The 107,295-nt window shown below is 39.7% G+C and overlaps 2 pseudogenes; both read left to right on the forward strand.

Annotated features, from left to right (window-relative positions):
* Nucleotides 1–4,252, forward strand: part of LOC147420608 (uncharacterized) — a 5,984-nt pseudogene extending 1,732 nt beyond the window's left edge.
* Nucleotides 4,253–27,617: 23,365 nt separating this feature from the next.
* On the forward strand, nt 27,618–59,367 carry LOC147420609 (uncharacterized; annotated as a pseudogene).
* Nucleotides 59,368–107,295: the final 47,928 nt, after the last annotated feature.

Below are 107,295 nucleotides of genomic sequence, written 5' to 3' on the forward strand. Positions count from 1 at the left end.
GATAGCCTACCAATGCTTAGACCCTAGGCTATGCGCATAAATTTGGTGACCTGTGAGACTGCAAACTGAATATCCGGCCTCGTGTTGCATACATAAATGAGGCATCCAACAACAGTTTGGTAAAGAGTGACATATGCAGGATCACCAGCATCATGAAGACTCAATTTTAAACCTGTTTCCATGGGAGTGGCAATAGGTTTGTAATCCTCAAGTCCAAACTTACATAGTGATGTCTCTATGTAATTTTCTGACACAATGCAATACCACCATCACATTGCTTAAACTGTATGCCCAAGTAATGATGCAACATCCCCAAATCTTTCATCTTGAAAGTAGCATTCAAATCAGCCTTAAATTCAGCAATATGTCTCTCATTTGGTCCAGTGATCAGCAAATCATCTACATAAAGAACCACAATGAGAAGTACATCACCCTCACACTTTACATTCAATGTGCTTTCTGTTGGACTGTTATGAAAGCCTCGTTTGACCAAATGAGTGTCAGATTTCTCATACCAAGCACGAGGAGATTGCTTCAACCCATACAAAGCCTTCTTACATCTGCACACTTTGTCCTCTTGTCCTTTCTTGACAAAACCGCGAGGTTGCGTTACATACACTTCCTCAAATATATCACCATTCAAGAAAGCAATAACAATGTCTGATTGATGTACATCCCAACCAAAATGAGCTGCCAATGCACATAGAAAACACATAGTAGTCATACGACAAGTGGAAGCAAAAGTCTCTTCATAATGTATGCCTTGTCGAGCCTTATGGCGATCGATCTCACCATCCGGCTTGCGTTTCAACTTGTAATGTGCTTCATCAAAAGATAGAGGTTCCTTAGCATCATGTAAGCTACACACAGCCAAAGCATAACAATCTGATGCATAAGATGCATGGCCAGAGCCTGAACGAGTACGACTAGACAAAGGTGCATCCAATTTACTGTCACACAATGTATGCACCAACCATTTTGGCATACCTCTAGCCTGCTCATTTTCAGCCCTTTCCTCATCAAGCACATCATGTACATCTGCATCAGTAATAGGCTGATCTGTAACATTTTTGGAAACCCCCATAGGCTGTACATTTGCCTCATTGGAATTTACATTCGAACTTCCACCACTGAAAAGAGGCAACAAATTGTCATAAATGTCCTCTGAGCTTACATTACTATCTCTAGTACACGACAACAAGGGCTGAACAGAATCTTCCACAAACACTACATCCCGTGAAACCAAAATACGCTTTTTTTGCAGATGATACAACCTGTAACCTTTGTTTTCAACACTATAACGAACAAAAATACATTTGACAGCCATATCATCCAATTTTCTGTGCTGTGTTTGTGGCACCAAAGCATATGCCAAACAACCAAAAACATGCATGTGCTCAATAGAAGGCTTTCTATCATGCAAATAGACTACAAAGCTTTTGTAGGACACCTGTTAAGTACATAAGTGGCACACGTGATGGCCTCAAGCCAAAAAGAATGTGGCGAAGCTTGACTTTTGACCATACATCGTGCCATTTCTGTAAGTGACTTGTTTTTCCTCTCAACAACACCATTTTGCTGAGGTGTATAAGGCACTCTAGATAGGTGTTTTTAATCCCACGACTAGCCAGAAATGCATTAAATTCATGAGACATATACTCTCCCCTTGATCGGAACGGAGGGTGCCCATAGTACATTTCGATACATTTTCAGCCATAGCCAGAAATTGTTTGAAGCACATAAAACTTTTGGACTTTGCTTTAGGTGGAAATACCCATGCATGCCTGGAGTAATCATCAATGAAAGTCATGAAGGAAAGGTAATTTCCCAAGGACGGAGTTTGCATGGGCCCACAAACATCACTATGCACAAGTTGCAACCTACATGTGGCCTTAATTGAACCATCCTTTGGAAACTTCGAACGCTGCATCTTACCCAAAATACACCCTTCACAAACATGTTTGACAGGTGCTTCAAGAGGCGGCAAAGAAGCGACCATATCAGATTTCTGCAAACGTAGCAAATTGGCAAAATTCAGATGCTCAAAACGTGCATGCCACAGTTTTGCATCTAAAACAGCCCTTGAATCTACAACTGCATTTGCAAAATTTTATCCACACTTGTCATACAAAGTGAGCTTATACAGCTCACAAAAGGCCAGATGCGACAATTTCATCAGCAAAACTGAGATCATGAAATGCACATCTGTCATCCACAAATTTGACTACAAGTCCAATTCTAGCAAGTGTAGATATAGACAAAAGATTCTTCTTCATTCCAGGTACATAAAGTGCATCAACAAGTGCAAAAGAACTGCCATTTGCAGCAATAAGCACAATCTTTCCAACCCCCTGAATCGGATAAGAGGCATTGTTGGCACAAGTGACTGAATTCCCATGAGGGACAGACTCAAGAGAGGTGAACAATTCACTATGTGAGGTAATGTGCTTTGTAGCATCGCTGTCAAAATACCACACATGTGAATCTGCAGCAACTGACATGCATGCATCATGGACAACAGGATTGTAAGTGCACTCTGCACTAAAAGCCCATTCTGCATCAACATCAGCATCACAGTCTCTTTTCACAGAAGACTCAACAATGGCTGCATTTGTAGTGGAACCAGCATTTGCAATGGAACCACCCTCTTTCTTCTTAGCCTCTTTGGCCTTCAACTTAGGACACTGCTTGATCAAGTGATCATTAGCTTTACAATAATGGCAACGCATCTTCTTTTTGCCCTTATCACCAGAATTTTTAGACGAATTGCTGCAAGTAGAATCATTAGGAACAGAATTTTTGCCACTCGCAGCAGAACCATAAGAAGTGACTGCATTGCTGTTACCACCCTTTCTTTGAGAAGCAATAAAAGCCTGTTCAACTGCACGCTGCCTAGTCCTGTTTTTTTTGGAAAGTGACTCTTGCAACAACAATGTGCATAATGCATCAAAGTTGACAACTTCAGGATTTCCTTGGGTCATAAGTCTCCAAGTACTAGCAAAAGTCTGGTAAGAATCTGGTAAGGCATCAAGAACAGTCTGCAGAAAAGAACTGTTTGAAATGATTTCACCTATAGAAATGAGTTGCTCATTGGTATCCTCGATACCAGCAAGGAAAGTGTCCATATCATCATCCTCATGCATAATCTTCGATTCCAACTCTTTACGCAGCAAAGCAATTTTAGCCTCAGTGCGGCTTGCATAAAGACCTGCTAGAATATCCCAAGCCTCTTTTGCAGATTTCATTGAACGAATGTGAGGAGTAATGGTGCGCTTCACAGACAACGCAATCAATGCATGAGCCTGCACATCCTTTACATCCCAACGAGCTTGTTCTGTCGTAGGCAAAACAACTCTAATAGCAGTAATCCATGCAGCAAGACCTGCAAACATCCTCAACATCGCCTACATCCTCAGAACCAGGACGTACATCAATGCCCTGCGCAATGTTCTAGACGCCCTTTGACACAAGAACATGTTGCATCATGTAAGCCCACATGGGGTAATTGTCCCCATCCAATATGTCCTCAGCAGCAAACATCTTGAGCACATCTGTGTTGTTGTTAGCCATGGAAAATGCCTGCACTTGATGTGAAAATTGCTCGAAATGAGGAGAAACTGAGTGAGACTAGCACGTGCTATATAGCACAACCTGCAACAACAGACTGTATGGGATCTATTATGCAGTAATTGGCACTGACAAAAATTCTGCACAAAATGATGAAATTGCCTGTGCAGACCTGGTTGTAGTGGAAACGGAGGTCGAAATGAGCTAGTCAAAGCTCACAGACATCGAAGAAAGTGAGCAGGCGCTTGCTGGAGCTGCTGGTGACTAAGCTTGGGAGGACGCAACCTGATCTGATACCAATTGTTGGAATAAGGGTTGCAGAGAAGTGCACACAGCTTGGAGAAGACAAAGGAAGCTCAAGGCACACAATTGAGAGTGTGTTACTTAGTGTGCAATGGAAAGATAGATAGCCCTAGAGTGATGGGTGTATATACAATGCACAGGGGGAAAAACCTCCTAAAGAGGGAAAAAATGCCCCGGTGGTCCTAGTGTGTGCACACACATCACTACCATATGTATATGGTAACATGATTGGGATGGGGTCTTCCTGTTGAATGGTTGTTGTGACCCGTTCAAGGAAAAGGCTCTGCGGTCATCTCGAGGAGCTTGCTTCTAGGTTCCCATACATGTGGCAAATGGAATCAATTTCAGTCCCTTGCAAAGACAAGAAAGATGGTCAACATGAAACAGACTCGATGGCTTCTAACCAAGAAAACTCTTATCAATGGTGCAAAAAAGAGGATCAAATGTGCACATATGCATCAGAAGAACTTGGCAACATAAACACGCAAGAGTTCTTAATCCCCCTTCTCTCTCTCTCTACGTATATATATATATATACACACACATAGAGAGAGAAAGATATTATATATATATATCTATAAAGAGAGAAAAAGATAGAGAGAGAGAGAGGGGGAGAGAGAGAGAGAGAGAGAGAGAGAGAGGGATTAAGAAAAAAAGCTCGCTCTAAAAACTAATTTTGAAGCAAAGCAAGCATTTTTTATTAATTGCTCAGTTGAGCAAAAATTTGGAAAAATCTCTTTCCAAAGCTCCCTCCATTCCCATCCCCATAAAAAAGGTACATAAAAAATTCAAGACACAACTCCTCCCTTAAAATTATTCTATATGAGTGGTTACTATAACTACCTCCACTAGGCCTTACTAGGGCCCCCACTCAAACCACCCCCCACTCTCGCAAGCCGTTCAAACTTCTTGGAGGCTTGGGAAAGCATAAGCCTATAAAAGGGACTAGTCTTGAGAGAGAAGGGTACAACAAGATAAGAGGGGGACTATACACAGAAGCTTTGTCACCACATTTTTCCACATCCCAAAAGAATGGATCCTTCTACTCAAATGATAGGTGCCCCCTCTTTTTTTGGTTTTTTTTATTAAAATGACATCAATAACAAGTGGCCTTCTTTGTTGATACTTGTCTTCCACCAAGAATACTAACATTTTCATGGTTTTTTTTTCATGGTGACAGTGACAGGTATAGAAGAAGACCTTTTCTAATGCTCTCAACCACAAGGACCTCACCTACACTTTAGCTCTGTAAAAAAATATCCATGTTGTACTTTTTTCTTCTTTTCACATTGGTCTAATATATAGGCATCTTGAATGGCAATTTTAATTTTTTTGTCTATTTGTTTAAAATGTGGTAATCTTGATAAGTGAGCAAAGTCACGTACTCTCCCTAGTGGCATGACTGCACTCACCCTTGGAGGAAGAATGCACATCATGCCTGTAACAATGGTTGGAGATTCTCTTTCCCTTTGTCACTACACAAAGGGTCCAGCTTACTTCCTATTTTACCACAGACACACACACACACACCAAAATATTCTTTTTTTTGAATTTGGTGTAAAAATGGCTTGGGAATAATCTATCACGTCCTCTATCTCTCTTGTTTCAAAAAAATCGGGTAACTCTAAACCCCCCCCTTTTTTTGTAGCCTCTTTTGATAAGGAAAACTTCCTATTTTACCACACACACACACCAAAAGATTCTTTTTTTTTTGAATTTGGTGTAAAAATGGATGATGAATAATCTATCACGTCCTCTATCTCTCTTTTTTCAAAAAAATAGATAACCTTGAACCCCCCTTTTTGCAGCCTCTTTTGATAAGGCAAGGTGGGCTCACAGCACATCTTTTATATAAAAAAAAACACTACGAGCACTACCTTTATTTACAAAATAAGCCCACTCGAATTTCGGTGCACATGATACAGTCAACTACTCATGAAGCTTCATATTAAAATCTAACGATTCTATGTTGTACAATGGTAGGCTTGCGGGACTGTGCACTCGAGACGCTAGGGTACACTGCTCTAGAGTACGCACTACCCTCCGTGGTGCGGGGATTATTACTCTGCATTTCTGACCCTAGGTTCCATGGCGAGCTCCTTCAGCTAGATCAGAGGATGTAGGCACAAAGCTCTCACATGGACACCTTGGCTCTGCCACCCACACACTCACATACTTCTTCTTGGCAAGCCACACTTGCCGCATAGCTATTGCGCACGCTGCTCCTTCCCTGACGTCACAACTGCACAAATGGGAAATGCCCGTGCAAATTCTATGCAAGCTTTTAATAATCTTACACAAAGTGACGATAACATTACTCTTTGTGGGAAGATTGACCTCACAACATGGTTTCGCATCTACACTTTGGCACGTGATAGCCCACCAGCTACAATACAAAGGCTCAAAGATCTTGGGCAAGCACTGCACACAATTGTAGAAGCAGATACTAAAGCTACCCAAGATTGGATGGACAATAGCCACAACATTATGAGAAGATGGATGGAAAGCCACGGTCGCCGTCTCAAGAACAACCCCATCATATGTCAAAAGAAAAAACATCTTTTGAATGGCTTCACTGAGGTTGTAATGTCACCTCCTTCAACGACCGAAAGCGCGCACATCCCGAAAGACCTTGACGAAGAGGAGCAACGAATCACCGACCAAAACTTCATCATTTCAAGCCCATCCCGAAGTCTCAACCAAAAGCCCTTTGAAATGTACACCGACCCCTTCATCCCAAGTCGGCTCCTTGAAGTCTACTTGGCGGTTGTACACAACAAACCATGGGCGTTTGGTAATTTTACTTTGCTTGCCCCCCTTACGAAAAATCTCTTACCTTAATCAATGGCAATGACAAAGTAGCCGTTCAAGTTGGTCTACAACAAGTGTTGGAAACCAACTCCTCAAACCTTGTTGAAAACACACTCATGGCCACCCCTTTTACCATGGCATGCTTGGAGTCAAAGAGATGCAATGCATCCTTTGGTTGTGTTGTCGGGGTTAAGGGAGTAATCTCCACGATGAGAAGGGACACCAATTACACTACATACATTTGGAATGTACACCGTCCCTTCATAAAATGTGGTTGTGAACATGTGGGGCAAGGAGATCATTGTAGGGATAATAATATGATTTAGTTTGGCCATGTTGTTTGGGTGATCCTCCACCAACTCCCCATCTTCTTCCCTAGCACATCCCTATAAAAATCAACCATTGTTTTCCTTAGTTGGATAGCAAAGGAGGCTCAAAAATCTATCCAAGCTATGCTTGTGCACTTCTATTATTAGGAAAAGCTAAAGGAATTTTTCAAGCACTCTGTACTTTTCAATCAACTCCCCCCAACCTTTACCTCTAATGTAGAAGTGGATACTTTCATTGCTCAAGCTATTTTACCAGTGTGAGAATCACAAGATGCACGCTTACACAAGAGAGCAAGAGGTGATAGCGATCGCACTCCTCAAGGAAGGGGACGCATCAACACTCCACAATGAACAACCTCATCAACCCATCTCCCAAGATGGAAATCGTCTTCACCGGCCAATTCTTCTGGAAGTAGCCATACACCTCGTCCTACACCTCAACCCGCACCGACACGTAAAATCTAGGCCTATGTTCATCTCTAACTGTCTAGCTAGTGCTAAGTCACTCTTGTATGACTAAACAGTAAAGAAGGACACCACATACGGCTTAACTTCATCACCCGGCTTCACTTCATCACCAAAGAAAGTTGCAAAGGCATGTTCATCCCCATCCATTTTGTCAACCCCTTGATGGACATTAGGTGCCTTCCTTCTTTTTTTAGTTTGTTCTTTTTTGGACTTTAAATTATCACCACCCATTTGTGGAATGAATGTACTTTCAGTTGGTCGTTTGACCCACCTTTCAGTTGGTCTTTTTTATGTTTCATCTTTAGTAGGAAGCTTCGAGTTCAAGACTTTCATGGATAGATTTTTTAAGTCTGTTTAGGAGTGTTGTGAGTATGCTAAGCATATCTAGATTGCTAACATAAATTGACTTCCAAGAGTTCCTAATTGATAGTGTATATAACGCGGCTTTGTAACAAGCCTAAGCTAGAAGAAAAGTTGTCTACTGATAGAAGGGGTTTTAAGTTCAAGACTTGCCAGAATAGCTCTTTAAGGTCTTTTGCGATTGTCTTTACGACGTTAAAATACCTCTTTTTTGATCGATTTGGTAGGATATAAGAGCACCGGTTCAAATGGTAAAATCCCAGTTAGATTTTGAGTTGCCTTTGAGAAAAGCGGGAAACGTACACAAGTTTTAGTGTAATTACCGGTAAAGGCTTTCATATTTTGACTTAAAAGACCAAAAGAGGGAGAGAAATGGCAAGAAGGGAAGAGAATAGAGAGATAGAGGTCTTGAGTTCAATTCTCATCGGATAGACCTTTAAGATCTTGCGAGATTGCCCCTACAAGGTTTAAAAAAACCTTTAAGAGGTGGGAATAGGGTCTTGAAGACCATGGAAGAAAAAATTAAAAAAATAATAATAAAAAGTTGGATTTTTTTCTATTATCGGGCTGGAACAAGAGGTCGCCAGAGAGAGGGGGGCGAGTGGGGACATGAACGTGAGGAAATCGCTAGGTGGTTAGAGAGTGCTAGAGAGATAAAGAGCCTGTGTGTGTAGAAGGTAGTGCAGAGAGAGAGAGAGAGAATATGTGTGTGTGTAGTGAGAGAGAGAAAGAAGGTTCTACAACGCAAGTAGAGAGAGAGAGAGAGAGAGAGAGAGAGAGAGAGAGAGAGAGAGAGAGAGAGAGAGAGAGGCTTCTAAGCTCTATGTGTGTGTGTGTTCTATGTCATTGGTTCAGGAAGAGAGAGAAACCTCTTTGCAAGCCATTAATCAAGCAGTAGAGAGAGAGAAGTACTTTTGGAGACTCTATGTGTGATTAGTTAGGGAGAAAACTATAAAGTTAGAGAGAGATTCATTTCAATAAAGAGAGAGAAATTCCTATTCCCAAATAAGCAAGAGGAAGCGATGACAAAGATGAGACAGAAACGAATTTGGTGGACGACTACGGAGACAATAGTAAGGCCAATAGAAGATTGAGTAAACCTTTGATTAGTCGAGTTGATTTTAAGATAGTAAAGTACTAATTGTTTGTTATTGTTTAAATGAAAACATGAATAAAATTTTGTCATTTTATATATTAGAAAATTCTAAAAAATGAAATCATACTTTAACATAAACTTAAATTTAAAAAACAAAAATTTAGCTGTCTGAAAGTATTTAGTGAAAGTTTTATGTTCAAAAATAGGAATATCAAATTGGTATATGCATTTTTAGATGAAGCAATGGGCTAGGGAGTTGGATATTTGATCGTTATTAATATAAAATTCCAGTTTGTTATATGCATGGTAGTGTCAAAAGAATTTCTCATATGTGTGTTTGTAAATCATTTAAAATCTAGATGGTTTGGAAAGTCAAAAACAATGTTTGAATCTTTGAACATGTATACTTAAAAAAATTGGTTGAATTAATAACGTAAGGGAAATAGAGAAAGTAAGTTTATTCGTAAACAGATAAAAAAATGAAGTTAGTATTCATGGCTCTGCTTACCCAAAATTAGAGACTTTAGAGGCTAGTTAAGAGGGCCGTTAGGTTATTTGGACTAAATTAATAAGACTTGGAGGGCAACGTTCATTTGGTGCATCCGTCGGGAGATGGTTGGCTATTTTAGCTACGGGGCACCTTGATGCATAGACTTTGCACGATGACTGTACTTGGGTTTGACCTAGAGCCCTTGAGCGAGAAATTAAGCGTTTACAATTAAGTTATTGAGTGAGCCTACATAGACATTCCCATGGGGTCCTTGGACTTAAAGAGCCGTGGATGTTTGTGTGAGTGACAATCAGAAATATCGAAGTGTACTAGTGTTTGTGGAATTTAGGATTTCCTATTTAGGTTCTCGACTTTGGGAGTTATTACAAATAGAAGCTCAAACTTATGTTGTAAGAATGGGTCAGCGAATTGCCTGACTTAGTCAAGTGGAAGACATTGACCAAGCTTCTTAACGCTATAACTTCCGTTGACTATATCCATAGGGGGCTGTGTATTGGCTGGCTCTGTAGCACGTTAATAGAAGAAGACACCTACTTAGACGAGTATACCAAAGACGAGAGGGCTTTGTGCGTGGACGCATATAAAATTGAGACTTCAAAAATTGTAGTAAATCCACCTTCTGAACCAAAACTTGAGCCCTTGACACATACGCAGCTTTTCAAATGATTGCCCATTGGAAACTAGTAGACATAATCTACTACAAGACTATTAAATTTAACCACAATGGGGGTTATCATTGCAAAAGACTCTCAATTCCAGTAGAAATACCGTTAGCTTTCAGTGCTTTCAGAAAAGTACTTGGCACTTGGGAGCGAGGTTCTATTAGAGCTAGATCCCTTTATGATAAAGGAGCATAGGGACATACAAGAGCGACAAGAGAAGGCAGTGGTTGATTGGCTTCTTTAGAAGCAAACAAGCCTAAAGAGGATGCTTGGGGACCTAGAAGCTAACATAGAGTGGCTCGAAGAATATAAATATTGGGACTTTAACCCCAACAATACTGAGACGACTACGTCTAGAGAATTACTAATTGAACCGCAATTAGTACAAAAGAGAAATACTTGCTGTCGATATTGTTGTCGGGTTCGACATCCACCATGTGTGATAGGAAGTCCAAGTGCAACAATTATTGTCAAGCAAGCTAACTTAAGACGAACAATTGGTAGATTGGCATACGCCAGTAAAATAAAACCTCATCTATGGCCTTTATAACTCAATTGCTTCAGTCCCTTAGGGAGACTAAAGAAGATAATATTAAGATAAAGCAGGAAATCTTATTGGTGGTAAAAGCTGCATTAGAAGATTAGTCTTAACAAAGGCTACACCGGTGTGAGTGTCGTATGAGCGGAGTGGACTCTAATAGAAGAGACGATCAAATTAGGGCTAGAGAAGCACATAGGAAGAGACGAGAAGAGCTAATTGCTCAAGACCTCGTAGATCAACTTGAACGAATTAACGAGTTGATTATAGAGCACTCACAAGGAGTCATCGTAGAAGAGTTGAGAGAGGGCAGATTAATGGGGCAACCTACACCAGTAAGAGAAGTGGTTAATCTCAATGGCTGTAGAGATCTAGGCTTAAGGAGGTTGTTTGCTAGACCTAAACCACGAGTACTAAATTTTTGGGATGACCCAAACTTTGAAAACCCGTTAGAGCAAATGGTAGAGCCAGTAGCACGAGCGACAATACGCTTAGCAGACTTTACACAATTTGCAGGGCTTTGGGATGAAGACATTGATGCTCACTTACAAAAGTTTTAAGTGACATACGTAGCCAATGAAATTGTTGATAATGATTAAAAAAATGGATATTTTCCTAGCAACCTTTAAAGATGAGGCGGCAAGCTGGTATGGAAATTTACCTGCAACATATAGAGTCACTTATCCTGAGCTTACAACTGTATTTTTAGCAAAGTTTAACCATATGGGATTCCAAGATAGACTCGCTCAAAAGTTAGACTATCTTCAAAAAGGGATCAATGAAAGTACTGATCATTACATCCAAAGGATAAAAACCATAGTCCGAAAGATGGGAAATGTGGCGCCAAGTGGGGATACTCAAAAGCGTAGGCTTGTAGATGGCTTGCAAGACCCAAATGCTCAATAGTATGTGGGTTTAAGAAGACCAGCGGACTTAGTGACCGCCAAACAAGAGGCCCGTAACTGGGGGGAAGTGCAGTTAAGTCAATAGAGAAGAAGAGAGATTTTTAGTGGGCCTAGTTTGACAACTCCTTCTATACCAAATACACGAACTCAGGACCCTGTTCGTGCTTATGGAGTAATGCCACCTCAAGTAGCTATCATAAAATCTATTATCTAACATCTAACCAACCCAATTGACTTTTCATATTGAACTGATCACTTAATGTGGGAGAATAAACGGGAACAAGGATTAAGATATAAGCATGTGCTTATAGATCTATCTCAACACGGGGCCAATGGTAAAGGGGCCCAAATGAGAGATGGTCTATCAAAGAGCAAGGCTAACCAATGGAGCATATGACCTTAGGGTTAGCTTCATTAAAGACCTCCGATAATGTGTGTAAAAGTCCTTTGACCTTAGGTAAGCTAGGGTTGAGCTTGAGGCGAGAACCTGACCCAGATCGAGGTGCTTGTCATGCTTGATGACTGAGGTGCCTGAGGTGCTTGATGATTGAGGTGCTTGAGATGCTTGATGTGCTTGATGTGCTTGATGATTGAGATCCTTGAGGTGCTTGACATGCTTGAGATGCTAGGGTTGCACTTGAGGTGACAACCCAGCCCAAGCTTCAAGTGCTTAAGGGCCAAGCTTGTGGTGGGATTTGGGCCTATGCATGAGGGGTTTGAGGTGTCAAAAGGTCAAGATTCAATCCCTACAAGGAAGGGGTGAGCCCTACAAGAGGGGGGATGAGAGAGAACACCCACACACTCACACAAGGCATGCATGGTACAAAGAAAGCAAAAGGGACACTTGTCAAGTTCCTCCTCATGTTGCCCTCATGGTGTGCCTAAAGCCTATTGGTTGGCCACCCAAGGGATCCAATGATAATTTAGAAGATTTAATTCATTGATTTTGCATTTATCAAGTCCTCTTTGTCAAAGGGGAAAGGGGGACACTTGTCCCAAGACTACCCTTGCTGCTTGTAATGCCTCCTGCTTGTGATTGGCTAGGCCTAGAGGGGTCCAATGAGCTTCAAGCATGAGCTACAAGGGGGGGTCGACCCAAGCAAGCTAAGGGGTTGCTTAGGGGGTATACTCACCCACACACACTCACAAACACTCTCATTGTGTGCTATGCAATGTGCAAGAGCTCCCTCTCCTTCTCCAAGCAAGTAGAGGTTGAGAGCCTACGCCAGCACTCTTGGCTATGAAGTGCAAATCCAACCAAGAGCCATGCTTCAATGCTTAAGCTTGCCTTCTCCTTCTTCTTCATTACTATGGTATTATGTATTCTAGCAAGAAGAGTTATGATAAGTGAGGAACTAATTCATTCTCCTATGAAATATTTCTTCTTCCTCTTCCCTACCCTCATTCCCTGCTAGCTCTCTCAACCTTCGAAGGTGTTTGAGGTCTTGGGACTGAGGCTCGGGATAGTTAAAGCTTTCTTCAAGTTTATGTTATGCTTGTGATGCATGAAGCTTTCCATCTTCATTGCATCACCTAGGTCACAAGGAACACAAAGATTGTATTGTAACAAGTCTCTCTTAATGGGAGAGTCATAATACAAATGTCTATTGGAGGGGGGATCAGCTCCACATAAATTCGGTCCTCAATTGTTGTCATGTTCTTGAAATTCTCTCTCTTGCAAAATTATTGTTCAAGTTAACTAATTGCTATGATTATGTTGCTATCTTCTTATGTTCACCCGCTATGCTCACAAAGTCATTTCTCAAAAGTACTCTCATTAATTTCCACTACTCTTAAGTTGAATAGGCCAATTCCATTACATTGGTATCAAAGCATTTGGTTTCTCTTTTTTTGTTTAAGAAGAGAGGTCCTTAACTAGCCTATAAATGGTTGATGTTGTTAATTATATTAGGGTAAGTGGAATTGGGATCTATTATCGGTTTTGTTGAGCCCACTATGTGGGATATGGTGCACACCTCGGGAGCTTTGGACTTAATAATGGAGTCTTTTTAGACTTGCCTATGGCTTTACCATTATTGAGCCATAAGAAGTCCGAAAGGAGCTAGCCCTCGGCAACTCTGCTATGTTAGACCTACTCTTGTACTCTCTATAATTAACCACTTCGAGCCGTGGGTGTAGATACTTAAGGGCCGATTTTCAAAGGCTAAGAGGAGTGGCAACTAAGTTTTTCAATTGCCAAAGCATACACTAAGTACATACATAAATTTTGTTAACATGGATGACAATAATCAAGAGAGTAGAATGAACATTGATAGCTTTGATTTTGCACATGAAGGTGCTAATGATGATGCTCCCATGTTTATGAATTATCTCGTCACTAGGTTGCAGCAAGCTATGGGCAACTCTGCTTTGCAAGCCAAAGTTACTCAACAACTTCGTGCTTATGGAATTTTCCTTCCTCTCCAAGAGGAGAGAGAGCTTAGGAGGCCTGTTGAAGAGACCCCCAAAAGAAGAGTCTCTCACATTCGAGAGGAGGAATCCAAAGAGCAAGAAAGCAATGAAAGTTTAAGTTCCTCTGAAGATGTGGCTCCACGAAGACGGGGTCTAGACGATCGCCCACTCCTCCCAAGAGGAAAAGATGATCAACACATAGTCCTTCTCCTCATCACTCCGAAAGGGAAGAGAGAAAACAAAGGAAGAAAAGGGCTAGGAAGAGGTCACCCTCTTCTCCTTCTTCTTCACCTTCCTCCTCTTCTGACGAAAGCTATGGCTATTCTCTTAGAGAGTACAAGAGGGGAGGACATCGCAAATCATTTCCTGCTTGGCGAAGGTCACAAAAGCTAAAGAAGTTCAAGGAGGGAGGAAAGAGTATCTCTTTTCTCACCTATGATGGCACCTTTGGTGCTACGGACAAAGTGTTGGCCTTCATCCAACAATTTGATGCAGCCTTTGGAGACGAGGGCTTCATAGAGTCCTCCAAGCTACACCTTATAGCTATACACTTCCAAAAATCAGCTCGTCAATGGTGGGCTAGCCTTCGTGGCAATGGTGAAGCCCCAACGACATGGAAAACTCTACGAGTTTCCATCATGAAGCAAATCCTTGCAAGTGATGCAAAGGACAAAGTGCTTACCGAATGGCGCAGCTTGAAGCTTCTCTCTCATGAGTCTATCCACCAGTATGTAGACAAGTTTTGGGATTTACATCTCAAGGGTACTGTCTTTCAAAAGATAGACTTTGCCGAGCAAAGGCAGCAATTCTGTGCGGGATTACCTGAAGACATGGCCGAATACATTAGCTCTCAACGGCTTGGTACTATTAGTGAAGTAATCCATCACACATGGTTGCTTCATGCATCAATTTCCATCAAGGGGCTAGACGTAACGTCAAGCCCATGGAAAACAAAGACAAAAATGATGCAAAGGGGAAAACCAATGTTCAAAATTCTTCCCAAGGCACTTCCAACAACAATAACAACAATCGGTCCAAGGAGAAGGGAGTTAACAAAGGTAAAAACAAACTCTCTCCGGAAGGGCTTGAAGCTGTTTGCAAGGACCATAAGTGTTTCAAGTGTGGAGAGCAAGGACATGGCTATCATCCTTGCCCCAAGAAGAATATTTGCTATGAGACTCCTAGGGCTTCCACCATCGAAGCTCCAAAATAGGATGCTCATTGCAAAGGATCATCACTTTCCTATGCTTGGGGAAAGGTAAGAGAGCATGATGCCTTCATCTTGTTTGACCTTGGCTCTAGTCACAACTTCATATCAATGGAGTTGGCCACCAAGTTAGGCATTCAAGCTTTTGAGATGGGAGATATGGTAATGGCTGACACAACTTTCAAGGGACAACAAGCCTCCGTTACTCCCTTGATTGGGAAGTTGAGGCTTCATGTCCAAAGCTATGTCGACAAAGAAGACTTCTTCATCTCTCCTCTCCAACATGAGGATGCTATCCTAGGGGTGCCATGGTTTGATCGCATGGCTGCCAACATGAAGTTCCCTGAAAGGAGAATCTACTTCACCTACAGGGGAAAGAACATGTATATAGATGCTAGTGAGCGTGGTCTCACTATTCCATTTGTAAATCCTCTTGCTTTTGATAAGTCAATGAAGAGCTTAGTTTTTGCGTACATGATTTTTGTCAAAGAGTCTCTAAAAGATCCTAATGTTTCATCAAATGTAAATGATAGGAATCAAGAAGAGTTAGACTTGTCTAATTTTCTAAAAGGATTCCAAGATGTGTTCATCGATGATATCCCTATGGACTTACCTCCAGAACGAGGGGATGATGACCATCGCATTGAGCTCCTTCAAGGAATCTCACCGCCTAACAAGCCTCCTTATCGAGTCTCACAAGCTCAACAAGAGGAGATCATGAGGCAAGTACATGAATTGGTAGACAAAGGGATGGTGAGGCCTAGTTCCTCTCCTTTTTGTTCTCCAGTCCTTTTAGTGCAAAAGAAAGATGGTACATACCGTATGTGTGTGGACTATCGAGCACTAAACCATATCACTATCAAAAACAGATTTCTCGTGCCGCCTCAGGTAGAAGATTTGTTTGATAAGCTACAAGGCTCTACCTACTTTAGTAGGATTGACCTTAAGAGTAGCTATCATCAAATAGGATAGTGGATGAAGATATCCTAAAGACCGCGTTTCGCACAACGTTTGGTCTTTATGAATATCTAGTCATGCCTTTTGGCTTGACTAATGCACCAGCTATGTTCAATCGTCTAATGGAGAAATTTTTTAGACCTTATCGTAAATTCACTGGAGTGTCCTTTGATGATATCATCATCTACTCCAAGTCTTTGGAGGAACATAAGCAACATCTCCAAGTGATTTTTCAAGCATTAAGGGAGAATAAGCTTTTTCTCAACCAAAAGAAAAGTGAATTTTTCCTTCAAGAGATTCAATACTTAGGTCATATTATCTCTCAAGATGGTATCCGTATGGATCCATCAAAGTTAGAGGTAATAAAAGCATGGCCTAACCCAAGGAATCTACATGAGCTAAGAAGCTTTATTGGTATGTGTGCATACTATAGACGCTTCATAGCAAAATTCTCTCAAGTAGCAGGACCACTACACGACTTAACTAAGAAGAACATTAAGTATGTATGGACTGCTAAGGAGAAAAATGCTTTGGATAAGCTCAAAGAGAAACTTACTTCCCAACCAGTCCTCGTACTTCCGGATCTCTCAAAGCCATTTGAAGTCCAATGTGATGCTTGTGGTGATTGCCTTGGAGTAGTTTGCTTCAAGAAGGGCATGCCATAGCATATGAGAGCCGAAGGCTCAATACTGATGAACGAGTCTTGGGAATTTATGAGAAAGAGCTTTTAGCTGTTCTACATGCCCTAGACACATGGAAGCACTACTTATTGGGGACTCCATTCATTCTACGAACCGATCACCAAAGTCTCAAGTATTTCATGACGCAAACCAAGCTTTTTGACAAACAAATGAGGTGGGCATTTTTTTTTCACAATTTAATTTTCATATTGCTCACGTTGCTGGTAAGCACAATCAAGTGGCCGATGCACTTTCACGACGACCAAAAGTTAATGAGGTGTCTATAGCTACTCACAATGATCTATCTTCTGTGATAGATGAGTATGCTACTAACCCTGACTTTAGAGACATAATGTCAGCCCTTGCTTTGGGGAAGAAAGAGGAACCATTCACCTTGCAAGATGGTTATCTTCTCCACAACAATAGGCTATGTGTTACACATTCCCTTCATGAGAATGTTATGTATGAATCCCATGCTCCTCCATATGCAGGGCATAGAGGTATTCAACCTACTCTCCGAGGAGTAGAGACATACTTCTATTGGCCTACCATGAAAGTGGACATACAAGAGTATGTTTCAAAATGTGTAGTATGCCAAAAGACTAAGTATGATAGAGGGAAGCAACCTGGATTACTCCAGCCATTGCCTATCCCACATTCACCATGGGAGAGTATATCCATGGATTTCATCTTTGGATTACCCAAGTCTATCCATGGGAATACGGGAATATGGAAAATAGTCAACAGGTTTAGCAAGCAAGCACATTTTATTCCTGTCAAAAAGACTATTAAGGCACATCAAATGGCAACTATCTTCATATCTCGGATTTTCAAGCACCACAGATTACCCATATCCATCGTGTCAAATAGAGATCCTAGAATGATCAATAATTTTTGGAAAGGTCTCTTTGAAAATCTAGGAACAAGATTGAATTTCTCTTCAACCTATCACCCACAAACAAATGGCCAAAGTGAGATAGGCAATCATACGATACTCGATCTACTCAAGAGTTTTGTTACCGAAGTAGATCAACGCTCACAATGGGAAAAGTACTTACCTTTTGTAGAGTATGCCTACAATAATAATGTACATACTTCTACGGAAAAAGCACCTTTTGAGATCATTGAGGGAAGACCTAAAAGTCCCTTGCTACTCAAAGTACATGGAAAGATCTTCGCCGCCCGCCGATGAGTATAGCCGTGACCTACAAGAATCTTTTCAAAAGATTAAGGAGGCTATATCCATCTTTCAACAAAGGCAAAAAGGTTCTGCTGATAAGCATAGAAGGGCTTTAATATTCAAAGAAAATGATTGGGTCTTACTCAAGTTTCCTAAGGCTCGATTAAGGCAAATGACGGGCAAAAATCCTATGGGCCATCAAAAGTATTATGCTAAACTAGCAAAAAGATACTATGGTCCTTTCCAAATCTTGAAGCCCATCAATGAGACGGCTTATCAACTCAAGTTGCCCAACGATTGGCTCATACACAATGCCTTTCATGTAAGCCTACTTAAGCCCTACAAAGGAGAGCCACCAAGTGAACAAATTATTGAAGACCCTCCCGAAGTTGAAGACCAAGAAGAGGTGCTACAACCCGAAGGTATCCTTTGGCATGAAGACAAGGTACTACGACATGATAAGATTATCCGACGGTATCTTATTTTCAAAAATTATCCTTTTGAAGATGCTAGATGGATTCAAGGAATACAGCTGAAGGATAGTATGAACCTTGTTAATGCTTACAATGCTACATTAGAGTAAGCAAATGTACAAATTTCTTTTAAATGACTCATGTAATGTCATAAAATCTAATATCTAATATCTAACCAACCCAAATGATTTTCTCATATTGAACTGATCACTTAATGTGGGAGAATAAACAGAAACAAGGGTTAATATATAGACATGTGCTTATAGATCTATCTCAACACGGGGCCAATGGTAAAGGGGCCCAAATGGGAGATGGTCTATCAAAGAGCAAGGCTAACCAATGGAGCATATGACCTTAGGGTTAGCTTCATTAAAGACCTCCAATAATGTGTGTAAAAGTCCTTTGACCTTAGGTAAGCTAGGGCTGAGCTTGAGGCGAGAACCCGACCCAGCTCGAGGTGCTTGTCCTGCTTATCATGCTTCATGGCTGAGGTGCTTGAGGTGCTTAATGATTGAGTTGCTTGAGATGCTAGGGTTGCACTTGAGGTGAGAATCCAGCCCAAGCTTCAAGTGCTTAAGGGCCAAGCTTGTGGTGGGATCTGTGCCTATGCATGAGGGGCTTGAGGTGTCAAAAGGTCAAGATTCAATCCATACAAGGAAGGGGTGAGCCCTACAAGAGGGGGGATGAGAGACAACACCCACACACTCACACAAGGCATGCATGGTACAAAGAAATCAAAAGGGACACTTGTCAAGTTCCTCCTCATGTTGCCCTCATGGTGTGCCTGAAGCCTATTGGTTGGCCACCCAAGGGGTCCAATGATAATTTAGGAGATTTAATTAATTGATTTTTCATTTATCAAGTCCTCTCTCTCAAAGGGGAAAGGGGGACACTTGTCCCAAGACTACCCTTGCTGCTTGTAATGCCTCCTGCTTGTGATTGGCTAGGCCTGGAGGGGTCCAATGAGCTTCAAGCATGAGCTACAAGGGGGGATCGACCCAAGCAAGCTAGGGGGTTGCTTAGGGGGTATACACACTCACAAACACTCTCATTGTGTGCTATGCAAAGTGCAAGAGCTCCCTCTCCTTCTCCAAGCAAGTAGAGGTTGAGAGCCTACACCAACACTCTTGGCTATGGAGTGCAAATCCAACCAAGAGCCATGCTTCAATGCTTAAGCTTTCCATCTCCTTCTTCTTCATTACTATGTTATTATGTATGCTAGCAAGAAGAGTTGTGATAAGTGAGGAACTAATACTTTCTCCTATGAAATGTTTCTTCTTCCTCTTCCCTACCCTCCTTCCCTGCTAGCTCTCTCCACCTTCGAAGGTGTTTGAGGTCTTGGGATAGTTAAATCTTTCTTCAAGTTTATGTTATGCTTGCTATGCATGAAGTTTTCCATCTTCATTGCATCACCTAGGTCACAAGGAACACAAAGATTGTATTGTAACAAGTCTCTCTTAATGGGAGAAATCATAATACAAAAGCCTATTGGAGGGGGGACCGGCTCCACATAAATCCAGTCCTCAATAGTTGTCATGTTCTCTAAATTCTCTCTCTTACAAAAGTATTGTTCATGCCAAGTTAACTAATTGCTATGATTATGCTGCTATCTTCAATTATGTTCACCCACTATGCTCACAAAGTCATTTCTCAAAAGTACTCTCATTAATGTCCACTACTCTCAAGTTATATAGGCCAATTCCATTACAATAGCGGTGAACACAAATCAAATCCCTTATCTATCTACAAATCCATATATGACAGCTCCAGCATACATGCTCCAAACTAGTACACCACTGCCGACAGCTCTCACGAAAGAGAGGTTGGTGCAATTAATGGCAATTACAGTTCGGAAGCTAAAGGAAGAGATATTGAATGCTCTAAAGCCTCACCTGAAAGAAGTCTATGATGTAGCCCAACAAGCAGCAGGACCATCTATGAGTGTATCTTCAATGAGGTCAAATGTCTGGTGCCGGAAGTGTAATGGTTATGACTACTTAGCAACTGAGTGTGATCGAGGGTAGTACCTGATCAAGTTTATACATTATTTTCTACATACTGCTTAAAGAATAATCACCTAGAAGAAAATTGCTTTGTAAAACAAGTCCATGAGCATTGTAGGTCGATTCCGTTAGATCCTAACCATTTTTGTGCGCTTTGCAACTTTGCAAAAGGAATTTTTTGCAAAATTCTGCATGGTTTTGGAGTTATCTACTTCAAATTGCAGGGTGTTCTACTCTTATAAGTTCTTCTGCATACAAGCCCTTTGCATAGCATGACTTTTTTGGTGTGTCTAAGTGTATATGTACGTGCATGCAGACATACACTTGCACATTGATATGCAGATGATGTATGCATATTGTGGTGATTTAGAGTGCTTTCGGAGCCAATTTGCTACATTCAGAGAACTCAGATTGAACTTGGTCGTGCTCTTGGTTTTCACATTTGCGGTTTGTTCTCAGTGAAGAGAGTGTGGGCTGAAAATTTTAGCAAATTTATGTGCATCAGTTGAGAACATTTGGTGGATGTATGTACTCTTGTGAACTCTTAGAATTGAAGAGCGGATTCATTAGAGGTTATGCATTGACGCATGTGATTGAGTCGATTTCGGAGAGTGTGGTGCACGGATTTGTAGAGTGTTTTGAAGGCATTTTGGCATGATTGTGAGCTTATTTTCACATAATTTGGATTCTCATTTGATGCATGTTTGGTGCATGCTTTGATGCTTGTTTGTATTGCCATGTGGATGCACATGATGCGTGCTTTTTGGTGATGATATTATTTGTTTTGAAATGGCATAAATGGGCTGATTTTTGACTATTTTTCAGCATCAATTTGTGCCATATATTTGGCTAGTTTGCGTCCAGGTTCTTGCTAGTAATTGCCTTGGAGGCTGCAACAACTCTTAGACATGGTTTAGCATCGGTGGTAGTTGTCAGCCAAAGAAGGCCTTGAGCTTTGGGAGGATAGAGTTGACCACTTTAGCATGATGTTGACTTTGACTAAAATACTCAACATAAAGCTTTTTCAACTTGGTTGTTACGACTTTGTGGAACTTTTTGGGAAAGAGATACTCTTAGGTGAAGCTCACTTTGCAAATGTTTGTGCTTTGCACTAAGAGGCTCGAGTGTCATTATTGATTTTAGCTTCATCAAGTCCTTAGTAATTGGTTTTAAGAAAAGACTAGAGAATTAATTGAATTTTGCTCTAGTCTTTGCCTACATCTATACATTGGTGGAAAATATTTTCCAAGCTTATGATAAACTTAGAAAATTCACGTTTACGTTGATCAATAAAAATCCAAGTCTGGTAGGCCATCGAATTAGGCTTAATCCCTTCATGCATTGAGGCTGAGCATAGACATTGGAGCTTGATTTTGTCCTTGAGACCAATTAGCAACCTGGTATCTTCAGCAAAGCCCTGTTTCTCCATTGGTTGTAGAGCTGTTTGCACTACTTCATGAGTTTTTCATAGGCCCATCAACTCTTCCTACGGGGAATGACTCACTCTATCAAAATTACAAAGCTAGACCTCACAACCAATTGACTACTCAATGAGAAAATGAGTTTCATATATTGTTTGATTGATAAGACTTTCTTACAAGGCTACGGTAAAAATTGATATTCTCAATTGGTTGAGCCTCAATAATTGCAATTTCAAGATCGTGGGTGACCAAAAAATAGTGACCTAATGATAACATTAGCAAGAGTATGCTATGAGGATGGCATAATCTATGCAATCTAGCATATGCCACTAAAAATGGTGTTTCCCAGAAGGAACATGCACAATTCTTTTCAACATTCCCCTCTTGAAATATAGCATAAGACACGTCTACATGAACACTTCCCACCTTAGAGGTGTTGCATGTAGAAATCATAGGAGAGTCTTACCTCTATCAAAGCAGTGTCCAAACGTGATCTAATTGCATACTACACAAGGAAGGTCTTACCCTTGTAGGGAAGTGTCCAATACCTTTAGCAAAAAATGTTAATTGCATTGGACAAGATAATGAGCCACTAGCTTTAAGGTGAAAGAATGATTGGGTCGTCAACTAATTTGGTGGTCTCAATTAAACCACTAACACATTCCTTGTATGTAAATAATTATAGAGAGAGAGGGGGGGGGGGGGGGGGGGGGGGGGGGGGGGGAGAGGAATATATAAATAAATACACACACACACACACACACACACACACACACACACATATATATATATATATACATATACATATATATATATATATATATACATATACATATATATATATATATATATATATACATATACATATATATATATATATATATACATATACATATACATATATATATATATATACATATACATATATATATATATATATATACATATACATATACATATACATATATATATATATATACATATACATATATATATATATATATATATATATATATATATATATATATATATATATATATATATATATGTATATATACACACACACACATACGTACACATATATAGATATAAACACACACACACACACACACACACACACACACACACACACACACACACACACACACACACATATATATATATATATATATATATATATATATATATAGAGAGAGAGAGAGAGAGATGGAACACTATAAGAGGAGAAATTGAGAACTGCTTCTATTACCGCGAAATAACAAATGAAAAAGGAGAGAGAAAAAGTTGTGTAGGGGGTAATATCCGTGATAATAGATGCGGCAATGGTTTATCATCAATATGCATGGTAATAGACGCAAAAATATATCTGCGACTATTATCGCGTATATTGCCGCGCCTATTACCGCGGATATTACCGCTACATGGCTATTCAAACATAAAGGTGCTCATTTGTTGGATGGCCCAATTGGGGACACCTTTTTTTTTACCTACATAAAACATATGAAACATCAATTCTTTTTTAAAAAAATGTAAGAAATATATAAACAATAGAATTTGAATGTAACTTACCTTGACAATTTAAAGTGCAAAGGACCAACTATTTAGCAAAGTTACAAATAAGATAGAAATTTTAGTTCATTTGTATATACATATGCTCATAAAGTTTTTCTTGTGCAACATTGGGACTTTAAGAGAGGACTACAAATACTTTTCTATCTGTTCAAGTTCTTGTCCTCGTCCATAGGCCCGTACATTTGATCGTCCTGACTCTACATTAACCAAAACCAAATTAAACAAATTAACAACTCAAAACAATTATTGCAATATGATTTGTCTAGACTTTCCGCCTGTAGATATCCGATCACTGAGTCGAATTGCTCGCAAGAGATGTGATGGTTCTCCCACAACCATCGCCAAGTTTCAAATTATGTGTACCGCTCTCGAAACTTAACCATCTCTATGGTTGGTCGACTCAGAGTGATGTTTTCCTAAGTTAGCAATAACAAAAGCAACAAAAGAAATTCATTAACTAAAACCTTTTTTGAATCGGTTTAGGTTCCAATTTAACCAAAATTACATATTTGTCCTTCCAAGTTGCTGTGCATCTCGAACCATAGTGTGTGGAAGTTTGTCTGGCTCAAGCTTTACGTTGTTGTTTGTAGGATGAGCCCGTTGCAGCTTGTTCATCCTTTTTCTCCATTGCCCACTCCCACTCCGCATTTGCCATGATGCCTCCACGATAGCTCCTGTCTCGATCTCTAACCTGACTAGCCACTGCACGCCAGACACTGAACTGCTTGTTTTGCAAAAATGTTTTAATGTAGCCCTCCAACCACTGTGATGAAAATTTCTCATTGGGGGCATTTAGGAATTGAGTATGCAATGCATCCTTGATGTAGCGTGCATGATTGTGCTACTGATCTCCAAAATTTAAATTCTTATACATCGAGTGTATAAAACTCTGAAAATGGCATCGAAACACCTTGCCCTGTGCTGTTCCAAAGTCCACTTCCCCGCCATACTTTACTCTATAGTGGCACCCGTATGTGTCTGCCACGGGTGCATCAATATCCTCCTCCTCAGCATCAGGGGTGGCACGCTCTGAAATAGGGGACTCCGTCTCCCTCCCAACTACCAAAACAAGCGAGGCCACATGGTCCCCCACCGCTCCGCTTCTCGATGCTCGCTTCTCTGAGACAAACGTCTACGCGTGCTACCAGAAGAAGTGTGATGACGATGCTCAGGTGAAGCAGGAATGGAATGGAGTGGCGTGGGGCCTTGCGATGGAAGTGGAGTGGGACCTTGTGATGAAGGGGAGTAGGTCGATAAGAAGGGATCGTAGGAGGTGCCGTGAGTGCGAGGCTCTGGATGTAGCGAGTCCCTCCCTAGTTTCCCCACGGTGTGGAGTGTTGAGAAAGGCCGTAGGCCGCAAGCTGCTTCTAGGTGTAGTGGCCAAACAACCCCTCCATCGAACGGAGGTACTCGTCTCGTAAAGAGTGTCCATTGGAGGTCTGGATCTACCACCAGTGGAGGAACTTGGGTAGATGGATCGGCACCTACAAATAACAAAGAGAAACCTATACTCATGCTCACAAAAAACTAGTTACAGATGAGCTTAATGTCTTTGCTTGGACTTACCGCCTCAAGACTCGGGTCCACTGGAGGCGATGTCCACCGTGCATGGGAGCCCATCTGGGACATGAATCCACCACCAGATGGCTCGTTTGACATCTACATTATAGGTTGATAAGTATCATGACCTAAACTACATCTAATATGCATACCGCTACATGCGTACATCCAATCCTCTCTCTACACCTAAACATATGTATAGAGTGGGTAGAGATAGATAGAGATTAAAGCTTCAGTTACTACTTCTCTTAGCCTTTGAAAAATGCACTCAAGTCACTACACCTGTGGTTTAGAATATTGTTTATTGCAAAGAGTAGTGGACTGGGTTTAGCAGTGCTAAGTTGGCACCAGTTCCTATCAAGCTTGCTAATAGCTCAACAATGGTTAAGCCATAGGCAAGTCTAAAAAGACTCCATTATTAAGACCATAGTTCTCGGTGGTGCCCCCAAACCCTGTAAACAGGCATGCCAGTCAAGATAATTAATTTCAGTCCCACTTTACCCTGTTGCAATGAACAACTCCGACCTTTCATAGATTAAAGGAGTGCATCTCTTCTTAGGTAGAGAATAATGAGACCTAAGCTCTAATCACTAACTATCTATCACTAAACTCTCTTTATAAAGACGTAGAGAGGTGTAAGAGGAGGGTAATAGAGTAGAGAGAAGAAGAGCAATAAGAGATTTTGTACTCCTATTGCTCTCTCCCTCTTTCTCTCTTTCTCTAACTCTCCATCTCTATCTCTTTCTCTCTCTCTCTCTCTCTCTCCCTATTTTCCTCTATCTCTCTTTCTCTGTACCACTTCCTCTCTCTCTCTCTCTCTTTCTTATCTCTATCTCTTTCTCTCTGTCTATCCCTCTCTACCCACTTCTCTCTCTTTCCCTTTCTTTATTTCTCTCTATTTCTCTCACTCTACTCTCTCTCTCTCTCTCTCTCTCTATCCTCTTTCTCTTTCTATCTCACTCTCTACCCTCTTTCTACGTCTCTCTCTCTCTCTAACTTTTTATTTTTAACTCTCTCTACCCTATACTCCCTCTCCAATATATCTATTTAAACAAAAAAAAATCTCTTTTTTTGTAAATCTTCTCTATTTACTCTAATCTCCCTCTCCTCCTCTCCCTTACTCTTCTCTTTCTCTCTACTTTCCTCTCTCCATTTTACTTTTTTTTTATACTCTAATATTTCTCTCTCTCTCTCTCTCTAAACACCACAAAAAAAACCCTTTGTTTAGGCTAGCATAGAACTCCCCTCATATTCCCTGAGCATCTAAATGCTTAGAGGAGAAAAATGGGAACCCAATTAAGGGAGTTGAGGTTTGGAGGGAGTTTTTTTTCAGATTTTTTCTCAACTAAGCAATTTTTTTTAAAGAACTCGCTTCACTTTAAAATCAATTTTTGGAGCTTTTTTTCTTAATTTCTCTCTCTCTCTCTCTCTCTCTCTCTCTCTCTCTCTATATATATATATATATATATATATATATATATTCCTCTGCCCTTTATATATATATATTCCTCTCCCCTTCTCTTTCTATCTCTCACTTCTCTCTCTGTCCCCCCTCCCTCTCTCTCTCTCTCTCTCTCTCTCTCTCTCTCTCTCTCTCTCTCTTTTGTTTTTTGAAAATATTCAAATAGAGCTTAGGCTTAACAACCATCTATTACAATGCTCCCATCACTAGAGCGTGGTTGTCTTGGTGACTTGCTCCTTGACTAGGCAAGTCTAGTACACTAAGGAATGCATGAAGAGACAAAATAAATTAACCAAGTTTAAAATGCATGGGGCGTCATGCACTTCAAACTTAGCGAACAAAACCAAGGTACCCTTTGCGATATGGGATGATGAATTAAATATGGATAGAAAACTTATTTTTCCATCTGCAATTCATGTTAATTGCTCCATTATCCACCCTTCACCCCACTACAAACATGTGGAAGCCAGCGAGTATGTCGGGCAGGGAGGGCAACAAGTAAACTCTTCATTAATCTCCTAATGCATGACATGCGGACGTCCTTGAACCAAGGCTAGCCATGTCTGGACCTCTTGTAATACGGAGGCGTATCATAGTATTAATGAACATACTCCATGGAACATCTCCAAGAAGAATCCAGTCCCCTTCTTTGTCTTCATAGGTCAGTACAAACTCCGAACTTTCCAAGAAATGAGCTCTAACCACCATTAGGGTTGCGAAACATGTCTTCTACAGCTGATAACAATCCATCATAAGATTTGCAGGTACTGAGATCCATTATACCACCGATTGGAATCCCATCCATATTGACCTTCACATAAAATGTTGACTGAATACTATCATGCTCCTCCCCAATAGGCTTGAGGCGCACAATAAGGGTGCTCCTTTGATAGGATCAAACATGGGGCCAACCTACAACCTGACCCTTGGAAGGAGGAGCCTCATCTTGACTTCCTACAATTTGCAGATTTGTATGTTTGTTGCAAAATTTAAGGTCAATCTTAGATTTTCACAACAGTTCATTATCTCCCTCCCTCATTATAGCAGTAAAAAAAGCCTTACTATTTTGGCCAGATACAGGCTGATAAAAACTAGGACATGGATTATTCAGGCAATGCCAAGGCCTTGCTGGTGGATAGGATGGCACCCTCCATGGTACTGAGCAACGAAGTGACGTTGGCAGTCCATATGCATCACTTGTCAACTGTTGCCAATCCCTTTGTAAAGCACATGGTGAAATTGAGGAAGACCTCCGTCTACCGCTACGCCTCTAGCTCCTTAGTGCAAGTGGGCGACGTGCCTCTGAGGGAGTTCTGTAATATTGTGCCATAAAAGTTGGAGTATATATTCATTCTGGAGGGCTCAAATGCCGGGGCCTCTCTTGCACAATTTGCCCAACGAGTGATAGAGGTTACCCCAGGGGTCATGCACAAGCTATCGGGGGTGCAATCCACACAAGGTTGCAATGTTGTCAAAGTCACTTGCTTGCCGTCCTCCTTTTGTTGCCTAGAACAATCACTCAACAACTCTTCATCGTTATCCTCTTGGTGTCCCCGTCGTCATTTAGGATCCTCAAAATGTAGGGACCTTATTACGCATTGTTGCAGCCTTTGATTGGGATGGGTCTTCCTGCTGAATGGTTGTTGTGACCTGCTCAAGGAAACGACTCTGCGGGCATCTCGAGGAGCTTGCTTTTGGGTTCCCATAGCATGTGGTAAATGGAATCAATTTCAGTCCCCCTTGCAAAGACAAGAAAAATGGTCAACATAAAACAGACTCGATGGCTTCTAACCAAGAAAACTTTGATCAATGGTGCAAAAAAGAGGATCAAATGTGCACATCTATATCTGAAGAGCTTGGCAACATAAACACGCAAGAGTTCTTAATCCCCCTTCTCTCTCTCTCTCTCTCTCTCTCTCTCTCTCTCTCTCTATATATATATATATATATATATATATATAAAGAGAGAGAGAAAAAGATAGATAGAGAGAGAGGGGGAGGGAGGGGGGGGGGAGAGAGAGATAAAAAGCTCGCTTCGAAAAGCTTTCTCTCTCATCGTTTTTTAATGGAATTATCCAAAAATTAATGCAAAAATTAACCAAAAATTACCAAAAATTTGCAAAAATTATCTGAAATATACTCAAAAAAATTTAAAAAATTCTCCACACATTGGGGAATAGTGCAGCCAAATAAAATTGTACAAATCACATCAATTCAATTGCCAACAATATTATCAATAAAATCAGGACTAAGCAATTAAACCGGCAAAATAACCGACAAAATCAGGTAAAAAATTGACGCAATTAGAGTGTGTAAATCCCTGTTTTGAGCACAAAAATGCAGCATTTAATCATTACACACATCATTTATGCAATCAAAACATTGAATCGACCATGCAAATTAAACACTTTTTTAGGCACACACACACACTAAAAAATTGGCAGTTTTTACCAATCTTTAGGTGCGCACACAAAAGGGTTAAACTTGTCGGATTTGCAATGTGACTTCACAAATCATTAGTTGGGCATGAGCACAACACAGATCAAGCATCACAATTAAAAAATCATAACGCACACATTGATTTCTAGGTGCACAAACATGGGCAAAATAGTGCACACACACCTAAAATTAGCATACACACACTCAATTAGAATGCACACACACACTTGATTTTAGTGTACACCCACTTGAAATTGACCATCCAAGCATACAATTAACTCAATTAGGCATCCAATTAGCAACACACATTCATCAATTAGCAATTGAAACTTGTCAATTCTTAAAAATTTCGGCATTACGACGGCGTGAAAACGAATAATCGTAAAATTTTCAATCCATAACATCAACATTGCTTTGCATCAACATAGTATAGCGTTACATTGCATCATGGTGGGATCTCTACAAAATTCTACACATCTCTAGATTCTAGGGAGGTTGAGAATACCACCTTGATTACCTTTCCGTTGAAGATCAATTGAATGGTCGAATGCTCCAATCCTTCATAGCAAATTAGTAAATTAGCAAAAATTAATCAAATTAGCAAGGGGTTAGTGTGAAATTAGAGTGTGTAAACACACAATTGGCAAGATACGGTCACACATTAGGGAATTATGAACACAATGTTTCATGCGCACACATTCAAAATTCACAAAAACATAAACACACAAGTGAAATTAGTGAGGGAACGCATTCGTTTATGCCACAATTACACTAGCGTAGGCCATTGTCCCCGGCAGTGGTGCCAAATATTAGAGGTTCCATCGTTGCAATAGCTCCAATGACCAACAAAATTGTCGATACAGAGGGATGAGCTACCCGGCTAGGCATGGAAACACTCAGACGGTTAGTGAGCTAATCGTGGCAACACAAATGGTTAACTCTACGAGGTGAGCTTCTTGGCCCATGGAGGAGCTAAGCCGCAATGAAGGGCAATCTGCATATCCACTTCTCTTCACCTCTAATCAACCCAAACACACACACTACGATTGCAAAACGCACACAACACTAATCCTATCATGCAACACACTAATCGCAAGCACACACACATAGATCTATCGAGCACCACACTCCAATCAAACCTACATGCACACACAACAAAAGAGGGCAATCATGCAAGATTAGAGAGGGATTAACCACTAATTAGTTAAGATCTAGTTAATTTAAGCATCATAAGCAATCATAAGAAGTAAGAGAGAATGAATTATTGATTAGTGTTAATCAAGTCTCATGAGCAAGGAGAAGCTCAAGGACTCCATATCCACACACCTCAAGAGCTCTCACCAAAGATTGCTCTCAACAAATGAGCTTGAGAACCGTAATTTCTTTTACACACTGCTTTATATACCTAGGGTAAAAATATGCATGTCCGACCACCCAAGGACTTTAGGGCTCCACCACTTAGTGAATCTGCAACCTAAGCATAGTAATTGGCCTATTCTTTACAGCTTGGAACTCCCATTGAGCCCGTAACACATTAAAATATTACAATGGCTTGAAATAATTTGGGAATTTACAATACGTGACCATTTTGGAAAAACGTGGAAAATGTGTAACTCCAATCTTTACTGCTTCTTTGCATTCATCCTTGATGTGGATTCATACGTTTTCGGTCTTTAACAGCTTCTGTTAACTGACGTTGACTCAGTTAACACAATCATATACATTGTATATAAACCTCGTAGGCAAGCTGTCTATGGAGTCAGAACCAAATTTTGGCATCTACCAAAAACCTAGCTTTTCTACTGGGGACCCCCTCGACCCCTACCGAATGGTGAATTGATGATACAGAAAGGTTCTATTATGTTAGGACATGCTACAATTCAAATCCCATCTGATTTGGTCGAGCTGACAGGCCGCTATGGTCAATTTTTGGTCGGTCTTCGTGCAGTGCTCGACTCTAGGGTTTTTTCTAGGGGTTTAGACTAGCTACCGGCTGTACAAAATGGATCATTGATGAGTAAAGAACTTACCCCTCATGTCTCGTGTGAGACGGCACTGAAAACGGGCAACTGTAGACTCCGGAAAGTATGCGCGAAAGAGGTCGAAAAGCTCTCTCTGCAAAGGTGACAAGTGGAAATGAAGTTGTTTTAGCCTACCTGGGATATCTATACCCGGACTTCCCAAACCATTTCCCCCCAGATTCCCCCGTTAGTCCTACTAGGCCGTGAAATCTATGTTAGCCTCAAAAATTTCCCCGATCGGATTCCTTTAGCTCATTTTGCGAAAATTTTGCAAAAGTAGGTCTGGCCGCCTAATTTAGGCTTCCCGCTTCCATCTTCTCATTTCATTGAAAATTTTTGTGCTTGTTCGCCTTGTCTTTCTTATCACCACCGTGTCTTCCGTTTTTCCATCTGAGCTCCTTTGCTATTTATTTTTAATTTTTGACATGTTTATTGAAAAAATCAAAGAAAATAACAAAATGCACTAAAAAAGCAAAGTGAAAATCCAATAATTAATAAAATTCATTGAAAAACACAGCTTTATTATTTTTTATTGGATTTCTTCATTTTTAAGTCTCATTATTAAGAAAAATGATGAAAAATAACAAAAAAGTACTATTTTTTGATAATTTTATGATAGTATATACACTATTTACACTCATCGGGAAGATATTATCAGTGAATTTTTCCTTGATGATGAATTATAAGGGCATTATTAGGTAATTTTGCAAAAAATCACACGTTAACATCGAACTTTTTTCTCCTTCTTCAAACATTGTCCTTAATTACTTAGTGCCCTTCCACCCCTCCTAGATGGCGTACTCCGGGATGACTGTGTGCATGGGTTGAACAATCGTGTCTTATGCATAGCCGTGGTTGGCTCTACCATGCTTTGAAGATCAATGCAATTCAAACCACTATACTGTGCAAGAGCTGGGTCTTGAGTAATTAACTCAAGGGTTTCTGATGTCGATGCTTTCTGATGCTGTCTTCCAAAGAGAAAATCTTGTAGCTTGTGTGATCTCTGTTTGATTGTACCATTAGGATGCTTCAACACGCTGATTGCCTGACCTGTTGGTAGCACTTTTGACTATTGTCGAGCTTTTTCTCGCCATTGGTAGGTTGGTTTGCTTGGTGTGGAATGGTGTGGTGGAGTCTTCTGAGACATAAGTCTCCATTGCTTGATTGTTTTTACTGTTTGTTGAGAAGATAAGTGCTCCTTTTTCTGCCAAATCCATTTCAAGTTAGGTTCCTTGCTTGGAGATGCTCGTTTCTGTGTTTTGACCCTTGGAACCTTCTTTGGTTTTGTCGGTGTTGTTTTGGGCACCCAGATTTGAATTGGATTGTCCTTAAGCTGTGCTTTTGGTACCCAAATTTGCATGACTCCTTGCATGCTACTTGTAGCATTTGCTTATTGAGAGGATGGAGAAGATTGATTACTTCGTGGTTTGGTATGTTGATTGCTTCCTTTCCATTCCTCCTTGCTTGGTGCAATTCGAACAATAAGTTGCCCGCCTTTAGGTGATAGCTTGAGCTAACTTGTATCCCAATATGGTACTGCTTTGTATGTCCGCATCCAGTGAATTCCAAGAATCATCGTCTCATTCATGTGTTCATCTGGTAAGCATACAAACTGATCAGGATATGAACATCTATGTACTATCACATTCAAGTTGACTACTCCCAATGTTGGGGTTGGGTTCTTGTTGCATCCTTTGATTGTCGCTATTCCTGTTGTCAAAGACTGACTTGTTGCTTTCTTGTACGTGGAATAACTGACTGCATTTACTCTAGCTCCTGTGTCAACCAAAGCATTTGTGCTATGATTGTTGAGCTGTACTTTGATGTGTAGGTCCATTTCTTCTAACCATTCATCATCTATTGAAACTGCATCTTTATGCAATTCCCATCGTCGATAATCTATTTCCAGAGTGTTGATGGGAATAGGTATCTGTTGATTCCTGAGAGCAGCTTTCTGTTTGAGTACCCAAAGCCGAGCTTCCTCTTGGGCTTCATCAATAACCTGTTGTCGTTTAATCCTCCTTTGCTTGGTTGCATGCATTCTTTCTAGCAATTCATTGGTTAGCAAAAAATTGTATTTCTTTAAACGGCATCCACTAATCCAATTAGCTATTGGTTCACCATCTAGGGTGGACAACTTTACTGGTCCACTTGGAGATACATCTTCAATGATAAACGGTCCGTTTCCCTTTTTCTTAAACTTGGGAATGTGTTGCTTAAGGGAATAGATTAAAACTAAGTCCTCTTTCTTGAAGATTTTTGTTATTAGATGGGAATCAGAAAACTGTTTTTGTTTCCGTTTTTGCGCATAGATGTGAGATACGGCAGTTAACCTTTGCTCATCTAGCTTTTCTAAATCTTCAAGCCTTTCTGACAATTCATGTCCAGTCCACTCAAGATCCTTAGCTACCCTTAATGTCGGCAATAGAAATTGTATTGGCAGTATGGCCTTAGGACCATAAACAAGGTTAAAGGGTGTAGCATTTAAAGCTGTTTTGAATGAAACTTGATAAACCCATAGAGTGGCATGGAGATTCATTTCCCAGTCTGCCCTTCCTGAACTAACCACTTTAGTCAGTACCCGAGCTAAGAATTTTGTTCGTATGCTCAGCTTGTACGTTTGCCTGTGGGTGATAGGAAGCTGATTTGTTATGGATGACCATAAACTCATCAAGCAAATCCTCAATTACCTCATTAAGGAAATGAGTTCCCTGATCATTGACAATTTCTATTGGCAGTCCATATCTTGTGAATACATACTCATATAAGAACGCAGTAGTGGTTCTAGCTCTGAGTTGCTTTAGCCTCGGCCCACTTGGTCAAATAGTCCATAGCTACAATGATATATTGAGCTTGGGTTCTATAAGCAGGTGGTGGCTGTATCGGCCCAACAAAATCGATACCCCATTTTGCAAAATCTCTAGCCCCCATCATTGGTCTTAAGGGCATGCTATCTACACGTGTTGGCATTTTTGCGCGTTGACAAGCATCACACCTTCCAACATATTCTTTGGCATCCACAAAAAGTGTTGGCCACCATATGCCTGTCATTAAGATTGCTCTTGCGGTGGTCTCACTAGAAAAGTGACCTCCAGCTAATCCAGCACGTGCTTGTTCTATAATCGGAATATACTCGTCTTCATTTGCACAAAGAAGCAAATGCTGATCTTTACCTCTCTGAAACAATTGGTTCCCAATAAGAGCATAGTCTCTCGCTTCAGTTTCAATTGCTCTTTGACAGCATTTACCCATATCCTCAGGAAAGGCTCGCCTTGATAAGTAAGTAATCAGATAGTTACTCCACTTAGGAACATGTGACATTTGGAACAGAGTTACATGAGGTATGGGTATTTGTTTTTGACATTGAGGACAATCCTTTACAAAAGATTGAACATCACTCCTCATAGTTGGCCAACATACTACAAGTCTCAAAATTCATTGCATAGTTTGATCTTCCGCAAAGTGAAGTCCTACTATGGTAATATGTGCTTGGCTTAGGTACTGGTTTTTCTCCTCAGGATTAATGCATAAGAGCAATATTCCATCTCGATTTCTTTTGTATAGCCTACCAGCTAGTAATGATACATAGCTGATTGCTCGATTAATCCGATTGTAATAGGAAGTGGTATTTGTGAATACACTTGAGCTATTGTCATCAATGATACCATGTTTTCCAACCATCGAGGTATCATTTCCACGGAGAACAAATTGGCATCTGGTAGATCATCGGCTACCCGTTTAGTTGATTCTCTTGAAATAATCCTTGACAAATGATTTGCTCTTTGATGTGTAGTGCCCTTTTTTACAACCACAGTGAATCAAATTCTAGAAGAATGATGAACCATCTCACTATTCTTCCTATGTTGCATGGCTTGTTGACCAAATACAACAAAGCTTGGTGGTCTAAAAAGAACACAAACTTGTTGGCTAATAGGTAATGTCTATAGTTTTAACAGCATAGATCATTTCTAAGCCTTCTCTTTTAGTGGTAGTGTAATTCTTTTCTGCCATGTTCAAATGTCGACTAGCATAAGAAATAGAAAAGTCAATTTTCTCATCTCCTGGTTGAGCTAGTATACAACCTATGGCAAAATTGGAAGCATCTACATGTATGTGGAATATCTTATTCCAATCTGGTGCTTTCATTATTGGAGCTGAGGTGAGAGCTTGCTTAAGCTTCATGAAGGATTCTTCACATGCCTCGGTCCATTCAAAGTGTGTAATCAAGCTATACATGGGTTTTGCAATTATAACGTATATGTAAATGAACCGTCTGTAATATCCACAATGCCCCATGATGACTTGAATCCCCTTGACTGTTGTTGGTCTAGGCAAATCAACAATGACATGAATTTTTTCAATATCAGTAGCTATGCCATTTTTAAACACTATATGTCCAAGAATTTTTCCTTGTCTACCCATGAATGTGCACTTTTTTGGATTTAGGCAAATCCTATAAAGTCTACATTTTTCGAATACCTTTTTGAGGTGTTCAAAATGTTCAGTTCGGATTGATGAATGTACGCATAGATCATCCATGTATACTTCCAAGAATTTCCTCAGATATTCTTTAAAAGCATGGCTCATCAATCTTTGAAAGGTGGCTGGAGCATTAGTTGACCCAAAAGGCATAACCCGATAGGAAAAAATACTCCATTCCGTTGCAAAAGCAGTTTTATGCTGATCTTTTGGGTCAACCAGAAGTTGAATGTATCCCGAAAAGCCATCTAAGAAACTGTAAGCTTCTTTTTCTGCAACTTGTTCTAAAACATGCTCAGTGATTGGAAGAGGAAAGTTGTCTCTAATCATAGCTGCATTCACTTTTAAGAGATTGACACACACTTGTAATTTTCCATTCTTCTTTGGTACTACCACAATTAGAGACACCCAATCTGTGTGTTCAATTTTGTAAATGAATTCAACTTCCTTTAGTTTCTCAATCTCTTCCTTGGTTTTCCTGGCAAATGTTTCATTATATGTGTATGTCCTTTGTCTACTTGGTTTCGCATCATCTCTCATGGGTATGGTATGTTGATAAACTTTTGAATCAACACCCTTGAGATACTTGTAAGACCAAGCGAAGGTATCTCAATGTTCTTTTAGCAAGCTTAGCAAAAGCTCTTCTTCTTTCCCTGGTAGGTTGTTTGCAATGTAGGTAGGCCTAAGTTCTTTCCTTGGTTCAGCCAAGTCTATTATTTTCACGTTTTCGGGCCCTTCGTAGGACTCGCCTTGTTTCTGTAATTCCCTAACAGGTTGTTTGACTATGATCTTTTGAACTTGGAGGGTATACTTTGTGTAATGGGAGGGAACACTCATTACATCCTTACCATCCTCTTCCGTGGTTTCCATTTTGGTCGTATATATCTCCTTTAGAGCTTTTTTCAACTTTGGATATTTCTTTTTCCGCTCAACTCATGTCATGATTGGCCCCTTGTCCTGTTTGTTTGGCTTTGCTTGAGTATCCTTCCTTGTTTTTCTTGATGTTTTTGACATTCTGGATTTTTGTTTGAAGGATATCTGTTAGTGATTTTGTCCTTGACACAATCATGTACCTCTATCTGCATCAGGAATTGTATTCTACTGGAGACTGATGGCATATGTCGTGTAATTCACATTTCTGGTGTCTCTTTTTTGTCTATACCATTTTTGTCTTCTTGATTTTTGGTTAGGAAAGTCAAAATACTTTTCCTCCTCTCCTTTCAAGAGTAGCTTAGCTCTCACATGTTCTTTTTTTGAACCTGAATTTCTGAGGTAGCTGAGTGTTCGTCTAACTCATCTGTTGCATCGTAGTAGAGGTCTGAAAAGACTTGTTGAGCTTTCATCAAGTCCTTGGGTTCATCATTTGCATCTTCACTATTGAGGGTTGAAATCATTTGGATGGGAATTATGTCGTAGCCATTCTCATTGCAAAATTGAGTAGGCGTAGACGTATTCACACATACATCCATTTCGCTAAAATTTGAGTCCACTCAAATGGCTCAAACAAATGCTCTACTGGAAAGTTTTCAAGTTCATAGGCTTCGTCTGTGCAATCCCTTTCTAGAATGCATTCTTCTCGTTTTAAACTCCCATTTTCTGAAGCTCCACACATCCAAATAGGAGTGTCTTTGTATAACCAGGATGGAAGCTTAATTTCAGCCAAAGAGACTGAATCAAACTCTTGTATGGGTGTTTTCAAGACATCTCTATAAGTCTGATCTTTTAGATTTACCCTTGTTATAGATCCCACTTGCTTCAAGTACAGATAATTGTTTCCCCAATCTTGGATAAGCTGTACCAGTTGCATAAAAGGTGTTCCCAATATGATTTCATAATTGAGTTTTTTCCCAAAGTCTACTATGGCAAAAGTGTGTTGATATTCAATTCCAAAGGAATTGACTATCACTTTTTCAAACAGCCCTAATGGTCTCTCAATGTGTTTGTCAACCAATTATAATTTTATTCGAGTTTTGTCTAATGGCTGGTTGTCCCCAGGATTACCATATTACTTTCGTGGCTATGGCTATGCCTGCTCCACTATCTAGTATTGCCATGGTTTCAGTGTCATTATATTTCACTGGAAGGGTGGTGTTTCTTTCTTCTCCTTCGTAATATTCTCCGACTTTGTTCATTGGAACAGATCAAATCTCTTTGTTGTCCATTTAGTTTTTCAAATTTCCTAATTTTTTGAGATAGACCCCGTTATCCCCACCTTCTCTAGGGTTTTCTGTAGATCATTCCATAAATATGGTCTGTGTTTTAACAGTCCTCCCACGGTAAGAGTGCATTGGATGGATGTAGACATGATTGAATGAATGTTGTCTACTTCTAGGGTCTGTTCAACTCTTTTTACTTGAGTGGTCTTACATACTATGGATTCATCTTTGTTATCTCCCAAGTAAGAGGGTTATGTTTTCAAGGTCAATGGTTTAGACATTCCTGAAGCTTCAGATTTGCAATCCTCGTACAAGGATTGTACATCCACGTTCATATCAGAAGGTAGGTTGTCCAACCAAACTTTCTCTATAGGAGCTGACTTTAGAGTTAGGATCCCATCATTGATCTCTCTAACTTTTTTCCATAAGTGTCCTGGCTAGTCTTCCTCTACGAATGGAATTCTGTCTAAGGTATCTTCGCTGTTCGGCACTACAAGTTCTGGTTCTTTTGTTTCAAGGTGAAGTTCTACCACCACATCGGATTTTTCTTTAGTGTCTCTTACCACAAGCTTCTGAGGTTTTGCCATACTTTCAAGCTTGGGTTCTTGTTTTTCCAGCATTTCTTGCGTCATTCTTACCAAATTTTGATAAGCTTCAAGCTTAGCTACTTCCATGTCTGGAGAGGAATAATTCTTCCGTTTGTTTTCCATGTTTTGGCCTACTTTAAGTCCTGCTTGGTAGGCTTCCAAGGTTGCATTAATAGGCTCAAAAATATTATCAACCAAAATGGATCCTCAAGATTTCACGGTTGTTTCCTTAATTTCACTTCCAGTTTATTTCACCTTCTTCTAGAATAGATTTTTTGCTTTCTCCTCAATTTCAGCCCGTTGTTTCTGTTTTCTCATCTCATATCTTTTGCTTCTTCTTCTTTTGATTCTTTGAGAAGAAACTTTTGTATTTTTTTAATCATCAGAGGAGTTGTGTTTCTTTTTCTTAGCCTGGGCTCTAATGATTACCTTGATTGGAACAATCGGTTCACTCTCAGATGAGATATTAGGTATCACTTGGACTACGTTTACTACTGTTTTACCCTTGTTTAAAGGATTTTTAGGACAATCTTCCGAAAAGTGTCCCCCCTTTTTGCAACATTGTATGCAATAGGCTTCAACTGGCTTGGGATTTTTTTCGGGCTCGAAGCATTCCTTTTTCCAATGATCATCTGCACCACAGTTGTGACAGTTTTTTGTTCTTGGCTTAATCATGGGTCTTACCATGGGAGGTCTGACACCTTGATTAGCTACATAATACATTGGTGCAAGCTCTGGTGGAGCATAAGTCACGGTTTCTTTCATTAGTGGTGGATGTGAATTGTACCAATCTCCCTCTACCACTACTGTAGATGGACTAGGCTCAATATAGGGTGTAACATGCACTAATGCTTGTTTATTTATGACTCCTTCGGAGTGCTTGTACTTTACAGGCACTGCATTATGTCCTGGATACGGAGGTTGTTGACCCAACACACGTTGAGGTCTTTCCATACCCATCGGTGGTCTTTGAGCCTGGGCCATATTAGACTGATATCTGTACATGGGTTGTCCTTGTGGCCTCCTAGGCACGTATTGAACATTCCCATCATACTTTGGTCGGAAGTAGCACTCGCGGGTTCATGGTTGGTCCATTTACCCTCGATTGCACACCATTTTTGTGGCCTAATTGGTTGTCCCTGTTGAGGTATCCCTTGTCCTGGTCCCTCATAGGTGCTTTTTGCATGTTTTTCATCATGTCGTTCATCCTTTTGAGCATATCTTCTATGGCTTAAAGTGGTGCTGCAGTAGACGTTCCCACTTGTGCTAGTTGTGGATGTTGTTTTCTCGCTTTGGTTATCCTTAGGGACATCTTCGTTGAAAATATCACAATTGTCTCTGAAGTCAATAGCATCTGACACACACTCTTCTAGGGTTGTATGCTTCTTGCTATACAATATAGCATGAAGTTCTTTGTTTAGCAGTCCCTCTAGAAATAAAGATATGAGTCATTCTTTTGCAGGTATCTCTAGCCCTAGGCATCTGGTAATGTATTGTTTCATTTGAGTCGCACAATCCCTAACAGACTCACCATGTTTCTATTTAAAGCTGTAGATTTGAGCTATTGTATTATGTTTGATCTCCGTTTTGGAACAAGCAGCTACAAATCCTTGAGCTAATGTGTTTAAGTCCATGATTGACCTTGGTGGAATGTTTTGGAACCATGTCAATGCTTTTCCTTCTAATGTCATTCCAAACCCCTCAAATTGAGTATGGAAATCGAATTTACGTTCTGCTCTTAGCACTTGCTTAAAGCTTGCTAAGTGGTCATATGGATCCCTTGATCCACTGTATTTTAAGTCCCATTTCTAAAAATCAGGTGGTCTGACGCGTCTATTTGGTTCAACTCCCGATCTCCTGGCGGTTGGTCCTGTTCCGAGTCCTTCAAACCAGTCTGTCGGAAATAGTGACTCATGTAGTCCTGGACTGGCCTTAGTGTCACCTGGTTTTCTTCATGATGAGGTGTTTTTTGGTTTCTTAACATTACTCTCAGATGATCTCTCACTGTGTTCATCTCTTGGAATTGTTTTTGGTCCTTGTCCCAATATCCAATCCCTTATGGAACCCTTGGTATTTGGTTTGTTCTACCTCCTCAGGAGTCATCATATCAACGTTGTTGTTGTAACAATCCCTAAACAGGTAGGTTGGTAGGTATGCTGATCCCTTATCTTTGATCTTGAAGATATAGATGATCTTCATGGCCGTTAGTTGTCCTGATTTGGCATGGGAAGTCCACAGAAGATCTTTTACGTTTCTATCCTCCCAACAATAGACTCCGATCCTAGGATTATCCATATTAAGCCGTTTCAAAAGCTTCAAATCTACTTGATCGTATCCCTTGAATTCTAAAGTTGGTGGTCCTTCTTTTGCTAACATATATGGAATTATGGTGTTTACTTTTAACCCCCATTTGTATATCACGTTAGGGTTTTTAAATTGTACATACTTAGTTCCATTTTTGTCCATGTACATTTTTCCTTGTTTGTTTGCCCTAAACTCTTCTTCAAACTCAATACCATGGTCATCAATGCAAATAGCATACTCCTCGTTAGGGTCCACGTAAACCTGAGCTCCATGGCGATCAGTTTTATAAAATGAGAGTATATGCTTATAGCGCATTGTCGTTCCGATTTTCGAGCGAGTCGAGTAAGAAGACATTTCAGATGTTGAATCTGAAAAAGTGTCTGAGACTTCTTCAAGAATAGTGTGCAATGAATTTCCTTGATTCACGCTTTCTTCGATGGATACTCTACTGGAGGTTTCTTCGAGTATACCCTGATTTCCTAGTACACGACGAGATCTAAGGTTCATATAGACTTATGAAGCCCTCGATAGAGTACTTACCTTTGGATTGACTTGTTGTCAATTCCACTTGATTCGATTGCAACTTTCTGTCAAGCTACCGATTCCTCGTCTGCAAAACTGTCCTGATTATCTATGTGTATCACTTCAAATCGAGCTATGGGAGTCAGCAATTGACTTTCAGATTTGACTTTGGCAAAAATTAGAGGATTAATTTGCAACTTGGAAACTGAGTGAAGATGTACCAATTTGGATCCGATTGAACCCAAAATCGCCCAGTGGCTTTGTATTATGCTGGTTTAACACTGTACAAGTTCAAAAGTCAAAATTGGTGTCCCTGGGTAGCAGTAGTAAATAATCGCAATTATTTAATTTTGCTAGTTTTTTACACTTTTTGGCTTGGTTTGACAAGTATACAACCTGTCAAAGTCCCTGGACAAGTTTGGACAAATTCTGTTCAAGTTTATCAGTTGTTTTGTGTTCGCAGACCCTGATTTCAAGAATCTATCTTAAGTCTCACTTTTGTGATCCAAATTTTACCAAAATTGATTTACGGGGTCTACTTGATATGCTTGACCTTGTGGTATACTCAAATTTGCAAATTTGTCAATTTTTAAAGCAGATGTAAATAATCGTGATTATTTACTCCAGCTATATTTTTACAAATCTTTGTCCCAACTTTGACACAGATCTGTTAAGCACCTCAAGTTAAGGTCTCTAGCCAAGTTTCATCAAGTTTGGAGAAGTTTTGGTCAAATGGTCATCAATTTTCTGTCCGCAGACTAACTTTGCAAATTTGGTCACAATTTTCAATCCAATGATCCAAATCTTACCAAATTTGGTTTGTGGGCTTATTACATGGTATGCCAACTTGGTAAAAAAATGTTGAAAAATGAGAAAGATGTAAATAATCGTGATTATTTACAACTGGCAAGTTTTTGCATCCTTTTGGTGAACTAAGCATGTACACATGTTTATCACATCAATATAAGCCTATGAATCAAATTTCAACAAGTTTGGACAAATTTTTTTCCAATTTACACTAGAAAGTCAGTACAAACTTTAGTTTTTACCCAGTTTTTTGCCAGTTTGGTGGTCCAAATCTGCTGTGCCTTTAAAAAAGTTGTTTGTACACATGCAATGAGTCAATGGTATGAACCTTGGTCAAATCTGAGCTAAAAGTTAATAATGACGATTATTATTTCAGACTTGAAATGAACCAATTTTTACAATTTTTCAATGGACAGTCTTTTTATGAGCTATTTTAAGCCTATGAATCAAGTCAAAACTTAATTTGGCCTAAAATATCAAGAAAAAGTAAATAATCTAAGTTTTGGCCAACTCTTTAAATTTTTACCTCGATGTGTCCTTGAGCTTACCCACTGGTTCAGACAACCTTTTAAACTTACTCTCCAGTTGGATTGAGTGCTTTGGAGTCTTTTCATGCTATTTTTAGCCGTAGACCTGAAATTTTGCAACTTCAAATAACAACTCATAATAATTCTTTTAGAGAGAGCAATGTTCTGAAATCCACCTAGGATCCTACTTACCCTACTCCTAGATTCTCATGCAATGGGGTTGTGGAAAGTGTCCACAAACACTCGTTTTCTTGTCTTTTATGGTTTTCTAATTATTGATCTTAAGACTTGTCTCGTCTATCAATCATCCTCAAAATCCTAATCTATTTCTACAATCCTACAATCCTAAAGGCACTCGACAAGTACGTTTACTTCCAAGCTACCTCTACACAGCAAAAGACGACAATCTTAGGCTATGCGGTTTCTAAAAGAAAGTTTTGAACTCTAGACGATCCTAGAGGAAGTTAAAGGATAACTTCACAAGACGCTCGTGTTTTTCCCTAGTTTAGGTCTCTTCGATCCCCGGTAGCGACGCTAAATGTGGGACACGTGTCTAACCTCACTATCCTATCTTATTGCAGTATTAGCGAGAACCACGATTAAATTGTCAATCCATGGGATGAAGCTGACTCGACTAGTGTATAGAGACTACAAGAGGGTGTCAACCTCTCGGAAAACAACTAACAACTCGCATCTAACTCATGCTACACTCAAGTGACAGAAATCACTAAAAGCCAATCGCTCATCAGCAAACAAATCACATCTGTTGTAGCATCAAATGACATCCAAACGTAACAAAACTTCTAGGATATGTTTAAAAGAACTAAGCACACATGCTTATGGTCTCAAATCCCACTTTAGGTCAAGTGCCAAAATCACGATTATTAACAGCATTGGATTTTGATCTAGTCGCATATCTAGATTGCTAACATAAATTGACTTCCAAGATTTCATAATTAATAGTGTATATAATGCGGGTTTGTAACAAGCCTAAGCTAGAAGAAAAGTTTTCTAGTGATAGAAGGGGTTTTAAGTTCATGACTTGCTAGAATAGCTCTTTAAGGTCTTTTGCAATTGTCTTTATGACATTAAAATACCACTTTTCTGATCGATTTGGTAGGATATAAGCGCACCGGTTGAAATGGTAAAATCCAAGTTAGATTTTGAGTTTGCCTTTGAGGAAAGCGGGAAACGTACACAAGTTTTAGTGTAATTACCGGTAAAGGCTTTCATATTTTGACTTAAAAGACCGAAAGAGGGAGAGAAATGGCGAGAACGGAAGAGAATATTGAGATAGAGGTCTTCAGTTCAATTCTCACCAGATAGACCTTTAAGATCTCGTGGGATTGCCCCTACGAAGTTTAAAAAAACCTTTAAGAGGTGGCAATAGGGTCTTGAAGACCATGGAAGAAAAAATTAAAATAATAATAATAAAAAGTGTGAGGGAATCGCCAGGTAGTTAGAGAGTGCTAGAGAGATAGAGAGCTTGTGTGTGTAGGGGGTAGTTTAGAGAGGGAGAGATATGTGTGTGTATAGTGAGAGAGAGATAGAAGGCTCTGCAATGCAAGTAGAGAGAAAGAGATTGCCGGGTTAGTTAGCAAGAAGGAGAGAAAGAGAGAGTTAGAGAAAGTTAGTACTCTGCAGCGTTAGTGGGAGAGTTCGTTTGCAGATTGCAAGCTCTGTGTGCATGTGTGATTGCCTGCAAGAGGTGTGTGCATTCTACTGTGTGTAGTTTCTTTTGTGTGTGTATGAGAATTAAGAGAGAGGAAGAAATTTCACTTATTGCCTGTAACGCAGAAGTAAGGAGAGAGAGGGAGTCATCCTGAGGGAGAATCATTAGTTTGTGTGTGTGTGTGTGTGTGTGTGTGAGAGAGAGAGAGAGAGAGAGAGAGAGAGAGAGAGAGAGAGAGAGCTCTTTTCAAGCCATTAATCAGGGAGTAGAGAGAGAGGGAGATACTTTTGGATACTCTCTGTGTGTTAAGTTAGGGAGAGAACTATTAAGTTAGAGAGAGAATCATTTCAATAAAGAGAGAGAAATTCCTATTCCCGAATAAGCAAGAGGAAGCGACGACAAAGACGAGACAAAAACAAATTTGGTGGACGACGACGGAGATGATAGTAACGCCAACAGAAGATTGAGTAAACCTTTGGTTAGTTGATCCGATTTTAAAATAGTAAGTAATAGCTGTTTGTTATTGTTTAAATGAAAACATAAATAAAATTTTATCATTTTATATATAAAAAATTCTAAAAAATAAAATCATTCTTTAACATAAACTTAAATTTAAAAAACAAAAATTTAGTTGTCTGAAAGTATTTAGTAAAAGTTTTAAGTTCAAAAATAGGATTATCAAATTGGTATATGCTTTTTTAGATGAAGCATTGGGATGGGGATTTGGATATTTGATCGGTATTAATATGAAATTCTAGTTGTTATATCCATGGTAGTGTCGGAAGAATTTCTCATATGTGTGTTTGCAAATCAATAAAAATCTAGATGGTTTTGAAAGTCGAAAACAATGTTTGAATCTTTGAACGTGTATACTTTAAAAATTTGGTTAAATTGACAACGTAAGGGAAATAGAGAAAGTAAGTTCATTCATAAGAAAATAAAAAAATGTGTATGGAAGTAGTATTCATGGCTCTGCTTACCCAAAATTAGAGTCTCAAGAGGCTAGTTGAGAGGGCCGTTAGGTTATTTGGACTACGTTAATAAGACTTGGAGGGCAACGTTCATTTGAAATGAACGCCCCTACCACGATACATCATCAAGATGCAAAGACCGGCTTCAAGGCAGCAAAGTATATGCTTAGAGCTTGGCTCCTAGCCCCAAAATCTGTAAGAAATGCTCTCCCACCCAAGAAACATACACACTTCCTCTCTCTTCTCTCTCTCCTCTCATGACCATAGCCATGCACACACAAAAATGAAAGGACTATGCTATGACACACAAGCAATGGGCATGAAACCATCCTCATCCTCTCCTTCCCTCTCCATGGATATTGCAAGAAAGCACACGAGAGAAAGAACAAGAAGGAGGAAGAGAGTTGTGCCAATTGGAGAGAGAAGAAAATGAACCGTGCAAGAGGTAGATAAAGGTAGAGAGAGGTGTCTGTAACCTCTCAACTTCCCAACCTCCCAAATCACACAACCCACTCCCCCTTCCTTTTCTTTATTTCAAGATTAAAGGCTACATAGCTTTAAAAGTTTAGGCATAGCATTTCATTTGGTGTGCACATGGCATTGTCTTTAACTTTTCAACACAAGAGAGGTTTTATGCCTTGGCCTTACAATTGCGGACCTACTAACATGCCAAGAGCATTTACAAAGTAATATGGGTTCAAACCTCATAGCAACAAGGTTACCTATAGGCATAGATGCCAATAAAATAAGGTAAAATTTATCAAGTGTAATAAGAAACACGCATCTTTTATCCTTTTTGATGACAAAATTGGAGGCTATCGTTTCTCCCTCACTTAGCTTGTGAGCTCCTGCGAACAAATGTTGATGAAGAACCTCACTGTTCAGCATACTGAATAAATTCCATCACTCTATTTCTCACTAACCACTTCTTCAACCCTCTTCAACATAAACAAACCCCATAACTCCATCACACTTCTCAAAAACATCCCCAAATACTCTCACACTTCAAACTCTGACTCCTACATTAACTCTCCTACTCAAGCTTCATCATCACAAAATACATAGGATAAGGAGAAAACATCATAACCATTTAACCACAACAACCGACAAACTTCACATGGAAGAAACAACAAACCCCAACTCCGAACACCATTTAGTTCCCCAAATATAAAAAAAAATGTGAAGCACACCCTCGCTCAAAATCTTCAATCAAATTTGCCACCCGGTTAAAGTACCCTTGCTCTGCTAAAAATCTCCGGCAACCATGATGGCCAAAATGCTTTGTGGCTATGTATATGCTTATGTGTGAACGGGTTCTTAACTTTGTAGATGAGCATAAAAGTAAATTCTAAATATAAACCACTCTCAGCAAAAAGGACACGTGCACACTGGAGGAGAGAGATCCCTGCTTGTCCATAGGTACTCCTCTCAATGAATTTCTGCTTCAATCAACCCCAGTCTTAGTTCCTCATTGTGCATCTTGCTTCTACAGAACCACAAGCTCCAACCTTGCTTCTCCTATCTTGCACCTCCCTCAATGTGGTGCTTCATCTTCACAGGGAAATGTGCTTCTTGCATCCTCATCTGTTCTGCAACCTATCCTCTTTTCCTTACTCAGATGCTCTCTGCACTATTGTTTCTCCCTGCTCTTGCCCTCTTGCTCTCATTTCTCTAATGACAAACCCCTTCTTGATTTGATTCTTGCCTCTTTGCCCTTGAATAACGCTACCCTAGATCACGGGCTCAAACTTATGCACCCCAACTCTTGCCCTCATCTCTTTCTTATACTAGCCCCTTAATGCAACAGACTTCGTCATCTCGTTTGATCGGCTCTATTTCTCAAGGTTGCAACCTGTTCGGAGGCCATGCTATTTTTTTGCTCTGCTACTTTTTCTTGCTATGGGCTCTCCAACTCTCTTTCACGCCATCTACTTCATGATTTACCCATTATTGTCCTGCTCCGTCCCATCAGGCTTTTGTTATTGGCAGCCCTTTTTGACCCACCATCTCTGTGCGCTACTTTGGCTTCTTGAATATGGAAATTACTCCAATTCCCTCTTCTTGCAGAGATTAAGACTAGCCCCTTCCCGACCAGTGCACCAAATGAACGCCCCTGCCACGGTACATCATCAAGATGCAAAGACCGGCTTCAAGGCAACAAAGTATATTCTTAGATTTTGGCTCCTAGCCCCAAAATCTGCAAGAAATTCTCTCCCACCCAAGAAACATACACACACTTCCTCTCTCTTCTCTCTCTCTCTCTCTCTCTTTGTCTCTCTCTCATGACCATAGCCATGCACACACACAAATGAAAGGACTATGCTATGACACACAAGAAATGGGCATGAAACCATCCTCATCCTCATCGTCATCCTCTCCTTCACTCTCCATGGATATTGCAAGAAAGCACACAAGAGAAAGAACAAGAAGCATGAAGAGAGTTGTGCCAATTGGAGAGATAAGAAAATGAACCATGCAAGAGGTAGATAAAGGCATAGAGAGGTGGTTGCAACCTCTAACTTCCCAACCTCCCAAATCACACGACCTACTCCCCCTTTCTTTTCTTTATTTCAAAATTAAAGGTTACATAGCTTTAAAAGTTTAGGCATAGCCTTTCATTTGGTGTGCACATGGCATTCACTTTAAGTTTTCAACACAAGAGAGAGGTTTTATGACTTGCATTTACAATCACCGGACTCCCTAACATGCCAAGAGCATTTACAAAGTAATATGGGTTCAAATCCCATAGTAACAAGGTTACCCACAGGCATAGATGCCAATAAACAAAGCTAAAAAATTATCAAGTGTAATAAGAAACACGCATCTTTTAGCCATTTTGATGACAAAATTGGAGGCTATCATCTCCTCACGCGTCTCAAGGACACTTTAAGCTTGAGTATAAGCACATGTTTGACATGGTTGATGAGTTATTGGCTCACATAGGCAACATGTGCAAAGAGGATTGTCGACCATGCACTCGATGGGCAACAACAATGGAGGATAGATTGATGATGAGTGCCCATACACCTCTATAGGATGGTGCATAGTACTCGGTGCTCCGAGCATTGTTGGAGGTCCTCAACTTGCAAGCAATATTTGGTTGGAGCAATGCAAGTGTAGATTCATTCTTGGGTAAATTATTTCCATGGCTTTTTATACATGGCACTCACTTCATGGCGTGGGCTTGTATATGTTTTAATAATCTTTTTGTTGTAGTTTGGTGGGCAAAATGCTTTCTAAAGGTCACCACATGCCTCCGGATCATCGACAAGCTAGATCTATGTGACTACACCTTGCATGGAGTATGAGCGCATCCACACGTGCGTTAATGATTGCATACTATACCGCAATGAGCATGCATATGCTACCTCATGTCCCGTGTGCGGGGAAGCATGCTACAAGAACGGAGTGAGTGGGACGCACCTACAAGGTATTGCGACATTTCCTACTAATTTCTTGCATTCAACACATGTTTAAAAGCAGGTCTATCATGGAGCTTGTCACATGGCACGCCAATCAACACTCAAATGATGAAATGATGCATGTCCCTTGCGATTCATCTGCATGGAGGCACATAGAGACACAATGGCTAGAGTTTGGGCTAGAGCCTTGACACTTGAGGCTTGGGATGACAAACGACTATGTCAATCCCTTTGGCAAAGTCCACTTCATGGAGCACTTGGCATGTGGTGATCATCAACTACAACATTCCACCATGGGAGACAACCAAGAAGGGCAATAGAGAGGCATCCCTGTTGTAGATGTCTCACTTCCAAACGAGAGGAGAGAAGCCAATGTGAGGGGAATCCTTATATGGACTATACACGACTATCCTGGGCTTGGGGAGATTTTTGGTATGAATCCTTTCATTATTCTCTCTAGTTACCATTTGTAGTTTGAAGGTTTTCTCTAATAATGTGATATGTGTACAGGGTTGTCCACATTGGGCCACAATGCATGCCCTACTTGTGGGCCATTATTGGTGACGGAGAGGCGAGATGCCTTGCCCAAGATAATATATCCAAACAACCATCATTTCTTACCCCAAGGTCATAGCAAATACAAGGCTCCAACAAATGGGAATATGCCACTAAAGCGTACGATGGAAGATTGGGCAACTCTTTGGGAAGAGCACTACAACAATGATCCACCCCGGACCACTCCACCAAAAGGCATGTAAAGGTATTCCATATTTTTAAGGCTTCCATATTGAAAGGAATTAAAAATACAACACTTCTTGGATCCCATGCACACAATTAAGAAGGTAGCTCACACCCTATATGACCACATTATTGGCAAAAAGAACTCATTGGGGGCGAGGGAGGATTTGAGGGTCTTGAAACTTCTCCCCACCTCCACCACTCCACGTGGAGCCCCCAATGGGAAGACTGTGCTTCCTAAAGCTCCATAGATGCTAGTCAAAGAAGAGCTAGATCAAGTGAAGGGTACCATTGCGTCTATTTGCATAGCAATAGGATACATAAGGTCACTAAAGGGAGCTTTCATAAAAGCAAAGAAAGGTGAAAGCGTTCAATTTTATGGGTTGAAATCCCATGATTAGCACAAGATGCTACATGTAACTCTTTCTCTCTATTTGTGTGTATGACTTTATCTCACTTTCTCGTTTACTATTTTGACATTGTAGTTCATTTTGCCAATGACTGTGTGCATATGCTGGGACAAGAAAGTGAGGGAAGCTATTTTCAAACCTGGTGAGTTAGTAAGGTACACCACAAGACTCCACTCAAATAGACCTTTTTATGTACACATACCTCAACTAGCACTTAGTGTATTCTTGTGTGTTTAATTGTAGATTTGTGAGCTCCAAGGAGATTGAAATAGATGCCATCCCTGATGTTCAAACACTCGCATGCATAACTTTAGGGTGGAGAAGTCCCTTTGTAGTTTCATGTTTATCCACGTAGCTAGCTACTGTTTGATGTTTTAACATCATATTTTTGAAATTTTTAATAACTTTCTTTAATAGTCGTAATGAAAAGGAATACATTGCAAGGAGAAAAATGATTTAAAGGTGGTTTGTACCTTATGTGGTGAAGTATGCATATAATAAAGCAACTACATAAGAGAGTTAAGCTCTTTAAAAAGCATAATGGACATGTTAATATTGAAAATCAAGTTGCAATCCACATCAAGAAGAAGTTGTTTTTTATTACAACGATGACACTAAAGAGTTTGCAGATCACGATGCATGTGAAAGTGGCACATGCCTAAGGATATGCACGTACAAAGGGGCTGAATGTCATGCCATGGCATGCTATAAGCCCTTGGGTTTATTACATCCCAAGTCCCTAAGTCTTAAGGCATAGTTCATCCCATGTTAGGGTATAGCCTTATCCTAACTTAGTTAGGTTTCCTTTGTGATCTAGTTAGGCCATGAGTTAATTAGGTCTCAGCGAAGTAGTCTCAACCAGGTAGTGGTAGTTAGCCCTCTAACTTAATCAAATACTCAAGTTAGCCTAACTAGCAGAACTAACTTGATTAACAATTAGTTTGTTCTAAGTTCAATTTTAGGGCCATGTGCCCGTACTATAGTGTCTTTGTTCAAGAAAAACCAGATTCAAGCATTCATAGGCATGGAGTGTCTATCTTAGTGAATGTATGTGTGTGTGTGTGTGTGTGTGTGTGTGTGTGTGTGTGTATATATATATATATATATATATATATATATAGAGAGAGAGAGAGAGAGAGAGAGAGAGAGAGAGAGAGAGAGAGAGGTATAGTTGCATCATTCCCAATTGTCTGAATGGCGCACGGGGAAGTCTTAAAGAAACTGAAAAATACGCCACCGCACCATACAACCACATCCTGAAAGTTATGAAGGTTATGAAAGAGCAAGAGAGAACGAGAGAGAGAGAGAGAGAGAGAGAGAAACAGAGAGGGTAGAGGTTATGAAAGTATCCATTATGAAGGTGTATATATATATATATATATATATATATATATATATATATATATATATATATATATATATATATATATATATATAGAGAGAGAGAGAGAGAGAGAGAGAGAGAGAGAGAGAAGTATAGTTTGCATCATTGCCAATTGTCTGTATGGCAAGCGGGGAAGTCTTAAAGAAACTCAAAACTACACCACCATGCCACACAGTCACATCCTGAAATTTAAGAAAGTTTTGAAAGAGAGAGAGAGAAATGGAGAGGGTAGATGTTATGAAAGTTTCTATTTGGGAGAGAGAGAGAGAGAGAGAGGGGGGGGGGGGGGGGGGGGGAGAGAGAGAGAGAGAGATGGAGAGAAAAAAATAAAGCTCGCTCCAAAGCCTAATCAAAAAGCTCTCTTTGGAGCGAACATTTTGGGGCAAGCTTTTAGAGCAATCTTTTTTACTAGATTTGGTTAGTAGAGAAATATCCAAAAAAATCTCCCTCTGAGCTCACTCTAAACCTCTACTCGATTGATTTATGGTATGGGGGTGCTCAAGATGCCCTATGAAAATGTGGACCTAGAGAGGCCCTCAAGCGTATCAGGAGGCGAGATGGTTAGGACAAACAAAGGGAAACATCTCTAGCATCCAAGGTAGCTTTTTAACCCAGCGGTGTTGTCCTTAGTTTCCTTGGCCAGAGTCGGTCTTAGTCTTTCTCTTGCCAATGCCAAAACTCACCATGCAGTCGCAATATTCTATCGTCGGTGGCTTAGTGTTGGGCACTATAGTTGTGCCTTGACAATAGCTTCATGTAGCCTTTTAAGGTATTGTAAGCATATATGTCCATTAATTTGTAGTGCATGTGGGTGTCTCTATTTTGTGTGCATTTGTGTTCTATTTTGTGTGTTGCAAGGGTGTGTTTATTGTACGTTCTACTTTGAAGACCGCATGGGTGTGTCTATTGTGTATTCTGCTTCGAATACTGTATGCATGTGTCTATTGTGTGTTTTGCTTTGTATATTGCATGGGTGTTTGTTGTGTTGTATTGTATTGTGTGTGTGTGTGTGTGTGTGTGTGTGTGTGTGTGTGTGTGTGTGTTGAGAGAGAGAGAGAGTTGAGAGAGTTGAGAGAGAGAGAGAGAGAGAGGGAGTTCTTGTGTGGTGCCATCATAAGGTAGGAACATGAAGAGGAACATTATTTTCTCAAGCTTTAATTCTGTGAAGTGTAGGCGTGTATGAGCACAAGTGAGTTTATTTCTAGTTTATTTTTTGCCTCTCTTGATGGCGTATGTAAACTTGGCTTCATTTCTATTCAAGCAGCATGATGTTTTAGCCACGTCAAATTGTTGTGCTTGTTGGCTAGAGGGTAATCCCATAGGCATATGAACCTATAGTTCCATTGTCAGGCACCCCATTGTACTTGCCAATTATGATTAAATTTCTTTTCTAAATCATCTTCTACACCTCCCTTTGCACTATACTGCCTGAAGATCTCCTTTGTGACTTGGGTCGTTGAGGTCTTGAAACAGTTCCCTCTGGCTGGTATGTTGGTCCTAGCCAAGGCTTCTTTGAGTCTTTGAATGCACCACATTGCTTTAATTATAGAGATATTGAATTCAAGTTGCATGGTGTCTTCATCTTTCATGGTATAGTTATGGAAGAAATCCTACCATGATCTAATCCCAGCTTTAAAACGTTTGTGAGCTTTCTTGGGACAAGGTAGTCTTAATCTTGTTGCAAAATATGTAATCCATGGTGAGTTAAGTAAAGAATTTTGATAGTTAGTCTTGAATTCCTTGGAAGGGGACTAATGAGCTTTTAGTGTTTGCCAAGCATCCCAAAACCTGCACACAAGTTTGGAATGATAGGGAACAAAAGCCTTTGAAGAGAGTAGCATGTCCCTCAAGTTCAGGTTGCTTTAGGTTTTGTATTCCCTTAATTTAAACTTCTGAAGATCCTTTTTAAGGAGTAAGGCCTAATAGTCATCTGAGTTGGCAAATTTCATTACCCATTTTCCAGCTAATATGGTGGAAATCCTGTTTAGATTGAGGAGTCCTAGACCACCTTTAGCTTTGGGGAGAATACACGTATCTCGAGCTACTTTAGGAAATTTTGGGTTATCAATGTCACCTCCCCACAAGTGTGATTTGGCTATAGAAAAAATTATGTCCATTCAATACCTGGCAAATTACCAACAAGACAATGAGAGAGGAGAGAAGGTAATAGTTAAGCACAAAGGTCCTGAAAGAGAGATATTGTTGATGATAGTGCCATCTATAGACTTTCTGTCTGAATTTTTTTTACTACTACACTCCCATCTTTGGGCAAAGGTGACCTTGAACCCATCCTCTATGTGCTTACATCCAGCATCAATAAACTATATGTGGTGCAGTACTTGCATACATCATATACCCAATTTTGGAGTGGTTAATAACTGAACCATTGGCTATACTAAACCAGTTAAGGCATTCCCAAAAACATTCAATGGACTTTCTCTCACTGCCTAGAATTGGTAGGGAACTAAGAAGTCTTGATATTCATTATAAAACTCATTTGATATGCCATCCAAACTAGTTTATTTTCCAGCTTTTAGAGAGGAAATAGTCTCCCTCAATGCCCTCTCTATGAGAGGCTGGTCAAGCTATTTAGCTATATGAGCAGGGACCATCTTTTTCTCGATTTTAGCAATGGTATTGTAGGAACTAAGCGGAAATGTATGGAGTCTCTAATAGACATCGTGAGGAGAGGAGAAAGAGCAGATGAGAGGGATAAGATAAGGTTGCACAAAAAGGAGGGATTTCTTAGGTTTTAGGCCTTTTAAAGCTTTACAACATGTTCACATGCTAGGTGTCAGTCCAAGTTGAGCTGACCCCAATAGGTAGCTCTAACATTAGTTTGGTTAGCCCCTCTTTGAGGTGGAGAGGAGAATATCTTGGGATAAAGTCTTTTATTTTCTTCTTCTTAAGAGGATTAAACATATCTTTGTCATAGTTATTTATTCTACCAATCCAAAAATCTCTAGTCCGGCTTATGGAAGCCTTAGCTGCTAGGAGCTCTAGTCCAATTTATGGAATCTTTAGTCTAGTTTATGGAAGCCTTAGCTACTAGGAGATCCTCTTGTTTTAATTGGTTTTTTAGATTCATTAGTGAGGGGGCTATTGGGTGGGATTGAGCAAGATTTGTTGTGATATCATCATCCTTCTCTTAGTCCTTGTCTTTCTAGCCTACCTTTTATAACCAGTTAAGAGCCTCTGAGTATCCTTCTCAGCTTGGGCCCATGCCTTAAAAGGAGAGGAGTGTAATCTAATGCCTTCTCATATATACCCTTTATTTTAACCTTGACACGGTTAATAGACAAAAGTGAATGATCCAAATGAGGCCATCCTGCCTTATATATACATTCATCTTTGTGCATTTCGAAAAAAATGGGGGTATGATGAGATTACATAAAATTCTTATCCTTATGACAACTTAAATGCAAAAAATTATGCAAAAGGTATAAGTTCATGTAGATTTTGTCCAACCATGCAGCTCTATAGCATTCTCCTTGCCGTCATTTGTTTGTCCAAGAGTACTTGGATTATTGTTATCTAATCAATTGATCCCATTCCAATTTCTCTCTGGCATTAATGGTCATCCCCATATTTTTCCACCTTTCAACCATGTTGAAATCATCTGTAAGCATACAGTGATTAGGAAGAATAGAGATTTGCTCCCACGTACATGCTCTTTCTTAGATGGATTTAGAGGCATCAATAAAAACTATAGTATAACTGAAAGGGGAGCTAAAAGAGATGGCCACCTAGTTTCCATTAGGGGCCTTATTATGTCTATGGCAACACCTCCTCTACCATGTTGATGGTGTGCTACATACCATTTGTAACCTGCACCTAATCTTTGAAGGTATTTCTTAAAGAATCACCAAAACTTTTAACCTCCTGCAAACATATAAAATCTGAACTGATGTTAGCATCATTAGTCCATTGCTTAAATGTATATGACCTCATTAGGTCAGCAACGCCTTTACAATTAAGAGAAAACCTTTTGATTGGTGGGAATTTTAATTTTTATTGTTCTTTGAGGTTTTTGTCAGTGACACTGATATCCTATTGGGATCCTTTGAGGACCTCTATTTCCTTTTTGCTTTTATTGCTACTAGGGTAGGAGTTTTTCCTTTTCAACTTGAGTCATTAATATGTCTACTGAGTACTCTATTTTTGGAGAACCCATAGAAGCTTCTTTTACTACTTCATCTTGCTTTTCCAATTACTTGACAAAAATTCTTTCCTCTTGCACTTTTTTTTTATAGAAACTTGAGAGCTAGAGATTGATTCCTCTTTTGAATCTAAGGAGGAGGATGGTAGCAAGCCCCTTGCTCTGTCTGTAGCTAGCTGGGGGAATAGAGTATCATTAGGGTCTTTTTGATTGTTGAATGGCTCTTTACGTGTCAAGATTCTAAGGATTTGTGGTCCTATCTTTTGTAACTGCTTCATTTACATTCTCCTCCTTGGTAGAAGAAATCCCTATATCATAATTAAAAGGGGCATATACATCCAAAAGAAGAGGACTATAAGAATTTCTATTCCTTGAAGAGGAAGACTTTCCATTTTTGGGGAGCTTATAAGAGTTTTTTGTTGACACATGTTGGAATTCCTCAGCTTTGCCTGGGATAGGGTCTTCCTGAGATCGAATGGGTTTAAGATCTGGGTAGTCTTTAATGTGATGCCCTTGTTCCATGTAGTGGAAGCATGCATTGGTGGGAAAGTTTTAATAAACCACTCTTTGGAGGTGTAGAGATTTTATTGTAGAGCTTCTCATAGGGATGTAAGCCTTCATTTCAACACTTAAATCTATTTCTATCAAAAGATGAGGACCTGTTGAGGATCCCATTTAGATCTGTATCCTTAAACTCTCCCTATACAAGCACCTATGTTTTTTAGCCATGGGTCCAACTTTGTGGGTAAGTCGAGGAAATTCAACCAGCATAGAAGCTTTTGTAGGTTTAGGTCCCCTAGGATTAAAACTTGCAAACCAATTGAAGATAGACATAGGTGTATTCCTAAGGAGCCATTGTCCTTGGCTAACAACTTGAAGAGTAGCATTGGGTCATAAAAAAAGAAGAGGTAGTAATTGTTTGGCAAATACTGAACATGGGAAACCTTAATGTTTTTATTGTCCCATTGCTAGGAAATCCAAGCTTTCAAGGTTTTCAGGGAAGTCTAATCCCATGACAAAGCTCAATGACAACCCTATCTTGTAACTGAGAATGCCACATAATCCAACTAGTGCAAGTAGTGCTACTATTAGAGATGGAGAGTTGAAGATCCATGGCACAACATAGTGACACACGCACAAAGTTTTGGTGCTTGCACTAACATAGACAAAGAAGCTCAAGGTGACATAGAAGTAGAAGGAGAAGAAAGGCTGCTTTCAAAAGAGAGAAGAAACCCATCCATGCATGAAGAACGAAATCTAGAAAGCATCTTTCTCTACGATTGAAATAACCAATATGTCACCATCACCTCCTCTTGATTTTTTTTTGGCCTTTGCAAAATTACATGAGCCTTTTATGCGAGAGAGAGAGAGAGAGAGAGAGAGAGAGAGAGAGAGAGAGAGAGAGAGAGAGATTTTATTATCGTCTCGGAGGTCAAATATGACCTATGGGACCAAAGTTACATGTGATGTAGTATGTGTATGGCTGATGAGTGACTCTCGATGCTCCAAAATTGTGGTGATGAGAGTCACAATGGAGAGCCCACACTGTGGCTGTGAGAGAAAAGTGTGTAGATCTAAGCCATGGCTGAAAATGTGAGAGAAGCAAGTTTGGATGTGACCAAAAGCTGAGCACTCTAGTAGTGCGTGGTACTCACACTCTCGAACTTGCAGTGAGCATAATGTGCACAATTGATTTGACTCTTCTCCATTGCCCCAACGCCCTGTCTCGCACAGAAGGGAATGGGAGCTAAACTAAATTGTGGGACAGGTGTCTAACCTCACTCCTATCTCATTTCATACATAGTGAGAACCATGAATATAATTGTCAATCCATGGGGAAAAACTAACTCGACTAGTGCATAGAGGCTACAAGAGGTTGTCAATCTCTTGGAAAACAACAAATAACTTGCATCTAAGTCAAGCTACACTCAAATGACTGAAATCATTAAAAGCTAATCGCTCATCGACAAAAAAATCACATCCTTACAGCATCAAACGAGATCCAAACATAACGAAACTTCTAGGACATGCTTATAAGACCTAAACACACATGGTTATGGTCTCAAATCTCACTCTACGTCAAGTGCAAAAATCGTGATTATTAACAGCAGTGAGTTTTTGACCTAGTTGTTCTCGACCCAGAATACATCTAAATGCTTAGCAATCATGCCCCAATACCTCGCCTATACTTAGTTTTTTATTTTTAAGCTTAAATTCCTACTTATGATGAAATTAGGCCGCGGATCGGTGATACCAAAAGCTACAAAATATCGTGAAATGCTTACGTCAATGCGTATAGCTCTTACCTACGGTTGCAACGCAACAGACGCGACTGCAATGTGACAACCGGGGAGGGAGTAGGAAGCGCGAGAAGGAGAGAAGTGAGTGTCGTTAGCTCACACTGTGTTTCTATTATCCAAAACTTACAAAAATTGGCTTTTATACCTTAGCCAAGGTTTTTGGTGGTCAAAACTAATAATCTGGGAGCTCTAACTAAAGACAAGTTGATACAATCTGGAAGCTTGTAGCCCCGGCTCATCAATTACAATGTTTATATGGAAAGTAGGAGTTACAATATTCCCGATTCATCAAAATAATAAATATTTTTACAATAAAAGCTTCAAAAAATGGTATCCGAGTTAGCTTGCTGCTAACATTCCTCCCCTCCTAGCCCGTGTCATCCCTTGACACAAATTTATGGGTTGAAGTAATCTTCAGGTTGACGGATGGCAAGGCGGTCTTTAAGTGCATGGAGTGATTTTTCATATCCGAATCTTCTCTCTTTGTCAACTACCTGCAAGAATTGCATGGTGACTCTGTTTTTAAGCTCAATGGCTGAGTAGCCAACAAATCTGGAGGTTAGGTTGCTTATCACTGGCCCAAATAACTTCGTTCGCCAAGTGAAGAACCCTGTATAGAACGCTTCCTCAAACGCCAACATATTACTTAAGGGCAAAAACATGCACCTGGCGTAGAAGCCGTAAAGAAATTCTACGGAAGGCTGGCCACTTAAGTCATAATAGAGGCCCTTATTGCCTTTGAGAAATGACATCCATGGTGCCCCTGCTTGCTCTGGCTCATGAAAAGCTTCAATACATGTGAGCAGCATTCGACAGATCTTGTATAGCATAGAACATGAAAGGTTAGGAAGGCTTTTGAAGAATTTGATGTGCTCGTTAGGGTTTTCACCATGTATTTCTCTGTCAGTGTTCCCTGCTCTGGAGCTGGCAATCTTGGATAGTTCAGCCATGTAGGCCGCTTCTTAGTCAGTGCTTCATGTGCTCTCCATGTCCTTACCCGTGGTACAGGACAAAAGGTTGGATCTTTCTAAAGGGATGTAGGTGGTCTTGTGAACAGAATCAAACATCTAGGATTCTTGTTCAACTCGCTCTTTCTCCACTTGGGATGGACATCCTCTGCGCCTTCTTCCTGCATATCTTTATATAGTCTTTCTTTTGCATGTAACATCTCTACCTTGATCGAAGGATATGGCATTGATTGTTGATGCCATTGGGCATTGATTTGGTTGGGATTGAGTTGAGTGACATTAATTGAATGGAGAACTCTCAACTCCCAATCCATCGTTACCTTCCATTGTTCATCTTCTCCTGAGCAACCTATCCTTTGAGTGCATCTTCCTCAGCTTTGGAAAGTTGGACCATGGGCACTTTTTGAGCATCTATGAGTGGTACCTAAAAGTCTTCTTCTCCTCCTTGCCCTTCTCTCGGCTGTGTTTCCATCTCAACAAAAGAGACTGATGGAATTTCAACATTTGGTTGCTATGAGGTACCAACTTCTTCTTGTGTCTCTGGCTATCCCTCTCGCAATAGCTGATTGACTCTTTTTAGCTCTGCTATCTCGGAGCAGTTGCTCTTCCTGTTGTACCCACATTAGTGCAAGGTCTCTTCTCTATGATTGCTCTAGCTTTAGCTCGAGCTCGAGATCCTTATTTTCTTTTCCAATGCTTTATATACTTCATATGTACCTTTGATCGAGGCAACTGCGGGATTTTCTCATATCTATCACAAAAATGCTGCCTGATCATCGATCCTTTGCTCTAAGTATTGAAGTATTCGCTACGTTGAGCTGCACTTGGATCTTCTCTACTGACAGAGTTGTGGTTAGGAGTTCATTGGTTACCTCTCAGTTGTTGGTCTTTGGTCTTGCATGCATCTGATAACTTTGTTAAAAGTTCTCCCAGCTCATCATTTCCTTTTACTGCTTCTCTTTGGCTAGCTGGTGTTGTTCAGCTTCAGCTTTCAGCTCTTGGACTTGTCTTTGCAGATTTGTAATGATATTCATCCTATCCTCTAGCTCTTCTTGTAGAGCATCGATGACCATTTCAAGCTCTATAGCCTTAGCACTGTGGCTAAGTGCTGCTTCTCTCAATTTTTCAGCCATCTCCTGCATCTGCTTGGCATATTCATTAACCTGTACGATGACTTCATTGTCTGTCTGCCAATCTTCAGGCTCTATAGGCTGCCTAGATGTTTCAGAAGTTTCTATGTGTGGCTCCTTGGGTGGTGCTGTGGTGGCTGCTTATGGTTGTGTCGGGGTTTCTACCTCTCCTTGAGGCGTTGCGGTTGTCTTGGTTGCCTTTGCTTCTTGAGGCTTCATCGATTTCTCAATCGTTTCTTGTTGGGTGTAGTTGTAGAAGGGGTGGCCTCTATCTCTGTTGCTTTGGGATGCTCAAAACTTGTTGTCTCCTATGGTTCAGACTCCTTTTCTTTGGCTTCCTCGCCCTTAGTGGGTCTAATTGCTGGTGAAGGTGGAGGGCTTGACATCGGGTGGTCTACCTATTCTGTAGCAGGTGAGGTAGGCTTCGGAGACATTTCCTCCTGATAGTGTTGTGTCTCGCTTTGTGCAGTAGCCTCTGCTTGTGTTTGTTGCTCTGTTGCTTCTTCTCTTGCTCTCCTCTTAACCTCTTGAGCTTCTTTTAACTTGAGGGCTTCTACCTCTGCATACATTCGCTTGAGAAAATCTGTGGGGTCCTCTACATCTTTCCTTGTAGGTTTCTTAGTTCTGGGATCCCTTATCTCCAACTGACGGGATGACAATGCGGGCCACAATTTCCTTCGTGATCACCACTTCTACTTTTTGTCCTTATTGGTCAGTAATTTCGGCTTATCCATCCTCTTTAATTATAGACAACAACTCATAGGCTTTTTGGAAATCTATGCCACATGGTTCCTAGCTGTACAAGTCCCTGAGGCCTAGCCTTCTGTTGGCTTCTTTTGTGTCTGGCTTTGCCGCGACATCATAAAACTCTTTTGGAAGCATCTATAGCTCTACTTGGTGTCCTTATTCACTCTTAAACCTGCCAGTGAAAATTGTTGTATTGTTTTCCTCAAGCTGTTCTCTAGACAAATATGTTGCTTTGGCTGTCTTCACTGAACTTGGGTCCAGTTGGTAGGGTGGCAGCTCTTGCAGCTTCTCTTTTGGGGACACCCTCTTCTTGGCCTTCTTTGCAACATGCATTGCTCCTGTTAAAAGTAAATGCCAATGTTAGAAAATTTCTGCAATTTTCGCTCTGAAATGCCCTTGACTCTGAATTGCTAACAACTTGAATCCAATTTGCTTCAAATCAATTTTAGAAAATGCATAGATGCATGAAAACATATAAAGATCAAAATCACAAAGTTGAAGCAAAAATTTTGCAACAAAAGTAAAGAATCGCGATTATTTACAGCCGGAGATTTTTTACAACTTTTTGCATTTTTGTCATGATAGGCTTGAAATATATAGCAATTAGATACTCTCAGTGAAGTGTGGGCTTATTTGAGTGCACAGGGTGGAAATGATGCCAGATTTAGGCTTTCCGTCTCTGAAACAGTAGATATAAAGGGATTTTGAGATTTTAAGATCCAAATTAGCTCAAATTTGGTTAGTGGCCTTGGGACATCATGTGCTTTGGTCCCATAAGGTCAAAGTTGCAAGTTTCCCCCATTTTGGAAGAAAGTAAATAATCGCCATTATTAACTTTTTCATCAAAATGGACATTTTTTGGTGCAACTTGGTTCTAGGCATGATGTAGACTTTGTGTATGAGGTATGAGGTGATTTGGATCAAAAAATGTGACAGATAACTCAAAATTTGGATTGGAAGGACTTTTTTGCGTTTTTTTGACAATTTTCCAAGTTATCATTGATCATTTTGACTCTTATATTTGAAATTTGGCATGTAATAGGTGTGTACAAATGATAGGTGAAGTGAAGGTACCATTTTCAAACTAAAAATGTGCAAAAGTAAATAATCATGATTATTTATAGTAGTTAACTTTTTTTTGCTAAACTTGACAAATTTTGACCTAAACATATTCAATACACCTAGAAAAAGTCCTAAATTGAATTTGGTAAAGTTTTGTCTTGTGGGCATAACTTCGTGCTTTGTCGACTCTAAAATCACCAATTTTTGTGACTAGATGACCTGTGAAGTTGGTTAGTCACTTTTGAAGCTATGGACTTGTCCGCTACATAGTCTTGAAGCTACTCATCCAATTTTGGTCCATTTGGAGTCAGTTTGACTTCGTACGTCAAATTTGACGCTTTGTAGCCTTCGAGGTGTTTTTTGCTTTTCAAGAGCTTTCCTTGACTTTTTTTATGAAACCATCCGTGTACATTGTGTATAGACCCAGTCTATAAGCTGTCTGTGGAGTCAGAATCCAATTCTTGCATCTGGCAAAAACCTAGCTTTTCTACTTGGGACCTCCCTCGACCCCTGCCGAATGGTCATCTGGTGATATAGATGCGTTCTATTACATAGGGGCATGCTACAATTTAAGTCTTGTCCGATTTGGTTGAGCTGACAGGCTGCTATGGTTAATTTTTGGTCGTAGGACTTTGTGCACTGCTCGATTTCTAGGGTTTTTTCCTTGGGCTTAGACTAGCTACCGGCCATACAGAGTTGATCATTGATAAGCATAGAACTTACCCCTCATGTTTCGTGTGAAATGGCACTGTAAACAGGCGACTCCGGGAATCGCGCGCGAAGAAGGTCTCGGAGCTCTTCTCTCCAAGGGCAACTAGTGGAAATGATGTGATTTTAGACTACCTTGGATATCTATACTCGGACTTCTCGATCCATTTTTTTCCAAATTCCCCTGTTAGTCCTACTAGGCCGTGAAATCTATGTTAGACTCAAAAATCTCTTCAATCGAATTCCTATAGCTCATTCTGCAAGAATTTGTGAAAGTCAGTCTTGGCCGCCTAATTTAGGCTTTCAGCTTCCATTTGCCGATTTGAATGAAATTTGTTGTGCCTATCCGCCTTGTCCCTCTGATCATCAGCGTATCTTCAATTTTTCCATCTGACTTTATTTGCTATTTATTATTAATTTTTGACATGTTTATTAAAAAATCAAAGAAAAAAACAAAATGCGCTAAAAAAGCAAAGTGAAAATCCAATAATTAAGAAAATCCATTGAAAAATATAGCTTTATTGTTTTTTGTTGGGTTTCTCCATTTTTAAGTCCCCATGCCAAGAAAAATGATGAAAAATAACAAAAAAAGGACCAATTTTTGATGATTTTCTCATCGTATATACAATATTTACACTCATCGGGGAGATGCTATCAGTTAAATTTTTCCTGTTGATGATTTGTTAAGGGCATTGTTAGGTAATTTTGCAAAAAATCACACGTTAACATCAAACTTTTCCTCCCTCTTCAAACATTGCCCTTAATTACTTAGTTCCCTTCCACCCCTCCTAGATGGCATACTCCGAGACGACTGTGTGCATGGGTTCAACAATCGTGTCTATGCATAGCCTTGGTTGGCTCTACCATGCTTTGAAGATCAAGCTGTTAAAACCATTATGTTGTGCAAGAGTTGGGCCTTGAGTAATTAACTCAAGGGTTTCTGATGTCGAGGTTTTCTTTTGCTGTCTTCCAAAGAGCAAATCTTGTAGCTTGTGTGGTCTTTGCTTTATTGTACCATCAGGATGCTTTGGCATGCTGATTTCCTGAGCTGTTGGTATCAATAATGATGGTTGTTGAGCTTTTACCCGCCATTGATATCTTGGTTTGCTTTGGTTAGAATGACGTGGTTGAGCCTTCTCAGACTTAACTCTCCATTGCTTGATCGGTTTTACAATTTGCGGAGAAGATCAGTGCTCCTTTTTCTTTTAAATTCATTTCATGTTAGGTTCCCTGCTCGGAGATGATCTTTTTTGTGTCTTGAACCTTGAAACTGGTACAGTAGATGATGTTTTGGGCATCCAAACTTGAATCGGCTTATCCTTAAGCTGTGCTTTTGGTACCCAGAGTCCTTGCATGCTAGCATTTGCTTGTCGATAGGATGGAAAAGATTGATTGCTTCGTGGTTTGCTCTGTTGGTAACCTCCTTTCCATTCCTCTTTGCTCGGTGCAATTGGAATAATGAGTTGTCCGCCTTTAGGTGATTGCTTGAGTTGATTGGTATCCCAATCTGGTACTGCCTTGTACCTCCACATCCATGAGATTCTAAGAATCATTTATCATTCATGTGTTCATCTGGTAAGTATACAAATTGATGAGGGCATGAACAACCATGTACTATCACATTTAAGTTGACTACTCCCAATGTCGGTGTTGGGATTTTGTTGCATCCTTTAATAGTCGATACTCCTGCTGTCAAAGACTGCTTGTTGCTTTCTTGTACGTGGAATAACTGACTGCATTTACTCGAGCTTCTGTATCAACCAATGCATTTGTGCTATGATTATTCAGTTGTACTTTGATGCAAAGGTCCATTCCATGTAACCATTCATCATCCGTTGACACTGCATCTTTCTGTAATTCCCATAGTCGGTCATCTAGTTCCAGAGTGTTGATGGAATAGGGATTTGTTGGTTTTTGAGAGCAGCTTTTCTTTTGAGTACTCAAAGTCGAGCTTCCTCTTGGGCTTCATCAATAACTTGCTGTTGTTTTATCTTTCTTGGCTTAGCTGCATGCATCTTTTCTAGTAGTTCGTTGGTTAGTGGAAAATTGTACTTCTTTAAATGACATCCACTAATCCAATTAGCCATTGGTTCACTATCTAGGGTGGACAACTTAACTGCTCCACTTGGAGATACATATTCAATGATAAACGGTCCGTTTCTCTTTTTCTTAAACTTGGGAATGTGTTGCTTAAGCGAATAGACTAAAACTAAGTCCCCTTTTTTGAAGATTTTTGTAACTAGATGGGAATCAAAAAACTGTTTTTGTTTGCAATTTTGTGCATAGATATGGGCTACAACAATTAGCCTTTTCTCATCAAGCTTTTTCAAATCTTCAAGTCTCTCTAACAATTCATGTCCAATCCACTCAAGATCCTTAGATACCCTTAGTGTCGGCAGTAGAAATTCTATTGGCAATATGGCATCGAGACCATAAACAAGGTTAAAAGGTGTAGCATTTAAAGCTGTTTTGAATGAAACTCTATAAGCCCACAGAGCAGCATGGAGATTCATTTCCCAATCTGTTCGTCCTGAATTAACCACTTTAGTCAATACCGAGCTAAGAATTTTATTCGTATGCTCAGCTTGTCCATTTGCTTGTGGGTGAAGGGAGCTGATTTGTTATGAATGACCATAAATTCATTAAGCAGATAATCAATTACCTCATTGAGGAAACGAGTTCCCCTATCACTAACAATTTCTATTGACAGTCCATATCTTGTGAACGCATACTCATATAAGAATGCGGTTGTGGTTTTGGTATCATTCTTTTGAGTTGCTTTAGCCTCTGTCCCATTGGTCAAATAGTCCGTAGCTACAATGATATATTGAGCTTGCGTTTTATAAGCAGGTGGTTGTATTGGCCCAACAAAGTCTATACCCCATTTTGCAAAAGCTCTAGCCCCCATCATTGGTCTTAAGGGCATGCTATCTACACGGGTTGGCATTTTGCTCGTTGACATGCATCACACCTTCGAACATATTCCTTGGCATCTGCAAAAAGTGTTGGCCACCATATGCCTGCCATTAAGATTGCTCTTGCGGCGGTCTCACTCAAAAAGTGACCTCTAGCTAATCCAGCATGTGCTTGTTCTATAATGGGAATATATTCATCTTCATTTGCACAAAGACGCAAATGTTGATCTTTTCCCTTCAATACAATTGGTTCAGAGCATAGTCTCTTGCTTCAGTTTCAATTGCTCTTTGACGATGTTTACTCATATCCTCAGGAAATGTTCGGTTTGATAAGTGAGTAACTAGATAGTTACTCCACTTCGGAACAGGTGCTTGTTTTTGACATTGAGGACATTGTTTTACAAATGAGTGAACATCCCTCATCATAGTTGGCCAAAATACTCCAAGTCTCAAGATTCGTTGCATAGTTTGGTCTTCCACAAAGTGAAGTCCTACTACGGTAATATGTGCTTGACTTAGGTATGGGTTTTCTCCTCAGGATTAATGCATAAAAGCAATATTCCGTCTCGATTTCTTTTGTACAACCTTCCAGCTAGTAATTGATACATAGCCAATTGTTCAATTAATCCAGTTGTAATAGAAAGTGGTGTTTGTACATCCACTTGAGCTATGGTCATCAATGATACCATGTTTTTTGACCATCGAGGTATCATGTCCACGGAGAACAAATATGCATCTGGTAGATCATCATGTATGTAGAATATCTTATTCCAATCTGGTGTTTTCAATATTGGAGCTAAAGTGAGAGCTTGCTTAAGCTTCATGAAGGATTCTTCACACTCGTCAGTCCATTCAAAGTGTGTAATCAAGCTATACATGGGTTTTGCAATTATAGAGTCCATGTAAATGAACTGTATGTAATATCCACAACTTTCCATGAAAGCTTGGACCCCTTTGACTGTTGTTGGTCTAGGCAAATCAGAAATAACATGAATTTTATCTATATTAGTAGCTATGCTGTTTTTAAACACTATATGTCCAAGATTTTTTCCTTGTCCGCCCATGAATGTGTACTTTTCACAATTTAAGCAAATCCTATAAAGTTTACATTTTTCAAATACCTTTTTGAGGTGTTCAAAATGATCAGCTCGAATTGATGAATGTATACATAAGTCATCCCTATATACTTCCAAGAATTCCGAAGCTATCCTTTAAAAGCATGGCTCATCAATCTTTGGAAGGTGGTAGGAGCATTAGTTAACCCAAAAGGCATTACCCAATAGGCAAAAATACCCCAATTAGTTGCAAAGGCAGTTTTATGCTGATCTTTGGGTCAACCAAAAGTTGATTGTATCCCGAAAAGCCATCTAAAATGCTGTAAGCCTCTTTTCTTGCAACTCGTTCTAAAACATGCTCAATGACTGGAAGAGGAAAGTTGTCTCTAATGGTAGCTGCATTCACTTTCTTGAGATTGACACACACCCTTAATTTTCCATTTTTCTTATGTACTATCATGATTGGAGACACCCAATTCATTCAATTTCATAAATGAATTTAGCTTCCTTTAGCTTTTCTATCTCTTCTTTGATCTTCCTGGCAAATGTCTCGTTTTTAAGTAGCCTTTGTCTGCTTAGTTTTGCATCATCTCTCATCGGTATGGTATGTTGACAACTTTCTGGATCAACACCCTTGAGATCCTTATAAGACCAAGCAAAGATATCTCGGTATTCTTTCAATAAGCTTAACAAAAGCTCTTCTTCTTCTTCTGTCAGGTCATTTGCAATGTAGGCAGGTCTAGGCTCTTCTCCTGATTTGGCCAGATCTATCCTTTTTGCATTTTTAGGTCCTTCGTAGGACTCGCCCTGTTTTTGTAGCTCCCAAACAGGTTGTTTGACTTTGATTTTTCGGTCTTGGAGAGTATATTTCTTGTAATGGGATGGAACACTCATTATGTCTTTACCATCCTCCTCAGTGGTTTCCATTTCAGGTGTATATATTTCCTTTAGAGATTTTTTCAACTCTTGATATTTCTTTCTCCGTTCAACTCGTGTCATGGTTGAATTCTTGTCCTGGTGTTTAGGTTTTTCTTGAGTTTCCTTTCTCGTTTTTCTCAAAGTTTGTGATATTTTCTGATTTTCGTTTAAAGGATACCTACCAGTAATTTTGTGCTTAACACAATCATGTGCATCTATCTGCATCAGAAACTGTGTTCTACTGGAGATTGATGGCATAGGTCTAGCCTTCAAGTTTCTCGTGTCTCTTTTTCTTCTATACCATTTTTGTCTTCTTGGTTTCTGGTTTGGAATGTCAAAAAACGTCTCCTTCCCTCCTTTCATGAGTAGTTTAGCTCTCACATGTTCTTTTTCTGACCCCGAATCATTTGAAGTAGTTGAATGTTCTTCTAACTCATCTGTTGCATCATAGTAGAGGTCTGAAAAGACTTGTTGAGCTTTCATCAAGTCCTTGGACTCTTGAAGTTTGTTTTCAATGTGAAGGGTTGAAATCATTTGGATGGGAATTATATCATAGCCGTCCTCATTGCAAAATTGAGTAAGCGTAGACGTATTTACACATACATCCACTGTTGCTAAGATTTGAGTCGACGCAAATGGCTCAAACAAATGTTCTGGAAATGATTCAGGTACATAGGCTTCATTTGTGCAATCTCTTTCTAAGATACATTCTTCTCGTTTTAAGCTTCCGTTTTCTGAGGCTCCGCACATCCAAATAGGTGTGTCTTTGTTCAACCAAGATGGAAGCTTAGTTGCAGCCGAAGAGACTGAATCAAATTCCTGTATGGATGTTTTTATGACATCTCTATAAGTGTGATCTTTTAGATTAACCCTTGTTATTGATCCCACTTGCTTCAAGTACAGATAATTGTTTACCCAATCCTAGATGAGCTGTACTTGTCGCATGAAAGGTCTTCCCAAGATGATTTCATAATTGAGTTTCTTTCCAAAGTCCACTATGGAAAAAGTGTGTTGATATTCAATCCCATAGGAATTAACTATCACTTTTTCAAGCAGTCCTCAGGGTCTTTTGATGTGTCCATCGGCCAATTGCAATTTCATTCGAGTTTGTCTAATGGCTGGTTGTCCCCAAGATTCCCATACTGCTTTTGTGGCTATGGATATGTCTGCCCCACTACCCAGTATTGCCATGGTTTTGATATCATTATATCTCAGTGGAAGGGTTGTGTTTCCTTCTTCCCCTTCGTAGTATTCTCCAGCTTTGTTCATTGGAACATATAGAATCTCTTTGTTATCCAGTTTGTGTTTCAATTTTCCCAAATTCTTTGCGATTAGCCTTGTTATCCCCACCTTCTCTAGAGTTTTCTGTAGATCATTCCATAAACATGGTGTGATCTTTAACAGTTCTCTTAAAGTAAGACTGCATTGAATGGGTGTAGACATGATTGATTGAAGGTTGTCTAGTTCTGGGGTTTGTTCCACTCTTTTTATCTGAATGGTTTTACACACTATGGATTCATCTTTGTTATCTCCCAAGTAAGAGGGTAGTGTTTTCAAAGTCAATGGTTTAAACATTCTTGAAGCTTCAGATCCGCAATCCCCATACAAGGACTGTACATCCATGTCCATATCAGGAGGTAGGTTGTCTAACCAAACATCCTCTATAGGAGCTGACTTCAAAGTTAGGCTCCCATCATTAATCTCTCTAACTTTTTCCCATAAGTGTCTTGGCCAGTCTCCTTCTATGAATGGAATTCTGTCTAAGGCATCTTCGCTGTCTGGCACTATAAGTTCTGGCTCTTTCGTTTCAAGGTGGGATTCTACCACCACTTTGGATTTGCCTTTATTGGTTTCTACCACAAGCTCCTCAGGTTTTTCCATACTCTCAAGCTTGAGTTTTTGTTTTTCCAGTACCTCTTGAGTAATTCTTACCAAATTTTGATAAGCTTCAAGCTTAGTTGCTTCCATGTCTGGAGAAGGATAGTTTTTCCATTTGTTTTTCATGTTTTGGCCTGCTTTAAGTTCCGCTTGGTAAGCTTCCAAGGCTACATTAATTGGCTCAAAAATTTTGTCTACCAAAATTGATCCTCCAGATTTCACGGTGGTTTCCTTGATTTTGCTTCCAGTTTCTTTCACTTTTTCCTAGAATACTCTCTTTGCTTTCTCCTTGATTTCAGCCAGTTGTTTCTGTTTTCTCATCTCATACCTTTTGCTTCTGCTTCTTTTGGCCTTTTATGAGGAAATTTTAGTATTCTCTGAATCATCAGAGGAGTTATGTTTCTTTTTCTTAGCCTGGGCTCTGGTGATTACCTTGATTGGAACAATCGGTTGATTGTTCCAATCAACCGATCATCAGAGGAGTTATGTTTCTTTTTCTTAGCCTGGGCTCTGGTGATTACTTTAATTGGAACAATCGGTTCACTCTCATATGAGTTACTAGGTATCTATTGAACTACGTTCAGTACGGTTGTACCCTTGTTTAAAGGATTTTTTGGACAATCTTCAAGGAAGTGTCCTCCCTTTTTGCAACATTGTATGCAATAAGCTTCAACTGGCTTAAAGTTCTTGTCAGGCTCTGGGCATTCATTTTTCCAATGAACATCTGCACCACAGTTGTGATAGTTTCCAGTTCTTGGCTTAATCATGTGTCTTACCATTGGAGGTCTAACACTTTGATTAGCTACATAATACATCGGGTGCAAGCTCTGGTGTAGTATAAGTCACAGGTTCTTCCATTGGTGGTGGATGTGAATTATACCAATCTCCTTCTACCATTACTGTAGATGGACTATGCTCAACATAGGGTGTAACATGCACTAGTGCTTGTTCATCTATGATTCCCTTTGAATGCATGTACTTTACAAGCACTGCATTATGCCCAGGACATGGAGGTTATTGACCTAGCACGGGTTGAGGTCTTTCCATACCCATTGGTGGTGTTTGAGCTGGGGCCATATTAGGCTGATATCTGTACATGGGTTGTCCTTGTGGCCTCATAGGCACGTATTGAACATTCCCATCATACTTTGGCGAGTAGTAGCATTCATTGGTCTCATGGTTGGTCCATTTACCCTCGATTGCACACCATATATGTGGCCTAATTGGTTGTCCTTGTTGAGGTATCCCTTGCCCTGGTCCACTCATAGGTGCTTTTTGCATGTTATTCATCATTTAATTCATCCTTTTGAGCATGTCTTCTATGGTTGTAAGCGGAGCTGCAACAGCTGTTCCCACTTGTGCTGGTTTGGTGGATGTTGTTTTTTCACTTTGGTTATCCTTACGAATATCTTCTTCATTGAAAATATCACAATTGTCTCCTAAGTCAATAGCATCTGTGACACAATCTTCTAGGATCATATGCTTCTTGCTATTTAATATAGCATGAAGTTCTTTGTTTAGCAGTCCCTCTAGAAACAATGATACTAGTCTTTCTTCTACATGTATCTCTAGCTTTGGGACATCTTGCAATGTATTGCTTCATTCTAGTTGCACAATCCCTAACAGACTCACCTTGTTTCTGCTTGAAGCTATAGATTTGAGCTACCGTATTGTGTTTGATACCGTTTTGGAACATGCAGCTACAAATCCTTGAGCTAGCATATTCAAGTCCATGATCAACCTTGGTGGAATGTTTTGGAACCATGTCAGTGCTTTTCCTTCTAATGTCATTCCAAATCCCTCGAATTGAGTAACAAAATCAAATATGCGTTCTGCTCTTAGCACTTGTTTAAAGCTTGCTAAGTGGTCAAATGGATCCCCAGATCCACTATATTTTTTGACTCATTTTTAAAAATCAGCTGGTCTGACACGTCTATTTGGTTCAACTCTCGGTCTCCTCGCAGTTGGTCCTGTTCCAAGTCCTTCAAACCAACCTGTTGGAAATAGTGACTCATGTAGCCATGGACTAGCTTTAGTGTCACCCAGTTTTCTTTGTGATGAGGTGGTTTCTGGTTTTTTAACATTACTCTCAAAAGATCTCTCACGGAGTTCTTCTCTGGGAATAGTTTCTGGTACTTGGTCCAATATCCAATCCCTTATGGAGTACCCTTGATATTCGGTTTGTTCCACCTCCTCAAGAGTCATCATAACAAAGTTATTGTTATAACAATCCCTAAACAGATAGGTTGGTAGATCTGTTGAACACTTATCTCTGATTTTGAAGATATAGATGATCTTCATGGGTGTTAGTAGCTATCTTGATTTGGTATGAGAAGTCCATAGGAGATCTTTGATGTTTCTATCCTCCCAACAATAGACTCCGATCCTAGTATTATTCGTACTAAGCCGTTTCAAAGGCTTCAAATCAACTTGATCGTATCCCTTGAATTCTAAAGTTGGTGGTCCTTCTTTGTTGCCATATATGGAATTATGGTGTTTACTTCTAAACCCCATTTGTCTATCACGTCAGGGTTTTCAACTTGTAAATATTGAGTTCCGTTTCTATCTATGTACATTTTTCCTTGTTTGTTTGCCCTGATTTCCTCTTCAAACTCTGTGCCATGGTCATCAATGCGAATAGCATACTCTTCATTAGGATCCAGGTAAATCTGAGCTCCATGGCGATTAGTCTTATAAAAGGAGAGTATGTGCTTATGTCGCACTATCGTTCTGGTTTTTGAATGAGTTGAATAGGAAGACATTTCAGATGTTGATTCTGAAAAAGTGTCTGAGACTTCTTCCAAGATAGTGTGCAAGTGATCGCCTTGATTCACACTCTCTTCGGTGGATACTCTAATAGGAGTCTCTCCAAATATGCCTTGAGTTACTAGTATACGACCAGATCTAAAGTTCATATAGACTTGTGAAGCCCTGGATAGAGTACTTAACGTTGGATTGACTTGTTTGCAACTTTTGTCAAGATTTCAATTCCTTGTCTGCAACCTGATTCCTGTATCAATTTTGATCAAGTTAGCTATTCTTTCACAAAGATTGTACAATTGTTGTTAACTATTGTGACTGGTCTATGTGTATCATTTCAAATTGAGCTAAGTGAGTCAGCAATTGAGACTTTCAAATTCTACTTTTGCAAAAAGCCAAAGGACTAATCTGCAACCTGGAAACTGAGTGAACATGTACCAATTTGGATCCGATTGAACCCAAAATTGCCCGGTGACCTTGTATTATGTTGATCTAACACTGTATAAACTCAAAAGTCAAAAAGTTTGTCCCAGTGTATCAGTAGTAAATAATCACGATTATTTACTTTCCTCAGTTTTTTGCACTTTTTGGCTTGATTTGCCAAGTATGCAACTTGTTAAGGTCTCTGGACAAGTTTCACTAAGTTTGAACAAAATTTATTCAAGTTATCATTTGTTTCGTGTCCGCAGACTCGGTTTTTCAAAATCTGGCCTAAGTTTCACTTTTGTGATCCATTTTTCACCAAAATTGATTTGTGTGGTCTACTTGGTATGCTTGACCTTGTGGCATACTCAAATGTGCAAAAATATCCAATTTTGTAGCAGATATAAATAATCACGATAATCTACTCCTGTTATTTTTGTGCACTTTTTTGCAACAATCTTGACACAGATCTGTTAAGCATCTTAACTTAAGCTACCTAGCCAAGTTTTATCAAGTTTGGATAATTTTTGTTCAAATGGTCAACAGTTTTGTATCTGCAGACCGACTTTGCAAATTTAGCCACAATTCTCAATCCAATGATCCAAATCTTACCAAATTTGATTTGTGGGCTTATTATAAAATGCTAAAACTAGTGGTATGCTGACTTGGTCAAAAAAGTTGAAAAATGGGATAAAAGTAAATAATCGTGATTATTTACATATGGTAAATTTTTGCATCTTTTTGATCAAATGAGCATGTAGTCTTGTTTATTACATCCATATAAGCCTATAAGTCAAGTTTAACTTGGTTTGAACAAAAGTTTTTCAATTTACACTCAAGTTCTTGAAAGTTAGTATAGAATTTAGTTTTTACCAAGTTTTTGGTCAGTTTAGTGATCCAAATTCTATGGGCCTTTACAAAAGATGTTTGTACACATGCATAGAGTCTCTGGTATCAACCTTGGTCAGTTTAGAGCTGAAAGTAAATAATCATGATTATTTACTTTATGCCTAAAATGAACACTTTTTTCAACTTTTTCCTTGGACAGTCTATTCATGAGCTATTTTAAGCCTCTGAGTCAAGTCAAAACTTAATTCAGCCTAAAATGTTAAGAAAAAATAAATAATATGAGTTTTACCTCAATGCGTCCTTGACCTTACCCACTGGTTTATACAACTTTTAAAGCATACTCTCCAGTCGGACTCAGCGGTTGACAGCCTTCTAGTGCTATTTCTAGCCGTAGACCTGAAATTCTACAACTTCACATTACAACTCACAATTGATGCTTTTGGAGAGAGTAATGTTCTCAATTCCACCACAGATTCTACTTACCTATTCCTAGGTTATACTACAATGGGGTTGTGGAAAGTGTCCACAAACACTCATTTTTTTTGTTTTTTATAGTTTCGTGAGCCTTGATCTCAAGACTTGTCTTGTCCATCAATCATTCTCAAAATCCTAATCTACTTCTACAATCCTACAATCCTAAAAGGTACTTAACAAGTACAACCTACTTCCAAGCTACCTCTACACAGCAAAGACGACAATCTTAAGCTATGCGGTTTAAAAAGAAAGTTTTGACTCTAGGAGATCCTCGAGGAAGTTAAAGAATAACTTCACAAGATGCTCATGTTTTTTCCTAGTTTAGGTCTCTTCGATCCCCGGCAGCGGTGCCAAACGACATCCAAACGTAACGAAACTTCTAGGACATGTTTATAAGACCTAAGCACACATGCTTATGGTCTCAAATCTCACTTTAAGTCAAGTGCAAAAATCGCGATTATTAACAGCAATGAGCTTTTGACCTAGTCGTTTTTGACCCAAAATGTATCTAAATGCTTAGCAATGATGCCCCAATATCCCGCCTATACTTAGTTTTTTACTTTTAATCTTAAATTCCTACTTATGATGAAATTAGGCCACGGGTCGACGACGCCAAAAGCTACGAAATACCATGAAATGCTTACGTCAATGCGTAGAGATCTTACCTGCCGTTGCAATGCAACAGACGCAACTACAATGTGACAACCGGGGAGGGAGTAGAAAGCGCGAGAAGGAGAGAAGTGAGCGCCGTTAGCTCACTCTGTGTTTCTATTATTCAAAACTTATGAAAACTTACAAAAATTGGTTTTTATACCGTAGCCAAGGTTTTTGGTGGTCAAAACTAATATTCTGGGAGCTCTAACTAAAGATAGGTTGATACAATCTGGAAGCTTATAGCCCCGGCTCATCAATCATGTAATGGTCCCACGATTTGTGAGAACTTTTCTATGAAGCATCTATAATATGCACACATACCTATGAAGCTTCTTAGTTCATGTAATTCCTTGGATTAGGCCATCCTTCTATTACTTCTAGCTTTGATGGATCCATTTGGATGCCATCTTAAGAGATAATGTGACCTAAATACTGAATCCCTTGTAAGAAAACTCACATTTTTTCCGATTAATATAGAGTTTATTCTCTCATAAGACTTGAAATATTACCTGGAGATGTTGCTTGTGTTTGTCTAGTGAATTAGAGTAGATGATTATATAATCAAAGAACACTCCAGTAAAGGTTCAGTGAGGCCTGAATAGCTTCTCCATCAAGCAGTTAAATGTGGTTGGTGCATTAGTCAAGCCAAAAGGCATGACAATGTATTCGTAAAGACCAAACATAGTGCAAAATGCGGTCTTTACAATGTCTTGATGAACTATCCTTATTTGATGGTAGCCACTTTATAGGTCAATCCTACTAAAGTAGGTCAACCCTTGCAATTTTTCAAATAGGTCTTCTACCCGTGGAATGGGAAACCTATTCTTGATAGTGATCCTATTTAGTGCTCTATAGTTGACACACATACGATATGTGCCATCTTTCTTTTGCACTAATAACACGGGTGAACAAAATGGAGATGAGCTAGGCCTAACCATGCCCTTCTCAACTAACGCATGCACTTGCCGCATAATCTCCTCTTGTTGAGCTTGAGAAACTCTATAAGGAGGTTTATTAGGCGGTGGACTTCCTGGAAGAAGTTCAATTGCATGGTCATCATTGCCTTGTTTAGGAGGTAGTTCACAGGGGATGTCGTCAATAGAAACATCTTGAAATCCCTTCAGAAAATTGGATAACTCTAATTCCTTGTGATTGTTTATATTTTCTTTTGCTAAAGCATTAGGTTCATTTTGAGAATCTTTAAGAAAAATCATGTACATGGAAATAGAGCTCTTTATTGATTTATTGAAAGCTTGCGTATATACAATGGGTATGGTGTTACCCAACTCTTTGGCATCTATGTACATATCTTTTTCCCTGAACCTAAAGTAGATTTGCCTTTCAGGGAATTTAACATTGGCAGTCATGCAATCAAACCATGGTGTCCCTAGGATTACATCCTCGTGCTTGAGAGGAGAGATAAAGAAGTCCTCTTTGTCCACATAGCTTTGAACATGGAGCCTCAATTTCCCAATTAAGGGAGTGACTGAAGCTTCTTGCCCCTTGAAAGCTCCATCGGCGGGTAGGACATCTCCCATCTCATAGGCTTGGATCCCTAGCTTGGTGGCAACTCTATGGATATGAAATTGTGAGTAGAACCAGGGTCAAAGAGAATAAAATCATCATGTTCTCTTACCTTTTCCCAAGCATGGCATAGAGGAGATCCTTTGTGGTGAGCATCCTCTTCTTGGATTTAAACCAAGGTAGCTCTAGGAGGCTCATTTCGTGTATTCTTGTGGGGGCAATCATGATAGGCATGCCCTTGCTCCCCGCACTTGAAACAGCGGTTATCTTTACGATAACACTCAAGCTCTTCAGGAGAGAGTTTATTTTTGCCTTTATAAATTCCCTTCTCCTTAGCTTTGTTGTTGTTGGTGTTGCCTAGACTTTTGGACAGTGTCCTTCCCCTTAGGCTCATTATTACAGTCCTTGTTCTCCGTGGGCTTAATATTTCTCTTAGTCCTTGTTGGAAATTGATTTGTGAAGCCACCATGGTATGGTGTATGACTGCAAATATGGTGCATGACCTTTGGGAGTTGCCATACTCCATCATATCTTCAGCTAGACCTACACAAAATTGTTGTTTTTGCTCTCCAAAATTTATCTTTTTGAAGACAATGGCTTTGAGATGTAAGTCCCAAAACTTATCTACATATTTATGAATAGATTCATAGAGAGAGAGCTTCAGCTTCGCCATTCGGTGAGTACTGTGTCTTTGGCATCGGTGGCCAAAAATTGCTTCATGATGGAAGCTCTTAAAGCTTTCCATGTTTGTAGAGCTTCACTGTTTGCCCGTAGGCTAGACCACCATTGCTTGACGGACTTTTGAAAATGCATAGCTACATGGTGTAGCTTAGAGGACTCCGTGAAGCCCTCATCTCCAAACGCCGCATCGAATTGTTGAATGAAGGCCAAGACTTTGTCCGTAGCACTAAAGGTGCCATTGTAGGTAAGGAAAGAGATGTTCTTTCCTCCCTCTTTGAACTTTTTGAGCTTGGACGACCTCTTCCATGTGGCATAGGATTTCCTATGACCTCTTCTTTTTGGTGATTCAAAAGTTGCACCATCACTTTCTTCAGAAGAGGAAGAATTTGAGGAGGATGGAGAAGAAGGTGACCTCTTTCTTGCCTTTTTCTTTTGTTCCTCCTTGTCTGCACCATCACTTTCTTCATAAGAGGAAGAGGTGGAAGAAGATGGAGAAGAGGGTGACCTCTTCTCTGACCTCTTTCTCGCCTTTTTTTTCTCTTGTTTTCTGTCATCCCTCTTTGAATTATGGTGTGGAGAAGCGTGCGATGCTCTTCTCCGTTTAGGGGGTGTTGGAGAGCGTTTTGCCATCCATCTTCGTGGAGCCATCTCTGCCAAGGTGGCAAGAGACTCACTTCTTTCTCGTTCGTTCGGTGGCGGCTCTACCATTGAAACTTGAGTTCTCCTTTGGGAAGGAGATGCATCGTCAAGTATAGTAGATTTTTTAGCCCTTCGTACGGATCCTCTTCTTCTTCCCTTATCGGAGAGAGGCCTCTTTTGGAAGTCTCACAAGGAGGCTTCCTAGGTACTCTCTCTTCTTGGTGGGGAGTTTGGAGAATCCCATGAGCATGTGCTACCGTTGCACTTCACTTTGGAGGGATGGATTGCCCATGGCTTGTTGAAGCCTTGAAACAAGGTAGTTAACAAGCATAGGTCCATCATTAGTAGCTTGCTCATTAGCAAAATCAAAGCTATCAACATTAATTTCACTCTCTTTACTATTTTCAGCCATTCTAACAACTTTTAAGTGTAACTTTTTTTTAGGTGTACTTTGGCACTTCAAGCCCTAGTTGCTACTCCTCTTTACCCCTTTATAAAAGCACTTAAGCTCATGTACCCCTAGCTCGAATATCATTAATTGCAAGGAATAGAAGAGAGGGTCTTTCAACACCAAAACAGTGTAACCGGCTCCTGCCAAGCTTCTAAGATCTCAATAGTGGTTAAGCCGTAGGCAAGCTCCATAGGACTCCACATTAAGACCATAGCTCTCGACGGTGATTCCCCGTTATCTGCACAAAGTAGGCTCACTGCAAGGCTGAAAAATCCTTATTCTACTTACTCAATTGCAATTAATAATACCAACCATTTATAGTTAGCTTGAGGACCTATCTTCTTGAGCAAGAAAGAGAAACCTTGTGCTCTGATACCAATGTAATTATTTAATGGTCTAGTAACTTGTGTGTAGCGGAAAATAGCATAGAAACAGTGAGCATTTCATTAGAATAGATTCCTAATGAGCATAGCACGAGTGCTTGGATGGAGAGAGCAAGAAAAATCATAACACCTAGTTAGATAGGAATGAACAATACTTCAAAAATAGAGAGAAATTAAGCTATTGACAACAGTTGAGGACCGGATTTACATGGAGCCGGTCCCCCCTCCAAACGGCTTTGTATTATAGGTTTCCCCCATCAAGGGAGACATTTTACAATACAATACTTTGTGTTCCTTCAATAACTTGATTGTGCAATGAAGATGGAAGCTTCAAGCACCAAGCTCACACTTATAAAACACAACCTCAATTCCCTCATGGTCTCAGACCCAAGACCTCACACACCTTTGAAGATGGTGAGAGCTAGCGGGGTATGAGAGTAGATCGATAGGAAGAAGGAGTATTCTTACGAGAAAGAAGTATATCTCCTCACATAATCACTCATAATAGCTCAGTAATCAACATGGTAGAGGAGATGAGCATGCATTGGACCTTGGCTCTTGGTTGGATTTGCATCACAAAGCCAAGAGTTGTTGGTGTAGGCCTCCTTCTCACACGCTTGGAGTAGATGATGAGCTTTCCATTAAAGCTTGAGAAGGAGATAGTCTCCTTTACTCCACACATGAGATTGTGTGAATGTGTGTGTGATAATGCCTTGCCAAAATCAGTCCCCCTCTCTCTCTTGGTCGACCCCTCTTGATTTTTACTCATGTTGGCATCCTATTGGACCCTGCAAAGCTTAGCCAATGATAATTAAGAAGAATAAGTAATAGCCTTGTGACATGTGGCCCCCTTTCCCCTTTTGTGAGAGCTTTAGGTATTTAATTAATGCAATTAAACTCTCATTGGACCCCTTAGCCTTTTGACCAATAGGAATCATCCAAGCCATTGGGCTATTGAATGCTCATTGGAGCCCTTGGGAGACTGTCCAATAGTCTTCTAGAGAGCTTAATTTCTATTGTTTCTTTTATCAAGTGCTTTTAAATGATTTAAACTAAATGTACTCTAGCCTAATTTTCATTGGTCCACGTCTATGGCCATCCAATAGGATTTGAATGCACCTTGGGGGCAATTGGGCTAGGGAGTTGACATGTGTTCCCTATTCCCTTTGTGTAAAGGGAGCTTGCTTGAGTGTGTGTGTTGTGTTTCCCTCTCATCCCCTACTAAAAAGGCTTGCCCCCTCCAAGATAGGGATGTGGGAAGACTTTTGAGTCTTTCCACAAGCATCCAATATTTCCTAGGTTTTGACCATTGGACATAGCCTTTGAATTTTGGAACCTTAGCATTTTGGAAGTCTTAACGGGCTGAAACTTAGGGTCTTTGAAGCCCATTTGTGCACATTGCTCTTTTGCAGATGGCCCCCCCTTTGGATCCCTATTTTCCCTCCTTTGGATCCCTACTATGGTTGGTCTGCCAACTTAACCAATATTCTAGCTTTTTCTCCCCTGGTACTTCCCAATATTAAATGATCAGTTTAACATGAGAAAATCATTCAGGAGGATTATATATTAGTTATTATGACACACCTCATAGCCATTGAGGTGCATTACCACTTCATAGGAGAAAGGGTCTTGGTAGGCACGACATCCACCTTGAGTATGTGACAATAGATGAACAAGTTGTAGATATCTTCACGAAGGTCTTTGAAATAGAGAAGTTGTGATAGTTTTGGATGATTCTTGGTGTACAAGAGATGGCGTTGAGCTTGAGTGGGAGTGTTGAGATGTAAAGCTTAACATGTGCTACTCTTAGATGACTATCAACAATAATAATCACATCACCGGTGTGCCTTGGTGTATACAAATATCTTCACCAGTGATACTACAACTAGACTACACCAACTTCGTTTACCTGATGACAACTTAACTCGCTAGTTCACTCCCTAGCGGCTCACAGTAGACCGTCGTACTAGTTTTCCCTTATGTTGTATTTTTGTGAGGTCCCCAACCCGCCAATACCAAGATCGGGATGGGATCCTTGGCAAGTCTCTAGGCCTAATAAAAATCAGAGTCTCTAAACAAGAAAAATCCAAGGAATAGACCTTTACCATTGACAATGGCTTGGGTCTATAGCCCTAGAAGAAGACCTAGTCCTGTCTCGCAGCGGAAACGGGACAACATATTAAAAGTCCAAAACTATTTCGGCCCTATAACTTCCACAAGTTGAGCTAAGGTATCCTTAACCAACGCTTTTTCTCCCCTAACAGATGTGAGGGCACAACCGCTGGTGAACTCCTCTTCCAATTGGAGAAGTTTACTAAATACTTTTAGTTCGTGGGAATGGATAGTTACCTGAATAGTCAGGTCCACCCGTCCACCACGATTGACAACCGTAGTCAATTCCCACTTACCACCCCACACTCACACATGATTCTTTTGTTTTTTAATTACTATCACATTGTTTTAACATTTAAAATAATGGTTTCTTTTAACTTTCCGTCATGATGATTCCTTCAATCAAGTATAAAGACAACATTGGAAAGCATTCTTTTAGCAAACAGACATCTTTAAACTTAAGACAAGGTACTGTCAATCAAAACATTATCCATAATAACCATGACCAGTACTCTTCTTGTCTCAAGACTACCTAAGGGTGAAAAAATGACACCCATTCCTTGTTAACAATCCGGGGTGGATAAACCCCCACCCAAGGTTTAGGGTGCCCATACACTAAACTAGTTGCCCATACAATCGGATGGCTCCCCTATGATAAAAACGATATTCTAACTTATGTAGAAACATCAAGACATGACACGGAGTAAAAACTCATCGTTAATGGGGGTAACCCACTTATCCGTTGGTTGGAAAGCCATCATTATTCATCAAAATATACCAAGGAGCCGAAGGTGTCTTGAGACAAGTTGTCTTAAGGATGATCAATCATATCTTTCCTAATTCAACCAGTCTTAGCCCAAACAATTCTTTCCTAATTACAAACAATGCATATTGGTTTCTTGGAAGTTACCTTCCGTTTTCGGCCAATTTTCCTTTTCTGATTCTTACTCACTCCTTACGTATGCAATGTTAACTTATAAAATAATTTAAACTATCTAAAAACTTAATTGAATAATGGAAAACCCACCTGGGACTGATCGGCCATCTGCTGCGGCACTGACGCCTGAAGAATCTCCATTATAGACCTACTACAAGGCCCCGCTTCGTCGTCGTGCGACGCTCTAGTTCGTTTTGGAGCTACGTCCTCATCATCAGATGTAGGATTTTCTCGGGTCCTTTTGGTTTTCATAACTTCTTATCCTTATAAAAAAGGGCGTCTAATCATTAGGTAAATTATCCTAAAGCTAAACTTAACCTTTGTCTTCAATCGTAACCCAATCAAGGTTAAATTTGTAGTCTTAATTGGTAAATTCTTGACCCAGTAATTTCTTATTTGCTTATATAGATATGATAACTTTTTCCAAAGATTTCTTAAGGGTTTTCTAAGCTCTCCTAATTTTTTAATAATTTTTCATATCTTTTTCCTACATTCTGCGTCGAATTTTAAGCTTGGAAACTGCTTAGTTTGAGCTTAATATTTATTCTATTTACTTTCTCTTGAATATTTCATTTCTTCAACTTTATATCATTGGTTTATACTTACTGTAATTTTCCTAGAAACTTTTGACCGAAAAGTCTATTTATTTTAGTTAATCTTTTGCTAAAAATAGAACTTTTGGTCAATTATAATTTTATAAACTAACTAGTTAACTATGATATAATTATCACAAAAAGATAATAATATTTTTGACTTCTAATAATTATATTTTAATTTTCTAACTTAATTATCTAATTTCCATCTTTAATTTTTGGCTAAAATTAGTATAATTTGACTTAGATAAATATCTATACTAGTTTTCTAACCTTAAGATAATTATCATGGCTTCTTTATCATGTAATGTAGCTCTGATAAATAGCATGTAATCATCTAATATGATTTATTAATTTACCCCTTTAATTTTTAGCTAGAATTAGTACAATTTGACTTAGATAAATATCTATACTACTTTTCAAACCTTAGGATAATTATCGTGGCTTCTTTATTATGTAATCTAACTCTGATAAATAGCATGTAATCATCTAACATGATTTACTAATTTCCCCTTTTAATTTTTAGCTAGAATTAGTATAATTTGACTTAGATAAATATCTACAATATTTTTCTAACCTTAAGATAATTATCATGGCTTTTCTATCATGTAATATAAATAAATAGCATGTAATCATCTAACATGATTTACTAATTTCCCTCTTTAATTTTCAGATAGAACTAGTACAATTTGACTTAGATAAATATCTATACTACTTTTCTAACCTTAAGATAATTATCACGGCTTCTTTATTATGTAACCTAGCTCTGATAAATAGCATGCAATCATCTAACATGATTTATCAATTTTTCCCTTTAATTTTCAACTATAATTAGTATAATTTAACTATCTATGCTATTTTTTTAACCTTAAAAATCAAGTAATATAAATAAATAGCATGTAATCATCTAACATGATTTACTAATTTCTCTCTTTAATTTTCAGCTAAAATTAGTATATTTTAACTAAGATAAATATCCATACACTTTTCTAACGTTAAGATGATTACCACGGCTTGTTTATCCTGTAATATAACTTTAATAAATAGCATGTATTCATCTAACATGATTTACTAATTTTTACCTTTAATTTTTAATCAAAATCAGACAACATTGGCTAAGATAATTAGCAAAACTGATTATATGTACCAAAGATAATTATCCTGACTTTCTAATTTTGTTTTCCATCTCTAGTAACTACTATGTAATTATATAAATTAATTTACTATTTTTTTTTCTAATTTATAGTCAAAATAAGACAATATTAGCTAAGATAATTAGCTAAACAATTATTTGTACCTAAGATAATTATCCCGACTTCTCAATATTGTTTTACATCTTTGATAATTACTATGTAATTATATAAATTAATTTTAATGTTATTTTACATCTTTGATAATTACTATGTAATTATATAAATTAATTTTCTAATTTCTCTTCTCAATTTATAGTCAAAATCAGACAATATTAGCTAAGGTAGTTAGCTAAACTAATTATTTGTGCATGACCTATTTATCTTGGGTTTCTAAGAGTGATTTTTACCTCTGATAATTACTATATAATCATCTAAGCGATTTAGCTAATTTTCCCCTTCAATTATGTAAAAAACAAATAATTTTGGTATAATCAATTAAATAAACTAATTTTTTATACATTACCTAATTATTCTAGCTTCCTAACATTGATTTATAGCTCTAATAATTATTGTATAATTATCTAAGTAATTTAGCTAAATTTTTTCTTCAATTTATGCTTAAAAACAAACAATTTTAGCTTAAATAACTAGCTAAACTAATTTTCTGTGCATGACCTCATTATCTCGGCTTCCTAAAAGTGTTTTCTAATTGTGACAATTAACTTAAGAATTTTTCAACTAATTAAGTAGGTTTTCCATCAGTTTTTGATTAAAAATAGCTAATTATTAATTACAAGAACTATTCAAAAAATTAAGAGACAATTTTCTTAGCTTTTTGATGGTCTAATCTAGTTTTGGTAATTATCTTATACTAATCTAAATTTAATTAGTATAATTATATCTAATTAATATAATTATACTAAGTTTAATTAGTATAATTACCTTTAATTTAAGACCAAAAAGATTAATTTCAGTCCTAATATGGTTAAATAATTAATTAAATTAATATCCATAATATTAATCTAAGTAATCAACAGAATATTAAGAATTAAGAGAGTGATTTAGAGTGTAAATAAGTTTAATCTTCTTACTTAATTAAATTAATTAAGAAAATGTATGTAAATTAGCATATTTTTGCTAATTAAAAAGAGTGTTAGGCTAATTATCATGGATAATCAGCTAGAGGTTTGCTCTCTGGTGATTTTTTAGTAGAGTTTCTCTCTATGTGAGAGAGAAATGGCCAAGACTTCGAGTCTGAGTTTTTTTGTGAAGAGGGGGGACCTATTTATAGGTTTTTAGGGTTCATAGGCTGCTTCCAGCAGTTACTTGAACTTCAAGGTAGCCCCCAGCCTTCCCCTAGCACCACCTGCTGCTAAAACTGGCTTGGGCAGGTTCATGAATGCTCCACAGAGCCCTTAGATGCATCACATTGATTTTTTGCTATTATCTGACGCTTTTTGTGTGATTAATTTTGAAAACATCTGTGAATATCTAGGGATTTTATGATAAAAGTCTTTTACAATAATGATTACCAAAACCTTATAATTTATTTAATTAATTTAATCAACATTGTAAACTTCCAGGGGCCATAAATCTGTCAATTTTTATCGGAATTCAGTTATGAAAATTTCTAACCATAGTAAAGTCATGATTACGGTTCCAAAAATACCAATATTTGCCATGGTTGGACAATTCTACATTGCTTTCTTACTAAATGTATCAATTTGATTAAGCTTTACACAATCTTTAAGGTTTCAGAAACTGGAAACCTTACAATTTTAAAAAAAATTGCATTGTAAACTTCTTATCTTGAGTTAGTTAAAAAGAAGAAGAAGAAGTAGGTTTAGCCTCCATATGTGTGTGTATGTGTGTGTGTGCACGCGCGCGCAGCACATGCACGCGTGCACACTTGCAAGAGATCAAGGTCTCTCCCTCTCCATCTCTTTACAATATCCTGATACATTAGGATATGACATGTATTGATTAGTATAGTGGTATGAGACACTAAAAAGTGCTATATGCGAATGATTCTAGACAAGTTTTGATATGTAGGATAATAACATAACAACTGAGGGCAGTTGTTTTCTTAATGGAGAGCTATGTAATGATATTTATTTATGATGCATTAACACGTTATTCGTATGGATGATAGGTGGAAAGCAACCTAAGCCATTGGATTAACTCTCAGAATCTAGCGATGGATATCAGATGCTTGAGGATAAACTCTCTCTCTATTCTTGTAACACTACTAGAATTCTATAAATAGCATCATATGGGTTCATTGAGGGACCCATGGGGGGCGGGGAGTAGCCTTTGCCCCCCTTTGATGTTGGTCCTCTCTCTCTCTCTCTCTCTCTCTCTCTCTCTCTCTCTCTCTCTCTCTCTCATCATGTGGTTTCCATCAAAGGTATGCATGTCTCGTGCTATTTCTTATTAGTAGGTTATTTTGTGTATTTTGCAGGCACTCTATGCTACAATTTGTTGCACTACATGCTTTGGTGATGTGAAAACCTAAGAAAATTGCAACCTTGCTATTGCAAACATCGTTGGTTTTGATGATCACATTGGGTGCCTTAGTTAGCAATTCTCCAAGGTTAATGAGAGAGACTCTACCATTCTTGATGGTGTTGAGAAGGTCTAAAATATTTTCCTTTTGAGCTTCGATGGTATTGGCAAGGAGATTGGATTCCTCTCGCTAAAGAGTCTCCATATAACAAACTCAAAACATGCTATAAGAGATTCCTTTGGTGCCTCTTGCTATGGAAATATAGTGAGAGAAACAAATCTAAGAGTGACAAAGACATTAAAAGACTAAGATGGAGAGTCTCAGAATGGTGTTGAATGTAGGTGGAGGATGGAGCCAAATTTTATTTATTTATGGCATAGATAGAGCTCTTATACAATCAAGTCATAATCAAACTTAGGGTCTAATGGAAAGGACAAGTTACATGTTTATCCTGCACAAGAAAAAACTCCATTGACTCATGTGCTATAAATGAAGCAAGCATATAGCCCACTTGGAAAAAAATCTTTGGTGCCAATTGTTTGTGTCAAAAGCCAAGCCCTTCCATGCTCTAAAGGTAATGATTCCCATTGAACATGTGTTTGAGCTCCTTTATACATGTAAGCTCATCATCAACTTTTAAAATCTTGAGATCACTCCCATGGGTACGTGCATTGCTCAAGCGTGTGTGATTTTGTCTTGGGACTACTCTATCATGAGGAATTGGGCCATGGTGATTGATACCCCTTGTTGGCAATGGATCCTAACAATTTAGCCATCTAAAGGATAGGGAGAGGGAGTGTGAGAGGAAGTGAGAGTGTGTGACAGAAGAGAAGCGCAAGCAATAGGGAAGGAGGACAGAAGGGAGGTGTTTGTGTATGTGTGTGCGTGTGTGTGTATATATATATATATATATATATATATATATATATATATATATATATATATATATATATATATATATATATATATATATATATAGAGAGAGAGAGAGAGAGAGAGAGAGAGAGAGAGAGAGGGAGAGAGGCCGACAAAGAAGGAGAGAGGGTTGTGAGATGTTGCATGCAAAAGATACCAAGTGCAAGAGAGAGTGCATGAGCAAGGAAATTAGTGAGGGGTCTTTAAGGGGAGAAAACTGCCACATGGTACACATTGCCCATAGTGGATCATTACCACCACGATGTAGGAGACGTGTACTACCGCGACACCAAGCATTGATTAGTGTATGTCACGTTAACCCACCACATTAGAGTGACAACAATTGTCATTTCATGTGGCGGCTACCACGTGGCCACATGTTTCGATATGGCAATGACAGCCGCATAATAGCTGCCACGTGGAATGATGTTTGTTTTTGTTCCAACATGGCAAGCCACATCCTTGGGGTGTGCCATTGCAGCATTGGCTTATGCCCCACACCTTGAATCCATGTGGCACTAGTTTCCACTTGGCCCACCTTGCCCCGTGGCAATCAACACATGGCACCTTGTGCACCATGGCCGCCATTTGGTTGCCACATGTTTGGGCGGGGGGGGGGGGGGGGGGGGGGGGGGGGGGATCCCAATTTGTTGTTGGTGGGTTGATTGTGGAAGCATGCTCCATGATCACCAACGGCTAGCGTTAGTCTATGGAGGGTGAAGCCTTAGCTTAACCATGGTGTTAGGGTTAGGGATATGGAGATTAGGGTTAGGCTATACCAAGTGCACGAGGGGGGAGAGAGAGAGAGAGAGAGAGAGAGAGAGAGAGAGAGAGAGAGAGAGAGTATAGACACAATAATAATTCTCAAAGTGTAATTGATTGATTAGGGAATAGCTTCTAATATAAGCTTAGTGCTTTATAGTCTTGGACCATCTCATCATTTATCTCTTTTTAAGTGGCTAGAGGGAATTCTCATATGGGGCCACAAGTTGGGCTTACCCTAACAATCGGTCTCTTAAGCCAAACTTGGGGTTTTACAAAGACTTCGTGTCTTTTTGGATTCATATGTTTATGTCATGGTGTACTCCTAAGTTAACATGATTCATCTACATGATACATCATAGCAGTTCTCACCGGATTTAACACTTTACAATTCTCAAATGGATACATCGTGGCAATTCTCAATAGATTCAATGACCATGGTTCAATGTCCCATGATACATCATAATGGTTCTCTACCTTATTCATCGCTATGGTTCACAAGTGAAACTTAATAGGTTCACTAGTAGTCTTAAGTAGTACAAAAATCATTTATTCATTCATTCATATTTGTGTCAAGTGGTCATCATCTTTGTCCTCTTCAGAAGAGCCTTCAGGTCTTTGTCGTCGTTGTCATTTGTTGTTTTTGTTGTTTAATTCATCTTCATGTTGTCGTCATCTTGTGTTGTTGATGATGATCTTTATACTCCTTTGTCGTTGGTCCATTTTGTTGAGGGTGCGGCCTTCATGGCCAATCTTGTAATGTATACATACATATCATGTGTAATCCTTGTGTATATACTCATGCACCAGTGCAGGAAGGTCTTACCATTTAAAATGGTAGTGTCTTGTCCTCGTACATCTTGGGAAGATTGATTTGACATATGTAAAATAAAACATGCCTTTTGATTTCAATAACGATCATTATGCCTTGATCACAACCAAGAAAAATGAAATGTGTGTATTCAAAATGAGAGTAATAATCTTTTCCTTTGCCTCAAAACATATCCTGCCATGGGAATGCATTTTTTTGATTGAAACAATAGCATTGAAAGGTTGATTGTGAGACACCTAGTGCTAATTTGATCCTTTGAGCTTCGTGTGAATGGGCTCTGGCCCACAAAAGACAAGGAAATTTAGGCCTTTGATGAAATTTAAGGTCCCGTGTGAATTAAAGCTGATGGGCAGTTGGCTATAGGAGGTGCAAATTGCAAATGGGTGTGAACATTAGGCAACAGAGGCTGGGAGATCTAGTCAATTTGTAGAGATTTGCAAGTGTTGACGAGTTGCGAGGCTAGGGACGAACAATGTGGAATTCAAGGCAAGTCAAAGTAAAGCACACAAGCTCTTCAATCTCCACAGAAGGAAGGCAGTAGGTCTTTGAGTACCTTGAGCACCTAGGTGCAATAAGTGAAACGGGCGTTGAAGTTAAATGACAGGCTCTTTATTGTACGACGACAGCAGCGAGCTACTTCAGGTTCTTGATGAAAATGATGCAGGGCCTGTTAGGCTTTGAGTCTAAGGAGGATGATGGCGGCTGTAAGTCATGGCGAGAGAGAAGAACGAGAGAGAGAGAGAGAGAGAGAGAGAGAGAGAGAGAGAGAGAGAGAGAGAGAGAGAGAGAGAGAGAGTCGACATCGATGAAAACAACGCTTCGATTATATTTATAAAACAAAAACCTTACAATATATGAAGCTTTTAACCAGTAATTTTAATAATATAAATAAATAAATATATATATATATATTGATTTGATCTTTATCATAAATCATACACAATCAAAACAAAAAGCAAAATAAAAAGATTTCAACTGATATGAATTTGATGTAACTCGATGTAAATATATGTGATATATATAAAGAGTAAGTATAGAGATCAATCAACTTATCTCCTTCATTCAATTTATAAATCATATTGAAGACGATGTAAATTTAACATTCTTAACTTTTAATCTATTTCTTTTACATAAACCGAATTGCATATGATCCATAAAATACAAATTCAAGAATTATGTAACAAGAAGAATTGAAGACATTGTAATTTCAATATGCTTAACTTTTACTCTAATTTCTTTTACACAAATCAAATTTCATATGATCCATGAAAAGAAAATCCAAGAATCATACAACAAAAAACTCAACATAATTAACTCTTGATCTAAGCTCTTTTATGCAAATTGAATTGAATGCGATGCATGAAAGATAAATCAAAGATTCATGACAAGAAGCTTGGCACAAATAGATTTGAAAGTATAAAAGCTTATACCTTTTGATGATTTCAATTGAAAATCTATTGAAAATAGTTACCAATTCTTTGTAAGTTAACATTAGCATAAGAAAAACTCCACCACTTGTTGAAGCTAGGGACAACCATAAATGATATTTTTTCTCACGAATTGGGAAACCCTTGATGTGTTTGTACATGGAGAATTTTATTACAAGGCCCACCACTTGTCCACGCTACAATAATATTTCTCACCATTTAGAAAATCCATGGTATGTTGTATATGGGGGGTTTTGTTCCAAGCTCCACCACTTGTCCAAGCTAGTTCTATTGAAATATAAGGTAAAAGCAAGCTCCACCATGAATCCAAGCTAGGCTCCATTGGAACTTGGAAAACCACTTGTCCAATCGAGGCTACCTTGAAAGATGGAGGGAGGCAAAGATTCACTGCTTATCCAAGTTAGGCTACATAAATAATGTGTGGTTAAATCCAAAGGGCCGCTAAGGAATTGTAAAGAGGTGGTGAAGAAGCCATAGGGTGTATTAAATTCCCCATATTTAGGGTCAATAATCAAGCAGTTTGGGTAAATGCATTTTAACTCATCAAAAAAGGTTTTGTTATTGAGGCTCAAAATATCATCCATATATCTATATCTATGTTTAAACAAAGAAAGTTTATGATAGGTTTTTTAATCTTTTAAAGTTTCAAGAAAACACTTGTATTCAAAATAGGCTAAGTATAAATTGCACACAAGGGGTGAACACAAAAATACCATAAGGATCCCAGGGATCTGGTTGTAGCATTGGTTACCAAATTGGATAGAACAAGTATTAATCAGCCAAGTAATGTGATCACTTAGTTTCTTTTAATCAAAATGGAAGTTATGAGAAGAGGTGACTTTTTAAATCCATCTAGCTTTATTTACTAGAGAGATACAGGTAAAACCTTCTAACCTAGAATCTTTAAATGCTATCCTAATCATTTTCCTCAAAACATTTTTCAATCCATCTTCACCATTACAGGGTATGTTCTTGTAACATCGAGTGATGTCTATAGATCCAAGGTGAAAAATCCGATCGGGGAAGTTGAGAGTGACATCAATGAAGTTTTTAACCAGCCAAAAGGGGTTACTATGTACCTTAAGAAAATTTGAGCAAAGTTTCTGTTTTATTGCACCAACTGTCTCAAATTCCGAAAGGACAAGGTCAAGGCATATCGTAATGTTTTTAGTAATCTGGGTAAATATACCATTAGAGGCATCATAAATCCAGTGGAACTTATGTTTGCGATGTTTGTAAGTGGGACACAAAACAGAAGTTTGATGGACTCAGGTGAGTAACCCAAACTAATAAGGTAAATAGTAATTTTATTAGTAACCTCATAAGGAGAGAGGTTAAGCATGGTAAATTCTTCACTAGATAAGCAAGAGTGAGCTGATTTTCATGCAAGGTTTTTGCAAATAAGGATGGGGGTGTTGGAGCTTTTATCTAGACCAACAATAAACCAATTTAGTGCGAGTTTTTGAAATTTCGATCCTAATTCTGGGGTGATCTAGGAGCCCTTTGTAGATAGACAATTTTGAGGTAAGAGAGACATTTTAAAAGAAACAACGATAAAATAAATTGCTTAAGTCCAGTAGGATTGTCTTCTCTAGTTGGAGAGCATTGACCAGGTTAGTCAGGCAGCTAAGTAAAGCTGAAACCACCAAGCATGGGTTTTTAGAAAAAATAGGGATGTGATTCGATCCTTTTGCCAAAAAACTCTGAATGGTGCAGTTATTAATCACAGTTAGGTCACAAGTACATATATGTTTGCCTAACTCACCAAAGTCCTTACAAAAAGTATTGTATTTAGTACACGCACAATCAAGGATATTACCATGTCTAAGAAATTTATTGTTGTAGACAAGATTTTTAATTGGTTGTTGATAAGTCCAGCCGACTACAACATTGTCTAATAGTTTATGGTTACCAAAAAGTAGTTCAAAGCACTCACAAAATATTGCCTTTGGGGAAAACCAATCCAGAAGTTTGTTTTGGAATAGAAAATGTATGTAGATAAGTTTTGATGCCGAGGAATTCTGATCTTCGGGAGCTGCTTCCTTCCACATGGGAGAAAAAGTACGTGCAAAGTATAGAAGGCTACAAGTCAAGGAAGTGGTGATGGGAGTCACTCTGCCTCTTCCTCTAGTAAAGCTGCAAGACTTTCCTCTACTAAAGTTAGAAGAAGAATTAGGTGTAAGGAAGGAAGTGAGAGAGTTATTGGGGATAGTTACAGAGTTTAGTCTTTTCAAAGAGGGAGAATCATCATCCTCAATGCATGGTTTGAGCAATGCAATGATGATTTTGACACCTTTGTAGTTGGCATAAGTAGTAAGATAAGTGTCTGGTTCATCAAATTTGAGTTCTTTAAGAATATCCAACATAAGACCTCTAAAGATGTTAAAAGGAATTTGAGCATAACAAGTTGTTTGGCTTGCCCACCCAACCAAGAGAAAATGAGGGAAAGATGAAGATCCACAGGTTTATCTGGAAAAAGTTGTTCTAGATGTTAAGTATGGAGCCTGATTTACCCTTGTAATTTTCCGTGGTAAAAGCGCACATTTGTAAGGCCCCCATTATGAGGAGAAGCCATCGTGCGTGAAGAAAAATCACTCACCGGAAACCAAAATTTTCACGGACAAGAATCAGGGGCAACTTTAAAGGCCTTCCGCCCCCGAGACTTTTTTTTCGCCGGAATATTATGGCCGGACGGCGGCCAGAAAGTGGTCGGAAAACAACCGGTCGGTTGGTCGGTAGCCGTTAGTCAATGGCCGATGGCCGGTGGTCGGAAGTCAATGGCCGGTGGCCGAATTCAAAAGCGGACTTGTCTTCTCAAGGGCAGCCACACATGGGCGGATTGGAGGGTCCGATTTGGACTTATTCGCACAAGGGCGGCTACGCATGGCTGTCTCTCATAAGAGAGGACAGCCCTTTTGGCCTATAAAAGGAGGCCATTTCTACACACATTTCATAGTGTGAAGTTGATGCAACAAGGTGAGTGTGAGGTGGTGAGAGTGAAGCAAGGCGGGAGCTCCATTAAGGGTATAATCCCTTTGTAAACTACTTCTTGTTTTGAAGTACTAAAGCCATTGAGTGGCTGCTTTCCCGTGGACGTAGCCCACATTGGGTGAACCACGTATATCGTGTGTACTCTCTCTCTCTCTCTCTCTCTCTCTCTCTCTCTCTCTCTCTCTCTCTCTACTCTATAATCTCGTGTACATAAATCTGTCTCTCTCCATTAAGTAATCTACTCAATTATCTATTTAGCTACCTCTTATTTCCTAACAACTGGTATCAGAGCAAGGTTTGCTCGTAGCTAAATTATCTCAAGGAAAGGATTCCTTGAATTGAGTGGGAGTTATGGCGGAGGAAGGGAAGCTCAAGATTGAGAAGTTCAACGGCAAAAACTACCAACATTGGAAGATGCAGATTGAAGACTATCTCTACCAGAAGGACCTCTATTTGCCACTAGGCGGTCTTGCGAAGAAGCCCGCAACAATGGCAGATGAAGCATGGATTGTCCTTGATCGAAAGGCACTGGGAACAATCCGGTTAAGCTTGGCGTCAACGGTGGCCTTCAATTTTTTGGAGATGAAGACCACGGAGGACTTGATGAAGTCACTTGACGACTTCTACGAGAAACCATCGGCATCCAATAAGGTATTTCTTATGAAGCGCTTGTTCAATCTAAAGATGGCAGAGAATGGTTCAGTTGCAGAACACCTAAATGACTTTAACACAAACATAAGTCAATTTCGATCAGTGAAAATCAATTTCGATGACGAAGTGCGAGCTCTCCTTATACTATCATCTCTACCGGATAGTTGGGACAGCCTTGTGATGGCTGTAAGTAATTCTATCTCTGGCACAAATACTCTTAAGTTTGATGATGTTGTGGGTGTTCTCCTAAGCGAGGAAATGCGAAGGAGAAGCACAGGAGAATCATCAAGTGCTGCACTATCAGTGGAAACAAGAGGAAGGCTTAAGGAGAGGTTCAAAAACCAAAAGGGTCGTGATCGCTCAAGGCGGAGCAAGTCACGCACAAAGTCAGTTCTTGAATGTTGGAACTGCGGCAAGAAGGGCCACGTCAAGAAGGATTGCTGGTCTAAGAAGAAGAAGGAGACAGAGTCTCAAGACAACAAGCCAACATCGGAGGCCAATGTGGCAGGTAAAGTAGAGCAAGATGCTCTAATTCTCTCATTAGACAATGTGTCTAATTCCTGGATAGTAGATTCCGGGGCTTCATTCCATGCGACACCACACAAGAAACATTTCCAAGACTACACCAAAGGTAATTTTGGGTATGTATACTTGGGAGATGATGAAGCTTGTGAGATTGTCGGCAAAGGTACAGTTTCTATCAAAACTGCTAACGGAAATGAATGGAAGCTTAAAGATATTAGGCATGTTCCTTCTCTTCGCAACAATTTGATCTCTACAGGACAATTGGACAATGAAGGTCACAACATTGCACTCGGAAACAAACGGTGGAAGATCTCAAAGGGATCTTTGGTGGTTGTCAAGGGTGAAAAAGTCGGTACACTTTACTTGTGTCCTGTTAGCACGCAACCTTCAGCTTGTGCAGCAACTATAGAAGTTGACAGTGCGGTGTGGCACTACTGACTTGGGCATATGAGTGCCAAAGGAATGCAAATCCTTCAAACAAAGAAGCTTCTACCAGGTTTGAAAGAAGTGGACTTAGAGTTCTGTGAAGATTGTGTTTATGGTAAACAAAAGAGGGTAAAATTTCAAAAATCAGGAAATGAAAGAAAAAATAAAAAACTTGAGTTGGTTCATTCTGATGTTTGGGGTCCTGCAAGTACACCATCACTTGGTGACTCATTGTACTATGTAAAATTCATAGACGATGCGACTAGAAAAACATGGGTTTATGTCATGAAGAATAAATCCGATGTATTTTCCATATTTCAAAGGTGGAAAGCCTTTGTGGAGAATGAAACAGGTACCAAGGTTAAATGCCTCAGATCCGACAATGGAGGCGAATATTGCAGCCAAGCTTTTGAAAGCTTTTGTGCTAGCAATGGCATTCGGAGGCAAAGGACAACCCCAAGGACACCTCAACAAAATGGGATTTCGGAAAGGATGAACAGGACAATCATGGAACGAGCACGAAGCATGCGGCTACATGCAGGCCTACCGCTTGAGCTTTGGGCGGAAGCTGTAAGTACGTCTGTGTACTTAATCAATCGGTCACCCTCAACGGCATTGGATGGGGGGGTTCCAGAAGAGGCATGGACAGGTAAACCGGTGAATTATGCATTTCTCAAAGTGTTTGGGTGTGAGGCTTTCATGCACATAGATAGAAGCCTAAGATCAAAGTTAGATGCAAAGTCCAAAAAGTGTTTCTTCATTGGCTATGGAGAAGGAGACTTTGGGTATCGCCTATGGAATCCTGAAGATGGTAAAATCTTAAGGAGTAGGGATGTAATTTTTAACGAACAAAATATGTACAAAGATTACTTGGAAAGAAAACAAACAAAAGAAACAGGTGATGAGTACATGGAGCTTGAGGACGGTGAAGACTCAAGGACTGCAAACGGTGACAATGTGCAACAACGTCAACCAAATGAGGAGCCTCAACCTATTCCCTGAAGATCTACAAGAGCAAGTAGACCTCCAGAAAGGTTTGTTCCTTCCTTCAACCATCTCTTGATCTCAGATTCTGGAGAGCCGGAATCATATGAAGAAGCTATGCAACATGAATCCAAAGAAGAATGGACGAAGAGCATGCAAGTGGAGATGGACTCACTACATCGCAACCAAACATGGGAGTTGGTTGATTTGCCTAAAGGTAAGCGGGCACTTCAAAACAAATGGGTGTACAAGCTAAAGGAAGAAGAAGGTGGGAAGAAAAGGTACAAGTCTAGGCTTGTGGTAAAAGGTTTTTCTCAAAAGAAAGGTATTGACTTCAATGAAATATTTTCTCCTGTTGTAAAAATGAACTCAATTAGGCTTGTCTTAAGCCTTGTGGCTGCTCATGATCTAAATCTCGAGCAAATGGATGTAAATACGGCATTCCCTCACGGTGACTTAGAGGAGGAAATCTACATGCTTCAACCAAAGGGGTATGAAGTAAAAGGTAAGGAGAAAATGGTTTGCAGATTAAAGAAGAGCTTGTATGGTTTAAAGTAAGCATCAAGACAATGGTACTTGAAGTTTGATCGATGGATGTTGGATCATGGATTCACAAGATGCAACTCGGATCATTGCGTCTACACGGAGAATTTGGGAGATGGGAAATTCATCATCCTAATGTTGTATGTTGATGACATGTTGATTGCAAGTGATAACATGCAGGACATCAAAGACCTAAAAGAGGAGCTGTCCAAATCTTTTTCAATGAAAGATTTAGGTGCTGCAAAGAGGATACTTGGTATGAAAATATCAAGGGACAGGACGAAGAAGACAATAAAGCTATCTCAAGAAGATTACATCAAGAAGGTACTAGAAAGGTTTGCAATGCAAAATGCAAAACCAGTTTCTACACCTTTGGCTGGTCATTTTAAACTAACGAAGGATATGTGTCCAAAGACACAAGAGGAGATAGCCTATATGTCTAAAGTTCCATATGCTGCAGCGGTAGGTTCTCTAATGTATGCTATGGTCTGGACAAGGCCAGACATTGCACATGCAGTGGGAGTTGTGAGTAGGTTCATGGACAACCCAGGTAAAGAGCATTGGCAAGCTGTGAAGTGGATACTTAGGTATCTAAAAGGGACAACAACAAATGCTTTGTATTTTGGAGGAACTGATATTTTTCTAGAAGGGTATGCTGATGCAGATATGGTAGGTGACAAAGATACTCGAAGGAGCACTACTGGCTATGTATTCACGGTTGGAGGCACAACAGTAAGGTGGGTTTCAAAGCTGCAGAAAGTGGTTTCACTTTCTACCACGGAAGCAGAGTATGTAGCAATGACGGAGGCAAGCAAAGAAATTATGTGGCTTCACAGATTCTTAGAAGAGCTTGGATTCAAACAAGACAATTGTGTCTTGTACAGTGATAGCCAAAGCGCTATCCATCTTGCGAAGAACTCAGCCTTTCATTCAAGGACAAAGCACATTGAGGTGAGATATCACTTCATACGCACTCTTTTGGAAGAGGGACAACTAAAGCTAGGAAAGGTGCATACAAGTGAAAATCCTACAGACATGTTTACAAAGGTGGTCAACAAGGAGAAGTTGAGCTTTTGCTCATCTTCAATCGACATTCAAGGATAAGAAGCCAGAATGGAAAGCAGTCACAGGTTTGGTTTGGAGATCAGTCTCCAAGTGGGAGATTGTTAAGTATGGAGCCTGATTTACCCTTGTAATTTTCTGTGGTAAAAGCGCACATTTGTAAGGCCCCCATTATGAGGAGAAGCCATCGTGCGTGAAGGAAAATCACTCACCGGAAACCAAAATTTTCACGGACAAGAATCAGGGGCAACTTTAAAGGCCTCGGGGGCGAAGCCCCCGAGACTTTTTTTTTCGCCGGAATATTATGGCCGGACGGCGGCCGAAAAGTGGTCAGAAAACAACCGATCGGTTGGCCGGTGGCCGGTAGTCAATGGCCGATGGCCGGTGGCCGGTGGTCGGAAGTCAATGGCCGGTGGCCGAATTCAAAAGCGGACTTGTCTTCTCAAGGGCGGCCACACATGGGCGGATTGGAGGGTCCGATTTGGACTTATTCGCACAAGGGCAGCTACACATGGCTGTCTCTCATAAGAGAGGGCAGCCCTTTTGGCCTATAAAAGGAGGCCATTTCTACACACATTTCATAGTGTGAAGTTGATGCAACAAGGTGAGTGTTAGGTGGTGAGAGTGAAGCAAGGCGGGAGCTCCATTAAGGGTATAATCCCTTTGTAAACTACTTCTTGTTTTGAAGTACTAAAGCCATTGAGTGGCTGCTTTCCCATGGACGTAGCCCACATTGGGTGAACCACGTATATCGTGTGTACTCTCTCTCTCTCTCTCTCTCTACTCTATAATCTCGTGTATATAAATCTGTCTCTCTTCATTAAGTAATCTACTCAATTATCTATTTAGCTACGTCTTATTTCCTAACACTAGATGACTGAGATACGAGATAGCATGGTCAAACCACATGATACTAGATTCACAGGGGGCTTTAGGGTCAAGAAATTTGCATGTACACTTTAGATATGGCCGAAAAACATTCCAAATGGATTCTGTGTAGAAGTCTGGGTTGCTTTTGGCGAACTCCACATTTCCCTTTGTTTGTATGTATAAGCCAGTGGTAGATGCAGGAAAGTTAGAAGGTTTAGCACTAAATATGAAGAGACTCAAATGGGTTGAAGATCTTCAAGTGATTGAAGTTAAGTTGAGGCCAAAAGGGGCTTTGATAAGTTCTCCTTTGTCCAAGAATAGTCCTCCTTTTAAAACCTTGATCTTGCAAACCTCCACTGTGGAAGCGGATAAATTTGCTAGGTAGACCCATGTTTCACTAAGGATAGGGGCCAAGAAGGCCTTGTTAGGGAGGACCCAAAGTTGATGGTCCACACCAAACGACTCAACTTCAATTTGTCTAACTGGTAAGAAAGGAAACACTTTAGAAACTTTAGGCACCATCTCCAAAAGGTTAACGTCATTGAGGGAGCAAAGATTGTTTTGAAACTCTTTGACAGCTTGCAGAGTAGCATTGTCTCTGCAAAAGATACCACCTGTTGTGGGATAACATGGGTAGAAGGGGCACTAATAAAAGTTGGATTAAGTCCAGAAAGCTTCTTGAGAAAGTTGGATAGTTCTGCTCCTGATGAAGAAAACTGCGCTACTTCCTGGTTAGATTGTATAGAAAGTATAGGCAATTGAGGGGAGATCAAGGCTATCCATCTTTGTCATCTTTGTCTAAAGTGGCCAAGATTTGACCAAATCATTAAAAGACAGCATATGTAAAATAGAGGATTTTTTATCCGAAGCTGAGTTCATAGATTAATTGTGATGCTTCCAAACTGTTAATACATCTAAAGACAAGGGAAGTTGCCACAGAAAGGGGTTCAGAGGATAGTTCTAGGCCTTCATAAAGGGCTAGGGCCTGTAAAAAACAACATGTAAGATTAGAAAGAGATTACTAAGGATAGAGGGCAACAAATTTTTTGGCCTTTCTGGCAAGAAAAGGTCTAGTTCTATGGGTAGGTTGTTTTTTTTTTTTTTTTTGGGGGGGGGGGGGGGGGGGGGTCCTTTAAGTACAGTCTGATTTGCTCTAAAATTTTCCCATGCTTCTCCAGGTCCTAGATAACTCTCATACAAGCTGTCAATTTGTAACATGAGTGTTCATGTATATACATCAAGGTTAGTAGTTTTGGATATCCATGCAACCTTTAAATCGGTCGAGTCGAGGGACTATGATAGGCGTGAGCAGGAATCCCGAATTATAGTCTAAGATTTGGACCACCTAGCACTAGCCAACCTAAAAACTGGATTTATTGACAGTGGGTCCAACTTAGCTCTATAATCCAAATTAGTCTCTATAGCCAACGTCCTGGCTTTCCCAAACAAAACCTAGGAAAGCCTTGTAGGTCATGTGTCTAAGTGTTTTGATTAAATACATAAGCACAAAAGAAACGTGTTCAAAATGTTGGAATTAGGGTTGCAGAGAAACACACATAGCTTGGAGAAGACGAAGGAAGCTCAAGGTACACAATAGAGAGTGTATTCCTTAGTGTGCAATGGAAAGATAGATAGCCCTAGAGTGATGGGCGTATATACAATGCACGGGGGAAAAAACCTCCTAAAGAGGGAAAAAATGCCCCGGCGGTCCTAGTGTGTTCACACACATCACTACCACATGTATATGGTAACAAATCCCCCCTGGAGTGATGCGGTGAACGAGAGCTGGCACATGAGTAAAGGGAAGTGCCATGCCCTGAGGACAGGATCAGTCCACAAAGGGGAGTAAGCCCAAAGCTTTGCGGAAAGCTTCAAGCTTCTCACGAGACAATGCCTTTGTGAAAAGATCTGCAAGGTTGTCCTGTGTTGGCACATAAGCCAAGCTGATCTCTCCTGCTGAGAGCCTCTCCCTGACATAGTGGTAATGCACCTCAATGTGCTTTGTGCGAGCATGAAAAACTGGGTTCCTCGCAACTGCCAATGCGCTCTGACTGTCAGTGTAGATAGTGTTGGCAGTGTCCTGTCCAACACCCAAGTCAGCCATAAGGCGTCTGAGCCATACACACTCAACCGTAGCTGTGAAGACTGCCCTGTACTCAGCCTCACAACTCGAAGTGGCCACAGTAGGTTGCTTCTTGCTCAACCATGATATACATGAACTGCCAAGCATGAAACAAAAACCACTTGTGGACACTCGCGTGTCAAAACAACCAGCCCAATCTGAGTCCGAAAAAGCATGTAAGTCTGGCGGCAATGATCCCCCCTTGGGATAAAACAAGCCAAGATGTAAAGTGCCACTAAGGTAGCGGAAAATCCTCTTGACAGCCTGCCAATGCTTAGACCCTGGGCTATGCATAAATCTGCTGACTTGCGAGACTGCAAACTGAATATCTGGCCTCGTGTTGCATACATAAATGAGGCAGCCAACAGCAGTTTGGTAAAGAGTGACATCAGCAGGATCGCCAGCATCATGTAGACTCAACTTCAAACCTGTTTCCATGGGAGTGGCAATAGGTTTGCAATCCTCAAGTCCAAACTTACATAGCAATGTCTCTATGTAACTTTTCTGACACAAGGCAATACCACCATCACACTGCTTAAACTGTATACCCAAGTAATGATGCAACAGCCCCAAATCTTTCATCTTGAAAGTAGCATTCAAATCAGCCTTAAATTCAGCAATATGTCTCTCATTTGGTCCAGTGATCAGCAAATCATCAACATAAAGAACCACAATGAGAAATACATCATCCTCACGCTTTACATAGAATGTGCTTTCTGTTGGACTGTTACGAAAGCCTCGTTTAACCAAATGAGTGTCAGCTTTCTCATACCAAGCACGAGGAGATTGCTTCAACCCATACAAAGCCTTCTTACATTTGCACACTTTGTCCTCTTGTCCTTTTATGACAAAACCGCGAGGCTGCGTTACATAAACTTCCTCAAATATGTCACCATTCAAGAAAGCAGTAACAATGTCTGATTGATGTACATCCCAACCAAAATGAGCTGCCAATGCACATAGAAAACGCACAGTAGTCATACGACAAGTGGGAGCAAAAGTCTCTTCATAATCTATGCCTTTTTGTTGTGCATAACCCTTTGCAACAAGTCGAGCCTTATGGCGATCGATCTCACCATCCGGCTTGCGTTTCAACTTGTAAACCCACTTCGTACCAATGGCCTTTTTGCCAGGAGGCAAATCACATAAAGTCCATGTGTCATTCTCTATAAGTGCATCATATTCTGATTTCATGGCAGCAATCCAATTTTCTGAATTCTGTGCTTCATCAAAAGACAGAGGCTCCTCAACATCATGTAAACTAGACACAGCCAAAGCATAACAATCTGATGCATAAGATGCATGGCGAGAGCCTGAACGAGTACGACTAGATAAAGGTGCATCCAATTTACTGTCACGCAAAGTGTGCACCAGCCATTTTGGCATACCTCTAGCCTGCTCATTTTCAGCCCTTTCCTCATCAAGTACATCATGTACATCTACATCAGTAATAGGCTGTTCTAAAACATTTTCAGAAACCCCCATAGGCTGTACATTTGCCTCATTGGAACTTACATTCGTATTTCCACCACTGAAAAGAGGCAACAAAGTGTCATAAATGTCCTGTGAGCTTACATTACTGTCTCTAGTACATGACAGCAAGGGTTGAACAGAATCTTCCACAAACACTACATCCCGTGAAACCAAAATACGTTTTGTTTGCGGATGATACAACCTGTAACCTTTGCTTTCAGCACTATAACCAACAAAAATACATTTGACAGCCTTATCATCCAATTTTCTGCGTTGCACTTGTGGCACCAAAGCATATGCCAAACAGCCAAAAACACGCATGTGCTCAATAGAAGGTTTTCTATCATGCCATGCTTCATATGGAGTAATAGACTGCAAAGCTTTCGTAGGACACCTGTTAAGTACATAAGTGGCACACATGATGGCCTCAAGCCAAAAAGAATGCGGCAAAGCTTGACTTTTGACCATACATCGTGCCATTTCCGTTAGTGACCTGTTTTTCCTCTCAGCAACACCATTTTGCTGAGGTGTATAAGGCACTGTACATTGGTGTTTTATCCCACGACTAGCCAGAAATGCATTAAATTCATGAGACATATACTCCCCCCTCGATCGGAACGGAGGGTGCCCATAGTACATTTTGAGACATTTTCAGCCATAGCCAAAAATTGTTTGAAGCACATAAAAACTTCGGACTTCGCTTTAAGCGGAAATACCCACGCATGCCTGGAGTAATCATCAATGAAAGTCACGAAGTACAGGTAATTGCCCAAGGATGGAGTTTGCATGGGCCCACAAACGTCACTATGCACAAGCTGCAACCTGCATGTGGCCCTAACTGAACCATCCTTTGGAAACTTAGAACGCTGCATTTTACCCAGAATACAGCCTTCACAAACATGTTTGATAGGTGCTTCAAGAGGCGGCAAAGAAGCAACCATATCAGATTTCTGCAAACGCAGCAAACTGGCAAAATTCAGATGACCAAAACGTGCATGCCAAAGTTTTGCATCTGAAATAGCCCTTGAATCTACAACAGCATTTGCAAAATTTTGTCCACACTTGTCATACAAAGTGAGCTTATACAGCCCACGGCACAAAAGCCCAGATGCAACAATTTCATCACCAAAACTGAGATCATGAACTGTACATCTGTCATCCACAAATTTGACTACAAGTCCAAGTCTAGCAAGTGCGGATACAGACAAGAGATTCTTCTTGATCCCAGGTACATAAAGTGCATCAACAAGTGTGAAGGAACTGCCATTAGCAGCAGTGAGCACAATCTTTCCAACTCCCTGAACTGGATAAGAGGCGTTGTTGGCACAAGTGACTGAATTCCCATGAGGGACAGACTCGAGAGAGGTAAACAATTCACGATGTGAGGTAATGTGCTTTGTAGCACCACTGTCGAAATACCACACATGTGAATCTGCAGCAACTGACAAGCATGCATCATGGACAGCAGGATTGTAAGTGCACTCTGCGCTAAAAGCCCATTCTGCATCAACATCAGCATCACAATCTCCTTTCACAGAAGACTCAACAATGGCTGCATTTGTAGTGGAACCAGCATTTGCAATGGAACCACCCTCTTTCTTCTTAGCCTCTTTGGCCTTCAACTTAGGACACGACTTGATCAAGTGATCATTGGCTTTACAATAATGGCAACGCATCTTCTTTTTGCCCTTATCACCAGAATTGCCAGACGAAGTGCTGCCAGCAGAAGCATTAGGAACAGAATTTTAGCCACTCGCAGCAGAACCATAAGAAGTGGCTGCATTACTGTTACCACCCTTTCTTTGAGAAGCAATAAAAGCCTGTTCAACTGCACGCTGCCTAGTCCTGTTTTTTCTAGAAAGTGACTCTTGCAACAGCAATGTGCATAATGCATCAAACTTGACAACTTCAGGATTTCCTTGGGTCATCAGTCTCCAAGTACTAGCAAAAGTCTGGTAGGAATCTGGTAAGGCATCAAGAACAGTCTGCACAAGGGAACTGTCAGAAATGACTTCACCTGCAGAAATGAGTTGCTCATTGATATCCTTGACACTAGCAAGGAAAGTGTCCATATCATCTTCCTCATGCATAATCTTCGACTCTAGCTCTTTACGCAGCAAAGCAATTTTAGCCTCATTGCGGCTTGCATAAAGACCTGCTAGAATATCCCAAGCCTGTTTTGCAGATTTTGCTGAATGGATGTGAGGAATAATGGTGCGCTTCACAGACAACGCAATCAATGCATGAGCCTGCGCATCCTTAACATCCCAACGAGCTTGTTCTGCTGTAGGCAAAACAACTCTAACAGCTGCAATCCTTGCAGCAAGACCTGCAACATCCTCAACATCGCCTACATCTTCAGAACCAGGACGTACATCAATGCCCTGCACAATGTTCCAGACACCTTTTGACACAAGAACATGTTGCATCATATAAGCCCACATAGGGTAGTTGTCCCCATCCAACCTGTCCTCAGCAGCAAACATCTTGAACACATCTGTGTTGTTGTTGTCAGCCATGGTAAATGCTGCACCTGATGTGAAAACTGCCCGAAAATAGGAGAAATGGAGCGGGAACAACTTGTGCTATATAGCACAAACCGTAGAAGACTATAAGGCACCTGTTATGCAGAAAACGGCACTGACAGAAAATCTGCACAAAATGATGAAATAGCCTGTGCAGTACTGCCCGTAGTGGAAACGGAGGCCGAAATGAGCCCAAATCAAAATTCTGAGCAGACCGAGCTCTTTGAGCTCACCCAAAATATTTGTCGACCTGCGAACGCTTGCCAAAGCTCACTGAAATCGGAGAAAGTGAGCAGGCGTGTACTGGAGCAGCTGGCGACTAAGCCCGGGAGGACGTGACCTGCTCTGATACCAATTGTTGGAATTAGGGTTGCAGAGAAACACACACAGCTTGGAGAAGACGAAGGAAGCTCAAGGTACACAATAGAGAGTGTATTCCTTAGTGTGCAATGGAAAGATAGATAGCCCTAGAGTGATGGGCGTATATACAATGCACGGGGGAAAAAACCTCCTAAAGAGGGAAAAAATGCCCCGGCGGTCCTAGTGTGTTCACACACATCACTACCACATGTATATGGTAACACAAAAGACAACTGGCTTTAGACAAGTGACTAGGGGTAGCACAAAAACAACTCAGTCTTAGAATTATTTCTGTACATTGCAATAAGAATGTTGTTCCACTAACTCCAGAGTCATGCAACAAGAGATCAACTAGAGAAAAGCCCTCAAATTCTCTCTTTTCACATAAACTCATAAACACAGTCAAGGCTAAGTGAGGGGTATGAAGCATCCCTCACCTTGTTTATATATTGATAGGTCATCCTTTGAAGCAATGAGTAAAGCCAGTAGGGCGAATCACATCCAGATCCACTTATCACCAAGGCACACAGATGCTAGTGGAGGCCGCCATGGAATCAATGTAGAGGAGAGGAGGGTGATGGTAGAGAATAAACATCACGAAGCCGACCCAGTCCTCACAGTGCAAAGAGAATTTTTTTCTTAAAATCGTGATGAGTTAATGCCCGACTATGTGCTATAATGTAATGGGTTAGAGAGTCAAGCTATCAAATCATGTTTAAGGGTTAAATTACCTTGACCCGAGAGGCAAAGCAAACCCTTCAAGTGTAGTGTCATACGCAGGATGAGAGATATCCCAAGAAGGCACAACCAAACCTTTCAGGAGAGGTGGGTGTCCGTATTGCCCTCGCTAACCAAAGGTGTCAACTGTGGGTGACACAAAAACTACTTCCCCCCTTTCTTTGTGAAAAAAACAAGTAGAAAAACTAGCGTGTGAGTGTGTGATAGGGGCCCTTCATTATTGTAGAGTGTATAAAAACCTTTTTGGCTAGGTATGTGTTTACTTTGCCAACAAATGTGCCCACCGTGGGTAAAAAAATCCAAGTAAGGAAGCATTGTGTGTGTGTGTGTGAGAGAGAAAGAATCGTACAAATATGCTGACAATCATGACCCTTTAAGTTTTCTTTGTAATGAAGCCTTACTATACTGATTTGAACATTTTCATTATGAAAATGAGTGTGTGTGTGTGTGTGTGTGTGCACATGCATCTCTCTCTCTCTCTCTCTCTCTAATCTCCCTCCATTAATATCTCAAATGTTTTCTAATAATCTCTCAATATACATCTCTCTCTCTCTCTCTCTCTCTCTCTCTCTCTCTCTCTCCATTAACATGTCAATTGTGTTCTAATAATCGCTCAATTCATTATAGCAAAAAATGTTGCCTTCTTGAGGCCATCGTGGTCTAAAAAAATCCAAGTAAGGAAGCATTGTGTGTGTGTGTGTGAGAGAGAGAAAGAATCGTACAAATATGCTGACAATCATGACCCTTTAAGTTTTCTTTGTAATGAAGCCTTACTATACTGATTTGAACATTTTCATTATGAAAATGAGTGTGTGTGTGTGTGTGTGTGTGTGTGTGTGTGCACATGCATCTCTCTCTCTCTCTCTCTCTATAATCTCCCTCCATTAATATCTCAAATGTTTTCTAATAATCTCTCAATATACATCTCTCTCTCTCTCTCTCTCTCTCTCTCTCTCTCTCTCTCTCTCTCTATTAACATGTCAATTGTGTTCTAATAATCGCTCAATTCATTATAGCAAAAAATGTTGCCTTCTTGAGGCCATCGTGGTCTTCACCTTGCTTATGTTTCTTGTAGACCCTTTTGAGAGGGTGCTAACATTTGTGTATCTCTTTCTTTAAAGAGGGGCATTAAATATTTATTGGGTTTCACACAAATACTACTCCATCTTTTTTTCTCAATTTGTTACTATGTTTCCAAGTATTTTTTTAGTAATTATTTTTTATGCTTTTGGAATATATTGTAATCTAAGGCTCGGTTTAGATGAGCCCGACGGTAATGAGAGACTCAAAGATTGCCTGCAATCTCACCATTCACAGGAGATAGAGGCAACGGACTCTATTGATTGCGTAGCAAACCTAAGAGCTGCAGATTCGTGGTTCAACCTTCGAGATCCACATTTTGCGCTACACAAGCAAACAAAGCTTTGCATTTCCAAGGGGGAGTCTCGCCCATCTTGAGGTGGGTTCGAAAGTTCGCAGCCTGTTCTTCGCCTAGTGAGAGAGCGCCACCAAGGAAGCATGCCCCTTTCCTTATGTCTACCTCTGCCTCGTCTAACCCAGCCTAAATAGTTCATTGTTATACCTGTTTTCAAAAAATATAATATGATAACAAATGTTTTAAAATATTAATGTCACTTTGTTGTTTTCCCTCCCTCAAAGAAGCTTCTTATAATTAAATTCCTCTCAATAGCTTCTTATAATTAAATTCCTCTCAATAGCCTTCTTATCATGAACTTTCACCTTATTTTAAAACAAAGTAAAGAGTCACTAAGGCCTACTAAAGATAAGATCCATCATCAAGGGGGGATGAGAGTTATGGAGAGCGGCTATCAATGAATGCTTAAAAATCACATGTCATTTTTGTATCTTGATAGAAAATTTTGTTGTCCATTATACACACAACTTAAACAACGAGTTGGAAGGCTCACATTGGCATCTAAAACAAAAAAAATTGAAAATGAAGTAAAATAGACCCATTGCCAAATTAAACAAAAGAAAATTCTAATGTTTTCATATCTAGGTCTAGTAGACATAGAATATAACAAAATTTCTCAAGGGTTGAACCATAGTGGGTGTGGGTGAGTGGACGCAATCCCGTAAAACTAGTTGAAGCGATGCTCCGAACGGCTTAAAAAAAAAGGATATAACATTTTGTGAATATCGATAATTCTCACATTCTGTGAAAAAATTATATGTAAAAAAATAATAAAATAAACAGACACAAAAAAATTAATATTTTAATGCTTTCTTATAAGAAAAGATAGATTTAATAAGCATTGAAAATAATAAAACAATTTAGTGAAATGATTTTTTTTGAAGTCCTTAAATAAAAGGACCCTTTATCAATACTTCACATCATGGGATCAAACTCCTATGGATATTTTGTTTAATCTCTTGTTCTATAAAGCCTTTTCAAGCATGCCAAAAAAGAGAATACAGGCTTTAGAGAATCTATCTATATTAAAAATGACAAAGATGAGGCTACACTTGGCAGTATTTGCTTGGAGCTACACCTCTGAACTGCTAGCCTCATTATCAATAACACTGCCACCTCGACATATTCTTCCATTGGCGTGCCACCTCAACATTGCAATGTGGCCTTGAGTTGAGGGTTGTGGCACTTGGTTGCAACCTTCAAGGCTTCGCCTTGGCATTGAGATGCGAGGGCGTGCCCAACCTGGCAATGATCAGTTGTATGGACATTTGCACACTCACCATTCATGGCAAGCCTAGCACTCAGTGTAAGCATTCAACTGCTGCGAGCCCGACCACTCACGACACGCTCCTTGAAATGTGCTACTTAAACATCACCACCCTTTGCTGTGTATCCACCCCCCTCCCTAGCTTTCTTCGAATCTGCACTCAGAGACTCCATATACAGCTTGCGCAATCTAGATTCACTACCGGGGGCTTCACTCCGATGCTCTCTATGATTTTGGTCGTAAGAGGTGATCATGACGTTCACCCTTGATACTCTTTGTCATTCTACATGCAAAATTGATCGCAATTAGGGCCAGCTCTACCCCCCCCCCCCCCGCCCCCAAACAAACGGTGCAAGGTGACGCTCTATCTCCTCCACCAGCCTCTAGTTAGCCATGGCTGACATCGACTCTCTTTGGTAGCTAGCAAGCTAGGTCCATATTTAGTCAAAATGAATTTATCTCTCCTTCTGTGTGTGTGTGTGTGTGATATG

This window comes from Adiantum capillus-veneris, chromosome 28 (assembly GCF_014529385.1).
Source record: "Adiantum capillus-veneris isolate H3 chromosome 28, ASM1452938v2, whole genome shotgun sequence".
NCBI classification, from domain to species: domain Eukaryota; kingdom Viridiplantae; phylum Streptophyta; class Polypodiopsida; order Polypodiales; family Pteridaceae; genus Adiantum; species Adiantum capillus-veneris.